Source organism: Pagrus major, chromosome 4, assembly GCF_040436345.1.
Source record: "Pagrus major chromosome 4, Pma_NU_1.0".
Lineage (NCBI taxonomy): Eukaryota > Metazoa > Chordata > Actinopteri > Spariformes > Sparidae > Pagrus > Pagrus major.
The window spans coordinates 7,934,728-8,048,902 of NC_133218.1; the positions used below are offsets into that span (position 1 = coordinate 7,934,728).

Genomic DNA, 114,175 nt, shown 5'->3' on the forward strand with positions numbered 1-114,175 from the left:
GTTTTTAATGCCTTGTTTTAGGGGGTGCTGCAGCCTCCTCAGCGCCCCTACTTCCTGTGTCCATGAAAGATATGGGGGTGACACAAAGTCAGCATTTTTAGTTAATAATATAGAAAATGCTCACTGTTTTCTCAGCAAACTAGATATTTAAATATTTAGTAGGACATGTGTCGGACTATGTGCAGTTTACTTCAGATTATGTAAGATTTGCTTTCATTTGTCCCTTTTCCATGTAAATATTTTCATTTTCATAAATGTGAAATCAGATAAAACACTTAATTCTGTGATAAAATGAGCGATTCATTCACTGAGGCCAAATTTAAATCTCTTGTTAGTCACCTGACCATCCTTTGTAACTGTTTTCCTCTATGGAAATATTTGCTAGGGAAAAAGCAATCTATGTTTCCTTCAAAGTGCAATATGTAAGATGGTGTATTTGATATTGCCGTGTTGGTGTTGTTCCTAGAACATGTTAATTAACGGTGTTCCAAGACCATCACTTCAACTTTCAAAAGTCTGCATCTGCAGCAAGCCGCTGTGGCTGAAATTATAAGACTCTCACTAAGGCGACTGGGGTTTGTATCCCGTTAAGAACATTTGTATTATTGTTAATTTCCTTTTTTTTCAGTTTTCTGTCATTGCTTGATTAGGTTTAGGGGACTTAAACATTAATTATAAGGTTCCAAGAAAGACTCCAACTCAACGATATGAAATTGTGTCATGTAAGATAGTTGATTGTTGAGTCTCGTTATCAGTTCGTCATATACTGACGCTATAGGTCGATGGCTGGCCTGACCTACCAACCCAAATCAGGATTTGACAACCTGGGAATGAGACTCAACAATCAACTATCTTTCTCAAGAATCAGTTTTAGCACCTTTTATTACATTTTACTGAACTAAACCAGCATAAAAGTACCTGCACAAGTGTTAAATAATCAATGAGTTGATCACGGATAAGCATGACCCTCATCTACCACAGTTTTGTAGTCAGTCATATACATCGTCTGACTGTTCAGTTTAACATGTGTGATTCCATTCTCTGCTAATATACAGCTGGGTAACAAAGTAGGAAAGAAATATCATAAAAATTGACTGTGTAGGTGTTGGGCCAACATGAGCCTCTAGGACTGACTCTCAGAGTCTGCAGAACTCTAGTAGAGGTATCAGCACCAATCCTCCACAACATATTTCATCATCTGGCATTCTGATGATGGTGGTGGAGAACATCAAACACACTGCTCCAAAATCTTTACACCATTCCTTTTCCTGTGTCTCCTGATTCTTCAATATATGATGTATTATGTCGGTCAAAAAAGCAGAATGAATTATTTAGGAGAGGGGACAGACAATTTGAGAGGATCTGAGGCAACCTAAAATAGGTTTTGTCAAGTGGTCAGTCCTCATGAGGCTTCATGTCAACCTGGTGGGTTAGTTTATTTATGGAGTATTTCCTGTCTCAGGTTGTGTGCATCATGTTTGGTTTCCTTGAGTCAACAGAGGTTTTCTGAGATGGGATCTAAAAATTGCAGGAGGGTCTGCCTCGCCAGTCTGCATACACACTCAACAACAAACAAGCTCTGCTATTCTGACAGACAGCCTCAAGTGGTTGCCAGTTTGTTGCACTACCTAAAGTTGCTAACGCTAGCTAACAAATGTTAATGTTGCCAATGTTGCTAACATTAACTTTGCTAACACTATCTCGCTTTAACGTTGATAACTCTAGCTAACGTTAATGTGACCCGACAACAACTTTTAAATTATTCATTCACAACCATAATATTGTTTGTACGGAAAAGAGATACTACTTTTGTTCTTCACCTTTCTACAAGCTCTGTAGATGTATTTTTTAATTTTTTTATTATTTGTCTACATAAAAATGTTATCAATATGACCTTCAAAGAACAGATGTGAGATTAGTATCAATCATCTCATCTAACATTTGGCGACAAAGTGAATGTTTGTTTCCCAAAATGGTCTAAACTCCTTTGGGTTAATTGTTCCTCCAGTTAAAGTGTTAACTTACTGCCATTGAACCAACAAACTGTTGTTCAGACAGGCTGTCTGTTGCAGCAGTAAAGACAGCCGGCTGGAGGTCAATAGACCATTACTGTGTTTGTCTGTTCCAGTCAGTAGTTCATTAGTAGATGCCCATCAGAGATGAGACAACAGCTTTGTCAAGTAATCCAAAGGATTGTCTCGTAATCAAGATGTCACTTGTTTGTGCCCACTCATTGAACATTTCCATCCAGCCCCACTATTCACACAGCGGGTTATATCATGATACACCTCAAAGCATTACACAAACATTAGCTAATTGAAATTTTCTTACCATTCTTGGCTGAAAGGAAAATAAATAGTTCATCCAGAGCAGCTATATGACTTCCCTTAGAAGAATACGCTGTTCGTCAGTGCTTGCATAATTACTTTTTCAAGTAATCACAATAAAGTGATACATTTTCCTCAGTTGGTCTTAAAATGATGACGAACATGGTTGTAATTTAGATTGAGTGGTGGTCGCCTGGTTGTCAGAAAAGACAGAAAGAATTAAATAATTTGACTTGACTCAGTTCAGATTGAATTCTATGGAATCAACCTCGCACACAAATTAAATTAACAGACAGCAGATAGTGAGTAATAATGAGAGCAGAGACAGAGTCATCAGATGCATATCTCCTTCAGTTCAAAGTTACACTCTCCTCCATCTTCAGAGACCAAACTAAATGGAGGAAACAAACCTCAGTGGCATCAGACAATCACCCACACAGTAATGACGGTCTACAATGCTGACTTATTTGCTTCGCCTCATCGAGTGCCCACTCCTGATTACACATTCTGGTGTTTTGGCAATCTGAAAAGAGACACAAAATGCTAAATGAGCAATTAGGTTGTATTGTGGAACCCACTGTGGCTAGCTGATCGCTAATTGAGCCAAACAACAAAACAGAGATGTTGGATTTCTACACACAGTAGACCATCTCAAGTACAACACAAATGAATACATTCAAATAAATGGAGAGTGTGTGTAAAACACAGTGTGAGTAACTCAGATGAGGACTGAGGAACAATAAGAGACATCTCTTTGTCAGATCTCAGTGTCTGATCCATGAAGCAGATTTTCCTCAACCAAATGAATCAATGTCATTAATTAAATACTCGTTAAGTCTTTTCCTGTGGGAAATGGCTGATAGCTAAACAGTAAATTAGACAGAACCACAACAGATGCTAATTTTAGCCTGCTTCAGAACAACCAGAAGAAATTATTTAGAGCACCGATGTGATTTACAGTCGAGCTTAAGCAGGGATACTACGTCTTGCTAGTCTTTGTGGTGGCCTAAATTACCTGAAAATATGTTCATCATCATCCTCCTTCTTAAACATAGCTGCCATTTATATCATGTAGAATTAACAAAGTCTATCCAAATGTCCACTTGCCCAACAAAGGTTTACTAACTGCATTCATGTTCAATTTTGTTGCTGGGGAGGAAAAAACTATATATAACTATATCAGCCAGCAGATTATTCTTATTTATAACTTAAAGTCTACACGTATTACTTTTGTAGATCTATCTTGCAGTTACAATTACTGCTATAGGCGGCCCTAGGGTGGTAGAGTAGAATTAGAGAAAATTAATTACAATTGGCCATTTTCACATCGTAGCCATTTCTCCTCCGACATCTGGCTGAGGGTGGGAAGCTCAAATGCTGTTATTAAAAGCATAATTTCTTGTGTAGTGAATCTGACTAATAATTTTAATTTTATAGCTTCTTGATTGATCAGCAGCCGAAAAGACAATGGATAGTGAAAATCTAAAGGGACATCATGCCATATGCCATATTTTAAGTTTAAAACAATATGTTTGGTAACCTTTTAGCTACCGTTGCCAACAGTGAGTTGAGCTCAGAGGGACATCAGGCCATATTTCATTGTAGAGCAACATATTTGATTACCAATTAGCTACCATTAGCAAGCAGCTAAAGTTAAGTTCTAGCCACTTCTGTTTGATACTGTTACATGATATGATAGAAAAGCTGTTAATTAATCTTCATTTATTAACACACATCTTGGACTAATTTGTTTTTTTAATGTAAGCTAAGGTATGCAACATAAGCTGTTGTCTAAATGTAGCTAACAGGTTACCAAATATGTTGTTTTTCAGTTTTACCTTACGTTAGTATTCGTTAGCTAACCTCAAATACATAAGTCCAAGATTTGCGTTGATAATTGAGAAATGATTATGGCTCTCCCATCATATCATGTAACGCTATCAAACAGTAGTGGTTGAAACTTAACGTAAGCTCTTAGCTAACGTTATCCGTTGTCTTTTCAGTTGCTGGTCAATCAAGAGGCTGTGAGATGATAATATTTCAGATTCCCTACATTTAAATGACTTGCAATCTGCAGTACAACATTTGAGCTTCCACCCTGAGCGTGACATCAGAGGAGAATGGCCTCCATTTAAATATGGTCTATAGGACTACAAGATATGATCAGATGTTTGACATACAAATGCTGGCTTATTCTCGTTATTCATATGATTTGTCTCCCTTTCTCCAGTTGTTCCAGTCCATGGCCCCCCAGCAACTATGTACTGGAATTACCAGGGTGACTTCACATTGCTCACGTCACACAAGATTCTTACAGTTGCTATAATCAATATTTTTAAATTATTGGTGGATCACTTAACTACTTGTTGTGAATGGGGTCATCCATCCTGAACACTGCAGTTCCTTTCTGCTTTACAGATTTTTGTCATCTTTCAGCTCATTTTGGTTTGATGGCTCACAGATTTACTGCTCTGGTTCAGTTTCAGTGCCCTCAAAAGACTGTGATCTTGTATGCTACCTGCCCTGCACCAAACAGCTGACAGACAAAATTAGTGACTAGTTGGGGAACATAGTGCCATACTTGCCAACTCTCCCGATTTTCCCAGGAGACTCCCGTTTTTTAATTGCCTTTGCCTGGTTTCCTCCCAAGGTCTCAAGTCTCTCATATTTCTTAGATTTAAGACAATTTGTCACACCTTTTCCCCTTTTGGTGATCATAACTTGTGTCTGGCTCTGTACAGCATGTAGTCTGCTGTAGTGTTGCACCTCATCCTCCCCATTGAGTGAGAGACGGATAGAGAAATAGAGAGGAGAAAGAATATTTAAACACATTTTCAGACACTTTGGAGAGAAGAATACCTGATTCTTACGTAAAGTCTTGATGGAAAGGGGCTGTAAAATCTGCCATGTCAATTTTCCTCTCAATCCTGGGTGTTGCACCACGTCAATGCCCTTCAAGAGGCTGACAAACACAGAGCTGTGACGTGCACAGACTCTCCAAGGGCCAGGGGCAAAAAAGAAATGAACGAAAAGTGGTAAATTTTACTTTATGCCACAGATTCCATTATTTAAATGTCACCAGAATGATGGAAACACAATCCTTGAATTTTATGTGAGGGTGACATGCAAACAGCCAATCATTTATCAGGCGTGTAATTCAGTTGCACCATTGTCATGTGATTGACAATGACAAAGAGCGTGTCAGAGGCATTACTATGGACCAGTTCTCACAAGACCAGTCGTACTCCGCGTGTAAAACCAATAACTCACACAGTAGTAATGTCTGCTTTTCTTGCGGTCTTATACAGTGGCCTATGAGCTGCAGCCGTGCCAGCAAACACAACTACCCAATCGGCCACTGTCCCGGCTTCTCTGCTCCTCACGGTGTCACTCATCCTGAAGAGCCGCTGTTTGCTGCCAAGCCCGTTCGGTAGGGCAGGCCAGCTCTGCCCACCCTTGCTCCACCACCTGGTGCTGGCTGAGTGTTTTACAAACCAACCGCAAGAGAAACACAAACTCAACCCATTAACACCAGAGAGAATGAGTGCTGGCAAAGAGGAAATTGTGAATAACAAAGAGCAGGTCAGCTCCGACATATGGCAGTATTTTAACTTATTTGTCTGATTTTTTTTGTGCGTTTCATTGTTGTTAACATAATTATAACCTGTGTGCTTGATAAAGTTGTTATATTCAAAATAAAGAGGTTATATGTGACCTTTTTTCACCTGGTCTTTAAAAATGATTAAAAAAAATAGGACAGTTTGGCGGACGAGGGCGGGGACCTAGGCGTCCTGACGCCTGGCTTCGCAGACTAGCAGTACTGGTTCTGGAACCCTCTTCTGAAGAGGGGCTGGACTCTCTCCTTTTCCAGAGTTGCCCAGGATGAGAGGCGCCAGGCGGGTGTGGGGATACTCACCTGGCTGAGCACCACAGTGTTGGAGTTCTTCCCGAGGAACAACAGGGTCGCCTCTGTCCATCTGAAAGTCACTGGGGGGAAGGCTCTGACTGCCATTTGTGCTTATGCACCAAACGGCAACTCGGAATGCCCGGCCTTTTTGGATACCTTAGGTGGGGACTCCATAGTTCTTCTGGGGGACTTCAATGCCCATGGTCAATGAGTGGACTTGGTTCCAGGCCACCTTAGGCCAAATGTCAATGATCTACTTTGTGGTTGTATTATCTGATCTGCAGCCGTATGTCTTGGACACTTGGATGAAGAGAGGAGCAGAGCTGTCAACTGATCACCACCTGGTGGTGAGTTGGATCAGATGGCAGGGGAGACTGCCGGACGGACCAGGTCAACCCAAACGAGTAGTGAGGGTGAACTGGGAATGTCTGGTGGAGGCCCTGGTCTGTCGGGTCTTCCCCTACCATCTCCGGAAGAACTTTTCACGCATTCTGGGGGAAGCTGGGGACGTGGAATCTGAGTGGACCATGTTCATAGCCTCTGTGCCTCTAGTGGCAGCTAGGAGCTGTGGTCAGAAGTTAATTTGTGCCTGTCCTGGTGGTAACCCAAGAACCCGTTAGTGGACACCGGCGGTGAGGGAGGTCATCAAGCTGTAGAAGGAGGCCTTTCGGGCTTGGTTGGCCCAGGGGTCTTCTGAAGCAGCAGACAGGTAATGAGAGGCCAGAAGGGCTGCAGCCTCGGCAGTCGCTGAAGCAAAAATTCGGGTGTGGGAAGAGTTCGGGGAGGCTATTGAGAAGGACTTTCGGTCAGCCTCAAGGAGGTTCTGGAAAACCATCCAGCAGCTGGAAGGAAAAGCGGGGCTTAGCCCAGGCTTTGCTCGGCAGGGGAGGAAAAACTGCTGACCCAGACTGGGGATATTGTCAAGCAGTGGAAAGAGTCCTTTGAGGAGCTCCTGAATCCAACTAACACATCCTCTGAAGTAGAGGCAGAGTCTGAAGACTCAGGAGAATACTTGTCCATATCACTGGCAGAGGTCAGTGGGGTAGTCAAGAACCTCCCAAGTGGCAAGGCACCAGGGGTGGATGAGTCTCGCCCTGAGATGCTGAAGGCTCTGGACATTGTTAGGCTGTCTTGGTTGACACGCCTCTTCAGCGTCGCGTGAAGATCTGGAACAGTACCTTGGAATGGCAGACTATGGTGGTGATTCCTATCTTTAAGAAAGGGGACCGGAGGGTGTGCTCCAGTTACCGGGGTATCACACTGCCCACCCTCCATGGGAAAGTTTATGCCAGGGTGCTGGATTTGCAGCTGAGGGTCAGCACCTCTAAGTCTGAGGCCATGGTTCTCTGCAGGAAGATGGTGGATTGCCCCCTCCGACTGGAGGGAGAGCTCCTGCCCCAACCAAAGGAGTTCAAGTATCTCAGGGTCTTGTTGGAGCAGGAGATGGACCAGAGATTTGGTGCGGCATCCGCAGTACTGCGGGTGCTGCTCTGGACCGTCGTGGTGAAGAGGGAGCTGAGCCAGAAGGCGAAGCTCGCGATTTACCAGTCTATCTACAGTCCGACCCTCACCTGTGGCCACGAGCTGTGGGTAGTGACCAAAAGAGCGAGATCGCAGATATAAACAGCTGAAATGAGTTTCCTCTGTAGGGTAGCTGGGCTCAGCCCTAGAGGTAGGTTTAGGAGTTCGGTCATCCGCGGGGAGCTCGGAGAAAGGCCGCTGCTCCTTCGCGTCGAAAAGAGCCAATTGAGGTGGTTCGGGCATCTTGTGATGGAAGGACAGGTCATTAAAAATGATTAATAATTATAGATATTGGCCAATATGAAACTTCACTATCTTAAGGGACTTTTCAGCCATAATGCCCAGCCCTAGGTAAGACCCCCGCAACCACACTTTGATTTTGAAATCCTTCCGTTTTTGAGGTCCTAAGATTGGTAAGTATGCATAGTGGGCCATATATAGCCAAAGAGCCAGTCATTTCTCCAAAATAATGCTGTTGCTCCATATCTGCTGGATCTGTCATTAGCAACTTTTTGCTAATAAACAAGGTACATTAGTGTTGTGATATAGCTTGATTTGTAGCCTCCAAACACATACACAGAATCATCACAGAGTGTCTACCTCAGCTATAATAACGTTACCACTTTGGTGCTGCTCACTCCTGGCAGGGCTACGCTCAATAAGCTCTCTTAGCTCTTTTAGTCTAATAAACACATAAATAAACGACTTTGCTACCTCAGTCTGAAAAGGGTACCTGGCATGACAGTTACTTCTTACTGCTGTCGATGTGTGATTTGTGCTAACTAGGTTAGCTTGGCTCAGGGGCTGTGTGCTTTGTGCTAATCAGTTAGATCTGACTGACAGGTAGTCTTGTCCGATGTTTCACACAGGCCAAATGAGATGTTTGAATAGGCCTTTTAGAGGCCTGCAACAGCCACAGTTACTGGATTTTATTTATTTTATTTGTCAAAGCATTAAGAGATTTTCTACAAACAAAAAATGCCTAATACATTTTTTACCAAATAGCTTTAACAGTTAAGAGTTTGAGTCAAGCAATGAGGCTGCATTATGTGTTGCTTGAAAAATAGCGATATGGGACACAGAATTGAATAGCCTTACTGTTTATCAGACCATAAATGAGGGGGAAAAAATGCAATAAATCCTGGTTTTGTTAAGAGACTAAGTTAAGACTAAGTTATTTGTTTGCATTCGGTTATTTTCTTCCGAGAACATTTTTGGCATTTTCTAAATTCCCTCTAATTTCTAGATTTTTGGGGTCATTTTTAAAAAATAATTTTTTCATAGATCATTATTGCCATTATATAAATGCTGACGTATTTTGTCTTTTTTTCTCTTTCTTTCTCCCACTCTGGTCCAGTCATTGGGAGGACGGAGGGAGGTTGCATCTTTGTCGGCAAGAGATAACAGGTCTTATCTTCTCCCTGCCAGACGCTGAGAGGCCTGATCCAATCGAGACCTAGTTAAAAGAATTCATCGACTTTTACACCCAAGCCTCAATATGAAGTAGGTTTGGGGGGAAACAAAGATGTTGATAGAGGGGGTGGTTCTTTTTGTTAAACGCCATGTCATCTTGAAGGAGCATTGCAGTGATTTAAGCTGGAGATGTTTTTGGAGGAATTAAGGCATTAACATAGGGCAAGCAAAGTTTTGAGACCATCCAAACACCAACGTGTTGTGATTTTGGAAGCACATATTAGGTGAAAGACAAGTTAATTAAAGGTTGCCCATGTGGATGAACACGCACGCAGTATGCAGCCGTTGTTTCTAAGTGCTCCAGAAAGTTTATACCTCTTTTATATTCAACAATCTTGAACTTTTCTTCTCAGAGTGATGTGCTTGTTGTTTAGTTGCCAGCGCTGGGGTGTTGCTGGCCACCATGTGTGAAAACCTCTCTGTGGACCAAATGTCACAGATGTGATTCATTTAAGAAGGCGTCAGACATTGTCATTTTCTTGCGGACCCAGGTGACTAAAAGGTTACTGTGACTGCCCCCTTCCTCTCCACTGCTGACTGCTGCCATTCCTTCCCATCTAATTGAGTGGCTGTGTATGAAGGTTAATGGTCAGCCCCCGGCTAGTACCGTCGTCATATTGGATGATGACGTGCACGTGTTTGTTCTCTGCAGAGACACTATAGCTTCTATGTGTATCATAGCATACTTCCATTATTTGAAAACAAAGTCGCAGCAAAAATAAACCCACTTTTTAATTTTTTGTGATATTTTAGGAAATTAATCCAAACGTAATGCTGCATTTGAGATTCTTTATTGCCCTTGTTGTTTACAGTATTTCATGTTTTGCAGCAAATACATGATTTTTCAAAGTTGTTAAACTTTCATTTGTAGACTTCACTTGTCAAAATCAGTTGTTTTGTGTTTACATTTCCAGTGTATGTTGGTGGACAATGAGGGGGATGGATGTAATTTTGGATTACATCCATCCCCCTCTCTGCACACAGATCAGTATTTGGAGAAATGCAGATTGACAGGCACAGTTACACAGCTAGACATTACATTTGCTATGATTAGACAAATTGCTGTTTGCGAAGGGTTTTAGCAAATGTAAAAACTATATTAAGGTCATTCTGCTTGAGTTTTGTTATTTCCTTTCTACTCCTGTTTCCATGTACATAGAAAAAGTGTAGTTCTTTTCTGATCATGACCACCTGATTTTCTGATCAATCTGACGTCAGAGCACATTGAAAGGAAGCTTTGCGCCTCATCGTCATGGCCTTGACTGACGCTTGTTGTGACGACAGCTAGTTTTTGTTGCTCTTCTCGCCATCGCCTGCTTCATTAAACAGTAGACGTTGAAGCTAGAGCCAATTAGGCTTCAATCCCACCTCCACCGTGATGGCTGATTTATCCGCCTCTAAAAGCCACGCCGTGACGGCCACATCAGCCAGAGCTCATGAGCAAATGATTGAATAAACATATTTCTCCATCACTGTCTTGTGATGGCCTGTTGCATCCAAGGAGTTTAATGATGACAGAGCACCGGTGTGGTGCTGTGAATCCAATGCAATTCCCATTATTCATAGCAGGGAGTCATCAGCTGGTCAATGGCAAGAGCGTCAATAATCCAGCCATTGGTTGTTCAATAGAATGGTGTTGGGGAGAGGAGGAAAACATGATGAATAAAGGAAGGAGGAGGGCCAGGCAGAGAAAGGAAAGGAATTTAACACGCAGAGATATACAATGTAAAAGAGAAAACTCGACAAAACATTGTGAAAAAATAAACATAATTTATTAAACAGATTTAAAAAAACATGATGGAAAAAGACTTTATGATGTTAATGTGTAAATCAAATATTTACTTGCCAATTTAAATGTTTAAGTGCATGCTGTATAGAAAGGGTGAATACTTGTTTGCTCAGAGGGGATGAGTTTGACTGTATGTAGGCGGAGGAAGAGTGAAGGATGAGACAATGTCATGAAGGATTACTTGGAGAGATAAGTAGGAAAATGGGAAGGTCGTACATCATCAAATGCCTCCAAAACTGCCTTTGATGGTTCCTGGAGATAATAATAGTTGCTTTTACTAACATGAACTCTGCATGTCAAATCATCATGGGCCTTAAAAAGTCATATTTTATGTCATTATTATGCAATACAAATGCGTTTTGCTTGAGGTTAAAGATGCAGGTTAAATTTGGCCCATCATTTCCCGTTTTCCCTTCCCTTTAAATTATTTTAAATGTACAAAATATACTAAATAAAAGAAAAAGTATAATAAAGATGTAAAATTAATGTGAAATTGGAAAACTTGTTTATTTTTGTTGCCATTTTCAGCCGTAAGTGTGACATGTAAAGATATATAGTTCAGCATGTCCGTCTGACCTATTTGACCTTTCTGCTGCATTTATTTCATGTACTGTGTTGCTTTGCTAGCATCATTGCTTTCTATATAGCAGACACATCTCAGACTAACTGCTAGTTTTGGTAAACTCAAGCTGTCATTTCCTCTACAGATAAATAAGGCCTCCAACCAAACGTTAGTGAAAGTGTTGTTATTAAAGGTGCAAAAGTATTGGCCACCTTTTCAAGTCAACCTCTAAACTAATATGGGGCAGCATTTTACTATAGTAACGGCTAGCTGCACACCTAACTGAGCTAACTATCTAACAGCAGCTACAGTTAGTGGTCCGGACTGGTTGCTCAGAGTGGCAATACCAGACAGGACAGGCCAGCGCTAGCAGGTTAGCATGCTAACTTAAGTAGATATCTCTGCAACACAATACATAGACGTCTTTGCCCTGGTGAAAAAAAAGTGTACTTTATTGTATTTCAAGTATATTCGTATTTTAAATAGTATATTGAAAATGTACTTACACAAATCGTACTTTTTTTAAATATATAAAAAGTACACTAACATTACACTTTCACACTAACACTTTTAACACACTTGAAAATAATTATACTATATTACACTTTGTAGAAATATATTAAACTATAGTATACTTAAAGTGAAATTTATGTGTAATTTCTAAAGTGTACTTATTTGAAATTTGTTTTCACACATACTTTTGATATAATTTAAAATGTATGCTAAAATTGTCATTGTAAAATACAATGATAACATATTTTGAAAGTATACATTTTAATATCAACACTGTAATATTAAGTTTGAGTGTATTCGAAGTTACATTTCTGTCTAATTATGAAGTGAGGTTATTTACGCTTGTAGGCCTACTTCAGGGCATTCTTTTGGAAAGTGCTCTTTGAAAATGCACTTCAACCCATTGATGAAATGTTGTGCTGTGTCAAAAATACACAGTTAGAAATGATTGCAGTTGTTACATAATGTTTAATCATTCTGGCAAAGAATGTGAATTACATCTTACAAACAAAACTACATTAAACAATTCACTTGATGTTGATGTCTGTAAAGTAGAAACTCCCCTTTTACTCTCTTTAAACAGTGGAAGCGCACAACATACATTTTGTCCTTGGACTACATTAAACAATTCACTTGATGTTGATGTCTGTAAAGTAGAAACTCCCCTTTTACTCTCTTTAAACAGTGGAAGCGCACAACATACATTTTGTCCTTGGACTTGATCATCACACATTTACGTTTGAGTGATTGGGTGTGCACGACAAATACATTATGGGTGAGATGCACCTCATTTATGATATATTTAACTGAACATCTCTACAGACCTTTTCTCCACTCTTGGCAAGCTCTTTTAGAGACTCTGTGACTGCTGATCAAGTAATAGTGCATCACCATAATATTTTTTTTTCTTATATGAAATTAACTCTTTTCAGAATGTGGAAACTTTTCGTTTTCAGGTTTTTGTGAAAATCATTAATCATCATCAAGATTTTTTAAAGTGGTCTCACACAATCAGTGAAGTAGAACTACAATAACAGCAGGGTCCAGGTGAATTTCTTAATTAACTTCCTCTTGTGATGCTTCTTGTTCACTCTTCATTTTAGCACACAGATTGTCACCAAGTCCATTCCCTGTGGGACGTTAAATCACTGGTTTGAGAATCGCTTGACACAAGTAGGGACAAGCAAGTAGCATTACTGTACCCAATAAGGAACATTGTCTCCTGTTAGCCCTACTCACTCCCTTCCCACACCCCCAGTCATCTGTTAAGTAGAAGTTCCCCTTTTAGTCTCTTTCAACATTGTTTGGAAGTGGAATGACATACATTTTGTCCTTCTTCTTAACCATTACACATTTACGTTTGAGTGATTGGGGGTGCACGGCAAATACATTATGGGTGAGAGACACCTCATTTATAAATGTGGAAGATATATTCAACTGAGTATCTCTACAGACCTTTGCTCCACTCTTGGCCAGCTCTTTTACTAAAATACAGAAGTTGGTGGATGTGGATGAGGCCCCATCATCAGATGTAAAAGCCACCAGGGTCATAACTTCGCAGAATGTTCCATCATTTAACTCTACAACTGAATTGTTTCTCTTTGTAAGAGTTTTGTTGTCATATGAATGAAAAAAAACGCTGCTACAAAAAAAACGGTCATAAAATAAACCTGAGTGAACAGTAATCCCTGAAAAACTTTCAATCGCCATCCTCTGTAACACAGATGTCTTACTTTTCTTTGGGCAGCCAAAACCTCTGACATGATGTTTAAAATCTTTTGATGTCTTTCTTAGGGTTGAGGCACTTTGGAGTTTATCAAATAATGTTACTATGCTTTCATTAGCATTTTCCATTGTTGTGGCTGCTTTTTTGGAGAGGCCCCTCCACCGAAGAAATCTTTTGACGATTTGTTTTGGCACATCTGTTGTCCCACTGAAAAATTTAAGTAACGTCCCATTAAAGGATTCAAATGGGAAGGTGGATGTGCCCCACAGTGGTCCCCAGTTGCGCACGCCTGCTGCTAAGTGCATTAATAAATGCACATTAAAAGAACAGTTGGCTGCCCCATAAAGTTTTCCAAAGTTCCGCACAAACTTTTGCAGAGCTTGTTCTGCCACATCCACATGCCTCTTTTGAATGGTATCCTGAAGAAGAGTGTGCATTGCAAAAATGAATAAAAAAAGATGATTCCAATACTTCTTCTTCAGGATGCCATTCAAAAGAGGCAGTGAATAAAACAGCAAAAATGACCTCCATTCTGACGCCTTCCAAAATTTTCTCTCTTTCAGTGATCTTGGTGCCCTTGTGACCTCCACGGGTGGTTTGATGGCCATCAGTTCTTGGTCTATTTCATTGACCTTGCCGCCCAAGTACCAGTCTTCATTGTGGTGCTTACTGTCCAGCCACAGAGATGTCATCTGTTTCGTGACACCCAGGCAGACACTGTGTTGGTACTCAGGAATGAATCCAGTGATCATTTTGAAGCTCTTAAGTTCCATCAAAGGAGATGGGCCTTTCACACCCATTACTGGATTTGCAGGTGTTGCCAGCATAGCATGCTGAAAATGATCCGTCTCTGTCCTTAAAGGTGGTTCTGGAGTTTCCCAGACATATGGACCACCACCAGGGTGAAGGCAGAAGTCACACCCATATTTGCCATTGAACTGTTTTGTGTTTCTCAGGAGGGGGCGGGCAACTGAATCTGAGGAGCACAGGAGTAAATGAACTTTGCTTGTATGTTCTACTTTTTCAGAATCCCTCCATTTAATTCCAGTCTGTTCCAGTTCCTTGAGCTCTGCCACAAAAGCAGTTAAAAACGTGATCATGTTCGGCTTGCTTTTACCAAACCATAAGCAGGGCATACATATGTTGGCTTGACGATCTTTTGGTGACAGCTCTATGATTTGGCATTGAATTGGCCATATCTGAAAATTATTGCTGTTAAAAACTGGAACGCCATCACAATTCCACATAACTGATATGTCATCAGCCCCCATTTGTCCACTCTGCTTGAGTTCTTCATATTCAGCCCCACACTGGATGTCTGAAACACTGCCTGGAATGGATGCTCTTTCATTTAAATGTATCCCTGGTTTTTCCAAGACGTCCACTATTTGTCTTGATAGACTGTGGACAAGAAAGTAAGACCCAGCCTTTAAGTTTCTCTCAATATCAAACTCACTATTACAAGAAGAACAATTTTTTGGAGCTGTCTCACTGGGTCCCATATATGTTTCACAGTTCATACAATAAAAATGGGGCACATACTGGCCAAACTGTCCATACGCTTTGTGAAAAAGATATGAGGTTGCTGGCACCAAGCCAGGGAAATGTTCGTTAAACAATGTAAGAAGATCCTGAAGAGCTACTCCTGTCAAATTGTGTCTCAGTACATATGACATGAGTAAGAGCAGGCTCTGTCCTTTTGTGAGGGGAGCACCAGGGTATACAGGATCATCATCCTGATGTTTCTGTAATACAAGACAAGATTGCTTACATTCATATCTAAAACATATCAGGAAACATAAGCCAAAATTACAATAACAGTGTTGACCTAATAAGAGAGACGTCTCATCATGTAATATAAAATAACAATATAGGCTACAGATTATGTAATTAAATGGTAGTACCTTGAATTGGTTTGATTCTTCATTTCCGTCTTGGCTCCTCTCATCTGCTCTGTGTTCTTGTCCACTTTCATCATTTTCCTCTCTGTCATCATGTCCACTTCCGCCATCTTCCTCTCTGTCGTCATGTCCACTCCCATCATCTTCCTCTCTGTCGTCATGTCCACTCCCATCATCTTCCTCTCTGTCGTCATGTCCACTCCCATCATCTTCCTCTCTGTCGTCATGTCCACTCCCATCATCTTCCTCTCTGTCCTCCTGTCCACTCCCATCATCTTCCTCTCTGTCCTCCTGTCCACTCCCATCATCTTCCTCTCTGTCCTCCTGTCCACTCCAATCATCTTCCTCTCTGTCCTCCTGTCCACTCCCATCATCTTCCTCTCTGTCCTCCTGTCCACTCCCATCATCTTCCTCTCTGTCCTCCTGTCCACTCCCATCATCTTCCTCTCTGTCCTCCTGTCCACTCCCATCATCTTCCTCTCTGTCATCACGTCCACTCCCATCATCTTCCTCTCTGTCGTCACGTCCACTCCCATCATCTTCCTCTCTGTCCTCGTGTCTCTCTCTATCCACTTCTTTGTAAGTATCTGCATTACTATGATCTGTAAGACAAATCTGAGACAAATTGTAGAGCAATTAAGTGCAGTTGCAGTGATCTAAAACTAATGGTTGAACATTGGGACATAAAAATGGGATACATTTGCTATTATAGATAACATTTCTTTCTCCTGAACTTACCTTTTTAGTTACTTTTCTTCTGTAAAGGGATGTTCTTGGAACTGAAGATGTACCGAGAAATTTCTTGTAGACTAATTTTCTCTGTTTCTGTGGATACAGTAAAAACAAAGATAATAAGCAAACAGAACACAGCCGCTTTATGCACTAGCTATTACTAATGTTGATGTATGATTACCCTTGAGGACTTGGGCAAACATTTTAGGATGAAGATATAATTTTAGAAATGTGTTAACCATCAGATAGGCTGATCTTATAGCTGGGATATTATAATATAGAATACCAAAGATATATTGTGGTTTTGTAGCAAGCAGTTAATATCCTATTTTCCCACTGAAAGTCACAGTAAAAGTCAGAAGATATAGTATGTATTTTTTTTTTTTTTTTTACAATTTATACAAGTCTATAATGAGTGTTTGGGGTCTGTCAGTCTTTGGCGTATAGTCAATAACAAGATGATTTTCATGTAAAAACAAGTAGTCCAGTCAATTTAGCTCATTTTGGACCCAAAAATAGAACTAATTTTAACAGAAGGTTTTTCACCATAAATAATTTATATGAGTTGTCCAGAACAACATACTAAAAGTCCTAAAAAATCCTAGTTGGGGAAATATGTTTAATTCTCATCATTATTTACTGTATAAAGTCTATGGTGCCAATAAGCCCAGACAACAATACACCCCGATGGGGCTATTTTTTTTCCTTAACTCACAATCACAACGAAACTTTACACAATTAAAGTAGACATGAAAAGTAACATTTTTTGTATTACAAGTTTCTCAGAAAATGAATTTTAATATGCAAATGAGCAAAACACTAATGTAATACGCCCAAAATATACCCATGCTTATTTTCTTCCTTTACTCTTACCACAATCACACTTCACACAATAAAAGTATACATGAAAAGTAACATTTCTTTATTTCAAGTTTATTGGAAAATTAATGTTAAATATGTTAATGAGCTCAACACTAATTGACTTATGGCCAAGAAGCAAAAAAGCAGCAAACAGCAAAAACAGGGGCCAAATAACTTACTACTTAGTCCCGCTCATATGTTGTTGAACATAACAGCATATTTAACATAAGATCACACACAGTCGTTGAAACGACTTTAATGTATTCTGACTTTCTTCTGATGTTCTCTGCAAACTGGGGGGAAAGTCGTTAGGTAAGGCTTGTTCTCTAAAAGAAAATAAGGAGTTTAGAAAGCAACCGGAGACGAGACATATTCTGCTCATTTCTGCTTCTTGACATGGTACCTTGATGTCTAAAAGTAATGTTAGTAACATGCTTTGGTCAGAAAAAGCATGGGAGCGTGGGCTTGAATATTCACATCACCCGGCTTGTAATAAGTATTATAGTATAGTATATTATATAGTATAAGTAATAATGTAATAAGCAGGGTGAAATTAAAACGGCTTGTAAGAGACACATTTTCTGACTATGGCAGTTTACAAAATGTTGACATTGACTCAACCCTTAAACTTACGTTTAAGGGGTGAGAAGGCACTCTGGATATGCAAATACACATACTAAAGCAATGAAAAAGTGAGTTTTGCATAATATGTCCGTCAATATAAGTATTTTGTGGCAACCAGTGACCCCGGTAAGTGTGGCAAGTGACATCAAATTGTGTGTATGCATAGGTCAAGTGTGGCAATTGACTTCACTCAGATTGTGTAGGTTAACTTACTGAATGGACATGAATGTGTTAGTTATTTGGCCCCTGTTTTTGCTGCTTGTGGCTTCATGGCCATAAGTCAAGTAGTGTTTTGCTCATTTACATATTTTAAATTAATTTTCCAAGAAACTTGAAATACATATGTTACTTTTCATGTACATTTTATTGTGTGAAGTGTGATTGTGTTAGGTGTGAAGGGGGAAAAAAGCCTATTTGCGTGTATTTTGGGCGTATACCATTAGTGTTTTGCTCATTTGCATATTCAAATTCATTTTCAAAGAAACCTGAAATACAAAAAAATGTTAATTTTTATGTATACTTTCATTGTGATAGGAGTAAAGGGGGGGGGGGGGGGGGGAAGCCTATTCGGGTGTATTTTGGGCAGTGTAAGGCTCATTTGCATATTCAAAGTCATTTTCAAAGAAACTTGTTATACAAAAAATGTTACATTTCATGGATACTTTCATTGTGTAAAGTTTCATTGTGATACGAGTAAAGTGAAAAAATAGCCCCATTGGGGTGTATTGTTGTCAGGGCTTATCGGCACCATAGACTTTATACAGTAAGCATATTTCCTTAGGGCTTTTAGTATGTTGTTCTGGACATCTCATAGAAATTATTTATGGTGAAAAACATACAAGCACACAAGGACATAGGCCTACAATGCATTCATTTAATACAGACCACATAACAGTATTTTTTTCATTATTTTTTTACTTAAATATAACACAGTTGGAGCATGGACAGTATGTGTGTGTGTATGTCTGTGACCCCCCCCCCCCCCCCCCGCCCCCAACCACGGCTTTTAACCAGGCTACATTGTTGCGAGTTGGCTCCTACAGTAAGCTACAGTATGTGCATTGTGCACTGTTACTTTTTTTTTGTATGTTGTAGCCCACAGCATTTTACCTGGTTCGTTTGAAGTCTTCTATATTTAGTTGTTCTTGGCGTATTTGGTTGAGTCTCGTCAGAATTCAAATGTCTCTTTAAGTTTCGTTTTGCTGGCATGATGATTTATTTCCCACAAATTCCCAGCTAAGATTGGTGTAAACACAAGAAGAGAAAAAAAAGAGGCGCCGAGTCTCTGACGTGCCCAACAAGCGCATCTATTTTAGTTTCGTTTTTCAATTTCAGCCAATCAGAGCTGCGGGCATTGTCATCCGTTGCATCTGAGCGCGAGGTCGAGCGCGAGGTCACTGGCTTCGCTTGAAAGCAGGTTACAGTTTTGCAGGACAGGTTATAGAGGGTGAAAAATAATGTCATTCAAATTCGCCATCTACTACTTATTTGATAAAACACTTAAAGTGGAAAGTACGTCGCTCATTGTTGATAGCGACGACCAGTTCACCCAAGTGGCCGCCCAGCCGGACCTTGATGACGACGCGAACTGGATTGAAATAAAATGGCCCACGAGAAAAGAACAATCGAGGACGGTGGCTGCTAAGGTCCTGTTATTTGGAGGCAAGTATACCTATTATTTTGCCAACCTTTTCAGCTAGCTAGCAGCTAACTGTTTATTTTTTGTGAATGTCTTGGCAGAAATTTTATTTATTCTTCTCGTTACGTCAGATTCCTACAGAGACCTCGTGTCGAAGAAGAATTTGTTCATTCTCGGTAAGGATATATGGGCCGAGGAGGAAAGCAGGGGAGTCCGCATGAAAAAGAAAATGTGTGAGACCGAGGTAGTGAGGCCTAAAACGCCAATGCAGGTGAGTGCAACTTCACATGCTGACATGCTATCTCCAATACTTTTACTAGCTACACATTCAGGTGCTCTCTTTTTATGGTAGAGGTTAAATTAAAATAGTTTTCCTAAGTAAAAAGCAGTGAAGCAAAGCAAAAACACTACAAATCATGCATAAAAAATCCCACTCATGTTATGTATAATTATTTCATTATTAATTCATTCATTAACCCTCATTTAACCAGGCAAAATTGCTAAGAATAAATTATTATTTGGGCAATGGCCTGGTAGCAGGTGAAGGATCTCCTTACAGTAGTTGCTAAACTACATACAGAGTACATTTTTACTGATTTGTTCCATCTGACTGATATTGTCACATTTGACAACATTAGATGAGTAATACTGAAACATCATGATGTTGCAGCATTTTTGTTGTTGTAGCTGCCAGGGCTCCATGTCTATGTTCCCACAGCCCTATGTTCCCACATGTCAGATGCAATGACACCTCAGTGTGAATACGTGTGGAAAGATGTCTATGGGTGTGATGTTATGTGTACAAAATGGTAAATGTATGTAGGTGGAAACAATTATCCTTGCAAAGGACGATAAAATCCCAAATCTAATCTATCCACGGTGTAACTTATAGCCTACCTCTTAAGTATCCAGTACGATCTATATATTGTTATTGTCACCAAGTAATATGTGTGGTGCGCGAAATAAATGAAATATGAAGTCAGAAGTCTTTTATTGTTATTACATGTAAACATATTTAGGAATTTGAGTCGGTGGGACAGAGTGTATAGACAGCAGGTGCAAAACAAGACAGTGGATAACAAGGCAGTGGTTCTTAGAATGTGGGAACATAGGAATGACCCCGCTGCACTGCTAGAGGTATGTCTAGATTCAACTAGCCTACTGTATGCATTTTCACATACAGAGACAACAAATAGGCTAAATCTGAAGGGAACATCTAAAAGGTGAACCTGATTGCACAAAGCTTTCGGTAGGATGGCAAAATCCCCCAAACTTTGAAACCACTAGTTCAATCAATAACAGTGTGCCAAATCAATTTTTTTTCCCAAAATCTTTGAGCTTTTTTACACCTGTCAGTAGGATGTAGTGAAGCAACACTGGGCAGAAATTAACGATGTAAAACTATATAAAAAGAAGCAAAAAGGCATCACTAAACCTTGAATTTTAAAACAGTTTAGGTGTATTTAATCAATGATCAAAGATAGTCAAGAAGCAAGAATTTTGCAAGATACGCAATATGAGAAATTTTTCCTTTGTGTGCTCTCTATATAATCAATTATCTACAATCATGATTAATGATTATCGAGGCTTTGTCATTTGCCACTCATGCCCCACCTCTGCTTCCATTGTCTGTCAGGATGCTGATTATATTATTTCTGTTTTCTGTAGTGTAAATTTATCCTGCATTAAATGAGGCTTAGTATGCTAGTGAGAACTTTACTTTGTGATGACAGTCTTGTCTTTGTTTTAACGTCATTAACAGGCAAAGCAAACTAGGATTAAAGAGGCAGCCAGGGACCAGGTGTTACAAAACCTAAAGACTTCCCTGTCTCAGAAGAGGGCCCTAGACACACAAGCTCAACACTGCAGTTCTGAGGATGAATCTCAACAACGTGTTCATGGGGTGAGGCGTACTTTTTTTCTTGAGCAGGTGTCTAGATTTTTTACAACAGCAAAAGCTGTGGTGTCCTGAGATCACATGAACTGGCCTCTTATGACAGCAGGTAATGGACTCGTATAATCAATATAATTACTCTAAGAATGCAGAGGTTTGTTAGGCCTATATGAAATAAGTGTTTGCTTGCTTTAGGAGTAGCCTAATGATTTTTAAAACCAACGATAGTAATAACAATAACAAAACTAAATTAAGAAATGTACGGCCTAGTGTCTGATCCGCTGGCCTATTAAAAGAGGAAGTGCAGTTAGGAAATAGGAGGTGTGCAATGGAAATGTACATAGCACAATGTATGCACTAAAAGGAGACCATATAAAGTCACATATTAGCTAAACATGATGTAAAGATATCAACATGCAGTGGTGTATTTACATTTTTAAAAAAAGGTGGGGCACCACCATTTGATAGAAGGCATGATGATGAATAGGCTTAGTATGCTAATGAGAACGTTACTTTGTGATGACAGTCTTGTCTTTGTTTTAATGTCATAAACAGGCAAAGCAAACCAGGATTAAAGAGGCAGCCAGGGACCAGGTGTTAAACCTCAAGACTTCCCTGTCTCAGAAGAGGGCCCTTGACACACAAGATCAACACTGCAGTTCTGAGGATGAATCTCCACGTGTTCATGGGGTGAGGCGTACTTTTTTTCTTGAGCAGGTGTCTAGATTGTTTACAACAGCAAAATCTGCGGTGTCCTTCAGACACTTGTCAAATTTCATGATATAACTAATAATTTTCCTACTTCTATCATATAAACATTTTCCTTCAGGGAAAGCGAGCAAAGATTAACAAGGCAGCAAGACGTGTGCTTTTACCACTGCCATCCAGTCCCAGTTCCGATGATGCCACATACATAGGGAGTCCACAACGGCATGACATTGTAAGTCATCCTAGCTTTTGTGTACTCAGACACAAATTCTTTCTCTGTTGTATTGCTTTCACAGCTATTTCCTCTTTTCAATTTTCAGGACCATGCCTCAGATGAAGAGCTGGTTTTCTCCCCAGCCCAGAGAACGGCAAGTACATTTATACTAAATATTATATGATTGTGATAAAAGTAAATCGTATGGAATGAATAGGTCAGGCAAAGGTCAGAGATCTTACACCCAACTGCATGTAAAACTTAATCTCATAATAGTTTCATATCAGATTTACACATAAAGTCCTTTTAGCTCTCATGAACATGTCAACTAAGCATTTTTATTTAATATATTCAACAATATAATCATTTTCAAAGACCTTTCATTAATGTTTTGTGCCACACGGTAGTGTGCAGTGTTTCCCCTACCGTTCTATTGGCGGGGTGGCCCGCTTTCACTATTTAACTCATTTTCAGCTGCGTCAGCTTTACTTTGAAAGTCCAGTGGATCTGGATCAGAACAGAGCGTGTGTACGGAGGGAGAGGTCACACTGATCCGCTGCTGTTTACTTCTCTGAGCGTCTCCGCTGAGAGTTGTCTGCGCCTCCTCACCCGTTGAGCTGAGCGTCAGGAGCTCATTATATATAGCAGCCTATATTTTATCTTTTATAAAAGAAATTATAAAAAAATGTAACGGTGGGGGAAACATGTGTTTACATGTGCGTCATGTATCTGCTATTAAAAAGATGCACTTGTCACTTATCACTTTAAATAAAGTATATTTTTTGGATAATTGGTATAAAGTTAATAATTTCACACATGTGCCCCCCCCCCCCCCCCCCGCCGGACTCATCCACCCGCCGCCCCCCCAAGACAAAACGGCTAGGGGAAACACTAGTGTGGATGAGAAAAGTGTCCTTTAAACATACAGTATTTCCTTTGAGGTGGGTGGGTGTGTGTGTATATTTTGTCACTAATAACAAAGGGCTAATAATAATAAAAACAGTATTTCCTCACAATTCCTCACATCAGGTTCTGTAAATATCTGTTGTACCTTAATGAGGTTTAATGTGATTCTAATCTCTTTTTTTCTCCCTTATGCCTGGAATTTCATTCTCTCTTGAAGAAGCTGACAGATGATAGCAGTGGTCATGGCATGGCACCTGGAATAAACAACATTTTGTCATCCCTTCATGGTTGGTGTTCAGATTGCAATTAGAGGGGTTGACACATCAGAAAACACTATGATTATTAAATAATGATTCAGGGTGTTTCCACATTATTTTCCTGTACTGAACTTAAGTACCATAATGTTGACCATCTGACAAACCAAATGTTTTCCCACTTATTATTTCATTCACCTAGACCTGCCGGAAATGATTAAATTAATGAGGGAGTGTGTGGAGTGTGTCCGGGCATTGAAGTCCTTGTTCGGGGGGACCCCTTCATCTGCGGCGTCGTCATCTCCTGTGGACAGGGACATTGAAATGGTATGTTATAATTGAGGGATGAACGTATTCATTACTTGACAGGTCATTCATAAAGAATTCTATATTTTCACTAGGGACCTTTTGTCTTTGGCAGCATCATCTTGTTGGTAATTGGGACAGGAATAAAGTTATGAGATTTAATACTGTAGGTTGTATTTTTCGCGCGCGACCGGATCGTCGACTAGTCGCTGATGACATCATTCATATTTTTCCCATCATAACTAAAATCCCAGGAGGAGGGAAATGCTCTGCAACAATCTGTTTCACTGACTGACAGCTCATGCACAGAAATGAGTCCACAGTACAGCAGCTTTATAAACAACAAGCTGTAAATCAGTTTGTTTTTTTGTAACATATAGCCTACAGGTGCAAAAGAAAATACTGTAGCTACTGTTCATTAAACAATTAGGGAGGAAAACGACACACAGGCCTCGTCACCATCACAGTCCTGCTCAGTCACAGTTTCACTCACAGTTTTAGTTTTTCCTGGTTGGTTGCTGCTGTTGTTGTTGTGCGCGACGTCAAGCTGTCGATATGAGCGGAGTTTTTTTTTGTTTTTTTTAATTGCCGGCAGCCCGGACACACTGCCCGCGGAAGCGGCAGTTTCTCCTGCTCTCTCTCTCCGCGCCGGTCAAACATCAACCCGTCTGTATCTGCTCGGTTTTCCAAACACAGGTCTGTCTCTAGCGCTGTATGTAGCCTATGGATGTGTCTTGTGTGCAGACGCAACTGACAAATACTTATAGACGGACAAGCAAACTTAATCATCATTTATTTTATTTTGAAAATTGACCGGATTCTCTCGCCTTTTCTGTGCCCGACTTCCTGTCTGGTACGCGCTCGTTCTATCCAGCTTGACTGCGCTCGTATTTTTTTCATTCAGCGCACTCAGCTGTTGTTTCAAGCCGCTACCCTTGTAGCCTACTGTTACATGATCAGCGACTAGTCGACGTCAAGCTCAAAACGTCATTGTGGAGCAGGGGACTAGTCTGTGCAACCTCTAGTGGAAAACCTGCTTTACATTGTTTTAACATTAAAAAAAAAAAAAAAAAATCATCATTCTGAAGGTGTGGCGGCTTTTATTTTGCCGTGGCGGTGCGCCACGATCAATTACATGTAGCGGAAACCCTGCACTCCTCTTTGGATGTCTGTTCATTCCTCAAATGATAATAAAAATGTTAATTTCACTTGATAAATGAAAACTTATTATACTTATACTTATATTATACTTAGATTAATTTAACTCAAATCACTTCAAAAAGGTTAATAATTAAAGTAACAAAGCTACACCAAAGGTTATCATTAAAGTATCAGTGACAAAAGCACAAGTACCAAAGTACTTCTATAAAATAATATAACAAATATTCAACCATTGCATCACCAAACATACACAATCAAAACATTTGGGAAGCATGCTCTCCAAAATTAAGCTTCTACTATACCAGTGGTGTCTTTAATCATCGATCAGGAGCTGTGAGGTGTCTCCAGGAGTAGGCAAGAGAGCTGACTGAGCCAGTTCCAAACATTTCAGACCATGCTTCCTGTATGGGTACACACATAGATATATATAAGAACTAGATGACTCACCCGCAGCTGTTTCCCAATGACAAAGCGTAGCCAGTACGGCGGCCATCTTGGGACGGGCAACTCTCTCCCTCAGAGCATTAAGCCTATGCTGCATGTTCTGATATAATGACTAGAACTTGCTCAGTTTTTGTCCGATTTCAAAACGGTTTGATTTTTATGAACGTTTATGCAGTTACGATGCAGCATATTTAGAATCACGGATCATTTTAATAATGTATTTTTTTTTGTAAAAGTAACATTATAGTGACATTATGCAAATAGTTAAAGTAATAGCTACATACTGATTTATTTTACACAGAGTTATGAATAGTTTTTTTTAGTGAAGATGACTGGATCACCTATCTACTGCACTGTAACTGCAGCCAGAGTCAGAGCAAGTTGCCCGTCCTCATATGGCCGACTGTGAGCTACGCCTGCGTGTAGTCCGATCTACCCCCTTGGGTACACAGGTGAATGTGCTCCCTCAGGCACTTCCTTCCTCTTACCTGGGGTTTCAACACTGATGTGTTTGCCCCCTGCAGGTTTGGAGTGTCAGGGATCTGGGATTGTGGCTCTCTCCACAGTGATGCAGGTTTTGACACAACAAGTACTTAGAGATAATTTGTCAATTTTGCCCTGTCTTTCTCTCCCATATGCAGCACTCCTTGGCAGGCAGCACTGTGATGGTGACAAAGAGGGCCTTCCAGCGGCTGAATAGGTCTCGGATGGCCATTTTTGCCCAGGAGCTGGCTGTCCTCGTATTTACAAAGGAAGGCCTTGCAGAATCAACCCTGACGGGGAAATCTGGGAAGGGGGGGCCGCCCAAAACACAACTTGACATTACAAAAGTGCAGGCCATTACTGGTATGTAATTGTTTCACATGTAGTCTATTTAAAAGGTTCTGTGATTTCTGTAGCAGCTAGACCACAAAGAAACAGATCACCAGTAATTATTCAATACATGTTGGATTATGTACTGGTAGCAATATTGATATATTATACTGATAACAGTTTCTCAGAGTTTCCAGAGGGGTATTCCAGAAAGTAGGTTATGTGAAAATCCTGAGATGATGAAAACTCTGGGTTTTCCATTCCTGAATAAACTGTGACTGTCACCATGGTAACTGACTCTGTGAACTTAACCTGCTGGCTGGCAGGTTTACATGATGAAACCTTGAGTCTGACAGGGGCTGTGCTTTCCTTCTCAACAGCATCAAGTAAAAATAAATAATTCTCATAGTTTTACAACAGGGAGATTATTTAGATTTGTTTAGATGAGCTCTCGTTCCCTGAGCTGAATGGAACCGCTTCTCATCAGTCTGAACAATATTCTCAAACCAGCTCCACATCGAATATCAAGCTACACGTCACAGCTGACGTGCTGCTGTGCTGCTCCCAGAACATCCTTTTTATTTTCATCAGTTTGCAGGTTAAAGATTGGTTGGAGATCTGGAAATACAGTTATATCAGGTCACATTTTGAAAATACACAAGTCAAAATACACAAGTCAGATGTCCCAGCCCCTTTCCTCAGACTGCTCTCCATTCCGCAAACATAGGTGAAGTAGACATGAAGGCATCTGATTGGTTTTTGCTTTGGGAGCAAAAAGCATGGATTGCTCAGAGTTTTGTCAGTGCAGCTGCCACATACTCAGAGTCGACTTACCTAACCTAACCGGGTAACGCTCAGAGTTTGCTGAACCTCCTTTCTGGAATAGGCCTCTGATGTACTGTTGCAAAATTACTAAGTATGCTGCATGACTTTACAGTATCTCCTGTCTATTTGGTCAACAGATGCTGTTCTTGAGGAGTTTCCAAATGCATCTGTGTCTGATGTGCGTGCGGCCATCAGAAGAAAGTGCAACAATGAGCATTTCAGCCAGAAAAAAGGGAGTGAGTGAGTGAGTGTGTGTGTGTGTGTGTGTGTGTGTGTGTGTGTGTGTGTGTGTGTGTATGTGTGTGTGTGAGTGTGAGTGTGAGTGTGAGTGTGTTAGGAAATGTAAGGAGTGTTGTTTTTGATTGTTCATGATTCCTTACTTGCCATGCCATACTGTTACCTGTTTTTGTTGATGGAATGTTGGTGTGATGCCACAAATGTTACTCCTGTTTTTTATTGATGGAATGTTGGTGTAATGCATAGATATATACACGTAGATGCCGCCTCTGACGCTGCTGCCCATTGGAACGGATCGTCGCCGCCGCCGCCATCTTGAGGGGGAGGTGAATGGGTTTTGTTATGTTTTGTTTTACCTCGTACTGCCGTTCGTGACATGCATGACGTCATCTATGGTTTTTACCATAGGAACTCCCCCTCAAGATGGCGGCCGCGACGACATTCCTGACAAGCCCGAATGCGGCATCTACGTGTATATATCTATGGGTGTAATGCCACAAATGTTACTCCTGTTTTTTATTGATGGAATGTTGGTGTAATGCCACAAATGTTACACATATTCTTACACTACAGCATTATTGTATTGTACTGATCTTTGAATATATTAAAAATATATTTTTTTTCACTTGGAAGTAGTCCCACAAGTCTTTAAGTCTGCAAAGTAGAAAGTAATATAGCAAAGTAATGATAAAGTATATTGACTATTAACTGCAAAGTATGCTTTTTAGTAATTGAAATAAGCCAAAAGTATAATTGAGCTTATTATTAACACAATAAGAATATATTGCAAATATAAAGCTTATGTATTTGTAAGACACCAACATCTAATTTTTAATGTGCTTGTAATACAAACAAAGTACACTTTAATTTAACTAATTAGGCATATATTAGTACATGAAATGTCATGTACTTAAAGTGCACTAAATATACTTTAAGTTGTTCCACTTTAGTACACAAAAGTACACTAAATACACTTTAAGTTGAGCTTTTCTACAACTTAATTACAATTTAAATATACTTAACACAAAATTAGTTGTTCCAATTTAGCACTCTTCAAGTTAACTAATCTTAAACACACTTGAAATAAAATGATGATTAGTGCGGCTTGAAGTACACAAAAGTATGCTAAATTTTAGTACACTTAGTACATTAATTTTTCACCAGGGTGACATGATGTCAAAACACATTTCTTCACATTCTGTTAATAATTTTAGTTATTTCCTACATATTGTACCTTGAATTAAAAAAAAAAATTGAAGATTATATTGTTTTTTTTCCCCCACGTTCCAACGAATGTTTGAATATCAAATAAAAAGGGACAGCCCTTGTCCAAAGTTAGGAAAATACACCTGCTAGCACCTCAAAAGCTGTAGGGAAAACAATGAAAGAAAAAGGCTGTTTTCTGCTGCTTGCAAGTCTTCATGCTAAGATAAGCTAACCATCTCCTTGCTGGAGCTTCATATTGTTACTACAAACTGTATGTCTGTTTGTCTACAGGTTTTGAACTACCCCAGTTGCTTCAGTCTTGCATATGCAAAGTCCAATTTGCTTATAGGTGATCCGCCAACCTTTCCTATTGAGTTATACGGAAAACAGATCTGTCCAAATACTACGCATGAAATATGTCAGGTAACGTAGTGCAAAGAGCTACAAAGTCCAAGTAGGGTGGCGGTTTGGTTTGATGGATGAGTCGAACAAACACAGGACTCAAGAGGTCACTCGAGAGACAGTTGTTTGTGTCCAGTGTGAAGCAAAAGTCAATTTTGACTTGTTTTAACTCACGGCCGTAAGTTAACAGATGTGACATATATTACTCACGCCACATACATACATACTTTTATCCTACACCTAATCTAGTCGTTTTTTTGCTTGAACCTAACCAAAATGTGACTGTGTTTATTTTTTTACCATAATAACAAAGGTTTTCTGACTATGGATGACGATGAAGGTCACCCGACTATGAATCTGCTCTCCACTGAAATTAATGAGAAGGACTGGACAAAATTGGACTTTGGCATATGCACTGTGATTGAAATATACAGCTGAAAAAAATTAAAGGTTCTTATCTCCATTTCCTGGGTTACGACACTGGCAATCTTAAAAATGAATCCAAAGCTTCCTTTTATGGCACTTCCTCACAATAAAGACTGTGTCAAGACTTTAAGGCATTGTTGTTTACATTTAGTGGTTAATTTCAGGCTAGGTTTACCAAATCTCATATTCTTTGTGTCTCATTAATGTTTTAACCCTTTTGCAGTGTCCTAATGTCTTGATCTAGTCCTGATGTTTTCAACTTGAGGATTAGCAGCATCCTTCTTTAGGTTTGGAGTAGGTGAGTAAATTTAAGAAACAGGGGGAGTCGGGAGTAGAACAGGAGGAGACTGAGGTGAGCCTGTGACGGAAAGGGGCACTAATAGAGGTCAGAACCATTAGCTAAGAAATCTGGATGTGGACAGTAGGCCAAAGCATCAGGGACTGAGAGATGCCCGACCCAATGGTTTGTGAGTTTTTTCCACATAAGGGTCGGTCCAACCCATGATGAGAAAAGAAACTCAAGGACAGCTGGATCAGCGAAACTGTAGAAATATTTTATACAGGATTTCTAAAAAAGTAAATGGTTCATTGTCACACACCCCTGCATAGCCCTTAAAACACACACATACACACTCGCTTTTCTATTTTCATTCCTCTGGGCTTTATCTGAAAGAGGAAGTGATTGGTGTTCAGCAGAGCAGAGAACAGAAACACTCCGTTATCTACCAGTGTTCCCTGGACGCTTCACTTCTGCTGCCATGTCTCTGTCTGACACACACACACGCACATAAAAACACTCATTGACTTACAATTATGTACTTACACACACACACACGAAACAGCCGCAGCAGCAGTCGGAATCTGGTGAGTAGCTCAGAGCACTTAATTTAAGGTTAAATCCTCCTGAATGTGTGAAAACAGTCTTAAATAAAGGAAATTGGATTTAAAGTTGGATTTAAGAGCTGGAAGAAAAAGTCACTGCTGCACCAAGAGCGTATGCGTTGTATTGACAGTTATTGCCTCAAGAGTTGAAAATGGAGGGCAGAGAAAAAGGGGAAAGTGTGAAAAGAGTGAAACAAACACAAAACAAAAACAAAACAGAAAATATGAAACTTTTGGCATTTAATTTGAAAGTGGCTGTACATGTCACTGGGTCATTAAGCAATAATAGCCCTGCTAACTTATGTGTCACAAAGGTTTTAGTTCAAGTAGAAAATACTATCTATGAGGGTGTCTGCCAGTAACATAAAGGCTGGGATTGAAAACCCAATGGGATTTAAAACGGAACAATGTGGGTGCAAAATCAATCCATTCCAACGGAATCATCGCATCAGAGGATCCGAAATTAATCTGTGTTTGAGTTCAAATTTGTGCGTCAATTACCAATAACAAACCATAATTACTGGACAATGCTGACCTATGAGGGGATAGGGAGCCATAGAGTCCAAATTGGAGGAGGTTATTGTAGCATATTAGCTAGAGTTGCACCATTTGCTTTTATTGAACCTATAAATTGTTCCACAAAAGAGCAATGGTTTGCAGACACTTACAGATATAATATGTAACATTTCTGCATTAAAATGTCTAAAAATGTGATTTTTGTGTGAACATGATTTAAGCCGCGCTCGCCGCTGGACCAAAAGTTCAACCTGGGTAAACTCTGGGCAAAAGCGTGCCGAGCAGTATGCTGGGCAGCTTTGCTAAACACGGTACAAGCCATCGGAAATAATGAGTTTCAGAGGGCAGCTGTGCCATTCTGTCGTGTTCTGTCTGAAAGGCCCTTAATGATGCATTTTATTTGGTCGTCTGTCACTAAAACTTTCAGGAGAAAGTTAGAGATTGAGGAGGGAAGTACATGACTAAACATAACATGAATAAAAGTTTAAATAAGAAGTTTACTTTACTGTGCCATAGCTTTTGGCAGGTCATCATGTTAAAGAGACCTTTAGCACTAAGGGTCAATAAAAACACAACAAGAGGCAACAAATCTAAGTACACAGATTGAATCTCTATCCAACTAACTGCAGCAAAGGTACAACCATAGTTATTTTCAACTAGTGTTAAAGCTGCTGTGATCATTTTTTTAATCAAAATAAGAAAACACTGTTATAAAGTGTTTGGTCAGTAACCCATGTCTCTCCTCCCCACGGTCATGCAGTCAAAAAGAAAAGAAGGGGATTGCTAACGGACAGGATGTTACTTAAAAATAAAGTTGATATTAATTTAAATCAAATACTAGCATTGAACATTCAAAAAGATGATTACATTTAATAGGATTTAATTTAATAGGATTTTGCAGGATTCAAAGTATCAATATTGTTACGTTTGGACGATGTTTGTGGTCAGTCTGTGGTGTTCTTGTGCCTGTGTGTGTTTCAGAGGTGCTGAGGAGTCGCTGGCCGTGGTTTTCCTGGTGGCCAGAGCTGATGCTGATCACACACACCTGCAGTGCATTGAGACAATCAGCGCCAGGATAAAAGCTCTGGTCTCCTCTACTCTAGCTGCCAGGTTATTTTGTCAACCTGGTCTCCTAGTGCTAAACCCTTTTCTAGAGCTACTAATGTTTTTGCTTTTTTGCATCAGGGAACTAAATCTGTTTTTTTCTTTGTCTCCTCCAGTGACCGCTCTATTCCTTGATACTCCCTGGCCTCACCACGACCCAGCCTCCCACACCTCTGTCACAAGCCTGCTTCACCTGATCCTCAGCACCATGCTCACCTGAGTCTCTAACCTGTGCCACCGGGAGTCACTCATCTCCCTGGCGAGGCTTCCAGTCTACTCCTCAGCCCTCCTCAATCGCCATCTTCTCACTGTGTTCAATTAAATACCTTCTAATCAATCCCCTGTTTCTGGCGTCTGCTTTTCAGTCCTACAACCTCCACCTGCATAGTGTAACAAATATTACATTTTCTTTTGGTCATCTCATTTCAGTACACATGCGTGAATACAGTGCTATGACGCAGAAGGCTCAACATGCATGTTGGAAAACATATACTGAAGTAGCAATGGTGGGACAAGAGAAACACAAACTGAAGCGCTCTGAACTTAATAAAACAAGATTGAAATTACATTTTACCCTGGCCATCACAGGCCACCTTCCTAGCTTCTAGACCACTGTGTACCATCAAACTCTGGGTTTAAAATAACCCTGTCAGTGGTTGATGTGTGAGATGAACCAAACAAACCCCCGCAGCTCCCTATTGAACACTGCAGACCCAGGAAGCATCAGGCTGATGAGTCGATGCAGGAATAGTCGATGATGCTGCTGCGGCTGTTTTTCATCACTGTCTGCATGTCTCTTGGAGCCTTAAAGATTCTGTCTCTATAAAACACACACACACACACACACACACACACACACACACACACACACACACACACGTACGTTATAGCAGACATTTTAACAACCTTTCCAATTTTGCCGGTGTATGTACATCATAGCCTGGCTCTTACGTAAGTGTGACATCAGTTAAAAATAACATCTCCCACTGCAATCATCAAAACTCACTGTAAGCCTCTTTCTTCAATTACACTGTGTGCTCAGGAGTAAAAAATATAAATGCAAATATGTGCTGCCCTTGGTGAGTAGTTTCTTGCTACAATACACAAGACGGACACAAAGAGTGGCTCCCCGGCTGCACAGGGAAAACCCTTGGGCCCGTTTTTACCCACAAACCAGCTTGCTTCGTCAGTGAGCACCAGTGCGGCCGCTGATTAGATTGGCCTGTCTAAGTAATGAGCTCATGGCCATAAAGCTGCTAAAGTCATTAACCTTATAGAGCCCACTGTAATGGACGAGCATATTCTGGCATGGACCTCTGCCACCAAGGCCATAAAGAGCAATCTCCACTGTCTCCTGACCAAGGCTCTGCTTTTAGCCTCATAACTCCACCCCCTCATCCCCCACCCGCACACACCCAACACTAAATGCAGCCCTAACCCCCTCTATGCCCTGCGCAGAGGCAATAGGCAATAGAGACAATTATATTAAGCAACCATTTGAGATCCCATTAGGGTTTGGTTTGCTGGAGCTTCAGGTTTGGGAGACGTGGGAGGGCTGATGCATTGCTTCGCCTCTTGTAATGGACAGGATGACATCACATCACTCGGGTCGTGACTATGTCCTCAGGTGGTCTTCTCTCAGTTCATGTTCAGATGTTAAACCTCACTGAATTGTGTTGTGCTCCATTTTGGGTAAGTATACAGATCTGTGTCTCACAAGTTTAGAGGACTGTTTGACGTTAAATATTTAACTGGCCTTTCATCATGGCGACTATTTGCATGTCAGACTGTATAGGGTTTGTATTAAATAGGCAGATGACAGTAAACAAGATGTTAGACTCTAAAGGCATTTTCACAGTTTAAGGCCCAATAGGGTATTTCATCGAATGATCTGTTTAGATATTTTCCGATACAACATTATTTGGTGACACACAAGGAGTGGGACTAAATCACACACACACAGACGCTGGCTTGCCTGTGCTCTGATACAACCACCGGATACAACATATATATAGGCAGATATCGGCACATGATTCCCTGCACTGAATCACAATCACAAAGTGAACCCACTTTAATTTTTATCTGTGTAATTTGAGGTGAATGTGAAAGTTATGTATATCCTGTATTTGTCTTTGTACTGCCACCAATTTTCAAATTCAAAACCAGCATTGTTTATGTATGTAAACTTCTATGAGACTTGTTGTCAAGGAACTTGTTTTAATAAATGTTCAAAAACTGGCTCGTAATGTACAACAGGTCTGTCTGATTGACAATAGTTTCTCAAAAGTACTGTAACTCTCACTTGTTTTTATTCTTTATTGTGTGAGGACAGAAGGGGAGAAAGTCTAACCTGGGGGCTAAAAAGTACAAACAGTTTTCAGTAGCAGACATCATTATCAAAAAAAAAAGCACTGAAACAGTGTGTTTGTGTGTGTGTGTGAATGGTACACTGCTGGAGGGTAGCATCACTCAATTATGTCTCCATCCCGTCTGGATTTCCCCGGGCCTTTTGGGACTACAACCAAGCTGCGCTCCAATCACCAGCTGGCTCCTGTAACCTGTTGACTGCTGGTTGCCTGCTGCAGACAGACCAGGAAACAAGAAAAGCTGCTTAATGTCCAGAGTATGTGGAACATTTAATATATCACATTATCACTACGTCCACAGGGAGGAAGAGTGTGTAGTGCCCTCCTTATCCTCAGTAACAGCTGTCAGCATGCACTTCAGCAAGGCACCTAAGCCTCGATCGCTTGAGAACAATGGAAAACACCCAGAACTGTGGAACAAAAATCAATATTCTAACGAACACCAAAATATGATTGGTACTACTTTATTTACAACTGCTCTGAAAACAACAAAGAGCGAACATCATCAGATATATAAAGTCCAAATATACCATCAAAACTATGTGTCTGTAAGAAGGAGGATCAACAACTCCACAAGAGTGATACAACACACACACTTGTGCATCCAACTGGAAATCATAGACTACTGCTGTGATCAATCAGGTTGCTCAAATCAAACTATTTGTTGCATATGCTGGACTATAAACAGGCTAATCTATCAGCTAATCAACACACACAGCAGCAGATAAATACAGTATATACACACATACAAGCGTACACGCACACACACGCAACATCTCCTGCTTTGGTCTGATTAGTGGCCGGAACAATTACTGTAATCGTGTCATCTCAGCGAAGGAGCAGATAAGGAGTCAGACCTCCCCCTCCACCCCTCCGCCTTATCACTCACATCACCACACCCATACACATGCACGCACGCACACACACACACACACACACACAGGGCTAAAGACATGTAGAACAGGATAAAGCTCAACTTCCTACAGAACAACCAGAAAAAAAAAACAGAGATTGACAAAACCCAGGTTGCACGGCTTGAAATCATAGCATTTACAGTGAAGTTTAAAGTACCTAAGGGCCAATGGGAACTGGGTCGTACTTTATTAGCACCTGATTAAACTGTAAATCATAAGGTTTAGCTTGCAAGTGTTACCTAAAAAACTCCATTACATGACAGTGTGGTGGAAACAAGTTTCAATACTAACACGATACTTGCTGCTAAATTGGCCATTTAAAAATCAGAGCAGAAAGACAAGTGTCCTCTTGTGTGTAACAGATGAATAATTTATATCTACGTTGTAGAGACATGTTAAACAAGTGTAAGGTTGATGGTAAGAGGTGAGCTAGGAGGTATCCATCCAAGGCTGGCTCCATAACGCCTGGCTGAACTACATCTAGCAGCGGCTCACCGTGTTTGTGGCCAGACAGAAACACAAGGCAGAATGTAGCATCATTCTTTACATTTGACACATTAACACATTTGATTAACTTTACACAGCATTTTGTGAATGTATTGTCAATAATACTGATCATATTGTGAGTAGCTGAAAATCTGTCCCACTTCTGTTATCAAAAAATCTAATTTTTCAGCCACATCAGAAGCATGGCTCTGGGGATGTCATTATCAGTTTGTCAGCTGACCAGTTCATCACTTTGGTCTGGACTGAAACAATTATCTGATGGATTGCCTTGACATTCATGATACAGAGAGGATCCCTAATGGCTGAGGCGATTTCTCTATTGCCACCATCAAGTTGATATTTTTGTTTTATAGTGAAATATTTTGATAACTATTAAATGGATTGACAGGAAGTTTGATTCAGACATTCACATCCCTCTCAGCGTGACATTTCTTCTCTTTGATCATCAAATGCCTGCAAAACGAATGGCATTCTCACAATCATGGGCCGAGCATGCTAACAAGCTGGACAGAGATAGTGAACGTGGTAAGCATTACCTTCCAATGTAATGCGTAGACAATGTCATTATGAGCATGTTAGCATGCTGACATTTAGCTCATAGTGTGCCTATGTAGGGCCTCATAGAGCTGCTGGCATGGCTGTAGACCGCTGCTCTTGTTCTTGTGACTAGGATCTTTACTTTTTGCAGTTTTATATTTATTTATCTCACTATGACAACATTTGTACTCACCGGGTTAGTCGTCCTAAAATTGTTTTAGGTCTACAGCGACGGCCAAAAAAAAAGAGAGGGTATGAATCAGTCAGAATATCCGGCAACAAAGCTCAAGGTTAGCCTAACTTATTTGGAAGAGAATACAAATATACCAAATATACTTGTGCATACACAGTTTCCTTGTCCAATTAGGGATTATTACTGATTTTTCAGATGTGGTCACATTCAAGTTCTACCTCCAAAGTGGTTTTGATAATCTGGCTCTCCTGTTGGTTTATTTACAACCTGATGATCTGACATCTCACGTCATTTTGCTCCCTCAGACTTTGTTATAGCAACGTTGCTGAGTTGATCTCAGCATTCACTACAGTAATGAGATTTAAGCTGTAATAAACTGCAACTATCATTCATGAAGGAACTCCAGACTAATTTCTGATTCTTGTTAGACTATGATGTTTACCAGTTTACAGGTGATTTTTCCAACAAAACAAATAACATGATTGAATTAAACCTTTTTTCTGATGAAAAATAAGCTTGTACATATCTCTTGGATTAAAAAGGTTGGATCAGTTAAAATTTGTGTACCCTTCCCTAACTGTGATAAAATAGTCATGACGCCAGGGTCAGTTAGATACATTACGTCTTGCCACACTCTGTTCCAAGCTGGAGGAAAGAGTTCCAGCAGAATTTCCCCTTTAACTCTTCCATGTGCGCCTTCCTGGTTGCTTCTCCTTGATGACCTCTGACCTCTTATTTGATAGGTATTTGCTTATGTATCTGTGTGAGGAAGATAACAAGAGGCTAATTCCTCATTACCCTGAGTGGAAGATGCTGATTGAAATTGAATGATGTAAACAGTAGGAGTGTTTTTAATATTCTTCAAAGCCTCTGCCCTTTGCATAGGAAAAACCCCTCAGGAGTCTTAATCACTCTCAGCCCTCCAGGTTTCTTTTGCTTGTGGGGTGCAAACATTTATTTTAAATTAACCAGCCTGGAAGAAAGTAAACAGACCTGTGGGGTATAACTTGATTTTTTTATATCGAGGCATTTAGAATGTGTCATAGTGACAGCTGCGACATCCTCCTCCCCTCTGTACTTTGCCCCACACGGCCTTTGTTGCTCTGTAGAGCTGCTATTTCCAGTTCTCCTACGAATAAGAGGAATGGTGCTTTTGACATTCCCTTATTCACATTGATGATAAATCACAATGCACACGTGCCCCTTGTGTGTATATAACTGATCACTCACTTCCTCAGCGTCCACAAGCCAGTCTCACTGAAGTCCATTTGACTTTTCAGATAATGAAACATCAGATTGCGATGGGGATTGCCATCAACTGTCCAATAATCGCCCACAGCGAGTTTCCCACTCTGCCAGTCACCTGAGCCCACCTCCTGCCTCTTCACCTGTTCCCCCATCAGCCATTCTGGGCCACATTTCAAAGGATCTCAGAGGTTGGATGGTGGGAAGGTTGCATATGTATAACCGATACATCATAATGAAAAGAACAAGCCTTGGGCCATTACAAAGGCTACTTCAAATGTGGTTGCAAAAGAAGCTTTCTTTTGCCAGAGTTTGGACTTGGATACAATCCACTTCACCTTTTTCAGGCCAAAGTATCCCAGAATCTATAGTGTTGTAGTTCATACTTTAAAGGAGAAAACACACGTCCCTCTTTAACATGTTAAGTCAGGAAATATGTTCTGACCTCGTTAATTTACTCACTATTAAATATATGACATGAATCAGACCAAGTTCTAGGGTGTAAATAATTGAAACTAGACATAAACTCAACCTGTTATGTATGTGTTATGTACCTGTTCTATTCATTATCTATCACCTGACTTTCCATTGGCAGGGGGGTTTAGGCAAATATTGAGAAAATACGAAAGTTACATGGATACAGCACGGGATACACTATGTGAGACTATAAATCCTTTAGAGCATTAGAGGTGCTGGCAGGTGGATTTTTTCATTACCTTTAGACAGAACCAGGCAATCTGTTTCCACCTGTTTCTGGTCTTTATGCTAAACTAAGCTAACCGGTTGCTAGCCTCAGCTACGTATTTAGCACAAACACACGAGTGGTATCAGTCTTCTCATCTAACTCCATTTAAAGAAGCAAATGTCCCAAAATGTTCCTTTAAATCTGTAGTGTGTTTGGAGCAACTTCATGTTCAAGGTCAAGGTCACATGGAGGTGCAGCATGGCCTTCAGATCTCAGGACCCGTGTTTGTGAGCACAGTCTTTCAAAGGATCCAGCCGCTAAGTGGAACATTTTGTATTTTATACATATACACTTTATATACACCACTGTCAGTTTGCCTATATTTATCGCCTGTGTTGCTTTATTAGCCATTGTTGTATGCCTTTTTTTTTTAACCTGTGTCTACTTGCCTTGGCACTTGGTGGATTGTGTTGCCTACTTTTGTTGTAAGCATTCTGAGCATTCTGGCTGCTTGAATTATATCTCATATGTCTCATCATGATGCTGCATTTCAATCTATCACTGTTTAATCCTAACACATGATTAGCAATGCAACAGATTTTATCTTCAATCTCAAATTCCAATTGTCCACTGTTCCAACAATAAATAGCTGTCAGACGTACTCTGTAAATATTGAGTGTGCAGTATGTTAGATCCCAGTGTGATAGTGGCCTATCAAGTTCCATGTATTCTGGATAAACACTTAAATACCGAAACCCCATTGGACATCTCACTGTTTGGCTTTTCAAGTTTTACTACTTAAGAGAACAATATAAATGAGATTTTACATCTTAAATTGCTTTATCTGATTTTACTGGCTCATGCAAACCCCTGTGGACACATAACATATTGACATTTCCTGCAGTAAAATATACATTTACTTTTGTGCATCTTTCATTTCCTGAATCTCAGTCTTTTGAGGGGATGCTTCAGCACCCAGTACAAAAAATGACAGCTGAAAGTCCTTCAGACGTAAGCAATGACAGCAGATGCTGGTGTGTGCGTAGTTTCTGAAAAAAGAGGCGGGGTAGCATCTCTGTCTGCATTTTTCTCCTTTCTGCCTACGCTCACAACACTGTGACGACAAGAGTCGACTATGTTCTGTCCTTCAGATCACCATCCGGGGAAAAGGCATTGGTAAGCTTCAGTGATGTTGAGGTAAAACTGAAGAAGTGCAACTTATTGGCTATCATGAGGCAAACCACCAGTAATATTAACAGTATGTAAGGTTACATACACTTACAAGTGGTGAAGTACTCTGCAAGTAGTACCAGCTTTACACAGCCAGTTGTCCTCTATGGCATCGACCACATCAGGCTTCAGTTTCGCCACATGTTGCAGCAGAGTGCACTCTAGTGGTCTCAGATGCTCCTCTCTGATCAGATCCCAGTTTTTTTCAAAGGACCAGTTTGGTTTAACTGATTTTCACCTGGATTCTACAATGTTTCCACATGTCAAACTGTTACTGCTTCCTGCTCTCTAACTGCAATTAGCAGTAAATGTAGCAGTCCTGTCTCTTCTCCAATACGAGTTATGCCCCAAACCTCCCCAACTGCTCTGTTTTAAACATACAAAACCTACACAATAAGTGTTAATTGTCAGGTAGGCAAATTATGTTTTTGTTGTGGTGAGAACATGTGGAGGGCCCATTTTCTTGATCTAAAAGGGCTGTGTGAAGAGACCAATTTCTCTTTGTGGAAGATGATAGATTTTTCCTCTTGGGTGAAGTCTTGGTGATTGAACAGTGATTGTCATTTCTTCCTAACAAAATAACCTGTATTTACACTGTCTTGTAACTCTCCAACAGACAGTATGAAGAAGAATGTGTTAAATTGTATGCATCTATAGAATAATGAATTTGCAGTACAAGCATTGTTGTAACCTATAATTGTGTGTCTGTTTATAATAATTTGAATAAAGTGTAGTCCTTTCAAGTCCTCATCACCCTTTTTCTACTTTTTTCAAACTCATAAACATCTCCATCCAGCTTCAGATCCACACACTTCCTTACATTGACAGTGGGAGTAGGTCACCTTGAACAGGCAGGTGGCGGTTGAGTGCCCTTTCACTGTTTCAACCTTTGACCCCCAGCCCCATATTTAAATATTTGGGCACCCATGCTCTAAGTCTCTTAGACACAGCAGCACAAAACTAGAGCCTCCCTCCCTCATAAGATAATAAACATTAAGCAAGATGGAGCCTCACACTACACTGCAATATGACAGGAAGACAATATTCTTAAACATACTTGTATAATAATATTGTCATGCAGTTCCACCAGTGGTCAGCAGGTGTCAGACTTCTTCCACAGTAAAAAAAAATAGATTGACGTCAGTCCTTTGTTTCATTGAAGGATGTGTCTTTACTTCCGGCACGTCTTTTTCAAAATAATAGCTGATATTAAAACAAAAGGAAAAATACAAATGTTTTGTTTTGTTGTTGTTGCTTGTTTTTTTTTTTTTTTTTTTCAGTAAATGTTTAATGGATGTTGCAATTTTATAATAGGTAAGTTTTACAGAAAATTTTATATAAAAAAGCTTGTCAGTCATGAAGCAATGATTACCAAGAAATGTTTACCTTTTTTTTGTAGCCAAGTAAAAAAAAAAAGCAGATAAATAATTGCACATCTGAAACCTGGGGAGTTTTCATGTATTGGGATGTGAAAATTACTATTACTCATGGATAATAATGACATATTCATTTATTCCATTAAGTTGCTATTATTAGTGTTACATCACATGGCAGTCTTATGAAAGGGTTTATAAACATTTATCCAAGGTTCTGCCAAAAGTGAGAAAAAAAAATCTGGAATCTTGGGAACTTTCAGTCTGTTTGGGTATTATTTAGTTTGACAACCAAGGCAGTGCAGTTGAGTCTTATACTAGATGACTTGACTGCAGGTAAAATGTCAGATGACTGTCAACATTTGTTATGTTGTTGTACTGTAGTGTTAGTTATATTGTGATATAATGTGTTTTTAACTGTGAACTTCTGTGAGGTGGAATAAAATAAAAAAGACTTGAGCTGGGTGTAGTGTGCTGTAATGTGACTGAATTGAATTATCAGGGTTTATTTTGAAAAGTACAGAAGGAAGTGAAGCGTTCACGTTCACTTTACGGTGGACAGCGGAAATGTCGCGTGACTGACTGGGGTCTTGAGCACATCTGGTAAGAAACAGCTTTTTTCTCAATTTTTATTCAAAAGAAGGGCAGCGCAAGTTGCTATTTATTCATTTTCTCTTCGGCAGCGTGTAAATGTACAAGACTTTGTGACTAACCGAGTCTGACCGGCACTTTTACTTGCTAACTTGACGTTAACGGTCCCGGGCTGGGGTGGCGTAATGAAGTCCCCCAATGATGTAAAGCGGTTGCAGCAACCGCAGACTGAGGACTAGCTAAACTTTTAACCACAAACGTCATGTGAGTATGTTCAACAAACGAAGAATTTAATGTTAACATGTGCTAGTACTGAACATGAATCTCTAGTTAACAGTATTTGGTCTAACCTGCTATTTGTGAAGTTAATGTGGTTGGAAAGGTTAGGCGAGGCGATAGTTTGTTAAGAGTTTAGCTAGCTAAGTAACGCTAGCTGTTAGTTCCGACATATTTGCCATCCTGACTAACATTTGACGTTAGTTTCATATGCGAGATTAGCTGAGAAAAGTTTGTCAAAGCAGTGGATGTTAGTTACTAACGTTATTTGTCGGCGTTCATCGCTCCCCGGCTTCTTTGGTGGTTTGGCAAACTTTTGTGGCACGTAACCATACAATTGACAGGGTTAGGGTTAACTATCTGAATGTATCTATGTTTTATACATAAAGTTACACGACAGTTTCGTGTCATCTTTAAAAACTACCAGCTAGCGTTAAGTGTCCTCAAGATTGACTTCTGAGTTTGACAGTTTCACCGGCGCGCTTTTAATGTGAAGGGGCAATAGCAGGGCGGAAGGGCGGATGCTGTTAGCTGCTTGTAGCTCGACAGAGGGAGGACATAGTGGATACCGTTGGGAAGCTTTCGCCAAGCGGTTCTTGGGGATCCCTCTCGTTTGTACGTGTAGGTTAGCCGTGTCACCCCTGGGATGAATCCACTAAGGTATGTAGCTCGAAGGGTGGGTAATGTCTGAGGATGTTATGTTGTCAAATTGTAAGACATAGCCAAAATGTGCTCCTTTCCTGCCGATGCTGCCCTTCAGTTTGCCTGGCAAATTAGCTGGCTAGCCCGTTTTTTTGCCTTGCAGATAGCATATGTTTGCTCAGTCACATCCACCAGCTGCTGTTCATATCTTACTTGATTTACATTTCTCCTTTCCCTTCCAGCCTCCACGCCTCTGTGGATTTAAATTAGCCTAGAATATGAGCAGAAGAAGAAGATAAGTGGCTGTGGCTGGCTTCCTGCAGGATTTTGCCCAGGCTTTTTGTTTTTCCGTGGACATGCCTGGTCTATGGAACAAGGCTGCGCGAAGCTAGCTGGCCGACAGTCCAGCTAGCGCGACATTTCCAGGCTTTTGGATGCTTGTTTGGCTAAAGAGCTGATTTATTTGGGATCAGCGCTACCTCGTCTCCCTGGGGTAAGGAGTCAGGATGGGGGAGCCCAGCCTGGACGACGCCAACGTCAAGGTGGCTGTTCGTGTACGGCCCATGAACAGGAGAGGTGAGAGGGCTTCACTGCTAACATTTGGATTGTAGTTGAGGCATAAACACTCAAATTAATGTTGCAATGCAGACTGCATTTTCCCAAATTTCAGGTTAACATGATGGGTACATCCAGGCTGTATTGTGCATATACTTAATCTCATATTACTCATTTTAAGATATGTGCTCACAAACCATTTCAGGTTAACTAGAAACAATGTGCATTTCACAACAACAACACTATCCACAGGGGACTGTCTTGACTAAAGTGCTCCCTGTTTAATTTCCTGGCGATGGGATGCCAGTCAGAAATCACCACCCATTAGTGAAATGAGCTCCTGCAGATTAAAGAAAGCTGTGGTCTGGCTGGTCTGGATGGCACATGTTCGAACAGTGCTGCCATAGGGTTTCCCTCATGGCTGCCTGCCATCCAGAAAGATTTAAAGCCGAGCTGCTGTGTGAGATCTACTGTTAGAGCTTTGAGACCCTTTGTCTTCTTCTCTGGCTGACACAGATGCCAATAGCTTCTAGACTTCATCTGTCACTTGCTGATACAGCGGGACAGTAGTTTGACAGTATAGCAGTGGGTTGGTATGACTTAATGAGGACAAGATCAGTGTGTCAGGAAAAGCCCTTCTCAGGGGCATCAGTGAACTCAGTTCTGAGGTATCCTTTACCAGAAATTGAGTTGCAAAGTGAAGATGTATTTTCTGAGGCTTTTCCTGTCATCGCTGCCTAAGTAACATCAGGCCAACACAGATGTATCTTCCCTGGGCTGCAGCATGTCTACATATCACTACATCCTCATCTCTAATTTTAGATAAGCCTGGCTAACAATGGCATAGTGTTACACAAATTTGCGTGCAAATGCTCCGGCAATTATATTGTGGATTTTGAGTGCAGCATTTGCCAAGTCGTGTTTTTGCCGTGGGAGACCATGTGTCCCATGAAAGAAAGAGGAGGAGTAGAGCTGCTGAGGCAGAGTGGTTGACCGACAAGTGGCAGAATGAATCACATGTAGCCATTTGTTCATTTGTTTTGGACATAAAAAAAAATCCCATGTATTTCAGCTGACGAGTAAGTTGATGTTTGGTTATTTACTTATCAAGGTTGTTGTGATGAACTGTAAATAGATGGTGAGACAGAGATGGAGAGGCTACAGATTAGCTTTGGTGGAATTCCATTTCAGATCTGGAACATGTGGATACATTCCTCTGGCCACATCTCATTCATTTCTAACGGGAGAGGTCTGTTTTCCTGTCCACTTCCTAGCATGCCCATATCCACTTCCTGCTGTCGGTGTGAATTCTGAATGATTCATCAAGAGACATTTAGTCATTTGAGTTCTCTCCAGCTCACCTGGCAGGTACAGGGGACGGAAAACTGTCTGCTAGATGGACTTGACTGAAAGACTACCTCCTTTGTGTCGTCCTGTAATTCCAACTATTCATAAATATTTACACACTATTGTTTATTTTTAAAATAACTGTGATTCTAGCACAAAAAGTACTTTCAGAAGTCCATTCAATTTATATATGAGATATTCTCTGCATCAAGTCCATCGTTTAGTTGATTAATCAATTAGTCAACTGAAAGAAAATTAATTGCAAACATTTTTAATTAACTTATTAATAGTTTAAGGTTATTGGTTCCAGCTTCTTAAAATGTAAGGATTTGCTGCTTTTCTTTGTTTATTTATGATAGGAAAGAGTTAGTGTTGGTTGGACAAAATGTATTTGAAGACATAACTCCAGGCTCTGGGAAATTGTGATGAGCATTTTTTCACATTTTTTAAATATTTCATTGACTAAGCAATCGATTAATTGGGAAAATAATCAGCAGATGAATCAATAAAGAAAATAATCGTTAGTTGCAGCCCTAAGGAGAAGTAACCTGCATTTCTAGTAGTTTAATGTCCAGCTTCACTGTTGCAACACTGTAAACAAATTCTTGCATCCGTCTTCCACTGCTCAGCAAGAAAAGGCAATCATGATTTTGGTGGAAAGGAACAAGCAGGCAAATTGATGGCTTACTTAAGGCAGTGGGAATGGGTTTGGAACCAGCAGTGCCACGTTTCCAGAAAGGCCTTTTTGATGCCTGTTTGAATGGAGCGTCTGTCTATACCTACCAGAGTTAATGTAAGACTTTTATGATTTCAAATAGACCCTAAAACCATACCAGCTTAAGCAGACAGAATTCTTCCATCACCAGTCTGTTTAGATGAGGTGAGTTCTAACAGCCCTTAGAAAATTGATCTTTTCCAGCTCGGCATTATTTTTATTTAGGCCTCCACACACTGACACATCTGAGCTGCTCAGCTCAGACGCATCTTTCTCTGTCTCCTGCTGTCAGACAGTTGCTTAAGGACACAGTATCAGCACCTCAGGGAGGGCAAAGGAGTACATATTCACTATCGTCACTCACCTGTCCCCAGCTGGTGCAGTGATTCAGACCCATGCCACTGAAGTAATATGTGGGCTTCTTTAACCTCGAGGCCACTGTCCCTATGTGTCCCAGGTTGAGGAGGAGAGCTGGTGCAGCTGCCTTGCTGGACAAAGGCAGGAAGGGAGTGAGTCTGAATGAATATTTGCTAACGTTGCGTAATGCTCCATGTTCCCATGGCTGTGGCCTTCGAAGAACAGAGCAACGCCAGGCGTAGCAACAGCAACACCATGGCCAGTCAGCTTCCTGGCTGATGTCAGGACTGCTGTGCCAAACCTCAGCACCGGTAGCCGGGGGAAGGACTGGAGAGAAGGCCAGTGGAAAGTGGGAGCTGGTTATGGAGCAAGAAGAGGCAGAAGACAATGGGTACATTTATCCTCCCAGCAACAGTGCATCACACTTTCCCTCTTGCTAATCAGGAAGTACAGCTGCAGCATCAGGGACACATGGGTAATGTAGGCAGCTACAGAAGAAGAGAAGGCAGAACAAAAAGTTTTCTAACTCAACCTGTCCATGTCTTTGACACTTCCCCTGTTTAACTTTATCTAGTTCTTTCACTCTCACTGTCTTTTTGTCACTCAGTCTCTGTTGGCTCACCCTTCCTTTTTTTGCTTTGTGGTGTCCTTGACAGCAGAAGAATTGGAGGGTGATTCAGGTCCACTGACCTTTGACACCAAGTTTCCATGGCTCTTCCCCTCGTGATCCTGCCAGGAGCAGCAGTGTTGAGGCTCTCTACACAGACAGTTTAGCCCCAAATCCCTTATGCTCCTGGTTTACACAGGCACAGCTAGAATCTCCTCAGATGTACAAGGTATTGCCCAGAGTGCAAGCCCAAATCCGTTTTTAGCGTATCAAGAGCGGATCTGGATTGATTTTTAGAAAGTCTGGAGAGCAAAAAAACACACGAAATGTGATTTTTGCAAATCAGATCCCAACTACATTTGGAGGTGGTTTAAAATGCGATTCCAAGCAGATTTCTACAGATGCGTCTCAGGTGGGATGTCTGTTCACTCTAAGTGAATTACAAAGTGTCAATCGCAATGCAACACATCGACTGTGTCAAGTACAGAGTGACAGAAGTCCTTCAGTGTGGGCCGGTATGGAGGATCATCTGTATCAACAGTCCATCATGATGTTTGGACACACAATCCAATCTGATCACTAGCAGATAACAGTGTCGACAGTCTGTCTTAAAGATCTGATTTGCGAAACAAATCTGATTTGCTTGCAGTCTGAACAAAGCCTAAGTGCTCAGGTTGAGCTTTCCTTTTGTATGTCAGGGAGGGAAATGATAGTACATCTTGACTGTGGCTCTACTTTCAGAGTTGCTTTTAGATAAAGGTTACTGGTGAAGTAAGTTGTGTATTATTTAACCTGTCCGCTGTTCCTGCCAGATTGCAGTAACAGCAAAATTGTAATTTGCATGTATTTGTTAGGAAAAATGACCATGCTAATAATTGGGTATGTAGTAAACCCTCACCGCCTGCTGACCACCTACACAGTAGTTGAAAACACTCTTGACAGGAACAAAATGGGAAGGTACAGCCAGGTACTGTTTGGCAGGGATGCTAAGCTTCTTGTAGCAGCATTCATAGTTATCACTAAAGCAGTCATTTTCTGAAGGTATCACACAGAGAGGAAAGGTTTATTTAAAATTGCTCTGTCTCCTGTCCACTGCAGTCAACAATGTATAGAGCACTGATTGTTGAGAATCTCCTACTATTTCTTTATCCAGAAAAGAAATGGCACATGCTCCACTTTGACTACTGATGAGGTCCTTATACTGTAGCTCATCCCTGCTTCAGAGTAGTTTTTATGTCTTGGTCATAAAAAGCTGTAGGCATAAACTGTGGGCATACATATCATAAAACGACAGTGTAAATACTGCTTTAGACAGAAGAGAGGAATCGAAACCACAATGTTTCCTGTCCAAACACATTGCTAAACTTCAAAATCCTTGCATGCTCACTGCATAATGGAGGAAATGATTATTGACAGGCATCTGGGTCATGATTGTGTGTTAAAAATCTGGCAGTCTGTGTGTAAACACTGGGCCAATTGATGTTGGTAAATACAGCTATAAGATGCCCAGGAAACACCAGCAGCAGAGGTTCTGCTTTAGAGAAATGAAGAGGAATAGAACAGGTTGGATGCTTATTTACATGGGAGGCTTGAATCAGGTCTTACAGTTGATGGCCATTATTATCAGTAAGTCTCAGCTCTGCCATAGTGTCCTTGAGAAGACACTGATTTGCATCTAATGGAGTGCTGTTCTAGCCCTGACCTCTGACCTCCCTGTGGAAGGGGGCAGAACAGAAGAGGATATCCCTTCGCAGAAGGAGCAACACAGTCCTATCCTGATCGCAAGAGTTTTGTCTTTGACTTTTTTGCCTTCTTTCACAAAAACGCTTCCTAATTGCTAAAATCATGCGGCGGACATGACTTGTTCCAGTGTTATTTATTAGCCAACAAGCCAAGATACAGACAGTTTTCTTTAAAAACAAACACTATTTTTTTAATCATCCAAGTTGCATAAGATGTATAATATTTCTTTTTTTTTTTAATTTTCTTTATTATTGTTATTCTCACACATTACATTACACAGCTGGTGTTGAATTCTTGATTTACAATTATTGTCAAGAAGAGAGGATAACATCATATCAACATAGCTATCGCCATATAGTTGTGTAATGTTGAAAGAAACAAAACCTGCATATTTTTATATTTTTAAGAAAAAACAAACAAACAAAACTAACTAAGGGCAAACAAGAAAAAGGAACAATGAAGAATCAAAACAGGATGTATGGGTTTATAACAGCAGCTGCATTTAGTTGTAGGGAGACTAGGTATCAAAATGATAAGAGTTCTGAAATACATACACATATAAGTATGAAACACACAAGACCTGGCGGTCCTTCAAACCAACAGGGAGATAACCGAGAGTAAGTGGGTGGAGACAAGTGATTTAGTTTCTAGAGTGAAACTGTGATGTTTGTACATAAGAGACCCATTTTGACCATGACCTTGTGAATTTATCCATTTGTAGCCGAAGTGAGAAAGTAATCTTTTCCATTTGATATATTTCATCAACAATAACAGTCCATTCCTCTATTGTGGGGGGGTCAGGATGCAGCCAGTGACGTGTGATGGCTTTCTTGCCAGCAGAAATCAGAGCCCCAAATAGGTATTTGTTGAGATGCCCTGTGAGAAAATTAATTTCTCCCAGAATAAAGGTTTTGAAATGGTATGGTATTTTCATATGAAACATGTTTTCTAATATTTTATGCATCTCTGACCAGAAATTTACAATTACTGGACATTCCCAAAATATATGCCAATGGTTTGCATCCCGGCTCCCACACATTCTCCAGCACTGTGGATCCTCTCCTGCAAAGTGAGCTTTCTGTTTAGGGGTTACAAAAAATCTGATTAAACATTTCCATGCAAATTCTCTCCATGTATGTGAGTTGGTGCATTTCCATTGAAACTCACAACAACTGTACCACTCCTCATTGGGCAATTCAAAATTACCTTCCTTCTCCCAGTTATCTTTAATGTAGTCTGTAGAGTAGGTTTTTTTAATCATGAAGCCCTTATATATTCTAGATATAGTACCTTTGGCTCGCTCTGATGAATAAGCACGTAATATCTCTTTCAGTATTGGGTCTTCTGGATCCACTGTATAGTTTCTAATTACCTTATCGTAGTAATTACGTAGTTGTAAATACCTGTAAAAATCCTGCTTTTCTAAAGAGTGGTCTCTTTGTAGAGTTTGAAAACTTTTAAGTTGTCCCTTGTCTATTATTGAGTGAAATGTTGTTATTCCCTTAGTTATCCAGCTTTTAAATCTATGGTCCAGTTGATTCGGTTTAAAGTCAGGGTCGTAGGCGCACCACCTAATTATTCCCAATTTATCGTGTAATTTATATGTGTCTTTAATTGAGTTCCAGGTTTTAATTTGAAATTTTGTCCACGGATTCTGCAATTTGGTTACAAAGTTTTCCAGATCCTTATTACCGAGTACTGCCCAGAGTGGAGGGTCCTTAACAAGTGAAAGCTCGATGTCTTTCCACCTGGCATGATAATCTTGGTTACACAGATTTATCAATGGTCTAATTTGAGCTGAGAAAAAGTAATCCTTTAAATTTGGTACAGCCATGCCTCCTCTGTCTTTTGATAATTGTAATGTTTTAAACCTTACTCTGGGTTTTTTTCCCTGCCATATGAACCTAGAAATAATGTTGTCCCATTCAGAGAATTGTTTTGTGGTTATCTCCACAGGAAGGGCCTGAAACAAAAAAAGAAATCTTGGGAGTATATTCATTTTTATGGTCTCCACCCTTTGAGTAAAGCTCATAAAGGGGTTGGAATTCCATCTTTGTATATCCAATTTTATTTTGGTAAAAAGGGGGTCATAATTAATCTTTGCTAATGTAGAAATATCTTTAGGGAATAGTACACCTAGATATTTCATTGCATCCTGATCCCAGTTCAGATGGTATCTATCCCGAAGTTGTTTAGATGGATTATAATTTTGTGTTAAGATTTGGGTTTTCTGAATATTTAGTTTGTATCCCGCATATTTACCGAAACTATCTAAAAGTTTAAACAATTCAGGAAGTGAGTGGGCGGGGTCTTTGAGGTATATTAATATGTCATCTGCATACAATGCTATTTTGTGTTGTTCCCCATTTATGGTAATTCCTTTAATATTGTCAGATTGCCTAATCCATTGAGCAAGTGGTTCTATATAAAGTGCGAAAAGGAGTGGTGATAGACCACAACCTTGTCTAGTGCCCCGTTCTAATTTGATAGTGTCTGAGAGGTACCCATTTATTTTAATGCGGGCAGTTGGATGATTGTATAGAGTACCAATTCCCTTAATAAATTCTTTATGAAACCCAAATCTCTCAAGAGTCTTATACAAAAACGTCCAACTCACAGAATCAAAGGCCTTCTCTGCGTCTAGGCTCACCAATAAGGCCTGTAACTTCTGTTTTTGTATATGGCTTAAAATGTGTAATGAGCGTCTAATATTATCATGTGTTTGTCTCTGGGAAATAAAACCTGTTTGGTCTGTGTGGATAAGGTGAGGGAGGACCTCCTCAACTCTCTTGGCGAGGATTGATGTATACAGTTTGTAATCTGTGTTCAGGACAGAGATTGGTCTGTATGATCCACAGTCCAGTCTGTCTTTTCCCTCCTTCGGTATAACCGAGATTGTAGCTTCTGTCCAAGTTGGTGGAGTTTTCCCTTCCTTTAAAGCTGTATTAAATATGTTAAGAAGAATTGGTGTTAACTCTGTCCTAAAGGTCTTGTACCATTCAGGAGAAAACCCGTCTGGCCCTGGTGATTTATTTGATTTTAACCTTGAAATTGCACTGTTCAGCTCTTCCTTTGTTATTTCAGCTTTTAATTTTCTGTTTTTATCTTCTGATAGGGTGGGTAAATTGAGAGATGATAAGAACTGTTCAATCTGTTGTTCATCTAATAATTGTGGTTGGGAGTATAGTTGTTTATAGTAATTTTGAAATGCCATTTGAATTTCATGTTGCTTATGTAGCAAAGCTTTGGAAAGTGGGTCCCTAATTTTGTAGATTGTGTTATCTGACTGTTGTTTTTGCAATTTCCTTGCCAGCAGTTTAGAAAATTTCGGGCCAGACTCGTAATACTTTTGTTTTGTATAAATCATCTTCTTTTGTATTTCTTGTGAGTATAGAACATTAATTTCATTCCTAATTTCTTTTAATTTCGAGATGAGATTTGGGTTTGATCCCTTCTTGTGTTTTGTCTCAAGTTCTTTTAATTCTTTATTTAGTTCTAAGAGTCTTAATTGTCTTTGTTTCTTTTGGTAAGCACAGAAGGATATAACTGTCCCTCTCATAACGGCTTTTAGTGCATCCCATACAATTTCTGGACCAACTTCCCCATTATTGTTTACTTCCATAAATTGTTTGATTTCTTCTTTAATTTTTGTTTTGAATTGTTCATTATTAAGAACATTTGAATTTAACCTCCATAGTGTATTTCCAGGATTATTATTAATTTGCAGCATCAATGAGAGAGGTGCATGATCTGACAAGTCGATGTTACCTATCTCACAATGATGTATTCTATGGCGATCTCTTTTAAAAATGAAGAAATAGTCGATTCTGGAGTAGACAGCGTGTGGGTGTGAATAATGTGTGTAATCTCGGCCTGTTGGGTAGAAGTCTCTCCAAAGATCCAGCACTCCTAGTTCTGACATAAGAATCTTAAGTTTCTTGTGTATGGAGGTTTGAATAGAATCTTTGGAGCCATCTAGTCTGGGGTTGAGGCGTATGTTCCAGTCTCCTCCACATATAAGTATACCTGTCGTCTCCGTCATTAAGTCAAAAATTTTTCTGTAGAAAATGAAATCACTACCGGGGGGTGCATAAACATTAAGTAGGGTTATTTGGACCCCTTCTATCTTACCTGAGACAAGTAAATATCTTCCCTCGTTGTCCTTTACCTCTGAATTTTTTTCAAATTTAACTCTATGAGAGAGTAGAATAGCTACCCCTCTCTTATGGCCTGATTTGCAAGATGAATGATACACCTGGGAAAACCCCATTCTTTTCAGCTTTTCATGTTCTACAGGATTAAGGTGTGTTTCCTGTAAGAACACTACATGTGCATTCTCCTTTTTCATTTTGCTCAATATCTTGCTTCTCTTAATTGGGTTCAAGACTCCATTTATATTAAATGAAACAATTTTAATATCATGATTAGCCATGGTCTTCTGCATGTGTTGCATATGGCTGAATTCTCCCTACACCATGACTAGTTCTTGGACCATCATACATCCCAAAAACTCGCTTTTTACCAAAGTAATGAATTGAAATGGTGTGAAGTTTTGTGGTGGCTGTGGCCCAAGCATTCAAAACCAGCCACCAGTGGAAAAACTGCTATTCTGCTGCAAGTAACCAATTGTCAAATGCTTTTTTTTTTTTTTTTTTTTTTAAATGCAAGGCCAGTTCTGCCAGAGACTGGATGCCCAGGCCATGCTGGCAGCACCTAGATTGTGTGTAGACAACCATCATTAAATCCCACTGGCAAGACTGATGAACGGAGAGTTCTACCAGCCTCATGAATTTCCAGTGCGGTTCATGTTGTTATTTTCCATACTTTTGCTGGTTACTTTCACAGCAAGGCTTCCATTAGGTTACACAACTGACTCAGCAATGAAAATAAACATTATATGCAAAACTTTATACTAGGTTTGCATTTTTTGTAAGTTATAAAAAAGGAGAGATCCAAAAGTGACTCTGTTTTGACTTATTGCATTTTTTTTAATATTCATTCCTTTATAAGAAACATGCTTTTCTCAGATAGGGTGGTGTAATTGTTGGCCAGTCTTGATGAAGTAGCCTCAACAGGCAACAATTTATGCTGGCTTATGCAGGCTATTGACATAAATACCTGAGTGGACAAAGCATTAGCACTTCTCCTTATGCTGAGTTGGAAATGGCCAGTTGTTGTTCTGAAGGCCAAGCATTGCACCATGGCACACAAACAAGCCAGGGTCAGTATGGGAGGTACTTAGTCGTGTGCATGTGTATGTGTGTGTGTGAGAGAGAGAGAGAGTGTGATAGAGAGAAAGAGAGAGAAACTGACTGCCTGGCTTTATTGATTAGCTTAACACTCACACGAAGGTAAAAGGTCATTTTCAGAGTTGATGTTTCCTGGCCTGCTCACACAATTGTTTGAACTTGATTTCCCACAGGAAGTTATTGTGCTATTCTGCTATTTAACTTCTGCTCTGTCCCTACTGCAGAGTAGGCTAACAAGTCACCATGAAACCAATGCTTGAAAAAGTTTGTCAATAAATTAACTCCCCTCTTCAACTGCAAACAAAACATTTTGAGTAATTTTTACCTGGCAGAAGTGCCATTGATTACAAGGTTACTTGTTCATTTTTTCAGTTTTATTCCCACCATTGGAAGGATGTTGGGAAAAGATGCATGTATTTCTGATCATAGTGATGATGATACTATGATATTTGTGTTTGCATGACATTGTCTGTCTATCTTGACCTACAACAAAACAGCAGAAACTTTGGCATATTTAGGTTGTGAGGTTGCGCACTGGTTGTAACATTTTGATTTGTATGATCCATAGAAAAGGAACTAAACACTAAATGTGTTGTGGAGATGGTGAAGAACCAGACGATCCTCCATCCTGCTGGAGGTAACCTGGGCAAAGGAGACTCCAGGTAAGTTTGTCACTATCCACCCACAACAATTATTTATTCCCTTCTTACACATCTCTTTGTTATTTTTGTCATGAGGGATACAGTGCATTACATCTTACTGTATGTCTTGTGTAGTACTAAATAAATCAAGGAAAAAACTAAAAATAAGTATCTGAAAAACAGGCATACACCTATTTTTAGCTTCAGTATGACTTCAACTTAAAGTAAAACTTCCCTCTCCAATTTTCATTGTAAATAAATATCCTCAAATCTGATGCAAAATCATAACTCCTTGTCACTTGAGAACTTGCCCGATAATTTTCATAGTTTTAAGTTTTCTTCAGTGTCGAAGTTATCCACTGATAGTTGGCTGTACATCCATGGGTACATCGCAAACAGGAACTATTAATAGCCTATTCGTCATACTTTTCATGTTGCCAATTTGCCAAAATGTGAATGGGGGTTGGTGGGTGGGCAGACAGCTTCGTATATGCTGCCAAGAGCTTCTGCCTAGTTCCCTTACACAGACACTCAGTTTTAAGGCATGTTTACAGCCATGCCATTGTCTGTGTGATATTCAGTGACTCCCCCTGTTAGCTACTTTGTTAGCTATTATTTGTTTGGAATGTTTCTTTGTCGTCATGATGTAGTTTTTGGCAGGAGGCCGCCTACCCAGCTGTTGGGCCTCCTAGAAACAGGTGTATTTCAACTCATCATCACTTGTTTCCTCTTTTGGCTTCTACTCTTTTTCCATCCTGTTAACCAGCTGCTGTTTGTGGGCAGCACTGAATTCTGCTTGGAGTCTTGATCCTCTCAGTCCCTGCGCTGAAGGAGGCATTAGGACGCATTAGCTTTGGTTCCAGTGGAGGGAATAAAAATGTGTGACTGACTGTTCTGTTCCAAAGTGTTCCAATATAAGTCAGAGAGGACAAACTTTGATATTAATCACCTCATATATAATAAAAAAAAACTAATAATTACAGCTTTAATTTAATTATGTAATGTTTCAAAATGGGCCATTAGGCCAAAGCTTCCTCCCGCCATCTTGGAGGAAGCCAGCTGTGTTGGAAGAAAGATCTCCTTGTAACTGGTGGAGCTGCCTGTAGACTGCCTGATCAGAAGTAGCGAATAATGCTGGCTGCAGACTGAGGTGTGTGTGTGTGTGTGTGTGTGTGTGCGTTCTGTGTGTGTGTGTGTGCGTTCTGTGTGTGTGTGTGCGTTCTGTGTGTGTGTGTGTGCGTTCTGTGTGTGTGTGCGTTCTGTGTGTGTGTGCGTTCTGTGTGTGAGAGATGGGCCTGCGCCTGGAAGAAAGACGGCAGCAAGACAGAGGCAGACAGAAACAAGTATACATAAAAAGACAGACTCCGCTTCTCTCTTTCCTCACTCCGTCGGGTCGTAACTCCCCACCGCCCGGCTTCCTCCCTTTTTCTCAGCTCTTCCGTTTCCGTGGCAACACAGGGGGAGGTTAACTCCGGGTCGCTGTCGGTGACCGTGAAGCCCCTTCCTTCAGTGAGGAGACGATGGAAGAGGGGGAAAAACCCTCATTTTCTCGAGCATCTGTCGACCATAAACTTTCCCTGTGACTTTTATGGAGGACTAAACAAGAGCAGAGTTTCTCTCTCAGTCTCTCTGTCACAAAAGAGCAAGGAAGCAGCAGGAGGATGGGCTGACTGACTGCTGCCCTCAGCCTGCAGATGCTATTTTTCATTTTCCATTTACATACTGTTTACATTGGAAGATTGTCTTCTACTCAGTAGTGCACTTGGTTGTAAATAGCTGACTGACTGGAGTAGGTGCATAGAGGAAGTATGCAGCAAAGTTACGTTGCTGCAGCAGCATGGTGTTTTCTTAGCCAAATGTGTAACCAGGATGCTCTTTGTGTAAAACTGGGCAGACATATCCACAGAAGATGATACATAAAAGGAAGAGTGCAGCATCGAGACTGAATCCAAAGTCTGTCTATATTTCTATGGGTTGGTATAATGCTGGTATAATAATTGGATGTGAATTCTGCCATTTGCCAGTATTCTCTACTATTTTTAAATACACTTGGATTTTTTGGATTTATTGGGTTCCATAGTTTGTTTTTTTAAATGATCTTCATTTCCTAGATTTCAAATAAAGAGCTGCATCCTGTCTCACTTCCAGGGACTGATCCAAGAGACTCCATTCCATAGTGTGTTTCTGCTTTCACTTGCTTTCAGTTTCTTTCATTGTAGTCATCGATTATTTTGTAATCATTAAACTACCACAGCCCTACATTACATTACATGCTTTCAGTTTGACAGTGCAAAAACAGTGGCTCAACCTGAAAATTGGGCATGGCATTGGCTCTGTACACAAACAAGCTTTGGGAAGGATGCCCTGGGGCAGAGGTCAAGTGACCCTGCCAGATAGATGGAGATAATATTCCTGTACATTTATTGACAGGTACTTCAGGTTAGTACAATAAAAGATAAAGCACAGGTTAAATGATGTGGAGGAAGGCCTGGTGTATATTCTCGTTTTAAGGCAGGGCTGTTTTCAGTCTGAACGCTCTTGAACTTTGTTTTGATGCAATGATGAAACTTTTCTGTCCATGATCTATAGTCACTATCTACTGCAGTAGACTCCTTATCTCGGTTGTCTGACATCAAGTTTTCAAAAATGTCTGCACTGGTATTTATGTGGGGGTTGTTGCTGAAGCTAAGGATTAGTTGTGTTTAAATATAAATGAAGGATTTTCTCTTGGCCTGTCTGAAACCGCTTTCCTTGGAAGAAATTGGTAAAAGCCAGTGGGGCTCTTCTGATAGCTATCCACTAAATGCCTCACAGCAGCTGGGAAGTAAATCTTTCATTTGTAAGTGTTGACTGTCTGTTCTGTTGAGCGTCCTCCTGGTTAATGAGTGCATTCAGACAAACTGAGTTATGGCTAGATTATGACTCTGGCTGCATGCCCTACAGCTAATACATTAGCACCGATTTGTTTTTTGAGTTTTGGACACATAAAGGCCATATCAAATGTAAGCTTTGGTCCATTTCCCCCCCTCCTTCGTTTTGTTTCCCTGCTTACAGCAAGGCTGTGACATTACCCTTCGAGGGCAAAACAATGGTTAGCCAACATGTCTTAATACTGACCAGTGTTTGCCTGGTGGATTATGGTCATTTCCAATGTATTTAATCTGATGCAGGGATCTGTAGATACCTTTTTTTACATTTATTATCAAAGTGTAACTCAGCATCCTAATGTTCGGTTATTGAGTTTACGGATGTTTTAGGTCTGTCATGGCTTACTTAACTCCACATTCTCTTACTATTCTTAGACATGACCATCTTGTTCACTCAGGCATGAGCCAGAAAAGGCCACCCATCACTAATAGAGGAGAAGGCCATGTACAGGACTGATTAAACACTGAGCCTTGAACAACCCTTACACACAATAGACCTTGTCCACCCAGTGTATAGACCTAATCACTGCTTCTCTACCACATGCTGTTGTATTAAAATAAGAGCTGAGCTACAAGGCAAGAATTAATCAGTGAATTTGAATCATTCATTTGTTAGAATTAAATTATTGGTAGTACATGTCCTATGAAACACCTAACTAATCTAAAAAAAAAAGAAACAAATTCCCATAAGCCAAAAAACAAAACAGCAAAGTGTTTCTAAGAAAGAGATAGATACCAAAATATATCAGGTTTCACTTTTCTTCAAAGTTTTAGTGACATAACTTTCCACTTACAATTGAAGTTACATTCTGTGCTTTGCCTGATCAAAATATCCGCAGTCTATTTTTGAATTCTTCACTATGAATCATTTAAAAGGACCTCACTTTAAGATAATTTCCTTTTTATGACATTTTCTTACCCCTCAGTTGTCAGTTGTGTGCTCTGCTTGTGTGTCCAATTCAGTTTTTCCACCAGTGGTGCACACTGGGCAGGCCAGAGCCAAGTTCCTCACATTGCCACTCTCAGTGACTCATTGCGGTGCCACTCGGTGGTGGCTTGTTCTATGAAGTTTGAGCATTTTTCTTTATTTGAAAACTTCTTACAGAGGAGCAGCAAGGAAACATTAGCGCTGTGTCACCATGGAGGATACGCTGAGTCAGTCATCATGATTTGAGGGCCACTTCTGCTGAAAATATCTAAATTAGTTAGTTAGAACTGAGGATCCTATTGGATGAGAGGTGAAACGTCTTCAGGAAACTGAAACAAGTCCAGCTGCCTACAATAGAGCACTTATTATTCATGAAATGAAATCGCACACTTTAGGATCCTCTTTATATGCAGAAACATTAATGGTTTGTAAGAGTGACATTTAACAATGTAACGGGACGTGCAACAGAAGTAATCCTGGCCAGTTCAGCCACAGAACAGCGCATCATCCATTGTAAATGGAACAGATTCCAACAATGTAATCCACTAAATCACACGTTTCCAGATCTTGTGTCTTGATATCAAACAGAAAGCTACTGCTAGCTTTTCAATTCCAATTAAAGACTGTGTCCTTCACATCTCTAAAGATACTCTATTTTACTAACGTTACAAAGCCGGAGTTTCACTGTAACTTACCACCGAAAGGATGGGAGGGACTAGGGTGAGAGAGAGGGGGCCCTAATGTTCAGTTTAACAGTTCTAATAAAGTTAATACCCAAGAAAATATGAATATAGATGACTATGAAACCTGTCCAGCTTTCACCAACAAATTATGTTTTATTTTATTTTTTATATCAGCTTTTTCCTTCTCCCAACCATCATTATTATTGGTCGACATCTCTGTACTAGTCTTTCTGATAAGCAGACAGCTAACTGCCCTGCAGCCGTGTGGTCAGACATGACCTGAGGCTGTTTGCATTGGACTGCTGAAGCTAGATGTTGACACACTCTGACAACGATCTGTCTCCTGTCAGATGTCAGTGAGGCAAACACAAGCTGCTTGGTTTCCAAGACGATACACAAAAGAGACTGTGTGGCCCCTTATTCTGGAATGATGTTGGACATTTTGTGTGTGTATGTCAGCATGTCTACAAGTGCAGTTTTTATCATGTGTGTCTGGTGTTATTGTGTTCGCTTAGATTGTTTTTTGGAAGTGAAGTATCTACAGTTTGTCAGTGTAGAAAGTTGGTATGTAAGGCCATGTACTTAAACAGTCTAGCCTGAACCAGTCGTGATGGTGGGAGATTCTAACAGCCCACTAATATAATCACAGGGTTAGGAATTAAGGAAAGAGTGTGTCATTCATCTACAGGCCACGCTGGCTCATTTTCCCCAAATGCTTCCTGTTTTGATTTTTGTCTGAAGGGGTGTGGAGGTCAGCAACTGGACCTAAACAGGGTGAAGTCCAAGTTTGTACTCAAGAAGGACAGCAGACACAGTGCACAGGTCCTTCTCACAAATATGTGAAGAGGCTACAATTGTCACTACTGCCCATAAGTGTGCCCTTTACAACCATGGATAATAGGACAGCAACATTACATCCACATTCTCTTCTTCCATTTTCTTTCCTGCAAGTGAGGCTCAACCCTGACTGTGTGAGATGAGTGTATGAAATTAGCATCAAGCTCATGTTTGGCAAAGGACAGGAAATCTGGTGTGCTGTATGGCTCTGGCCTGAACATCCAGAGTCGGTGCCTGGCTCAAGTCTGAATATCAGCTCAATTTAGACTATATTGCCCATCTAATGCGAAACATTAACTATGCAAACTATTTATGTTTTCTGGGTCAACTTTGGTGTTCATTTCTGTGAGGACATGAAAGCTTGCATGAGAAAGCATAACTATCCAGAGGTCCTGTTAATGTGCATCACATGGATACAAAGTGAAATGTGTATAGTAGGGTTTCAATTGGATGCAAAGGCTTCATGTCAAGACATGTCAATCAATTTGAATGGCTCTTGCAAGCTCTGCTCACTATAAGCTTGACATGGTCAAAATCAGTTAGTGAAGGAATTATAAATAAGTATGTTTTACTGGCCTTTCAGAAGGATTATTTTGAGCCTGGTCCTTTTTAGGTTTAACTTTCCTGCGACATTTCAAGTAATCATGTTAGCCGTTCAATTTGCAGTGGACCATACGAAATGATACAAAAATTAATGACTAAAGACTTCCTTCTTGATACTAGCAGGCAAAGACAAGTGATACACCAGACTGTATTACTGAAGATTATTGTATCAGAAAAAAAGAAAGAAATGTCCACTGCCTGAATTTGATTGGCATGTATTTTAGGAATGATGAGCAAATCTCCTCATGCAGTGTGAATTAAACCCGCCTCAGACTGCGTGGTGTAATATGGCGGCTTTGATTTTTACTCAACATCATTAGGCCGATAGACCACATGTACTGTAAGTGTAGAATACTGGGCATTCAATGCATAGTTGTAAAGTGATACAGCAGCTGAACAGTGATTGGTATAATCCTCTTTATGTCCCCTGGAACATGCAGTTTTGTATGTAGGAGTATATGCTTAGGCTGTCTACCGTATAATCATTTTCACAGTGTGTGGGGATCTATTGTCATATACAATGTTCCTCAGTATGTGCTGAACTAATGTATTAGCCTGTTACATGTCCTGTTGTTCGGAGCCATCAGTGTGTACTGTGATACACTGATGCTGTTTCTGCTTCAGCTTAACATTCCAGTCTTAGGCCCAGCCTCTTTGCTCCCTAACCCCCCTGGCTACCTTCAGCCTCCTTTCCATCCTCCACTCCTCATTCCTCCCTACAGAGCCACGGATGGTACAGTCCCGGACTGAAAAAAAAGAATGCAAGAACAGTAGAATACGAGAGAGGAGGGGGTGAGCAGCCATGCATTAAGTTATTTTTTAAATGACGGTGATCAGAGCGGAGGAGCATGCCGAAGGGAGGAGGGACGAATAGAAGTGTTCGAGGACCGAGGGAGGCGGGTTTACAGCTCTCCTGACCGCCTCACTCTCTCCTCTCATTGGTCAGGGGGGCCCCTAGCTTCGTTAATGGGCGTTTGAGTGCAAGACATGGGTGACCCTTCTTGCCTGTAGCCTTTGAAGCAACCATGACAGCTGTCATCACTACGTACGTCAAAACCTGCCAAGTCGATTTCACCCCTAAAGTGTTTAGAGATATGACTGTGGGGAGATAGTGGGCATGTAGGATGCTCTAAAAGCCCCTGAGAGGAGCACTCAGAGGAACAAAACTATTTGGAAATCAGGGATTCACAAAATTCAGTTTGAGGAAGGGATTCAAGTGTGACAAGATTTTACTTTAAGTAGCCCCATATGTGAAGATGTGTGTACAGAATTACAATAGCATCCTGTTATATCCTTTGTATTTTTAGAGAATGTGGTTCTTTTTTTATCACGTTTAGACACTGAAAACTCTCTCAAATACCCCTTTAATCTTCTCTCTTACTGCTTGGCTCTTAAACAGTGCTCTTGATAAACGTCAACACTGTGTAGAGGAGGTCCTAATTGTATCCTGGTTTGAAGAGCTACTGGAATCAATAAGCCTCCAGATAGAAATTACTCTGCATGTTTTTGCTCTGTGAATGCAGCATGTCAGCAGTGGAGCGTCAGTGAAATATGAAGTGTTACAGATTGGACTGTATGCTGGCTGCTTTGTGCAAGAGCTGCAGTTTTGGCGGTTTGTAAAGAATGTGCATGGGTAAAAGGAAACAGGTGTGTGAGTGTCTTTTATGTGTGTGCGTTTGTGTATATTCTATTTTAAGAACAGCAAGTCTGAGATTTTCAGATTGAAGACATTTTTTTGATGTAGCTATGGTGTCATGTTAGTCATTTATATTATGTCATGTTGATGATTCATTGCCAAGAAAAAGAATGAGTGTAGTTGAGGGTCCTCATAAGGAAAGAAGTGTGCGTTGGTGTGTAAACCACTTGCAGTGCACCACCTCTGGCCTCATCATCCAACTTGACACAGCTCTCTGACTGACAGTAAACCACACCCTGTGGGTGGAGCCTGCACCACACAGATGGAGGAGGAAGAGGAATATTCCCCTGTAGTGAGGTAGAAGACAATAGAAGAAAGAGAACAGAGTTTAGACTGTGTGAGGACTTTTTTTTTTCTTCTAAACATGTGATGGGGTGATAATAAAAATGCGAGAAATTCATCAGACTGCATGTGTTGTATGAGTTAATATATAAACAAGGCTGCCAGTGTTACGGATTCTGTGTCCTCAGGGACTGCTAGTCCTCATGTCATATTGCACTAGTCCTTTTTGATTAAAGCACCTCCCGAATGGCTAATGCCCTAATGACAAATGTCACTTGACAATCATGAGAAAGCATATCAGTGAGTTTGATTCAGATTTTACAGTTAATTTACATGACATTAGTGGAGGTGAATTGTTGGCTTATGTGACATAGTGGCCTGATAATGATAAAATGCACCTCCAGCCAGTGTCACTATTTATTTCTACCAAATACATCCTTGAAACATTTTACAGAGTGGCAGGCTACTCTTCTCGAAACCCCAGATTTAAGTATTTAGTAGTATATAAGTATTAGACAGGTCAGATGTAGTTTATCAACCATGTTGTGATAATTATAAAAGTCATGAGTGTTAGCTTTTAATGTTGACATGTCAAAATAAAGAGACAACTGGCTCACTAATTTTCCAGGCAGATTGATGCTGAGCTCTGCATCGGAATAAGTTGATGACGCCTTAATGAGTCGCTGCCAGGTATTTAGGATGTTGAAATGAGTTAATGGTAACTAAAGTTGGTGTTCCAAACTGTGCTATTTAAGCTCACCACACTGTAATTTAAGCGTGATCTATAATATCAAGATCTGTGCTGTTGCATATTTCAGCTACAGGTAAAAAGCAAATACTGAATCCAATGATGTGAAAATGCAGAACTGCCCAGACAGCTGCACTGTAAATGTTCACCACCAAGGCCTGGGCAATATCATTAAAATACTCAGTTGCTGATAAACAAAACGCTCCACCTCGGCTTGGATCTTGAGAAGCTGTAGCATTTATTTTATATTTATATTTGCTCTTGTAGTGTAATTTACTGTATACTTCAGTAGACAGCAAAGAGAAGTTCATCTTCCTGTACCTTTGTCATTATGTAATCTGCCAAGAACGTTATGTTTTCCCCGGTGTCCGTTTGTTGGTTGGTTAGTTTGTCAGTAGGATTACACAAAAACTACTGAACAGATTTTCACAACACTCGGATGGAAGATGGTTCTCGGCCCAGGATAGACCCCATTAACTTTTCTGGCTTATTTGGATAAAGGCGTGGATCCAGGAATTTTGTCCCATTTTCTTTAACATTGTGAGATAGGGCGTTTTCTGACATTTTTGTTGATTTCTCAGGGAATAATGCATTGATCTTAATGCAAAAAATCTGGCATATTTAGGTGGCTTGTATCTACGAGTGAGTATAAAAGGGGACTGTTGGGCCTTGGTGGAGGTATGCGCTCTACTGAGTGCCATTCTAGCGTAAACATAGCTGAATAGCTTTTTAAAAATGTATAATGTACCTAAAATAGGTTAGCCTGGTCTGGATGTTCTGACATATGCAGATAGAGCCAGATGTCAGTTTTAAAGGACATGGCTGTTGGCAAAATGGTCAGACTCTGACATGTGTGTGGTGTGTAGGTTCATGTGTGTACTGTATGTGCCTACTTGCACACACATGTCCTCGGTCCGTCTGTAAAAGATCACGCAGATATTGGGGCCAATCCCCCACTCTTTTTAAAATGTCAAAGATGTTTTCAATAAATCTTCAGAGGTGTTTTTCCCACTTGTCCCTTTTCATTTCTGAGCAATGACCTAAACCCAGTAACCCCTTCACGCCACCATCTGATTCCACCACACACTACCTCAATCCTCTGCCAACTTCAGTACCAACCCCCATCCAACACTCACACATGCCCACACACAGACATTCCCACATCAATTCCCCCAGTACCAGAGATGTTTTCTGACTCCCCAAGCCCTCTGAGATGAATGCACAGACACACATACCAAATCCCCTGAGAAGTTGGTTTGACATGTGACCAACAGGACATAAACAAGCTACACAAACAAGGCTGATTTTGAATCATATGTGTGCTGAAGTGACTTGTGAAAACAAGGAAAGCCTGAGGCCAGTGGCTCTGGCTCTGCCTTTGTCTTTATGTCTGTCTCCTTTCAGCCATGTCTTATTTCTCAGTGTACAGTATAGGGGCACAAGATAATTTGTAAAATAAATATTAATTGACTGGAAGCTAATTAAAATGTTTTTTTCTGATGCCTCAGGTTTCATTTGTTCCAGACAAATACTGCTCTGAATGGCTTAACACACTGCATCCTCTCTGACATGTGCACTAAATGTCATCTTCTTATCTCTCCACATGCTGCTGTGGACCTTGATCCTCCCTACATCATCAGGAATCAATCCAAGGTAACAGCACACACACATTACATACACAGACATTTTTAACGCTGAGCTAATTCCATGGTTGTGAATCATCCGTGTTAAACAAAGAAGCCGCTGTATATCTTCCACTCAGTTTGGGAACTGTGTGCAACCGTACAGGCAGTGACACAAAGTGATGTCTGTAAAACAGTTTTTGCCTAAAGAGTCTTTAAACCATCTCTGAATACTTGTCGCCAGGAAACTTTAGAATATGTTTTTTACTGTATATATCGGCCAACAAGGTATTTTTCATCTGAAATATTCCAGCAGTTTTTCATAAACCACATGACACTAAAAATGCACTCTGTTTACACTATGTTGAGTGATAAAAAGTCATTTATATCCAACTCAGTTTTTCAGTTGAAAGCGTATTGAATCAAGCATTAGTAACTGGTAAGATAAGTAATAACTATATCACATTTCAGGTAATCTAAAAATGTACTTTTGAAAGCAACTCCACTTTCACACAAGGTACAATTGAATTAAACTCCTTTGTAATGTATATGGAATTGTTTTCACAAAAACATTTAGAAATGAAATGTAAATATCTTTAGTAAATGTTAACATTGCTGCGTAACAATCAGCCATAGACCTCTTTCATTCATCATGTCTCATACTGCTGCTGTTTTCATTTGTCAGGTTTTTGCCTATGATTACTGCTTCTGGTCCATGGATGAAACAGACAAGGAGAAATTTGCAGGTTAGTTACTTAAACAGATCCAGTTCACATTGTTAAAACGTTTAACTTTTCATCACTAAAATACTATTCAAACAGTTCAGTTTAAAATGACTACATAATCACAGTTATATAAAATTAAATACATTGTGTGTGTGTGTGTGTCTCTGCAGGTCAGGAGGTGGTTTTCCAGTGCCTTGGGGAAAGTCTTCTCCGCAACGCCTTCCAGGGCTACAATGCCTGTATCTTTGCCTATGGACAAACCGGTAATTTGCCATGACGCGCCTCACTATTCAGTGGGCAATATGATGTGAATATATTTTATATAACCGCTACAGAAGTAGGACACAAATTATGAACAATTCTCTTTCCCATTATTAGCACAGTGCCCTAAAGCTTTTTGTATAATAATTAAGAAAGGAGTGTCAGTGTGGATGTGTTGTGGCAGGAAGGTTGGACAGCCTCTCCTCTTTCCAGAATCAACAAAATACCAAGGCTCAAATGCAGTTTTCAACCCATAGCAGAACTCTAGAAGCACGATGGCACAGTGGTGCTAAAACTAATGACCGTAGAAACAGGGCTTATAATCTTCTTTTCCCCCTCAGTTTACACATAATGTCAGCACAACAAATCTTTTAATAAACAGTTAGAGATGTGTCAGGAAAAAAAAGGCAGAATTGTATTAGGTACACCAGTACGACCTAATCCAATACAAATTTTTTTTTTATTAGGAGAGGAGAAGAGGGGCTGCACTTATAGCCTATATTATTTTGCGCTACGGACGCCTCATATAGCTACAGGTCAATTAACACAGGGGCACTGTGATGCATGACAGCTGTCATTCAACAGCAGTTGACAGATTCCCTCAGATATTAATGATTATTTAGACAGGATTCATAAAAGATTGTCATAAATTTAAGTTATTTTAGCACTGAAAATGTTGTTCAATAAATGTTGTTCAATGCAAGTAAATTAGCACTGTTTGATAATATAACACTGTCGTGATGTAAGTTGATTCTAGAAAAAAGGAGAGTTAAGAAAGAATCATTTAAGAATAATTGACAGCTAGCTAGCCACACCCAGTGGATGTAAATGATCATGTAGTGGGTGATAGGGGTTACACATAAAATAATAGCTTGTTTCTCAAATCACAAAGGCGTAAATCCCAGGGAGGTAGGGGGGCCCCATGAAATATGATTTGCGCTCCCCCCGCCTAAGTTTTTCTTAGCTGGCAGGGTGACACATTTTTCTACATTTGGTGTCCCCTTCAGGAATTGCTCTTGTGAAAATGTCATGTAATTGTCCCCTCCACCGCTGATTTTGCCCCTGCATATATGAATTTTCAGATGAGTTTAAATAACTGGCTCATCACACCTCATATGTACTTATATCACCTTTAACTAAGGCCTCAATAATAAACAGAATTGAATTTACACAGGTCCAATGTTACCAAGATGAAATGAACTTTATAGACTTTGTAAAGATAGATAATATGGCAGAGCTGTTGTATTGAATTGCATTGGATTGCATAGTTGTACCATGCGAAGTGGCCACTTTGTGTATATGAGGTTCTCAAAAAGATGCTATTTTCACTTTTCAAATTACCTGCACCAGTTGATATTGTCTGTGTGTGATGTAACCAGGTTCAGGGAAGTCATATACCATGATGGGTTCAGGAGACCAGCCGGGTCTGATTCCTCGGCTGTGCAGCGCTTTGTTTGAACGAACCCAGACGGAAGGCCGGAAGGAGGAGAGCTTTACTGTTGAGGTGTCCTACATGGAGATCTACAACGAGAAGGTCCGAGATCTGCTCGATCCCAAAGGGTACGACCTTGTCTTAATCTTCTAACCCTTTTATGGGGATGCTTTTCTTTCCCTCTGTAGGCCACAGTGGCTGTGGTAATTAATTAAGACACCTTCACTGCTGCATTTGTGTTTGTCATCTGTCTAAGCCAAATTAAAAAAGCAATAGATATATAGAATAAACTTTTTGAAGCTTCTCTACAGTAAAATCCATCCTCTGAAGAGAGAAGATTGTCCTTTTTATAGTGAAGATGCACCATGAAGTGAAGAGTTACAGTTACTGTTGGTAAATGATGTGATATTTGTGCTAAAACACAACTTAACAATAGTATTGACCTTAGATATAACTAAATATTGTCTTTCTCGGGTAAGTTATTTTGCTTTTAATGTGATTAATCAGTATCTGAAGTGGTTATCTGTTTTTAAACTCGAGTTAGTTGGTATAACAGAGAAAGTGTCAGGTGGAGTCTGGTACCAGCAGCTGCTGTGGACAGCAGATTAAAAAGATCACTCTTGTGCCCTGCAGTTACTGATGGAGTCCAGTTCATGTCCAGCAGGTCAGCAGTAAATCAGGAGCACAGGCCTGTGTCTGCTGCCCCAGACAGCATAACCTTTGACCTTCACTCACCACGTGACCTTTTAACCTCAGTAAAACGGCCCAAAGGGCAGCAGACCATCTGACAGCCATATGGGCTTTTCTGTGGAGCAGAGAATGATGAAGTTCTTAGGCCTGGAGAAAGTTTGAATCAAGTGCTAATCAGGGAAAGCTGTGGTGGTGGCCAGAACCAGCTGAGCCTATATTGCAACACTTGGTGATATACCAGATGAATAGTAATTTACCAAGATTGACCATGTTGTTTGTCTGTGTTTGAAACCTGCCTTTATTTTCTGTCCAGGGGTAGACAAACTCTGAGGGTCAGGGAACATAAAGTTTTGGGTCCGTATGTGGATGGCCTGTCCCGACTAGCTGTTGCCAGCTACAAGGTAAAAATATTTTTCTTAAATAGTGAATTTTAGTGTTTGCCACGCTGTTATGTCAGGTTTAACCAATGGTACTCACTCTGACCAGTGTGTCAGTGTTCAGCAGACACGTGAGCAGAGCATCTTTCTTGCTTTCCCTCTCACTTTGATCTTTAACTTTGAGGATTTGTAACAGTGCGGCTCACATGTTCGCAGAAGTCTGCTAAGTCGTCCGCCTAATCACACTGGAAAGAGGCTATTTATATAACTGTCAGAATGAAATACTTTTTATAGTTTATATCTGGCTCTCAATTGGGCCAATTGAAGCTGTCGCTAAATATATAAACAAGCAGAGTCTCTCATAAAAGTTTTCTTCAGTCTTAAAAGTATATTCTGTAGTGAGAATGAAAACGATTTATTCATCATTCGTCATTTATTTATTGTTTGATTTCCGCTGTTCTGATAGGACATTGAGTCTCTGATGTCAGAGGGGAATAAGTCTCGGACTGTTGCTGCTACCAACATGAATGAGGAGAGCAGTCGATCACACGCCGTCTTCAACATCATCCTCACACACACACTGAAAGACTTACAGTCTGGGGTAAGATATAGTGCACACACAGGATGGGTAGGGCACAGTTTTAACAAACATATTTTGTTTTTTTATTGCTTTTAAGCAAAATTTTGAACTATACATGAGATCAGAATTGTTTTCCTTCTGATCTTTTTTATTATGTTTAATCATCATCAAATGCCTCACCCTCTGTTGTCCCAGAATCCATTTGCTTCATGTAACTGACATTTACAGATAGTGCTTTTCACACTGTGTTAAGCCCCTGGCTAAGGGAGGTGTTAGCCTCAGGCTAAGAAAGTGTTCGCACTGGCACATTACAAAGTGGGCTAACCCTGACTTTAGCCTTGGGCTAAGAATATGCAGTGTGAAAAGCCCTAATGTTAGTCTGGTGGTCATTTCTAATCTTAATGATTGGCCAATTTATTTTGATGTGATATTGTTTTTGGGTTGTATTATTGCCAGAATTCTACATATTATTGGTATATGATGTACTAGTGGTTTATCCGCTATTTCAACAAAATCCAAGAATAGACCTAAAAGACCTATTCTCCATCCTCACTGATCCACTCAGCTCTCCTGCTCCTTGCTCTGTTTCCAGACCAACTTGCCAACGAGGGCTGTTAATAATTCACAGGTGTGACTTTGAGTTTGTCAACTGATACAGGCTGCTCTGTTTTCATGACACACCCAGAGTCAGTTGGTCAGTCAGTCAGTGGTGTAGTCACTGTGTAGTCAGTGAATAACTTAGCCGACACATCCTGTGTCTGGATGAGTCACTTCTTTATTGTCTTTGTAACTTTATTTTATTGTCTCCTCACCTCATTCTAAATACATTGCACATCAGTTTGCATTGTCACAGGGAACTCCTCTTTGACCACTACAGCCACACTATACCAGATGTCAGCTCATTTTAATGCAATCTGAGTTGTATATTTTTACACAGTGCTGGTTGTTTTGTATTTAATATGATGCCTGTTTTTATGTTCCATTGTTGCTTTGTGGTAGTCAGCAGAAATAAGGACCTGTTTTCAAAGTGCAGAGGAGTCATAGGAAAATGACAAACTGCGCGGTGCACAGTGTGAAAAATGCTTTTAATGCTTTAAAAAGCTGATCCCAGAATGTTAAACAATGTTTCAGGGCAGTAAAACCTTAGCTACAGTATCATCTAATCAGTGTTTGATAAACAAATGCACATACTGTATATGCAAACAACCAGATATCTATGTAAACTTTGTGTTTTGCTATTTCCTTCTTCATGAAAGTGATTTAGAACAATGATTAGTCGAGTGTAAGAAAAAAAGTTGGCAACTAATTGATTTATCGTTTCAGTTATTTATAAAACAAAACTGACACACATTCTTTGTTCCCTGCTTCACACAAAGCAGGATTTGCTGCTTTTCTTTGTTTAAAATAAAACAGAAATAAGTAGTTTTGATTTTGACTTTTGTTCAGACAAACAAGTCATTTGAAGAACTATTTTTTGACTTATTACAGACTAATAGATCAGTCAGTTCATCAAAAAAAATTTGCTAATTCAATCATTAATTGATGTGATTATTAGTGGCAGCCTTACGATGATTGTACATTTAATCTAATAACTCAAATAACTCGATACAATATGAGTTTAGTCTTTGATTATATGCAGACCTTGTTTTGTTGAATATGTATAACGATATATAATATCAAACATAATCACCTTTTGTTAGTTTTAGTTGTTAGTTCCTAGTTTCACTGGCTAAGTGTCTTTTTGGTTGTACGTTGTAGTACATCTTATTGCCAGTAACTAACCCTAATCCCTATATTAGAAAAAGCCCACTCTTAGCATGAATACACAGTATTACACATCCATATAAATGAGAACTTTACAATTGTTCTCTCAAGAAATTAATTCAAGAGAAAAAAAATAGTGAGTTAAATAACTTTTCAGAGGAATACTGCTGTAGGTCGTAGCATTGGAGCTCATCTGTGCCCCCTAATGGCTCAGCCTGAGTTGTGGTTAGAAAAACAGTGATGAAGGGTCATGTAAAGAAAAAAGTTATCTATGACCCGTAGGTAAATTACACATGGCTGGATGAGTCATTCTGACGCTCGACAGCTCATCACAGGATTTTCTTTCACTTGCGTTCCCTGCTCACACTTGTAAACCAAATACTCCACTCAAAGTTCAGTCAGTTTGAACTTTGGGCTTATCTGCTGCCAACTCTCAGTTGTTGACTATTTTGTTCTCTGCTCAGCTAAATCCAGTCAAGCTTGGTAATTTAGCCAACTATACGGCAGATTTTGTTTTTTTTGTTTTTTTCCATGATGACATCTACTAGATTATTTACTGTTTGTAGCGCCTGTTGATGCCCTGACACTTGTTCTGTGCTGGTACCTTAAAGCTGCTGCCAAGTAGGCTGACGAGCAGTGTGTCCTGCCTGCTGATCTGGTTACTGATCGGGTATCATCTGTCCTGGTTACTGAATTCCTTATCAAGAAGGAAAAAATGCTACAGTGGCTGATATTTCCACCTTCTCATTATTAACTCAGCCAGCTAAATGTTAAGAACTGAATAGGACTAAAGAGAGTCTGCAGACTGTACACAGTTAATAAAAAATGCAGAGACTTAGACATTGAAAAAGAAAGTGGAGTGTGTTTACAGATGTTAATTTCCAAGTCTGACACAACCGGGTAACAGGATCTTCACTGTCTGTTAGAATTCAGTCATTGGCTGTTGGCAATCAAGACATTTAATTATTGAATTACGCTAAGCTGTAGCTTCCTACTGTATTTGCTAGTGTTCATAGTCACCAGCGTTGTCTCCCAACTGTGTGGCTCTCCAGTATGTCTTCACAATTTCAGGCCATTTTTGCTTAGTAATCTCTTGTTGTTTTAATAATTTGTCGTACTCTGGGGGATTTTAAGCAGAGCTTGTCTGAGGCAGATCTGTATCAGTTGGTCTCATGACCTACTCTGTTCAGGAATCAGGTTCTGGGTTTGCTTGTGGTTGCTAATGTGGTGTGATCAAAGTCTTTTCAAGAGGTATTAGATCAAACCTATCTCTTTGTCAGGACAAGGTTGCCTTTGTTTTCACAATACAACAGAAAGCTAATTTTACAGCAGCATAAACACTACTGTCCGTTCCATCACACAGAACTTTACCTGCAAAAAATGAGATTTTAAAACACGATATTAGCAGTCTGCGTACGCAACCAAATAAGGTGAATACGTTTCTTACAGTCTCTCAGCTAATTCTCCTGACTAAATTTAGTTAGTTTCAACCTTTTTTTTTTTAGTTTTGATTTTTTTGAGCATCAAAAGCTGCTAACTGTAGATAGGTGAAGCTTCAGACACCATAGGATTCTTATAGTAATCATTAAGTATCAGGAAAGGGTAGAAACTAAAGAAACTGCAGTATAACAGCCCACTGAGGCAATGCGATTGTGATTTTGGGCTATATAAATAACATTGATTTGATTTAACAGCTAGGGAGAGTGACGATAGATATTTTTCAAAAAGAGGTGTGAAAATCTGAAGAGGGTGATGAGAGGCATTTGTTGAAAAGATGTGTTTTCAGTCAGTTAAATCTTTACATTGCTGAAAGGTCAAAGGTCACACATTTGAACAAGATGGCTTGACAAGTTTGGAATAAAGACAAATTCATGGAGGTGGTGAGTGTCAAATTATACCTGTTTTCTGAACTGGTCCACTGTTGATACAGACGGATAAGTGCAGCAGCTGACGTTGAGCTGCTGATGTGCTACTTTCATTGTGCAGCAGGTGAGGTTAGGTGTAACATTCAGCCCTGTCAGCTACTGACCTGTCACACTTGGCCAGCAGTGGATCCTTCCCAGTAAAGATGGTGATGTGATATCCAGTTCTTCAACAGCCCAGCACAGGAACTGAAGGAACCTGTCGACATAAGGGTGAAAGATGAGAAACCAAAGTCGTACAGAGCATTTTCACATTAATCATGTGGTAGAATCACAAGAATAACGAATAGAGAAGTTCCTCTGAGTAAGAGTAGACCAAAGCATCTACAGTAGCTAAATAAACTCAACAGAAAATTCATGGGAGGGGAGGTTTCAAACTCGATGTTTATTTCTGGGTCGTCTGTTGCTGCAGTGCTTGCAAATCAGAGCAGGGCTCAGTTGAAAGCTGCTGGAAACCCAGCAGGAATTGCCTCGATGTTCTGCCTCCATGCTGATTAATGAGCCATCGGAGTTTTGTCAGACCTCATGAGGATGTATGTCGCTGCTTTCAGGAATGTTAGCAGATACAGATCTGCAGAAATGTCCTTGACTCCAGGTGCAGGCTGGACAATGCAGTCAAAGACTGTAAGAGGACGAACAAAAGCGGATTGCAGGTTACAAGGCCACTTTCGTAGCTACATGTCCATCAAGCTTACTGAAACTGAATGATGCATTTGGCCACAAGACAAATGGGCATTCCCTTTTGACAGTGGCATTTATGACTATGTTGCTATTACGTCTTTATTGCTGTGAAAACGATGCATGCCATATGTCATTAAGAGTCATTGTTGACAATATGACCTCATGTTTAATGCTGCCAGTAGTGGCAGGTGTAAAAGCAACATAGGTAAAAAGCTGTCTAGTTTGGACAAAATTGTTAACAAATCATCCACAAAGTGTTGCTACTGAACAGTTGTTAATGTCTGTCTCTCTTTCCCTGTAGACAAGTGGTGAGAAGGTGAGTCGGTTGAGTCTGGTAGACTTGGCTGGAAGTGAACGAGCAGCAAAAACTGGAGCAGCAGGAGAACGTCTCAAGGAGGGAAGCAACATCAACAAGTATGCACAAGCAGTTCAGCACAGATACACACGCAGTTCACACACACAAACCCATGATTGGGTCCAAATGCTAAACTGCCGTATAATCTTCTCACCCCATCAGTGTGACTTAATTTTGCAAGAATTCTTTCTAACCAGAGTGTTGTCATATCATTCTTGAGACTCACTTTTTGTCACTTGCACTTATAGCTGTTAATAGCATATACCCTGTTTTAGGTTTGATTTTTGTGAATTTGGTGCCACCCTACACACCTAAAGCTTAGTATAATACAATGAATGAATGAATTTGCTGGTAAAAGCTCTGAAAGACGCTTGATTTGAAGCATCCCAACACAAAGAGAGATGTACACAACAAAGGAACAGGGACATAGTGATACCAACCCTTCAGCAGATACATGAAGTAAAATAGAAGTCCGTTGACCCTGGTGTTTTTGTGTGTTTGCCAGGTCTCTCACTACTCTGGGCCTGGTGATCTCAGCACTAGCTGAACAGGGAACTGCCAAGAACAAAAACAAGTTTGTTCCTTACAGAGATTCTGTTCTGACATGGCTGCTGAAGGTACATACATACATATCCAGTGCTTGTTTTTTGTTTTGTTTAGTTTTTTATAAGAAGAGAACTTCTGTTTTGATCGTCTCTCATATTTTCTCTCTCTGTCTCTCTCCTTCTCTCTGAATTTCTTGCATCTTTCTCCAGGACTGTCTGGGTGGCAACAGTCGCACAGCAATGGTTGCTACTGTGAGTCCAGCAGCAGACAACTATGAAGAGACACTGTCAACACTACGATATGCAGACAGAGCAAAGAACATTGTGAACCATGCTGTTGTTAACGAAGACCCCAACGCTCGCATCATCAGGGAGCTCAGAGAGGAAGTAGAGAAACTTCGAGATCAACTGACTCAGGCAGAGGTGAGATATCTTCGAGATATTAGAAATTAGGATTTGGAAATTGCTGCTTTTCCTTAATCTCAGCTGCTGTTTTGTTTTTTGTTTTTTTTCCAGTCTTTGAAGGCTCCTGAGCTGAAAGACCGTCTGGAAGAGTCAGAAAAGTTGATTCAGGAGATGACCATCACCTGGGAGGAGAAGCTTCGCAAAACTGAGGAGGTTGCACAGGTAATACACACGAGAGTTGTGAAAGTTATTAAATTATATATGTATGCATCTATAATTATTAATCAAACTGGGCTTCTGTAACAAATCTCTCCGTGTTTGGTTTTGTTTTTTCTACATTTGGTAAAACTCCTCCTGATCATAAATTTTACATGTTGGATTATATTGTGTTAATCTGATTTCTGTCACGTGTTTGTAGGAGCGTCAGAAGCAGTTAGAGAGTCTGGGTATTTCTCTCCAGTCCTCAGGGATTAAAGTTGGGGATGATAAGAGTTTTCTTGTCAACCTTAACGCCGATCCTGCCCTCAATGAACTTCTGGTGTATTACCTGAAGGTACACACACACACACACACACACACACACACACACACACACACACACACACACACACACACACACACACACACACACACACACATACTGATCTACCTAATCTGAAAACACAAAAGCAAACACCGAAAAGTTGGTGTTTAATGGTCTAGATCAAAGATGAGGTCATATCAAGACAGTTGTGACCGGGGCAAATAAAGTTCTTCTTGGTTATGATTGCAATTATAACAGAAATGTATCCACTTTACACACTTGTAGGCTTTAGTCCACTCTCAGCTGACAACAACTCGTAATATCTTGAATGTTGTGTCTCAGGAACACACAAAGGTGGGCTCAGCTGACTCTCAGGACATCCAGCTGTGCGGGATGGGTATCCAGGCTGAGCACTGTGTCATCGATATTACGACAGAGGCTGCCGTCGTCCTCACCCCCCACCGCAACGCTCGGTAAGCACAACCACATCACAGACCAGAAGTCCAGACTGAGTAATGAGAACATGCAGAGCATAGGCAAGGCACCTACAGTGGTAGAGTTGTTTTACCACAGGAGATGTCGTTATATCAGTTTTAATATCACTGCTGTCTTTCTTGTTTTACAGGACATGTGTTAATGGCTCTCCAGTAACGAGTGGTCTGCAGCTTCACCATGGTGACCGAATCCTCTGGGGAAACAACCACTTCTTTAGGTAATTTTACACAAGCTCCTAACATTTGTATCTTGTTTGCTGTTTTGTACTGTTTTTTTCATACTTTTTCATATCATAAAATGTTGCACAATATTTCCATACATAATAATTGATTATGTAATTGTATATGAGTGTTGCACGCTTTTAGTAAATGTATATCTTTTTAGATTTTTTTATATACATTTTAGCAATTTGTTTTTGTTTTCATTGAAATGCATCCAATCTCAAATGTGATCTGTAATAGTTCCCAGAGGGAATTATTAAAATATTACCTGATCACTGATCATTTGTATCTAAGAAAACCAGTTGATACCAAAGATTTCATTAAAAACTGAACATCTTACCTGCAGGATCAACCTGCCTAAGAGGCGTTCTCGGGGAGCTGAGGATGAAGAGGGCGAGGGAGGAGTGATGAGGAACAGTGGCAGCAGTGAGCAGCTGGATGCAGATGGTGACACAGCCAGTGAAGTGTCCAGTGAGGTCAGCTTCTCCTATGAGTTTGCTCAGACAGAGGTCATGATGAAGGCCCTGGGCAATAATGGTAAGGAGGTGTTAATATCTATATTCTGCACAGACGGCACATTAAAAAGTTAGTTAAGTTCTCTGACTATGCTTTGTCCTATCAGACCCAATGCAAGCAGTCCTCCAGTCTCTGGAGAGGCAGCATGAAGAGGAGAAGCGCTCCGCTCTGGAACGACAGAGACAAATGTACGAGCAGGAACTCCAGCAGCTCCGCAAGAAGCTGAACCCAGACCGTCTGTCCACGGGCTCGACTGGAGGGCCGGCATCTGGCCAGCAGGGTTCGGGACAGCAGTCTCACTACCGCAGCCTGGAGAGACTCAGTATGGGAGGGATGAGTCATTCGACCAGTGCTCAGAGCAGACTGAGGCAGTGGAATGAGGAAAGGTGGGAGTGCCTGTGTGTACCAAGAATAGAAATGCACACTTAATTACTGAATTAGTTTTTAGTTTCATCTATTGTACGTCCATTTGAATATGAATGCAAGTTGAACACCTTTTCCTTATATATCCTCCTCTTCGTTCCTTCTTTGTTACCACCTCCCCCATCCCTCAGGGAGGCGGTGTTGGTGAGGAGTCTGCGGCGACTGAGGGAGCAGATAGTGAGGGCAAACCTCCTGGTGCAAGAAGCTTGTTTCATTGCAGAGGAGCTGGAGCGACACACAGAGTACAAAGTCACTTTGCAGATCCCATCAGACAACCTCAACGCAAACCGCAAGGTCTCTCAGACATACATTCACAAACCTAGACAGTCATGCACAGATGTGCCGTGTTCTGTTTTTAGCACAGCCAATTCTCTAAATATCCGTGTGTGTGTGTGTCTGTTTTTGTGTGTGTGTGTGTAGAGGGATGCTGTGCTCAGTGAACCAGCAATTCAGGTTCGACGTCGATGTCGAGGCAAGCAGATCTGGAGTCTTGAGAAGATGGAGAATCGTCTGGTCGACATGAGAGAGCTGTACCAGGAGTGGCAGGAATACCATGTCCATCACCAGGACAACCCAGTGAGTTAGCGTGACAAATTTGCATTCTAATAAGAAATGAGGACATACCCTGTGGTCAGTTATGGAATCATAAAAGATGAGCACTGTTGAGACCTACTTGCATCTCAGTGAAATAAAGTTGTATTCCATGTTCTCCTCCAGGTGATGCGCTCATATTTCCGCCGAGCAGACCCGTTCTTTGACGAGCAGGAAAACCACAGTCTGATTGGCGTCGCCAATGTCTTCCTTTCCTGTCTCTTCTACGACGTCAAGCTGCAGTATGCTGTTCCCATCATCAACCAAAAGGGAGAGGTGGGTAGTCACACATTTGTTGGTTAATGATTAATTCAATTCCTACATGTGTTTTTCAAAACTTTCATTAGAGTCTCTCAACATGGATTCTTCAGTGTAGTTTCTGCTGTATTTTTTTAATTTCAGCAGTTGCTTCCATTGAGACTTTACATTTTAGTAAAAAACTGTGTGGCACTCATTCAGAGTGACTCTCAAAGAGAATAGTTTTTATGCAATCCTGGATCATATTCACGTGATACACAAATGATAACCATATTGCAAGTGTGGTTGCAAAATACTCAAAGATGTAAAAAGGAAATTTCAGCTGGATGTTCAGACACATTTTCGAGGTATGGTTGGGGTTTTTAATGTTTTCACTCTCCCGCCTGTGTTTAGGTGACAGGGCGTCTTCATGTGGAGGTGGTGAGGGTTGGAGGGGGATTGGAGGACAACATGGCTGGAGGAGATGAATCAGACAACAACCAAGACAATGAAATCCAGGATCGTAAACTGGTCTGTATGGTAAGATGGACAAATCATCAGAGATAAGTACATTATCTCTGTTATTCAGACCTGGTTCTGTCAGTACTTTGAAATCACTTTAGGAGCTTAGTTTTATAGATAAAGAAGCCTTAAGTGTGTTTAGTCTACTTGAATTTCCAGTATAAAATCAGTTGCCTGTTTATTAGGAACACTAAATTAAAACTAGTGCAGTCTAATACAACAGTCTTGCAATAAATCCACATTCATGAAGGAAATCATAGTAATTAGTTGCGGCTGTTTTATTAGACTGACTGATCCTTGTCAACTCATGCAGAGTTCCATGCCAGGTTGGGCAGGGCTGGTTTGCCACTGGGATGGAAACAGAGGATCCACTTTGGCAACCGTTAACGGGGAGCAGCCAAAAGAAGAAGAGGTTGCATTTTGGAGAAGATGTGTTTTAATCTTGAAACAACTTTTGACCTGTGTGTCCTCTGCAGATTAAGATCCTGCAGGCTACTGGTCTTCCCCAGTACCTTTCCAACTTCGTCTTCTGTCAGTATGCATTCTGGGACCAGCCTGAGCCCATCATCGTGGCTCCTGAAGTAGACCCATCGTCCTCGTCACCCAGCACCAAGGACCCACACTGCATGGTGGTGTTTGACAGCTGCAAGGTGAAGCCTGGGAGGGGGAGGGGGACTACAATAAAGTCCAGATTTAATGTTTTAATGAACACTGTAGGGGGTAGGAAAGCAAAAATGTATATTCAGTTCTAAATTATTGGTTACAAGACTGGTCTTTCTTTGCCCCTGTAGGAGCTGGCAGTGTCAGTATCAGAGGATTTCATCGAATACCTGACTGAAGGGGCAGTTGCCATCGAGGTTTATGGACACAGACAGGCTGATACAGGAAGAAACCCCGCCCTGTGGGATCTCAGCATCATCCAGGCCAAGACACGCACATTACGAGACAGGTAGAGACAGACAGTCATCTCTGACTCCTAAACTTGTCTGAGCTTTCCAATAACTGATAGAAAAAACCCAGTGCACCAGTGTTGCCCAGGTGTGCCGCTAATGTGGTTTTATTGTAGGTGGAGTGAGGTAACACGTCGCCTGGAGCTGTGGATTCAAATCCTGGAGATAAATGAGAATGGAGACTTTGTCCCGGTGGAAGTGATTCCTGCTAGAGATGTCCGGACAGGGGGAATCTTCCAGCTTCGGCAGGTAGGAGTAAGCCCAAACACAACCACAGTCAACCTGGTGACAGCAGCAAACTTCAGCTTAAAAAGCCAGCTTTTGAATATTCTAATTATTTTCAAACTAATATCCTGTCTTCTAAACACATGTCTCTTGCTGCACCTCCTCATCTCCAGGGCCAGTCGAGAAGAATCCAGGTGGAAGTGCGGTCAGTTCAGGACTCGGGCACCATGCCTCTTATAGCAGAAATTCTGCTGGCAGTGTCAGTGGGTTGTGTGGAGATCAGAAACACCACAGGAAACCAGGAAGGAGATGAGATGGACAGTTATCAGGTAGACCAGTTTAATACTTCTCAGTCTATAATCAGTTAGCCTATTTCAATAAGCAGTAATTGACATTCCATCTTACGTTATTAACAGGGGAACTGAAGACTAGTAATTGACTGGTTTGTTGTATAGGAAAGAGACCTGGAACGTTTGCGGGGCCAGTGGTTAGCTGCTCTCACCAAGAGACAGGAATACCTCGACCAGCACCTGCAGAGCCTGGTCAGCAAAGCAGGTAATACACTATGCAAAATCTGAACACTGTTCCTATACCTCAGGGTTGTTGCTGTAGGGAAGTGTTTAATGTTTGAGTGTTGTTGTGTACACAGAAAAGACAGAGGATGACATGGAGAGGGAGGCCCAGCTGTTGGAGTGGCGTTTGACTCTGACAGAGGAGAGAAATGCTGTCATGGTGCCCTCTGCTGGCAGTGGCATTCCTGGAGCTCCTGCTGAATGGTATGACACATGGCAGGAAGTGTGCGTGATTGTCTCCAGTCTGATTTACTTAATATTTTTTGTGATTACCTCAACTTACCATTACAGACAAGTGTACATATGTTAATCAGTGTATATTGCATGTTTGTTGACAGGGTTCCTCTGCCAGGCATGGAGACACATATTCCTGTTGTCTTTCTGAACCTCAAACGTATGTCAGTTCATTGCTGAATGATTAATGCTTGCTAACGTTTTCCACTTGCGGTCTGATTTACGTTGTTTTCTTTTGGTTTTCTCAGCCGATGATCTCAGCTCTCAAGACCAGTTTGAGGTTCCTGAGGCTGGAGGTTGGGACGCCACCCTGAGCGGAGAGGATGAGGATGACTTCTTTGACCTACAGATCGTCAAACACCACGATGGAGAGGTGAGGGTGGCCCTGCAAGAGGTATATTTCTGAAGAGTCCATTCCAGGAACCGTTTTATTTATTGGTTCTGTTTGTCCAACTATGCAGGTGAAAGCAGAGGTATCATGGGACTCTACTGTCCATGAGTGTCCCCAGCTAAGTCGTGGGGGAGCGTGGCCGGAGCAGCGGGTATATCTGACGATTCGAGTTGTGGTTCAGCTCAGCCACCCCGCAGATATGCAGCTGGTCCTGAGAAAGAGGATCTGCGTCAATGTAAACCCAGGCCGCCAGGGTTTTGCCCACAACTTTCTCAAAAGGATGTCCACCCGCAGCACCATACCTGGCTGTGGGGTCACCTTCGAGGTGGTCTCCAACATCCCTGGGGTAAGACAAGAGGAAAATGTCAGAAATGTTGTGTTTTGTAGAAGAATACCTAAGCAGGGTAGTTTGTTAAACACATCGTTTATGTCCCATCAGGATGCCCCAGGTTCAGAGGACAGGGAGATGCTTGCCCGGCTCGCTGCCAACGCACCCAACAGCCAGTCAGCTGATGACGAGGCTGCAATTGAGAAATACCTCCGCAGTGTTCTCAGTCTGGAGAACATCCTGACTCTGGATAGACTCAGACAGGTAAAGATATGAACAGTTTTTGGGTCGATGGGAAGTTTTAACACACAAAGCATGACTTGTCAAAATATTAAACTTATCAAAGTTGTGATTTGTTTTCCTGTTTTTACTTAATACAACTTACATTTTTTGCTATCTAAAAATGAGAAATGTCCTGTGTGTTACAGGAAGTGGCAGTGAAGGAGCAACTGACAAGCAGAGGGAGGAGCAGTAGACGGAGCTTAAGTTCTCCTTCAGTCCACAGGGTAAAAAAAACAAATACAGTGCTATTTTACTGAACAGTATGCTACAATATAATATGATTTCTCTTCATATACTTTCTCTCTGTTCTTCCATCCTCAGCTGTCTGGAAGTAGACAAGACCTGTCCACAACTTGCCTGCTAGATGATAAGGTAACACACACCATTGCTTCCTACTTAACATGTTAACTTCAGCAACCGCTGGCCTAATGATGAGTTCAAATATGTTGTGATTCATTGTTGATCCAGTGAACCAACAAGACCTATGTATCTTCCATTTAGTGTTTAAGGTAGCAAATGTGAAAATTTGACACGAATGTCCTATCATCTTTCTGCTGTCTGTTTCTCAGGGTCGATGGGAGAGTCAGCAGGATATCTTCATGCCTTCTCAGTTTCACCGCACCCTCCCCCGGCCTGCCTCTTCCCCCTCCACCTACTCGACCTCCCCTTCTTCATCCCCGACTCCCTTTGGCATGACACCCCCCCGGGACCAGGAACCAGAGCAAGGTAAACCTCCTCCCTTTCCCCCCTCTGCCTTTTTCCTCCTCTCTTCTCTACCATAAATGCCTTGTCACTTTTCCTCCATACCTCTAACTCTCACTCTCCACCAGTTCTTTCATCCTCTTCTACTTCTTCTCATATGGGTTTATCCATTTCTACTTTATGCTGATCTCAGTAATACTTTGACAGACTCCTTGCTTTGCTTCACTTCTCTTTCCATCTCTTCTCCTTCTGTTTAATGTTGTCACTACACGATCTCATGTGGCATTGTTTATATTGGTCTCCACTCCATCTATTTCCTTCCCAGCAAAAGTGACGCATAATGTCTTTCTTCTTGACTGCTCTTTGTGGTGTCGCTCAAATCCATTTCTGTAACCTGCTTTTGTCTAACGAGTGTGAACTTCTCTCTCCTCATATTCACTCCTAAAGCTTTTCAGTGTCTAGTCAATCAGCCTGCTTGATCTAAATATTTCTGTCTCTAAGTTTCTTGCCCATGTCAGAATTCATGTTACTGTGATTAATTTGTTCACAAAATGAACAGAATTAATCGGTTTTCAAATCAATTTGTGTTTCACACTCCAGTGATTAGAATGTTTTTAAATCACATTGTGATGGCTAAATCAACCATCTGTGTGTCAGTGTGTCTAATGGCTGGCTGATGCCTTCTTCTGCCAGTCTATCACTGTTGGGGTTTTTGCCATTTCCGGGACTCGCTTTCAACTGTCTTAATCTTTTACACCTCCTCTACCTCCCACACCTGCTCATCTTTCCTTGCTTCCTTCTTCCCTTCTGCCTCCTACTCCTTCTGCCTCCTCCTCCTTCTCCTCCTCTCTTGCCTCTCCACCCCCTCCCCCAGGTCGTTCAGGACTTGCTGCCTCTTATCTTTCAGTTAAGGCGCTGGTTCCTCAGATGCCCAAACTGCTCAAGTCTCTGTTTCCAGCACGAGACGAGAAGAAGGAGCTGAGACCTTCGCCACACAACCAGCAGGTCAGCAGAGACAATGAAGTAGAGCGCAGTACAGCTCAGAAAACTAACACTGTGACTGTTGAGCAGGGTGGGATTTAGTCATCTAACAGTAGTAAATTATGCTAGACAGGTTCAACTAGTACATTAAGAGCTCTGTCGATGAGGCGAGTATTCTAGTTTCCTTGTCATGACCTTATTTGTCATTACTCAGCAGCATGTTCCTCGCATCGTGACATCAGGAGGGGACGAAAGCCGAGTCAAGACTGAGACGGTGAGATTGTGCCCCTGTCCACTTTCTCCTTAGAAGTCATTTTCTGTAAAGTGCATTAACATAATTATATACGTACAATATATAGGTTTTTGAGACCTTTTCATGTATTTATATCTAAGCCCAAAGGGTGACTGTGTTATTTGTGCAGTTGACCATTATGTGGCTGCAAATGTCAGAGGACAACATTAGCAGATGATGCAAATGGTCCTTCAATATGTCTTCATGCTGCATGTAACCAACCCTAGACTATCTAACAAATGATTGGTCCAATTGTAATATTTTTGGGGAAGTTGACTACTATTGCTGATTATTGTTTTGTTGTTTTACTTGTCTGCATGCTCTCGCCTGTTCCCACGTTCCTGTGGCAACCCTTGGCTTCCTGTAGACTGCTATTCTACGGCCCCCAACTAAAGACAAACGGGCAGAGTTCCCAGAAGTCCCTCCTCTTCCTGTGCATGACCCGCATGACACTACCCCCCTCAGCCCCCTCAGCCAGTCATCAAGCGGCTACTTCTCCACTAGTGTTTCTACAGTAACCTTGTCTGACGTCCTCCAAACCTCATCCTCGTCTTCCTCCCTCCTGGCCTCTGAGACTACGTTACCCACAAACACCCAGCAGCAGGGTGCTGACAGGAACGATGTTGTGACCTCTTCTTCTCAGTGTTGCACCAAGATGGCCGTTGTCATCTCTTCACCCGCTCCCCACAGCTCAGCCAATCACAACAACGTCACAACGGAAAACTCCTTCTCTGAACACAAGCTAGTCAACTCAGGAGAAGGCTTTGAGAGGCTGGAGATCTTAGTGGACGATGAAGAGCGAAGCCATGATGGCGTACTGCCTGATTGGCTGACAGAAGGCGCATATGTTACAGTAGGAAGCAATAAGGCCGGGACAGTGCGCTACGTGGGAACAACGCAGTTTGCTGAGGGTGTGTGGGTGGGGGTGGAGCTGGACACCCCTGTAGGTAGGTGCACAGTAAAAAGGGTCAGTTCACCCAAATGACACAAATACATGAGAAACCACTTCAAGCATCAGAGTAAAAAACAGTTGATTTAAACAATAACCATAACATACTGCATATACAGTGTGGTGTAGTACTTTTTAATAGTCTAATTTCTGAATGCTGAATTTCACTAAAGCCGTAATAGACCACATTCAAAAGGCGGCCATTTTACTCTGACATACTGCAGGCGGGAAAGTCAAATGTACTGCTATGCTCCAGGTTGCAAGTCATATAAACATACCTAACCTGATAAATTGTTATGATTTCAAAGCTTCCCATGTGATTAGCCACTGAAAAACAACTGCTAACGTTGGCAGTCAACCACCTTGTAGCTAACATTATTACCATTTGATAACGATGCACAATACAATAGAAAAGGCGTAAATTAAATCTCAAATGTTAACGCATATCTTGGACCCGTTCGAGCCTGGAAGTAAAACACACTGGATGTAACAAACCGAATGCTAACATTAGCTAATGGGTTATGAAATATGTTGTTTTACTTGAAAGTAAGGCCCAATTTCCCTCCAGTCGCCGGTCACCAAGGAAGCAATAAAATGATAATGATGTGTCAGATTCCCTACAGCTGCATCCAAATATCTGGACTTCACCGGTCTGGTGTGAGTGCTGAGGGCTGTCCAAACCCACAATTCAACCTGGAACACGTCATTTGAGCTTTGCACTGCGAGCGTGACATTAGAGGAAAAATTGCTGTCCTGTGAATATGGTCAATTGACTCCCCTGTAAATACGCTGCCTTTATTGTTGAATCTGACCAATATAGTGCTGAATGACTTCTGATTGGTGTTGACGACCTTATTTATTTTCTCCTCCAGGTAAAAATGACGGTTCAGTCGGAGGTCATCGGTACTTCCACTGTAAACCAGGTTACGGGGTGCTGGTTCGCCCAGACCGGCTGTCCTACCGTGATCGAACCAGTCGGCGCACGGGAGAGTTCTCAGCTCCCGCACATGTCCCTGTCCTGCGAGGAGAAGCCATTGTTGCCCGCCGGGGGGAGAACCGCAAATCCTGGAGCAGTTGAGACAGGGAAACCAGGAGCTGGATGGGAGAGATGAACTCCCCACAGAACAACTCCACCTCTTCCTCTTCTTCTCCTCCCAGCTATGCAACAGGCTCTCACATCAGAACTGACATACTGCCTACTATAGTCTGAAAATACATTCACTACATCCATTCACAGGGAATGGTTAAAATAGATAAAGACAATGAAGAGAAGAGAAGTTGTTGAAAGACTATGCAGAGTATATAGAAGTCCATGGAAGGACTATTTATCATGTGGGAAAATGATGCTGAATGAGTGGCGGTCAGTGGGAAGACTGCTGAGGATGAATAGAAGTCAGTGCAGACTTAGTCGTGTTTGGAGTGTCGGAGCTCTGAGGGGGTCTGGATCGGAAGCTGCAGACTGGATGATTTGCTAGAGACGCTTTCTGAACTGATATACAGGGATGCAAACTAGTCACTATATAGGCAGGAATCACTTATATAGAAAATATTTAAAACTTCATTTTAGAGTGCAGAAAAAAAGAATGAGGAAAAAATGAAAAGCTTTCATCTTATCCAGTTTATTGATTTGCCACCTTTTTTTCTTTTTTGGCATTCATAATAATTAGTTATTCTTAGTATCATAGCTTGAAATATCAAAATATACTGTATGGGCATTTCTTACTCTGTTTATGTCTCACTTTGTGCTCTCGTGAATAAGGAAAAAGAAAGGTCATATTAGATTTTTTATTTTTCATTTGGGGTTATCGAGACATAAGGCTATGCCAGGCGTGCAGTGATTTTCACCTGTGATGTGTTTGCATCCCTGGATATGATGTTGTCTACCAGACAGTCCTGAGACTCCCAGAATCCCGTGCTCTGGCTGCAACTCCCTGAACTCTCTGTCTGCAGACACTTTGACTCATTGTTTGAGACACGTCTCCTCGTCCTGGACTCCTTCTCTTTTCTTTTGAACATAGATCCTCCCAGAATGTGCCTTCACCATGGCTTGGTTTGCATTTGTTTGTCTGTATATTTAATTTCTGTCGGCTGTGTTTGCGTTGAAGAGAATGCCTTGAGTTAAGTGTGAGGTGATCTCAGGGACTGCAGAAGGAAAAAGACAAGGAGGGGTGTATGTGTTTTGTGTGCGTGTGTGTTTGTAAATGTTGTACAGTGTTGTCATGTGTGCACAGATGAGCTCATGTTGTCATTTTGATGTTGAAGATTATATGTGTAAAGCAGGAAAAGTCGTGTCCTTGTTGGACAAAGCCACTACGGGAGCAAGTTGTGTGTACTGGGAGGCTTTAAAAGTCGATTTTGCACTGGAGACGTTAGATAAAAAGCATCAGTATGTGAGCAGAACGTGTCTGTGGTCATGGCACAGTGAGAGGTAGACGAGCGTGAACAGATTCCTCGAACCAACTAGTCATGTGGAAAGTTCTTGATGACCTTAAACCAGAGTGTATTCTCCATTTTGAGTGGGCCGTCTGGATTTCTGTTCTGTTTATCCTCTGTGGCTGACAGCTGGCAGCCACTAGGGGGTGCTGTGTAGAGTAGTACTTTGGTGTTGTGCTGGTGGGAAATTTGCATGTGTATGTGTTGATGAAAAGAAAGTGAGATGGACACGCAGATATTCTGTTTGGTGTTTTACGCTTGAGAAGGAAATCGATTTGCCTCTCTGCATTTGATCAGTTGTAAAAGAGTTTTTATCGTTTCTTCTGTACGACGGACACATCTGGGAGAACGAGCTGTACGTTTTGGGAAAGTAGTTCTGACTGATGGAACATTACTGGCATGTCTCATACAAGATGATGTGGCAGACTTTGGGATTTTTTAAATTAGTTTTTATTGAACATCACATTCCAGAGGGACTGAACACTCTACAGTGACCTTTCTCTATGTGTACGAATTAATGGGAAAGCATTGTCAGTACACCACCGCACTGTTGTGAATGTGGACAGGACACGTGTGTTCTCAGTGGTTTTCCTTAAGCTAAAGGGGCACTCCACCAATTTTAAACATGAAATTCAGTTTACTAGACATAAGGAGTACTACTCAGCATGTGAAAACGGTTATATAATGTTGTCTGTAACTCTGGAGGGAGCTCCTGGAAATGAACCCTGATGATGTCCCCAGTGGGGCTTTTCCACTGGCACTTTTGGCTGTGCCAATGTACTTCTCCATTACCACTGTAAGATGGGCCCACCCTGCCTTAGAGCAGGCTGTGGTGACATTTTTTGTGACAGCAGCCAAACCGTGACAAGGTGAAAAACAATAACAACCTAAGCTGTCCAGCAAAGACTTTGTAGGAAATTAATTGGGTTTATTACCAATTTAGCGGAGCAGCTATTCTTTGATAATGCTGCTGGGAGAAGGAGTATTTACAGCCGCTCCTTTGACGATTACTTAAGACAAGAGCTTCATCAGTTAAAGATACACCTTTAGGCATGTAACCCTGTGTAATTGGAATGCAAATCCTGCCGCGATGGGCTAATGTGCCAAGTCAAATAGAGTCGAGTCAAGCCAGCACATTTGTATGGAAAAGCCCCACAGGGTTACTACATGGAGACTACAAAAAATAGGACAGGAAGCCTGTGTTACAAACTGGCCATGGAGATAATCTAACACAAGAAATTAGAGTTGAATTGTGGGAGATGAAGGCTTTAGTGTTTTTAGAGCTTGACCCATATTCATACACACTAAAATCAGGATATCTCAGGCTCTGCTGCTTTAACTTGGTTTTAACTTGGTCTCTCACATCATCACTTAATTCAGTATACTTAATCACGGGAGTGCCCCATCAATTCATAAATAAACTAGACTGAGGTCAGTATAAAGTGTTTGAGTTGTCCTGAGTTGGAGTGATGTTGTCTCACCAAGTGAGCAAGAGTCATGTGCTGATGGAGCATGATGGAAAAGTATCATGTCTGTTTTACAAACAGCTAGGCTATTTGTCATATCCTGATGATGATGACAATGATGATGTTATTGTTCACTGAGGCAGGTTCTGCAGCCTGTAAGCTGTTTCTATGGTGACATTCAGTTTATCCATGTATACTGAGGAATCTGTACAGATTTCTGATGAGATGATTTGACCATGCATGCTTATGAATACATTATTTGGAATACCGTGTGTATGTAAACGCACTCGGTATCTCCAAACACTATTATCTTTCTGATACAATATGTTTCTCCATTCATTTTATCATGCGTCTTCTTAATTTTAGAGGCGTGACTTTACTATTTATATTTAAATGCTTGTACACATGCATTTATCGCATGAAAATCGATAGCGCCTTTTTATTTGAATAAATATTGCACAAATGATTCCATGAAAATTGCTGCTATTAGCATTGTAAATTTACCTGTAAATGGATCAGTTGATTTATCTAACACACTCTATCTCTAACTGTAGATTGGAATTGAATAGTTTGTTTTTTAATCCCAGACAGAGAAAGTCAGCGCGTTGGTTCGGTGGCCAATATATTTTTAATATGAAGCAGTACAATTCCTAAAAATAAGGCACTTTGTCATGTGAGCCTTGAAGAAGAAGAAGTGGGAGTGACAGTTGGAATATTTTCTGGATGAGAAATCGTTCCATCTTTTTTTTTTAAAGCGGAGGAGGAAACCATAATGTTGGAGCTGAAGGCAATTTATCACCACAGTGGAGTTATTATCTGTGTATTTATTATCTGGCCTTAAAGCCATTTGATTGGTTATATAGGTGGCTTATATAGGTGGCTGTCTGCTTTGTTATTGGTTGGCAAGTTGTGAAGTGGCTCGTAGGTTGGACTCTTGGTTGTTTTAATATTGTGGTTCATAACAGTTATGTGGTAATGAAGGAAGGTTTTCTCGTGTGTGTGTGTGTGTGTGTGTGTATATGAATGTTGGGTGGGTGTGGCTTTGACTAAGTCGTGTCAAGAGTTCTTTCCAAGATGGGAAATGAGCACCAGCTGCCACTTTACTTATTGTACTTTGGACTTGAGCTGAGAGCGACAAACATTAACCCTCCTGCTCTCACGATACATTTCAATTCAGTCTGTGCGGCTGCTGTTCTTGCCCGTCCTGGTCTGTGCTCGGGGCACCGTTAAAGGGGTTTGAGATCACTTCAGGCTTCTGGATGTCCTTTTATGTTATTGTGCCTCAGAAATCACATGACCATATATCTTCCACACACGCTTCAGTTCATTTGCACAGAAGTCTCCAGAGGGAATCGAAGAGTTCATGTCTGGAACACTTGTATATGTAGGAAGACAGAAAATACTTTTTTTTTTATATTCAGTGCTCTCAAGTTTGCAGTTGTTCTTCAAATTGTACTGAAATTGTCTTAATTTTCTGCTTTCAAGTCAGTATTTAAGAGGTTTTTGGAGCAATATTTTTCAGCTATATTCCTTCACTCACTGCTCAACTACATTTCAAGTAAAAAGAAGAAAATTACTTAAATTGGGAGCTCTTATTTTACATGACAGCAGAGCTACGCCTCAAACATTGTGGTAATAAGTGACTTTGTCTTTTCTTCCAGCTCACATCCTCCCCATTAAGCATTAGTTTAACAGACGTGGTGTGACGCTGACATTACATAGAAAAATAGAGCTCACGGCTTGCTTCATGCACATGATCCAACATTTCACTAAGGAACTAAGGAACTGTAAAAAGAGGAAAGTAGCATTAGTAATAAGTGTTTTGCTCAGAATGGATTTAATGTTTTATTTCTCTGCCAGCAGTGTTATTTATGTGACTGTATCAACCACAAGAACCACATTCTGTTCAATTCTTATTGATGTGATTTGTGTCCAATCTTCAGACGGCATATTGATCCGTACGAGTCTTCAGCCCCTCAGAATGTTTCTTATTTTTACCGTTTAATTTTCTTAAGTGCTTTTGTTTGGCTCAGAATTAGTCCCATATCTTTGTTGCATTTCCTGTAGCTCCATGCTAACTATGGGATCACTGGTCCGGAGCATCATGTCTCCCCTGCCGTAACGTGGCCTTCAATCTGGAGCCAGACTGGTTTTAGCAGGAACAATCCCAGCTCTCTAACTAAACATGCTGTACTATATAAACCCTCAGTGTGCTATTGAAGAGAGTCATTCCAAAACCATAGGAGTACCCTGGTTTACGATTTAAAAAAAAGTTCGTCTTCTAACAACATCGAGTGGTCACAGACATCAGAGGGATTTTTAGATAAAGATTGAACCTGTATGAAGGCTGTTGTGTCGCCCCCTGGTGGCTGTTGTCACACCTCAGTCAGAAAAGCTGACTTCCACACAGGGAATTTTATACACAACCAGAAAAAAAAGATGAATAAATCAGTGAATTTACACCGCACCACTGCCCTACAGCAGCATGCCTGACAGCTTCTGCCTACCTGGGATTATCGCTACCAGGCAGAGATCTGAGGTTGTGTTCTGTTTAAAAAAAAAAAAAAAAAGTCAGAAAAGTAATGAGCTTGATTTGTTTGTATTTTCCAGGCGCTAAAACACAAGTTTTCACCTTTTTTACTACCTCTGTCTCGCCTGTCCAGAGTGTTCTGCCAACTTCTTCCCTGAGGCCTTGTGTACCTGCTTCATGAGTGAGCTGGCTGTACCCGGTTCACTTTCTGCTTGTTCTCAAACGTTGGATAAACCACACAAACAAGCAATACTTGGCTGTCAGGTGATGCAACAAAGCTGCATTGCAATTTTTTTGCAAAAAAAAAAAAAGGTCTGTTTTTCCAGGAAGACTCTGATACAACTTCTCCTCTTGGTGCATTTTAAAGGCAGTTGGTATCAATACAATGTTGCATTAACATTTCCAAGGTACCAGCAGCCATGTTTAACTGAGCTGTGTAATAATAGAAGGCTACTAGGAGCTTCAGGAGAGGGCTTGGTGCTTGCTAAGTCAGGGAGTTTTAGTAAAACCTCGTTACTCCTGCAAAAAAAAGCCCCTCCAGTCCCTGTAAGCTTTCACACATTTAGCTGAAGAAAACTTTAATAATCCAACGTGGGTTTAATGCAGCCTCGGCCCAGTCAACAGTATTACTATATCATCCTGACTAATCATTATCAGTTCCGTTTGTTGCTACTGTTGATTCTGTGGAGCGGGTTGGTCTTGATGTCTCATTTGTATGTGTGAGTGCACCGTTGGAGTGGTTGTTCTATGTATGTATGTATGTGTATATATGCGCATATTAAGACTTATAAAAAGAAAGATCTGAGCACAAGTTTGGGTTTTGATTAATTTAATTGTTTTATGTAATTCTATGCTGCAATCCAAAGAATAAACATGTATTATAATACATTTATAATTTTCATTTTTTATCATCTGAACAGTAATCTGGTAAGGAAAAATAAAAAGAGGAAGATTGACAGTATCTGTTCTTTATTTGTACATTAGTTATAGTCTGATCTAATGTTTAAAGAAGTGGACACTGACGCAGCACATGGTGCAACGATCGCAGGACCAAAAACTGGGAACTGATGAGAGCTGCTACTGTATTTGCCATTTGGTACTGTATTATACCTTTTAAACACATTTCTCTATGAACTAGTCATTCCCAACTCAAGGTCCACCTACTAACTTTTTCTAGAACATCTAAGGATTATTTTCTTTGTCGAGTATTTACTTGATTGATCGATTAGTTGTTTGGTCGATAAACAGTCAGAAAAATTTGAAAAATGTTGATCAGCTTCCCAAAGCTCAAGATGACGTCCACAACCCAAAGGGCACTCAGTCGACCCTCAGTAAACAGTGTATACACATATCAATATATGTATAACTTACTTCTGCTTGTACTTTTGATACTTAAGTACTTTCATTGCCAGAAAATTACTGAAGTTTATTCAATATCAGATACTTTATGAATTTTACTCAAGTACTATTCATATGGGTGACTTTCACTTTTACCAAAGTAATATTTAAACACAATATCTTTACTTTTGGGTAATATGACTCTTTGGCACTTTATACAAACCTTCCAGTCACACATATAGTCCTGATGAAGCAGAGTTTTTGAGTGTTTACTCAAAGGATGTTCAAAAAATTTTACTTTGATTGTTGCTTATTTAGCTGTGTAAAATGTAATGTTTGAGAAAAAAAAAAAGCTTATGATCTAAAACCAAGTTTTCAGGGTCCAAGCCTCAACAGCTGATGGACACATAAGGGTCAATGCCAAAGTTGAAACCTGTTCTTCTATCTCAAGCCATTTATGGTAAAGCAGCTACAGCCTGAAGCGCGGTCCATGATGAACATCCATTCACAGCTCCACCTATTTATTTAATTACCAAGACGTGCCAGAACACATTTTTGAACAGTTAACAGTAATTCCACGTTATACACATTAACTGTATGTGGCCCCAGTTGAAACAGAGCCCGTCCACCAACCCCACGTGCCCAACTTTACCTACTGACATACAGACAAAACAAACAGACACACCACGTGGACTCAGTTTTTATTCCCTTGTAAATAGAATATCAATAAAAACACACCTTAAAAATAACAAATAAGGTTTATCCAACAGATGAAAAAGTAACAAAAGGCATATGTAGATTTTCTACATAGCGATTACAGAACAGTCTACTGTCCAAAAAAGGCACTAAATCTTGAAATAGAAAAAAATGAGGGGATGAAAATCAATTCAAACTGATACAACAAACGTCCTGCTGAGGTTGATATTTTTCATTCTAGAGAGAATTATTGAAGAGTTTATTGCCAAAATGAAATGGTTACCACTCAGAAGTTTTAAAAAAGAAAACTTTTCTTTTTACATGACTGGTCAAATGTTTCAACCAGATGTTCATTTTTTAGTATTTACAGTCATCGGCTGATCGAAGGAGAATCTCAAGAATGGAACATCTACATTTTATGTTGAATGTTGACTTTTTCCACCTAAATAAGAACAGCATTTTGGAATATTAACTCTTCAAATGTCATACTGCATCTCATATGTTCACCATATTGACTGAAGTCAAAGACAAACAGGAGCATTTAGTCCTGAGGCGTGAACTGACTGAAACCACGCTGACACCAGATCCCCTGTGCGTTCTCTTTGTTCATACAGCAGAGCTCAGATCAGGTCGAGATCCTCTACAACACCTTCAACAAGCATCCACCATCCAGGCAGTACTGTCTGGATAAATAATATTGACTGTCTGCGTCAAGTGACAGGTGTATTGCCAGAGGACACAACAGTTGGATTTGGTGGGTGAGACACACATATGATGCAGATCGGTGCCAAAGGTGTGTTTAGTGTACAGGTGTAGAACAGGATCTGATCTGAAGCATCAGCTGCTGAAGGAAGCTCATCCTTTCAAACTAAACAGTACAGCAAGGCAACAGATCGCTGAAGGCAGATGGTAAAACTGCATTTTAACTAATGAAATGATAAAAACATGCTGCCATCAGTCCTGTCAGGAACAAAGCGCACATGGGTGGTCTGACACAGTGCTGATAGAACTGGAAGAGCAAAGGCTTTCTACGACATGTAAGGGAAAACTGGTATCACTGTGCTTCTATATCGTGATAACTCTGATTTATGATATGATGATACACACTTTCTGGCACTGGTTTTTGTATATAAAAAGGTACAGAGCCAATTTAGGTTCAAAAAACTGAAAGCAAAATGAAATGCAGTCAAGAAACAAAGACCAAGACCAATCAATGAAATGTATAAATGAGAAACTGCAGCAAACATTGTGAGGTTGCCGTCATGTCATCAGTTGTTCTGGTTTTATTCTGTGAAGTAGTTGTTACCTCCACCAAGGACATGTTTTCACCCATGTCTGTTTGTTGGTTGGTTTGTCAGCAGGATTAAACAAAAACTACCGAACAGATTTCCGCCAAACTTGGATGGAGGAGTGTCTCAGCACAGAACAGACCCTATTAACTGTTGGTGCAGATCCAGATAGAGGGACAGATCCAGTTTCTCACTTTCTGTAATATTATGAGATGTTTTTTGAGGGGCATAGGATTGTGAGTACTATATGATGCAGATCCTAATAAAAATCTGAATTAGGCGATTTAAAATGTATTTTTTCACCCACTTTTGGTTGGGCCTTGGTGGAGGTTCTAGTTTTGGCTTATTTTTTGTACTGACAGTCTACTGAATTTTGTCTCCTTTAAAATGTAAAGATAAGATTAGATAACAATCTCACATTTAGCATTTACACTTTTGTTTCTTGTTTTCTTTTTACTTTCAGACTTTTTGGCTCCAAAATGACAAACAAAAAAAAAAAAAAAACATTAATAGACTACTTTTTCATTTCACATCAATCTTAGAACTCCAAAGTACAACTTCATGATGAGACCATGAAGGCAGCAACTGAAACAATTCAAAACCCTGAAATAATCTCAAAAGCATGACATCTTAAATGAATCCACAGATTCACTTCAGAAAGGCTTCTGCTTAGCAGATTTAAAATAAAATAAAAAACATTTCTAACCCTCACTGGGTTTGTATTTCATGATATTTTGGTGTAGATAATTCAAACAGATGACAGAAAGCTACATAACTAACTAATGATGCCTCAATGTTTTATAAACGCTTAAAGCAAAGACACCCAGGACAGCTCTGCTGCCGTACAATTAAAGAGACATTCCACCACAAAACTGTAATGCTCCCAGTGATTCATTCTGAAACCATCACTGACGAGTTGTGTTGGCGTTCCACCAGGATGAGGGAAGAAAATATTTTAGAAGTATTTCATGGACTCTGGTGGAGGCAGAAGCTTATGAATGAGTAAATTCTTTTTCAGAGTGGAATTTCCCTCGACTTTCAAACTTACTATTTATTGGCTCGAGTTCGAGAAGGAATTTCCCTTTTCTAAAAGACACTGACATTTCTCAGATCAGCCAGTGAACCATTTTTACAGCCTCATCACAGTTTGCCGTCAGTCTCCTCTGAATAAATCAGCTCTACAGTTATTTTTACTCTAAACTTTGATTCACATTGAAGCAGCTGTGGAGGAACCTGTGGGGTGTAGCTTATAGCTGCGGGGGGTAAAGTGAGGTATTTGTGTCGAGTTTTCAACTCTGAACGAGTAGCTTAGCCTGTAAAGCACCTGGTGAAGAACAATGATGAACTGATCTGAATGAAGCCATTTTAGTGTTGGCTGTCACAGAACATCATGTGTTTAGCTTCCTTGCATTAGCTCGGATACAGTGATGTGTGTACAGCCATTGTAGAAGTCCTTTTTCACGCACTGATAACTGTTAGTACACTGCAAAAACTAAGGCACTTCAACTTAAAACCATACATGATATAATTTGTTGAACAAAAATATAACATTACCTTTTCCATTATCTTTCTGAGTGGTTGGATCACCTCATGACTGATACACCAAACTCCAGTGTTATTTAGTATTTAAATACTGAGGTGCAATATGTACTTCTGTATTGTATTATTAAAATGGAGTTTTCAATTAGAACCTGATCAATTAAAGCTGCACTGCACATTAAATTTGAATCAAATCACTTTGTGTAATGTGAAAGGGGACACAAACTTTTATCATCAAACTCTATAGTTCCCCTCATCGTTTTTAGCCTCTTTAAGCTAATTGTTTTGGTTATTAGCCCACAAACTCCACTCTCAACTTTGTTTCCAGCTGTGACCATCTGTGTTTTCATTGAAAAAGCTCCAATAAACTTACTCTATGCTAAGTCACCTGCACCAAACAGCAAACAAAATAGGTTAGCAACTAGCTAGTGAACATAGCAGGACATTTAGCAGCTGAGGAGCCATATATTTTTTCAGGGGTTGGTGGAAACCAAAGCAGAGCTAAAAGGAGAGTGACTATTGGACTTAAAGTAGAATTTAAAATAAATGAAAATGTTGTTTTTTGTGTGATGGATGTGTAAACAGGCAACTTTTTGCTAACAAGCCCACCATAACAGCTTCATATGGTGATAATATGTCAGCTTGTTTTTACACACCCAAACAACAAATTGTAGGAGAAAATAGTTTGTCCTAAATTCTTACAGTAATGGAACATGTTTTCAGCTGAACAACTGAATGAGCAGTAAGATGATGATGTATGACTTAACTAGTACTCTTTAAAATAAAAATAAAACAGGAAAAATCCGACTTTAAGGAATTCCTTGTGGGGATGGACATTATCATAAATGCTGAAAACAGTTGGACTTCTACAAAGGCTGTACTGGGATACATATTTCTTGATTTGACTAGTTTGATCAAACACTTATCTTTCAGATAAAACACACTTCCTGCTGTAGTTTTTCAGAAAAAACACTTCCTGCTGTGAATCCTACTGACTCAACTTAAGTTTGCCAAATATTTTTTTCTCTTACTTTCCCTTTTTGGTCTCTCATTATACTGATCAATGAAATGTTTCAACAGCAGGGACTCTAAGCACCGTGATATTGATCCAATAAAGTGTCATTTAAAAAGAAAATACAATTTGAACATGACAGTGTGTTTAGAACACGTGGCATATCGAGCACAAACACAGATATACCTAAAAAGGAAATGCATTTTGCTTGCAATAATTTGACACATCTGATGCATCGTTCATTAACATATCTCTAATACATAGAACCACCCATGACTACCATACACTCAGAAAATATACCAAATTTAAACTTAATACTTTGGCTAATGCTTCACTCACCTCTCACCAACAAGAAGGATTCATACTGATAGTTTATCTCATTTGAAGCTAATATGTCTATATACTGTAAATAGAAGTGGATCAGGTACATATAAATACCCCCATGGTTTATATAATATAATGTTTATATGTATGTGTGTGCATACATACATGTGTGGTATATGTATGTATTCACTTTATACTTTAATCTGTAGTATCTAGTAACAGTTTGTTACACTGCTGAATACCTCCCACCTGACTGATCTGTATTGATTATAGATCATCTCACAGTGATTCATTCATTCAGCCTTATCACCCATCAGGTAAGCGGGCACAAATGAATAACTATCAGTCCCCTGGATATCAGGGTTTCTAGTTTTTTACAAATGTGTCAACAGTTTCAGCTTCCTTCGACGTTCACGTATAGAGTAACTTTGTTTTAAATCACTTGTTATTAATATGGAAGCAAAGAGAGACCGAAAAAATCTTTTAATTTTTAAGTGGACATGTTGCATAATGTATTCTGTTTGTTTTAGTATTGTTTATTGTATATTTGTATATTGTTATTTGTAATGTTACCGTTTTTGTTACCTGTCAAGGGACTGCAGATGTAAATTAGCATGCTAAATCCAGCATGTTTACATTGTGTATTTTTACACATGCTCTGTCCCAATCAAACAAACCAATAAAATATCTAACACGCAACTGAATACATAATTGTGAAATAATATCTCTGTTAAGTGCTTATTGTTGATTTTTAAATACTGCTGAATTTATAGAATTTAAATACTGTATCAAGAAAATCTCATGTTGATGGGGTTTAAATTCTTCCTTGTAATTTTAAGTTGTAAAATACATAACTTGATTAGTTGCTCATTTTAAATTGGTGAAATTCAGACACAAAAATTCAAGATGAAGAATTCTAATTTTAGCATTTGGGATGCTATGTGAAGCTTGGTCATCAGATCAGACATCTGACCTATCACGTAATGGTGAGTCAGTCATGTGATCCAAGACCTAAATTCAGAAGAGCAACTGAAAACCCTCCACAGCTGAACAACAAAACGTCACTCGGTTGCATGTTTTCATTTGGAGAACTTGAAATTCTCCCCTTGAAAAACAGAGGAATCCAACAGCACATATTCAGATACTTTTCCAATTAAAATATTTCAATGAAATCGAATTTAAAATTTAAATATTTCATAAGTGTTTTAATTTCAGTGTTCAGTTGTGATTTCATTTTACTCACTTTCATTCATTTGCTCACAGAATTAGGATGAATATGGCCTTTCTTTGCTTCCATATATTAAGCTTATTTTACCAGGGCAGGGGATAAAGAAGTGGCTTATTCTACTTATTTCTCTCTTTTAAATCTTTAAATCATATCTGGGTCACAGGAATATTAGCGGCGAGCTGTGACCTTGATGAAACTCAGCTTATTCGGCTGTTCTTCTCAATGGAAGGAGTTAACAGCTAAAAATTTGAAATATGATAAACTGTAATGAAATGCGCTACATACTGTAATTGTGAAACAATCAGTTAAAATAAACTTTTAGATTAATGTATTTATCTTTTGAGGCTGTTCAGTTGTGTTGTGATCACAGTGCAAGACCCTGAAACTATTTGAACCAAGTGTCAAATACAGTGTTGTCCTGCTGTGAAAAATGCAGTTTCCAAAGAAATCTGTACAATGCATCATGTCCTGTTAGACAGTCTGCTATGGAAGATTTAAAATGCCTAAATAAAACCAAATCACCATCAATCAAAGACAAAATACACACTGCTGTATGTATTTCCTTTGATTACGCAGTCATAAATTAATTATTAATGTTTTATATCACTTTCTTTTTTCTGATTTGGTTTGATTAGGCATTCCCATAGCCTGCTGGGGAGCACTATAACAAATAAGAGTTTATCAGTATTATCATTATTATAATATACTAGTAATACCTATAAGAGCGTAGCAGAGTAGGTTGGTGGTTGGAGGTAGGGTTGGGAGGTATCTCAGGGTTGGAGTTTACACGACTTTTGGTCATTTTTTTTTTTTCACTTATTACATTCCTATAAAATCTGCTTGCATATTAACACACCTCTGATTCTGTTCCATTCATTACCCCGACCAAATCCACCGCCCCCTTCAGTCGTCCTCCAGCGTTTCCGTCTTGATGTCATTCCCCATGCCGCACCTTACTCCATCCACCTGATTGACTATGACCTGGTTGCTGTGATTGACTGCCGCCTTCTCCAAACCGTTCGGGTCCTGGGCGTCGGACAGCGCGCTGTGGATGGTGGGATCATCCTGGAGGGAAGGGGAGGGAGGAGACCAGGACACGCCTGTCAATCTGGAACCCTCTGCCTGAGGGCCCGCCGCTGACACTAGGGAGCGGCCAATCAGAGAAGTGCCCCTCTGACCAGACAAGCCACCTCTGCCCAGGGCGGAAAACCAGCTGGGGAGTAGTGTTGGAACCTGAGAGGAGAAATGATGAAGGGGACGATTAGTAGATTTCTGGCTGAATCTGGATTTTAATTATTGGAATTTAAAGTTTCGACATCTCTTTAATCTGATGCCAAAGCTCTTTGATAATGCAGCTGTACTGAGGAGGTAGTGTGTACCTGGGTGGGAGAGGAAAGGTCAGCTCGACTGAAACCAAACTGCCTGGCTGAAGCTCTCTTGTCAAATAAGGACACCTCACATCCCTGTGACAGAGCAGCAGAGGTTATGCAATAATCAGGTCATTCTACTGTCACAAACATAATGTCACAATGCTTTAATCTGACTTATGTTACTCCTGAATATACTGTCTAAACATAGGGCTCAAATATGTGACTGTATGTAAATTAACGGTTACACAAACAGGAAGCAACAGCTGTTCAGTGCAGCTCTATAGGAGGCTCTGTATGTAATTTACCTGGTCAGGGAAGTCGTTGCCATCCACCTCGTCGCTGTTGGACTGACCTCCTGGACTCTGAACCTCGATGCCGTGGCTCTCCAAGATGGCTGCTTCTTCAAAAACACAAACCTTATCATAGCATATCGACCTCAAACACCAACACACTCACACACAGATGTAGGAAAGCAGTGACACAAAGTAAGAAAGAAGGACTTAAGGAGCTGCTATTTTAGAGCTGAACAATATCCTGCTGCTGCTGCTGATAGAAGTCATGACAGGAATGTGTGTTCCCAGGTGTGTGTGAGATTATACAGCTGTGTTTGTGACGAGCAGGACGGCATCTAAGTGTTGGTTTGGCGATACAGAGAGTGAAGAAGATTCAGCTGGTCGACAAGGCTGTGTGCTCAGCAGTAAAAGCTATTTTTATGTGTTTATTGATTTATTTAGAGACTGTTTGAGAATCCAGCACAGCACAACTGGATATAAAATTCTTAAGGGGGACATGCATGTAGTTTCTGAGTATCTGCTTCATGTCGACTTCTTCAGTCACAATAGGCAGCCACCCCAAAGACTGAACCTGCAGCTATATCTTCTAAGTTATTGAGATATTTTACATTTTGAGTGTTTCCCTTTTAACCGGCACAGCTTTTTCTAGCCTTTCCAGCACACGTGGCCCAGGAAACTCACAGACCAAATTGCATGCGTTTTAAAACCCTAATGTGACAGTTCTTAGCCAATCAAATCTGTGTATTGTGTTAAGCACTGCTATTCCAGTCAGACAGATACACAGGCGAGAGACAAGATGAGAGACACTGTTGGATAAAACAAACCGAACTCTTGATTAAAAATGGACTCTTACATGTTCCAAGTGCTGTATCGTAGGCAACTGGACTGGTTTCAGTTTCTTGAAGACGTTTCACCTCTCATCCAAGAGGCTTCTTCAGTTCTAACTAACTGGAGGGGAGTTGCAGGCTTTTAAATTCTGTGTGGGAGTGTCCTTACAGAGTCATTAAAGACATGTGTGCACTCCTCAAAGGAATGATTCCTTTTAGGACAACAATGTCAACATCTTGGCCAGAGAAGACAGATGGTTTGAAAGAAGACTAAAAGAATCCATCTATGTCAAACTGGAATGACCGTCTTTGAACAGAGGAGGTGGCCTATGACATTACTTATCACCCACCTACAGTGCTGTACTTTCCCTCCCCAGGCAGCTTAACAACCATTCACACCTGGGCTCACCTTGGATTAGAGGTGAGACATCTTCAAGAAACTGAAACAAGTCCAGTTGCCTACGATACAGCACTTAGATTTTACTCCGACCTGGATGACTGAGAACTCTGTTCATTCTTCCCACGGGCAATTCAAAATCAGTGTGACTCATATCTGAGACTGTGGGGATTATTGAAAATGGTTTGTTGCATATTTTTGTTATGCAGTGGATGTTATTTAAGCAAACATACCCACTCAAATCTGAACCGAGGACACAGGAAATATGCTAAAATGTTTTATATGGCACTGAGAACAATTATGTTGGCTGAAATTATGATGTTCTGGACCTTTGCTTGATGACATTTTCTCCTACTGCCTCTCACTCTAACCCCTTACTAAAAATGAACAAGTCCCCTATTTCCCAATAGGACATGGTATATGTATAACTGCAACAACATGTACAAGTGTTAACACACACACAATCAAAGGTAGACATTACCAATGTTAGCACGCCTCTTGATGTCTTTGCGGCGGTTTGCAAACCAGTTGTAGACTTTCAGAGATGTTACCCTCTCCAGATCAGACAGCTTCTTTCCTGTAACACACACACACACACGCACACACGCACACACCCATTTATGGCGGCTGCTTCTAGTCCTTCAGTCTCTCTTTTTTCAGCTCATTCAAGCATATTTAATTTCACTGCTGAGAAAGCATTTTCAAGGCAATGCAAAGATCTTCCTTTAGCCATATTCGCAAGGGACTAGTATCATCAGGCAACCTCATGTGATTTAGGAGTTACAGTACCACCTCACATCTGTGTTTCACGTGAAGCATTCACACAGGATAAGTCTGTATTTTGCTCATATTTACTGACATTATCTCCTGGATATGTCGTCAACTTCAGTAAAGTTGTAATGATATTCACAGATTTTAACTTCCGGGATCAATAAGTCATAAGCAAAACACTGACGATGCCTCGTTCATTCATAATAGACGACGAGCTACAAACTAATATTCATCAAATTACATTGGTCTTTATGTGCAGCGGCTGTCAGGCAAGTGTGCAGGGACAGTCTACAAACTGCAGCAGCGAAAAACAAAACTATTCACTAATTTTCACCAAAATGACTTCACACATCTGTAGTCCCCTGTTGGATACACTACAGTACTGAGGGGATTAGAAATTTGTTGAATTTTCCATGTGTGGAGTGAATTTTGGTGACGCTACACTACACAAGAAGCTTGTGCTTGTGTAGCTTTTCAGTGTTGCAGTTTGTAGGTGGTCCCTGCGCACTCAGCTGACAGCTGCGTGTAACAATCTTTGGTTGCTCTTAACCTTATCTGTCATCTCTAAAACATCAATATAGCTGATCTCACAGTACAGCTGTTGACGACTGTTAAATATATGATGAGCCGCGATCAAATTTCAGAATTGTTCAGCTGTCTGACAGCAGAAAACAGCGGTTTAAAAAGAAATGCAACACCAAATCACAGAGCAATTACATTTAGTAATCTACTATGCATTATCATTTTTCTCAAAGGCATTCATTGATGTTTTTACCCACCTGGTTTCTGAATGACAGCGTTGCAGGCGGTGGCAATCTCCTCTCTCTTGGCCTCATCAGGGTACTGGTTATCACTGAAGTAGCTGAATAGACACATGCAAAGCCAATCAAACATTATTATTTGCTATATTTTCAGCCGATACACACCTCTTCCTTTTCAATTTTTTTGCCATTACCACCACCTCCTCCTACTCCTCACCTCTCCATAACAGCCAGACACTCCTTCCTCCAGGTGAACCTGCTCCCTCGCCGCAGACGGAAGCCCGTAGGGCCGGAGCCAAATGGAAGTGGGGCTTGGTGCCAGTCCATCATGTCGTCCAGAGCCAAAGGGGCGGCTCGCATGGCCAGAGTGGCACCTGAAGGTAAAAACACCAGACATCTTAGTATTTAGGAATAATTCATTTCAGAGACATCAAAGACATTTTCTCAGCTAAATGCTAATTCTCAGGCACTTTTCTATTAAGTGTTTCCACCACTAAAAATAATTAAATAATGACAACATTGAAAGTGCATCAGGTCTATAAAGGTCAGAGTGACCCATTACACCCTGAAATTGATTTCTTTTAGAGCACTGAGCCAGTGAAACAAATTAAAGTCAAGAGATTCTAATCAAATTGTCATGCCGCTCATTTTTTTCTGAGTAAGGACACAGGCTAACTTGAACTTGATGTACGGATTCTTCTCTTATGTCTTCTGTTTTTCCTGTGATGGAACAATAACTAACTGTGTCAACTTGAGAACAACATAGTGGAATGTAGAAGAAAAGTACATGTTGTTCAAGTTTTTCTGTAACCAGAGACTTCTCAAGATGAACATAAAAATGCAAACACATACCAGGGTTTTCTTTTCTGACTCGTATCTGCAACTCTCCAAATATTGGAGACCTGTCCTCTGCTGCAACAGTATGGCTAAAAAAAGAATCCACCTCCATTTAATTTATTTTAAAATGTCGACGATGAATACCAATGAGCTGAGGTACTATATTATTTTTCGGCACTGTATTAGAGCTGTCAATCTGGGGTCTCCAGAGTCATCCTCAAGCAGACTGAGCCAGTATACAATGGACAAACTGACTGTCTATTGTAACCCATGCTTTTAATAGATAACCAGCTCTTTCCATTATGTGGTAGAAGGGACTGTCCTCAGCAGTCTAAATGGCCTGTTTTTTGCTCAGTCACTGTTGAGAAACTCTATGCATTACTGAAGTAAGCACTGCCAGTCATGCATTCAGAGCAGCTGACTAGTTATTGAAAAACAGGTCCAGGATATGTGGAAATGTCCCGCTCTACCTGTGTTGGGAAGAATACGTGTTAGAAGAATGAATGTTCTCCCATTATTTATTTTGTCTATTTAAAATGTTACCTTGTTGTTTATGTGCAGCTTTTTTTTTTACATCTCTGAGCAAACATTTAAAATGTATTTGATACAATAAAAAACTAGGATTAGTTTATTGACCCTCATGAACCTGGAGCTCATTGGCATTTGGGCCCCCTGTATTACTTCTGGTCAGCCCAACGACAAAACTTTGCGTCATGGTCAGGAAGCCAGCCTTTTAGATTCCCTTGTCTTTGGACTCTTTTATATTATTAAAACACTTAAAAAGGGATAGAAAACACAGATCAATTTGTCACAGTTTTTAAAACGCATTCTTAGCCTGGAAGGATTGTACCAAGAAGCTCAGGATTAACTCAACAGAATCCTGAAGAAGAAGAATTATTTAACATCAAACAATATAGGAAAATTGCCTACATTTTATTTGGATATGCAGTGTTTCCAACACACAGATTTGAGCAAGGTTATGTCTGTTTTGGTCTGCCGATATGACGCCTGGGAGGGTACACTTTTTGCCACCTCCATTGCTATGTAAATCCAAGGTGTCGATGACGTGCACTGTTGTGCGACCCACAGCCGGGAGTTTTAAAAGCAGGAAAAAGCTGATCACAGCAGTCAGTTCATCGCTTCATCCGCGGACGTCCAAATGAGCAACTGGAAAGCCGCTGAGATCCGGGAGATGCTAACCATCACAGCCGAGAGAATCGTCACTGTTCATGCCCAACTTCGTGCTTCACATCATGTCACATGTTTACGCCTACCCCTGTGGCGGCTTTTTTGAAAAGGAGGAATATTACACCTCCGTTTCACATAGACAAGACGGCAGATTGCAGCCTTTACCTGGCTGCAAATGTGGCGCATTTTCTAACTAAAAGGGGCTACAGAGAGAAAGATGTTCCCTGGTGTTACATCCCTCCTGTAAAACGCACTGATTATGATGCGACTTCTCCTGATTAAGAGGGCCTACTTATGTTGTTGTTGTTTCATACAAGTGCACCTGGTGGTGCAATGTCAGTCTGTACCACCTTATAGCAAGTAACAACAAGCTTCCTCCACACACGGCTCAACCGCTGTTGTGAAAACAGAATCAGGGGTGAAAATATCTTAAACGGGAGTTGTGTTTTTGGGTGACCTACAAAACATGCTGCTGACAAAAAAAAGTCAACAGAGCAGACACATACAGGGAAAACCTCTTCAAGAAATCCGTGGGCAACACTGATACACAGTATATTGGAGGAGTGGGAGGTTATGCAGCAGATGTAGGCCTGATGGTGGAGGGTGGTTTTACCAGGGTTGGTCTTCTCCAGCTGGTACCAGCGGAAGAAGGCTCGTTTCTTCTGCTCGCTGAGGTCTGATCCCTGCTGCAGGAGCCAGTGAGAGATCCGACTCTGGCTGATCCCTGGAGGAAGAGAAACGGAGCGAGATCTGTATCGACAGTGGGCTGGATGTTTGCTGGCATGTCAACCCTTTCTGGTGGTGATTCAGTGGGCCTGATTAAAGTGGCAGATGAAGATGATACTCACCCGTTACCTGAGCGACCACAGCCTGGGAGATCCGCCTGTTCGCCAGAAAGGACTTAATCTCCTCTTTGATCACAGAGCTGTCCCTTCTACAAGCAGAGTGAAGAATCCACTCTTTACTGCACAGTACAATGAATGTTCACATCTCTAATGACATTACCAACACATACTGTATAGCAACAAAACAACTGTCACTGTAGCCACTCCAGCTGTAACTCTGTAAACCACATATATATTTATGGCAGTGGCTGTTGAGGCTGCATATGTGCAGGAATCAGAGGCTTCATCCTGCTGTAATATTCACTGCTTTTTTTCTGGCTTGATTTTCACACACCCTCAAATCAATACCGCTCTGATTGCAGCTGTCTGACTGCAGACTACAGATGAGAGGTGCTAGTGTGTGTGTATGTGTGCGTGTGAGTGAGTGAGAGAGTGTGTGTGTGTGCGTGTGTGTACTGTATGTGTGTGACTGTGTGTAGGCATTAATCCTTGTATCATATTCAGACTCAGTGTGAGCTACAGGCAGGCTTGTCGACCATCAGTCCTTCTGTGTTAACACCTGCTCCCTGGTGCAGCAATGTACTGTACATGTTGCCAGAGAGTTCAAAAACCACATTCACATTTTGATAGCTAAAAATGATCCTAATTGTAATAAATATGATCATTTATATTATAGATTTAAAAAAACAGATAATGGCACATGTATATCAGAAAACTTCTAAGTGCTGTATCGTAGGCAACTGGACTTGTTTCAGTTTCTTGAAGGCGTTTCACCCCTCATCCAAGAGGCTTCTTCAGTTCTAACCAACTGGAGGGGAGTTGCAGGATTTTAAACTCTGTGTGGGAGTGTCCTTACAGAGTCGTTAGGGCCACTTGTGGGTCGTTGACCTAACCGACCGTCATGTGGGTTGCTAGGGCTAGGTGAGCCCAGGTGTGAATGGTTGTTAAGCTGTCTGGGGAGGGAACTCAGTGCTGCATTGGAGGTGGGTGTTAAGTAATGTCTTAAGCCATATCCTCTGTTCAAAGACGGTCGTTCCAGTTTGACATAGATGGATTCTTTTACTCCTCTTTCAAACCATCTGTCTTCTCTGGCCAAGATGTTTACATTGTTGTCCTCAAAAGGAATGTTTTTTCTCCTTCAGATGTAAGTGGACACCAGAGTCTTGACCTGAGGAGTTGGCTCTCCTGTGTTGTGCCATTTGTTTATGGAGAGGTTGTTTTGTCTCCCCAATGTACAAATCTTTGCAGTCCTGGCTGCATTGAACAGCATAAACTAGAGTACTCTGCTTCTGCTTAAGCCTGGGTGTTTTGTCCTTAGGGTGGACCAGTTGCCTACGATAGAGCACTTAGAATTCCCTTGACCTTGATGACTGAGAACCTTCATCAATATATCAGAAAACATTTTTCTTTATACAACCTATATATCTTTACATTAGTTTTTCAACTATTGTCATGTTTGTCATATATTATGTAGGACATTTCAAAATTAAAAATGATCCTTGTCACTACACTCTGGTTGACAAATTTCAAAACACATCTTTAGCATTTCTGTGCATCAATTTCTTGTCATTAATGGGATGACATATATACGCCAAGTTATTTAGCTGGTCCACCTTTAAGGTCAGTCCACCTTAAGTGAGCCTGGATCAAAGTAATTGCCAACCTTAACCACCTTCACTTTAATCAGCAAGTAAGACACATGAACTTGGCTTGAGTCTTGAGGAGTTGTAGCATTTATATGCTAACAAATAGCCAAAACTGTACAAACACTGCCACGTTCACGGCTATAACATACTGTAAGCGTCATACTCAAAACAATACTAATGTCTTACAAATACATTTTTTAAAAATTCCCTGATGATTAGTCCTGGCAGGGACAATCCAATAACACACCAGTGTAAACCCTGTGCGCCAATATTGATGAATCTGCAATGGCTTAATATTGGCCGATATATTGAACAGACCCAATTATTAGTCAAGCTTTATAGCTATTACTTGTTATTTCATGGACTTACTGCTAGATATTTTTGTTATAAAACACACCTTTGCTGGCTGCAACACTGTCAACGCCAGTTTGCACACTGAGGAAGGGCATCAGTCCACAATGTCCATACTTAATAAAGCATTTTATCACCCAGCCAATGAGGTTAAGTTTTCACACTTGTCCATTTGTCAGCAGGATTACATAAAAACTACTGCTTGGATTTCCACAAAACTTGGATGGAGGATGGTTCTTGGCCCAGAATAGACCCCATTAACTTTTGGTTACCATGCAACACTGTGATCAGATAGCGTAGATTGAAAACAATATTCTAATTAATGAGCAAAATACCATCCCTGAATATCTGCTCTGTACAGGTCTTACCTCATCAAGTCCTCCACCTTGTCATCAACATCTATGTCCTCTTCACTGGTCTCAAACCCATAGCCCGGTGCTGTCACGCTGCCACTAACCACACCCAGAGGAAACCTGGGTGGTGACAGCTTCCCGTTGGTGACAGCGACTAGACCGTTCTGAGCTGCCGCTGCCATGGCGACAGGTGAGGCTACTGGAATGGGTAGAGGGGGGGAGGTGGTGTCGAAGTTGTTATTAGGCGACAGTGACAGTCGGTTGTCAGGGAAACTTGTCTGAGTGGCGGTGGAAGTCATGGAGGAAGAGGCGACGGCGCTGGAAGAAGACAAGGAAGATGAGGGAGGCATGTAGGAAGCTTTATGGGTCAACTTGTGTCCATGTTTCCGGTCCAGGTGGTCCAAGGTGTCCAGGGCGTGGAGGACCTCTGCCTGTGTGATCCCTGTCCTCCTCAGCCTCTGGAGGAGGTCGATCTGCTCGATGGTGAAACGAGGCTCCTCACACTGCTGGAACATCCTGGAGGAGATCAGAACAACAGCATTAATGGCAAAGAAAAACGACACATCAAGTGCTGCACTTCGTTGTACAGGTCTGAAGCACATCTAATATAATGCATTATTAAACTTCAGCCTACTCTACAATAAATAGAGTTACATCAGCTACACCACTAAAATCCTTCTTGTAGGTTATGGCCCTGATCAAATTAGACTTGATTTTCTCTCTGAAGCTGGAACCACTGCATTTCACACAGCTCAGCAGCTCATACAGAGCACTACACACTACAGGCAACGGCATTTTTATGTAAAGAGAACAATTATATATAATAAGTACTTTTCATTCTTTATATTACTAGTATTTGTAAAAAAACAGGGATGTTCCCAACAACTACTTTTCCTCAAGTTTGAACTTAGACTAGTCAACTAGTCTGAAAGTAAGAAAAGACTAATCAAAATTGAGCACAATTCAAATCAGTAAGGTTCACTATTGTCCCATAAAATATTGTGTATTATAAGAGCCATTTGAAACTGTTAATCATAGTCTTCAATAACTAAATTGTATTTAAATTCCACTGAAATGCATGGCTCTCTGCAGCGTGCATTATGACACTGCATAATCCCTACAAAGCATGTCAACCACCAAATAAACACTAACAAATAACATTAACTGAAAACAGTATTGAACAAAACAAAAAATCTTTAGGAAACATACCTGATTAATACAAACACATTTCAACTGAGTGAATGCAATTGCATGGCAAATACATCTTAAATGCAATCAGTAACTGGTGGGTTTTTTTTTTTATAAAGCAACATTTGACAAGGAAAACATGACATTTCAGTGCAAATTATGTCAATATGTAATTCAAGTGTCTACATAAATAAATAAGATAACAAGTTTAACCGACTAGTTTTTCTGGTGCTGACTAGTGAGGAGAGCAACATTTAATCATAGCGCAAAAACCTAATAAGTAATGCATGGCGCATTGTAATGCTGCACTAAAAATACATTACTTAAGGTACTCTGTGGAGTTTCTGACTAGTAGCTGGCTGTGCAGCAGTGCCTCTTTTGTGTGTAGTCTGCACAACAGGCCTGATTTTAATCCTGCTGTTGATTTCAAGATTTCTGCTGATCATCAGTTGGTGCAGTAACACACCAAAGAATCAAAACAATTTTTTTTTTTTTTTTTTAAATCAGTCAGAAATGCACTGAACACTCCCCTTATACCTCAAGAGGACACACAATGTAGTTTAGTGAGAAATATAAATCAGTCCAGGTTGATTATCTTCCACATCATGTCCACTACATGCACCAACATTGTTGCCTGTGAATCTCTCCAGCATGTGTGCACAATCTGAATTCCGTTCAAGAAAGGTGTACCTCAGCAGTGACTAAGAAGCATACTACTCTAGAGAGGCAATTGAACAATGCAAATATACTGAATGGCTATTGCACAAAAAATACTGACCATAAATAGCATCAGAAACAGGGCGTGATGTAATATAAACATACATATTTTCTACTTCGGGGTAATGTATATATTTTAGCTTATTAGTGACCTTTCGCTCCACAGTTAGCTTTACAACCCTAAACAACAAAACCCACCAATGAAAGGATCACAGAACAAAATGGAAGTACAGTCACATCTGTTTGCTTCCATTTACAGCGCGCACACACACACACACACACACACGAAGATATGAGAGCTCAGCAGCTGCTGCCCAGATATGAAGTGCATTCCTTCAGACTAAATACAGCTTTTATCATAGTGGTTACCTTCTCAACCCCAATAATCTCATAATGTTACCCAAATAATGTAATGTATGCTAAGCATGCTCATGTGTAGCTTTAACCAAAAAGAAAAGTGTATTGTTGTTTCGCATTTTAATCTGTATTAATGCCATGTACTTTTGAATGTGCACATATTTGTCATTTCTAAACAAACCGTCAGTGTGAAGTGAGAGAAAGAGAGAGAGAGCAGGAGAGGAAGATAAATGGATAAATGAGATAACACATCTGTCTTGATGCTTTTTTTTCCTTGTGCCGAGAAGAAAAACAGGCTACAGCAGAGAATCAAAGTCAGCAGACATGTCAACACTTATATAGAGGAGGAGGGTGAGGGCGAGTGCGTATCTGTATGTGTGTGCGCGTGCACGTCTCGGGAAAAATGCCAAGAAAAATTTACATCTCAGGCAGCCAAGCTCCATACTTTCTCTCACTGCTGCAGAGGATGAGTCACGATGTACAAAGTTAGACTGATACATAGGATCGATACAGGACTAAAAAAGTATGACAAAATGATGATGTTTTGATTTCATAATGACCCATCAAAATTAATTAGATCAAATTAACAAATTACCTCACTTGTTTAAGCACAACTGCAACACAAATGCTTCAAAAGTCTGTGGTTTATGCAACATTTCTCAGAAAGTATAAGAAACACGCAACAAATTACCTAATCAAGAAATGACAAATATCCTTATAGTTTGGACTCACTATGCAAGCCTAGGTAAATATCAGCTTTATGCCTTTATTTGATAGCCAGCAGCAAAGAAATGAGAGGAAATGAGGAAAAAGATCAGCAGCTAAATACCAACCGGGGTATGTTTCGTTTCATGGTTGACGCCTTAACCCCAAGGACAACAGGCCCCACCGAATAACTTTTAATCAATCTGCCAAGGAGGTTATGTTTTCACCCGTGTCCGTTGGTTGGTCGGTTTGTCGGTTTGTCAGCAGGATTACAATAAAATTATTGAATGGATTTCCACAAAACTTGGACGAAGGATGAGTCTCAGCCCAAAAGAGACCCCATTAACTTCTGGTGCAGATCCGGATAAAGGGACAGATCCAGGGATTTTTCATCACTTTCTTTAACATTGCAAGTTAGGGCATTTTTCAACACTTTCATTAATTTGTCAGGGAACAATGCATGGATCTAAAAAATCAGACGCACTTAGGTGGCTGGTATCCATCTACATCTATTCTTTGAGAGGAAATTTGATGCAGGTCCTCGATCTGGTGAGCTTAAAATATGGTTAAGCAGTCATGGGTGGTTTAAATTTAGAGTTTATCGAGTTTGATATTAGATTAGGTTTGATTAAATTAAAGGGGACTTTTGGGCCAGTCAAGGTCACCCTGCCTTCTTATGCCTGTCAGTTTGGCCAGAGAGACGCCATTGTGAAGAGTTATGGTGGCTTCAAACCTCTTACATTTTTATACTGAGGATCTTCTGTGGAGTATTGCTCAACATGCACTGTGAGCTGTGAGGACTACTACATGTGCGAGTGTGTTTGTGTGTATATTTGCCAGATGCAATTTAGAGACGAATTTAGAACGATCAAAGGAAGCAGGATGTATCTAAGTGCAATTTGACTGGTCAACATGAGATCAGTGGCAGCCTTGCACTGAAGCTGCACCTATTTAAAACTTCAGAGTGGAAGAAGTGTTGAATAGAATGGACACCTGACCTCTACTGTAACATCTCTTAACATCTCCGACAACATCTGAAGAAGGGAAAGGTAAAACACACTTCTAAACAGACTGTTGGAAGGCTGTGGATTGTCATATTTCGTAGAATAAAATCAATACCAATATCTGTCAACTAAGATGAACAAGCAGAGGAGGATTAACAAAACACTAATAACATTAAGAGCATTTTACTTTCAATAGCAAATATTCCTTTTTGAATGAATGAGCCAGTGTCATCTGATCAAACACTGACACCGTTTTAATAAATGATGAAACAGTCACCACAGAAAAACAAGGGTACTTTGGTCTAATCCTTCTGCTAAACTAGTCCTCCCGGAGCCCCTCTGGCAGGAAACCAATGTTCCTTTAAAAGGTGCTCCTATTGTAAGAAGACAGTGGCTTCTAGACGCACAATGACACCATGTGACCAGGAGGCAGACAGAACTTTTCCTTCCTGCCCTGAGAAAAGAATCAGACTAATTATTTGTCATTGCCAAACCCACAAGAATGTATGCATTTTGCTCCAAAGCAAATGTTTTCTGGGCAGGAAATACACCTCTATGTACTGGATTTGCCACAGTGGCTGCAGGATCACTTGGAGTTTAAGTCCGTCTTCACACAATCTGGTGGTCACTTAAGTTTCTCATCATGGCTACGGTGCATTAACCGCCTTTCCAGCAGCCACACTCACTTTTGTAATATGATAACACTGGTGCAGTAAGTACAATGTAGCTTATTCAAGTACTCCAAATCTTGTCTTGCAGGTTTAATCATTATAAAGAACAGACAACATAAAGAATATATGCCAGAATATTTTGGAAGCCGTGAAAGAAATAACATTACTTTGTCCAGTTTTAAATTGATGTCCGCAGGTTTAGAAGGTCATAAGAATTCAGGCTTTAGTGGACTGACAGCAAGCCAGTAGCGCAAGGAAACAGAGTTTGAGTGTGACAGTATTTGTGATTATGTGAGGCTTGGAAACGGTATGTGTGCAAGTAGGGACAGAGGGACTTGTAATCAAATAATGCTGACTGGCAATGCTCGACTCTTAAAGAGCTTCTCTGGTAAGCAGCAACAGCAGGTAGGAGAAAACAGGAGTATGGGCACACATGAAAATCCCCACAAATAAACTGTGTGTAATACTCACAACCAGGGTAATAATGCTGTGCCCTTTCAACTCACACAAACCTGTGAGTGCTCTTAAGCAACAACACTGAATGTCAACCAGCTCTGTCTGTGGTTAAACTTGACTAACAGAAACCCCCAGAGGACCACATTGTAATATATCAACAGACAGTCCAACTATGTCTTGGCTGTGGCTTTCTATAGATCCCCATCCGGTTCACTCCTCAGAGAAACCACCATGCATGACCTGGATTTCACTTCATCTGTTTGTAACTGTGTTTCCACTAAATTATTTCATGTTTGCTGTACTTGAAGGCTTACATCTACTTAAAGTTTACCATGTTACAGATAAACTGTATTAATATCCCTGAACCCACTGACCTGCTTGAGATCCTAACCAGACGTGGCATGAAGGCGAGCCTGTTTGCAGACATGAGCCAGCTGAGCACATACTGTAGACAAAAGTCATTTAATTACAGTAGGCAACTTTTTAGCTGGCCCTGGAACCAGAAACGTAACTCAGAAGAGAACAGCTGGCTCAAGACAACCCTGTAGTGGTCCCAAATGACAAGGGAGTCCCGATGTGGAGTGTTCACTTGAAATGTTCGACTCTCGCGCCGAACCACATTGAAAAAATTGTGGATTTTAATTAAGCCTTGCCTCTAGGGAGATGGGCATGCCCGATAGAGGGTGTCTTAAGACGTTTTATGGATAACGAAGAACAACTCCTCAATTCGGCATAAATCTAGTAAACTAAACCATTCTAAGCACAACAAAACAATACGTTTTATTACTGGTTCGCCTATTGTTATTCTTAAATACACCGAGCATCGCGATAGAAAGCATTGTAGACTAACTGGAAAAGTTGACATTGTGTTTGATTAAGTGTTTCTAGGTGAACTCCGTCCATGCCGAAATTGAGAATGGAGGCTTATTATTCAGATAACAGCGTTTATATCAGTTTAGGTAATATGAGCCTTAACCGCCGAGTAAAACGCCGCAGCACCGCCGAAATTTTTAAGGAGTTTTCAGTTATTCAGTGTATCACCATACAGAGAAAAGGAAATGTATCGGGCTAGCAGGACCGTTTTCAAGACAGCAGTAGTTGGAGCTGCAGGACTTAACTTACCTTAATATTCCAGTCGAAGAGCCTCCACAGATGTTTCTTTTACCATATATCTATTGTCTTGCGGCGCCAGGACACACGGGCACTGACAGTTTTCCCAAAATGTCTCCTCTGTTTCTAATTGGGTTTCAATCCACCGTCAGACAGATTCGCCTTTTGTCCGGCAGACAGGCGCCATGTTGACACAATGACGCAAGGAACGACGGGAGTCGCAGTTTACAGAACTTACTGTACTCAGAGAGAGGGGCCACATTTTTAGGTACACCTGACTCCAGATCAGATTCAATACAGTATCCCTGCAATATTACAAACCTTTATGGGGTTTTATGGAGTTCAGCTTTTGTTGACAGTGCCACAGAGGTGTTGAGGATATTATTATATTTGTTTCTGACAATAACTTAACAACTATTTTGATCATATAAGCCTTATTTTCTGTTTATTTATTCACAGTGGAAACATTTAGGCGTCACTCATAACACACTCACACACAAGAGTTAACGTTACATGTTACATCTAACCGCGCTCAAAGCTCTTCCAAGTGCCTCGTTCTATACGCAGAGCTGAAAAACATGGAACCAGACAGTGGAGAGTGTTTGCTCCTGTGATCTTTAAGTAATTGGAACCACTAAGTCAAGGTTTCTTCGTGTTCGTTAGTGAGTGCACCAAATCAAACAGACAACCTATATAACCCACACAAAACCCTGTGCACAGGCTTGGGGTTATGTTTAGGGTTCTTTTAAAACGACTGCCACAACAGCATGAAGGGTCATTTGGGTAATTTGAGGGTATTTGGACTGGGTCACTTGGGACTGCTCTGATGTGACTTTCCATTAGCAACTTTCAAAAAAGGGAATATCAGCACTCAGAACAAGAGGCGCAGGGGCTGTTAACCTACCTGTGACTTTTCCAGTTCTGAACACAGGGTCTTGAAACTCTTTTACGAATGCCACTGATGTGCCAGGACCAAAAGTAACTTAGGTATGATCAGTTGTGCTCGTGCTCACTGTACTCAGAGTCCTGTGGGTTTGTATTCTAGCTGCCTAGTCAGTGACTAGTAAACAGCTGACAGACAAAAGGAATATAATTATCCCCTTGGTAGGTTAGAGAACATGCAATAATGTGAGTTCTGACTTATCAAGACTGAGAACCACTGCTGTATGCAAGAAAAAGTGTGGTAAATTATTAACAGACTATACTGTCTGTGTGTATGATACAACATGGTCTTTGGTCTATCCGTTTTATTAAGCTATATTCTTCCATTTATCATGGATGAACGCTGACTCCAGGGAGATATTCAGGGACAAACACTTAATGCTGAATC

General features: G+C 40.5%; 2 protein-coding genes and 1 long non-coding RNA gene across 8 annotated transcripts; 2 read left to right on the forward strand and 1 right to left on the reverse strand.

Annotated features, from left to right (window-relative positions):
- The first annotated feature begins 22,220 nt into the window (after positions 1-22,220).
- Positions 22,221-27,383, forward strand: LOC140995054 (uncharacterized). Its single transcript, XR_012178755.1, has 3 exons — positions 22,221-22,409; positions 22,498-22,545; positions 27,238-27,383. It is a non-coding gene; the product is annotated as an uncharacterized lncRNA (long non-coding RNA).
- Positions 27,384-41,494: 14,111 nt separating this feature from the next.
- kif13ba (kinesin family member 13Ba) lies at positions 41,495-90,528 on the forward strand. 4 transcript variants are annotated; one of them, XM_073464941.1, is made up of 39 exons: positions 41,495-41,526; positions 42,675-43,008; positions 53,574-53,667; positions 63,991-64,003; positions 64,658-64,718; positions 64,868-64,960; positions 66,338-66,518; positions 67,394-67,481; positions 67,924-68,058; positions 72,706-72,818; positions 73,265-73,376; positions 73,515-73,727; positions 73,821-73,931; positions 74,128-74,262; positions 74,575-74,705; positions 74,858-74,944; positions 75,295-75,485; positions 75,571-75,850; positions 76,019-76,181; positions 76,308-76,463; positions 76,605-76,754; positions 77,130-77,255; positions 77,714-77,887; positions 78,029-78,186; positions 78,304-78,436; positions 78,586-78,741; positions 78,868-78,967; positions 79,062-79,188; positions 79,323-79,378; positions 79,467-79,591; positions 79,680-79,955; positions 80,049-80,201; positions 80,366-80,443; positions 80,541-80,591; positions 80,789-80,945; positions 81,796-81,926; positions 82,117-82,176; positions 82,562-83,141; positions 84,016-90,528. In XM_073464941.1, exons 2-39 carry the CDS (start codon positions 42,939-42,941, stop codon positions 84,219-84,221), a joined length of 5,424 nt encoding a protein of 1,807 aa, XP_073321042.1. In that variant the 5' UTR covers positions 41,495-41,526; positions 42,675-42,938; the 3' UTR covers positions 84,222-90,528. The 4 variants fall into 4 exon arrangements, with proteins under 4 accessions (XP_073321042.1, XP_073321041.1, XP_073321043.1 ...); XM_073464940.1 differs by lacking the exon at positions 41,495-41,526 and adding an exon at positions 42,374-42,450; XM_073464942.1 differs by lacking the exon at positions 41,495-41,526 and adding an exon at positions 42,374-42,450 and having other exon boundaries at positions 82,120-82,176.
- Positions 90,529-91,598: 1,070 nt separating this feature from the next.
- Positions 91,599-112,977, reverse strand: LOC140994759 (homeobox-containing protein 1-like). 3 transcript variants are annotated; one of them, XM_073464533.1, is made up of 10 exons: positions 112,858-112,977; positions 106,653-107,153; positions 104,291-104,376; positions 104,056-104,166; positions 101,635-101,791; positions 101,436-101,518; positions 100,367-100,462; positions 98,674-98,762; positions 98,378-98,461; positions 91,599-98,231 (listed from the first exon to the last, which is right to left on the reverse strand). In XM_073464533.1, exons 2-10 carry the CDS (start codon positions 107,150-107,152, stop codon positions 97,902-97,904), a joined length of 1,536 nt encoding a protein of 511 aa, XP_073320634.1. In that variant the 5' UTR covers position 107,153; positions 112,858-112,977; the 3' UTR covers positions 91,599-97,901. The 3 variants fall into 3 exon arrangements, with proteins under 3 accessions (XP_073320634.1, XP_073320632.1, XP_073320631.1); XM_073464531.1 differs by having other exon boundaries at positions 98,674-98,765; XM_073464530.1 differs by having other exon boundaries at positions 98,674-98,768.
- Positions 112,978-114,175: the final 1,198 nt, after the last annotated feature.

Excerpts from the sequence above, each read along its gene's own strand:
- kif13ba (XM_073464941.1), top strand. The coding sequence starts at position 42,939 with ATGGGGGAGCCCAGCCTGGACGACGCCAACGTCAAGGTGGCTGTTCGT. Across the intron at positions 74,263-74,574 it reads TTCTGGTGTATTACCTGAAG|GAACACACAAAGGTGGGCTC; the intron begins GTACACACACAC and ends GTTGTGTCTCAG. Across the intron at positions 80,202-80,365 it reads CTCTGGATAGACTCAGACAG|GAAGTGGCAGTGAAGGAGCA; the intron begins GTAAAGATATGA and ends TGTGTGTTACAG.
- LOC140994759 (XM_073464530.1), bottom strand. The coding sequence starts at position 107,152 with ATGTTCCAGCAGTGTGAGGAGCCTCGTTTCACCATCGAGCAGATCGAC. Across the intron at positions 104,167-104,290 it reads TGTGGTCGCTCAGGTAACGG|GGATCAGCCAGAGTCGGATC; the intron begins GTGAGTATCATC and ends CTCTTCCTCCAG. Across the intron at positions 101,519-101,634 it reads TGTCTGGCTGTTATGGAGAG|CTACTTCAGTGATAACCAGT; the intron begins GTGAGGAGTAGG and ends GTGTCTATTCAG.